This window comes from Nannobrachium achirus, assembly GCF_963921795.1.
Source record: "Nannobrachium achirus genome assembly, chromosome: 11".
NCBI classification, from domain to species: domain Eukaryota; kingdom Metazoa; phylum Chordata; class Actinopteri; order Myctophiformes; family Myctophidae; genus Nannobrachium; species Nannobrachium achirus.
In genome coordinates this window covers 11,185,465-11,329,643 of record NC_137820.1, presented here as the reverse complement: position 1 = coordinate 11,329,643, position 144,179 = coordinate 11,185,465, and the positions used below count along the sequence as shown (strand labels likewise).

Genomic DNA, 144,179 nt, shown 5'->3' with positions numbered 1-144,179 from the left:
CTGTGAGGTCACCATTATATACTTTTTTTGATCATCATTGTTGCCATGTTATCCCCATACAGGTATTTGTCAAGAATACAGCCCAAATGGGTAATCTCTTCCTTGCTAGAGATTACTGTATCATCAACTTTGACTTTGAAATCGTTTACATTTATCTCACTTAGAGAATGTCTGGTCCAAAAAAGAATGGATTCTGTTTTAGTAGTGACAGTTTGTTATCTGTAAGCCAAGTACGAATTTTGGTGACTTCTGAGCTGAGAGCTTCCTCAACCTTTGTCACCAGCGAACAGGAACAGTTTGCAGTTCATTCATGTCGTTAGCGTCCAGTGTGGAGTGGACAGTACCTTCCGCTTCTATTGAGAACATTATTCTTTAAATCTTTTTCCTTGTCACACTGTTTACACTGGAAAGGCCTTTTCCCTGGTATGGACACGCTGGTGCTTCTTCAGGGTACTTAACACACTGAAACTCTTGTCACACTGTTTACAAACAAAGGGCTTTTCTCCAGTGTGGATACGCTGGTGCTCAGTGACAAGGGACAAGGGTTTCAGTGAGTCCCTAACTCACTGAAACCCTTGTCGCATTGTTTACACACAAAGGGTTTTTCTCCTGTGTGGACACGCTGGTGTGTCTTCAGGTAACCTAACTCACTGAAACCCTTGTCACAATGTTTACACACAAAGGGTTTTTCTCCAGTGTGAATACGCTCATGTGCATTCAGTTTACTTAACTCACTGAAACCCTTGTCACACTCTTTACACACAAAGGGTTTTTCTCCAGTGTGGACACGCTGGTGTGTCTTCAGGTTACTTAACACACTGAAACCCTTTTCACACTCTTTACACACAAAGGGTTTTTCTCCAGTATGGACAAACTGGTGTGTCTTCAGGCTACCTAACCGACTGAAACCCTTGTCACACTGTTTACACACAAAGGGTTTTTCTCCAGTGTGGACACGCTGGTGTGTCTTCAGGTTACTTAGCTGACTGAAACCCTTGTCACACTGTTTACACGCAAAGGGTTTTTCTCCAGTGTGAAGTGAATACGCTGATGTGCATTCAGGTTACTTAACTCACTGAAACCCTTGTCACACTCTTTACAAACAAAGGGCTTTTCTCCAGTGTGGATACGCTGGTGCTTCATCAGAGTCCCTAACTCACTGAAACCCTTGTCGCACTGTTTACACACAAAGGGTTTTTCTCCTGTGTGGACACGCTGGTGTGTCTTCAGGTAACCTAACTCACTGAAACCCTTGTCACAATGTTTACACACAAAGGGTTTTTCTCCAGTGTGAATACGCTCATGTGCATTCAGTTTACTTAACTCACTGAAACCCTTGTCACACTCTTTACACACAAAGGGTTTTTCTCCAGTGTGGACACGCTGGTGTGTCTTCAGGTTACTTAACACACTCTTTACACACAAAGGGTTTTTCTCCAGTATGGACAAACTGGTGTGTCTTCAGGCTACCTAACTGACTGAAACCCTTGTCACACTGTTTACACACAAAGGGTTTTTCTCCAGTGTGGACAAACTGGTGTGTCTTCAGGCTACCTAACCGACTGAAACCCTTGTCACACTGTTTACACACAAAGGGTTTTTCTCCAGTGTGGACAAACTGGTGTGTCTTCAGGTTACCTAACCGACTGAAACCCTTGTCACAGTGTTTACACTGGAATGGTTTTTCTTTGGTGTGGACATGCTGGACTCGCTGTGTCGATACCTCAATGAAACTCTTATCACATAAGAGGTTTTCTTTCCTGGGTAGGTCATCAAATGTTTCTTTACTTCTCCCGGCTGCGTTGAAGTCCTCACAAGATCTCGGTTTGTCTGTGTCTCCTTGCTGCTGGCTGGTTACACAGCTGGTGATCGTCGGACAGGAAGATGAGGGCAGCTGTCCATTGCTCATCATTTGACAGCAGAGGTTGTTGTGGCTCCTCTTCATGTTTTCATGGAGGGTGACCCGAGACGTGAAGGCGTATGGACAATCCTAACAGGACACCTGTGTCTTGGAAGATTGGTTCATGGACACCGCTTCTGCTACTTGGACTGTAAATTGGAAGGCGTTCCTTTGTCTCTTACAATGGAAAGACTAATATATTCTCTGACAATCTCTTTGTCTCTATATGTCCCTTACCTGCTGAATCTCACAGAACACTCTAAAGACCTTCTCACGGTGGTACTCAGACTAAATGTGACGTTTAGAAACTGCGTCACATCTTATTCAGGTTGACCAGAGCTATGGTCTGACGTCACACAACACAAACCATTGACATCATTCCTAATGACACCGATTTGCACATCTGACAGTTGAATCAAGTTGATGACCAAACCCGGAAGTAGAGGCTCAAGCTTATCGGACATATGCCCATCTGGCATATGCTACTTACTGTAAGCTACGGGCATAGACGGCCCCTCTCTTGGCCCTTATATATGTTGCCCAACATGTGCAAGTTAGCTGGCTGGTTTCTAAATGCTGGGGACCCATACTCAACATTTCTAACATAAAGCTTTAGGGTACTCAAAATGTCTGGGTTCACATTTCGGCTACTAGACTGTAAGGTAGTAAACAGCTTCCAAACACAAGACGTTGTGATCATGTTTAAATCATCCACCCGCAACGCTGGATTAAGAATTGACGTTGTGTTGTCTTCCCAGCTGTAGCCAATAACTCGTTAAGCAAGCCTCATCCGAAAGTTTAACAAATGCACTGATCAACAGCTAGAGAGAAGGTAACATTTTAAGTCCCTATAGAGAGGTTAAAAGAACCAAAACAACTGAAGCCTGAAGCAGTGACATGGGGTCTTTTTTTGCATTTTATATATAATTGAAAGGCATGAGACTAAAATGACATAAGGTACATTTCTCACCTTGAACATCAAATGCAGACAGGCATGTAGGCCTACTGCTATGTGTTTGAATGGGGAAACCTTATTTATTTATTTTAGCTTTTAGTCAAAATAAAATGTTTCTTCATTAGATAAGATTTTCTTTGATAAGATAAGTTTTGCCATAATCATGCAGCTCTATACAATGACACAGCTATAACAGCAATGTTTAAAAATGTTTTAGACTACAGTGGCCTAGTATAATCTTACTATAAATGCGAGAAATCTCGAGAGTATGTATGTGCCCCGTGTATCTCGAGAACCGTTCGTCGCGCCGGCTTCAGATTCGGCACGCGTGTTCCCCGCCGCGGCGCGGAGTGCAGTGCAGGGCCTCGACCCGACCCCATGCGCGGTTTTCCGAACCGGCACGAAACGTTCGGAATCTCCGTATGCGGAGATGATTGTTGACATCAGGCTGTTTCTGAGGAAACCGGCAAAAGCGCTGACTCATTGTGACATCACTTCATAAAAGGCTCTGACATCACGTACGCCACATGAGTCAACAAAAAATCTCTGTGATTGTGTATGTATGTATGTAATCCGCGTATCTCAAGAACCGTTCGTCCCACCGGCTTCAAATTCGGCACGCGCGTTCCCCGCCGCAGCAGGGAGTGCAGTGCCCGGCCTCGACCCGACCCGATATGCGATTTTCCGGAACCGTCCGCTAGGCAATAATCGAACATATCTATACCTATATCTCTATATATGGGCATAAATGGACAAATGCAAACAGATAAATGGGGTTTGCGTTAAAGAGTGGGGCATTCATTCCCTATTTTTTACATAATTCCCAAGTAGGCCGGTCCCCGACTAGACGATTGGCCACCCGAAGGGCAGAGATCTCTATGTATGGGCATAAAAGGGACTACAGACAGACGGAGATCTCTGTATCTGTCTGTCTGTAGTCCCTTTTATGCCCATACATAGAGAGGCAAACAGATGGACAAAACAGGTCGTATGACAACAGGTATAATGGGGTTTGCATTAAAGGGTGGGGCATTCATTCCCTATTTACTGTACATCGTTCCCCCGAGTAGGCCAGTCCTCGAATAGACGCTCGGCCGCCCGTCAGGCAGATACATGGATCTCCATATATGAGCATAAAATGGACGCAAACAGACAGATATCTCCATATATGGACATAAGCAAACAGATGGTCAAAACGGGTCCTATGGCTATGGCAACAGGTATAATGTGGTTTGCATTAAAGGGCGGGGCATTCATTCCCTATTTACATCGTTCCCGAGTTGGCCAGGTCACCGACTAGACTAGTATTTTTTAATTCATATTATTTTTGTAATCACTTGGCCTTTCGGTGCATGGGCATCAATATTATATCCATATCATGATATTAGACTGGATAATTATCGTCTGTGATTTGGGATATTGTATGGCATAAGTCTTATTTGTACTTATTTGTCTTATTTGTGTATATTGGTTCTTAGATAGATAATCGGTATGGGGGAAAAACAGTACCGGGAGACTTGTTAAAAAATATATATATTTCATTAAATACTTTTGCTTAAAAGTAATCCAATAGTAACTGAAAGTAACTAGTAGTTAATACGTTTAAGTAAGGAATACGACCCCCCCCCCCCCCTCCCAGGGGCTCTTGACTCGGACTCGACTCGGACTTGAACCCATACCCATAGGACTTGGACTTGACTTGGACTCGCTTTAGGTGGACTCGACTACAACACTATACTCAGGACCGATATCACAATTATCTATGACATGCATGTATTTATTATGTGCCGACAGACATCGAGAAAGAATAGAGGGTATGTGCGTGACATCACCGCACCTGGAACTACGTTATGCGGGAAAGCCTACTGACTCTGAGGGGCAAAAGGTCTGTAGGAGTCATGAGAGTCATGAGTAGGAGTGAGGAAGAGTCAGGCGGAGTTTCCCAAACTCCGAAAACAATGCTTCATGCTGCTTTACGTTTTGCCACTCAGTCTAGATGAGTGGCATATGATGCATACCCTGACTATTATGTAACATAAATGTGTCTTCTTTAGGCTAATCTCTTTCGGTGAAGGCACTTGGAAACAGTGTAGAGTATGGTAATACTAATAAATCAGAACAGGTAACTTAATGTTTTTTGAAATGTCTGCATCTACGCCAAGCATCACAGTTGCAGTATCTATAATAGGTAAACTCCACTGGGAAAGACACACGGAGGTATTGCAACAAAACACAGAATATTGGTATCATTGACAGATGACATCAACATGGAAATTATCAGATTGGGGGGGGGGGGGGGGGGGGGAGGTGTCAGTATTGTGCAATTACAATCGTACAATATTTGGATGGTTCAAAGATCTTGACAGGCATCTGTCCACTTTTGCCCAACATGCATGGATGGGGGAAAAAGTGGGACTGAGTTACTAGGGGCCCAAGGTGGAGGGGCCTTAATTATTTTATACTTTAGCTATATAAAAATAGTAGATATACAAGCTCACAGCGCGGCACCGAGTGCCGCGCTGTGAGCTTGTAGATCTGCTATTTTGGAAAAGTCATGAAAATGTGTAAAAATCTTTGAATATATGTATTTTTTTAAGCGAACATTAAATGTTCGCTTAAACAAATACAGGGTTAGGGTTTGATTTGATTTACAAATTTTGTAAATCAAATTTTGCTTCTGGTGGGGTCCCTGGAACTAAATATTTTGAGATGGGGGTCCGTGGCAAAATACATATGATTTTGGGGGGTCCTTCACATGAAATATTTTGAGCACCACTGATAAATGGACACCACTGGATTTAGAAGACATTTATAGAATCGGGTCAACGATATTCAAAGACTTGCACAAATGGTCACTATTTTTCAAAAACAGCAGATCTACAAGCTCACGTAGATCTGCTATTTTTCAACAGTTAAAGCACAAAATAACGCGTAATAATGCATTCCCAGTGTAAATGGGTTAAACCCCCTCCCCCTATGAAGAACATTCATGGGGGCCCGCACTAGTGAATCCTTGTACCCAGCAGGCGCGGATGGCTCATTAAGGCGAAAAGGCGCTCGCCTTTAATTTATTTTTGATCCCGTCTAACAATACAAATAAACCCCCCCCCCCCCCTAAAAGCCCAGCTTACCGACATAATGTTGCTCAACCCGTTCCTTGCCCATTCACTGGTATGCGGGGGAAGGCGACCACTTGTCAACTAATCAAGTCCTTCATTGAGATGTAAATTAATTTCGGCTTGCCTTTTGTTCTCATGGCCATCACCTCTACCTGAAAGCTAGGCTACTGTCCTCTGAAATTCACTAGAGTGTTGCTTGGATTGGACCGAGTAGTTTTCAACACCATGCAGTCAGCTGGAGCTGGGGCTGGAGTTTAATGATGGAAAATGCACATTGGCACTGATTTTGCTGCATGATTGTCATTGTCTACATGTGTGTAACTTTGTTTTCTCTGCAGTGGTGGAAAAAGTACTTACATTCTTTACTTAAGTAAAAGTATCAATACTTACAGGCAATAGGCTGGAATTCAAAATGTACTTGAGTAAAAGTATGAAAGTATTGGCATCAAAATATACTTAAAGTACCAAAAGTTAAAGTACAATACGTTTGAAAATAGCAGTTCTACAAGCTCACAACGTGTCCATCATGACACATTGTGAGCTTGTAGATCTTCTATTTTCAAATAGCCAAGGTATAAAATAGGGCTAAATTGGTTAATGTAGCCTATATGTTTTATAATGTCATAATTTATATCTTCAAATTGTAACTAGTAACAAAAGTTTACAAATAAATGTAGTGGATTAAAAGTACAATATTTGGATCCGAGATGTAGTGGAGTAGAAGTGAAAGTATTGAAAATTGGAAATACTCATGTAAAGTAGAAATACCACAAAACTGTACTTAAGTACAGTACTTAAGTAAAAGTACTTAGTTACTTTACACCACTGCTCTGTAGTCTATGACTATATCAAGTAATTCCCTGTACTGGGTAGGCCTATATACTTTCCCTCATGCTAAAAGATGTTGGACAACTGGGATTTTCCCATTTTATTCTCCATCCTGGATGACAAGCATTACACGAATATCTCACAGCCTTTTTACAGTAGATATGCAACCCATAGTTCGTCATTTGACTCTCAGTCTAATGTTCCTGCTGGTTCACTGGTTCGAATTTTATTTATGGCAGCCAAATTCCAAAATTTTCATTTTATTTTCTCACTTTGAGGTTAGGCATAAACTTAGATTTTAGGAGGGGTCATGGCATTTTTGACCTGTCCCTTACATTGAATATAGGCCTACTTGAATATTGTTTTTATTATAACTATTTTAAAATGTGTGATTATTATTATTATTTATTTTTAAATAATAATAATTATTATTTATTTTTAAATAATTTGTAATAATTTTATGGGGGGGTACTGGCATTTCGGGTGGCACTTCGCTGGCATTTCGGCTGGCATCTCGCCTACCCTGACTCTCATTCCTGGGTACGCCCCTGGTACCCAGGGCCCAGAATTTGGTGCGACACCCCTGGGTTGGTGTTTCTACAACATGACGCAGATATTGGTTACAGTCTGGTGTAGACCCCACTTTCTGTGTTGACTGATGATGTCGTTCTGACAGCTGAGTTGTCTTTCTCTTTTTCCTGTTTTTATTTTTCACATTGTACACTCTGAGAGTGTACTCTCTCTCTCTCTCTCTCTCTCTCTCTCTCTCTCTCTCTCTCTCTCTCTCCTTTGTATCCAGCCGTGTGGAATTAAAGAGGAGTATGTGTTGTTGGTCAGCCTGCCTTTCGCCTTGCAGGTGGCCAGTCACAGCTGTTCTCACACACACCTAATCTACAGACACACACACACACACACACACACACACACACACACACACACACACTCACGTGTGTGTGTGTGTGTGTGTGTGTGTGTGTGTGTGTGTGTGTGTGTGTGTGTGTGTGTGTGTGTGTGTGTGTGTGTGTGTGTGTGTGTGTGCGTGCATGCGTGTGTGCACTGAAAATATATGACATTATTTCAGTTTGTAAACATTAGCTAACCAGAGACCATAATTAGAACACAGATTATATTATGTAGCATCTTCACCATATGGTAATTAGCACGATAAGAGGGTAGGCTATACAATGCTCATAGGCATCGCTCTGTACGACCCTCAGTAACACTATACTGAGTAATAGTGACTTTAGCAGTAAACAGTGTCACAATACAACACATGGGAGAAACTCTGTCAACATTACAATACAAGAAAGCAATAGTGTACTGTACAACAGTGGATATTACTGTCTCTCTCCCGATATCTAACCTGCTCCACTCAACACATCTACTGTACAATGAATGAACTTTAATAAAGACTATCCCCTCACTCTGTAGCCTACGTCTGGACTTCAAATAATGAAAAAATATTGATTTGAAACATCTTTTTTTGTCGATATTACTCTCCCTCATCAGGGGGCATAGAGAATGGCCTTCAAGTCAGTTTGTCATTCTGAGGACATGAGAGACATCTAGTGGTGGCTACAAGGTGAAACACTGGCACTGAAGTTTGTGTTTATTAGGCCTACTGAAAAGGATCAATAGCTGAATAAACTGTCTATAGATCAAGAACTTCATCTAAAATTATTCTGTGGCTCCAAGAGCAACCACAATGGGTGATCATGTTGGATAGGACTACCACGAAAAACCATGTGATAATTAAAGTTCAAGTGCTTTATTGTCATTTGTAGTTATTTGGAATACTTAGAACATTAGAATTAGAGTGTGGATCTCTCAGAAAGGTTAGAGGGAATGGATACAAGATGCCTTTTATCTTTATAGGGATCACGGGATCTACATGGGAACAACATCTATCTATTTATCTATCTATCTATCTATCTATCTATCTATCTATCTATCTATCTATCTATCTATCTATCTATCTATCTATCTATCTCTCCAAAAGTAGTCTTGGCCCCATCGACTTCCACAATTAAATGTACTATTAAATATTAAATATTGTTAAATATTTCAACAACAAAAAAATAAATAAAAGTAGCAATACCACAATGTAGAAATACTCTGTTACAAGTATTCAAAATGTACTTGAGTAAAAGTAAGTATTGTCATCAAAAATATACTTAAAAGTACCAAAGGTAAAACAGAATATCACATTTCACAAGTTTTTAAATATTAAATGTATAAAAATCCCTTGAAAATAGTGTCAAAAGGTGACGCGTTGAGCTTGTAGATCAACTATTATCAAATAGCCGTAGAATATATACTGTACACACGCATACCGAATGTCTGCATGCTGACATCATGGATACTAAACAGTGTCGCCACCATAGTAACAGCCGCATGCTGAAACAATGCCCAGATTTGGCTGACATCAGTCAGCCCACATTTGGAGATGACCGACATCACTGATACTAAACAGTGCCCAAATTTGGAGATGACTTCATGACTGACACCACTGATACTAAACAGTGACCAAGTCGGATATACCCGCATGCTGAAACAGTGACCAAATTTGGAGATGACTGACATCACGGAACACTATATATGGGCATAAACGGGTGAAACAGTGCCCAAATTTGGAGATGACTGACATCATCAAAACGTATCAGATCCATTAAAATTCTACTATCATACGAGCCGATACTTTCACCTCAGTACACATGAACACAACCACGGGCAAGGAAGAGAAAACAATGAAAAGTGTATTGCTGGGGTGCCCGCTGGCCTACTGGTCCAGGCGCATATACCACTTAGGCATTGCAGGTAGGCATAGATGCATGCCGGAGTCACGGTTCAATTCCCGATCCAGACGACCTTTGCCGCATGTCACTCCCCATCTCTCCCTCCGTTTCCTGTCAGTCTACTGTCCTATCAATAAAGGCATAAAAGCCCAAAAACAAATCTTAAAAAAAGGTGTATTGCTAATCAGATACCATAGCATTATTCACATACTTATTCACAAAGACAACGAGAACATTTGATCAACACATTCATTAAATAAATCCCTAAGTCACTTTGAAGACAATGTCTTGCTTATAAAGTTCCATGGAACTTTAACATTTGTGAATAAAATATTACTCTGTCCAATCTGTATGGTGGTGTATGTTGATTCAATATACCCTATAACATGTCTGTGGTTGTATCATGTGCTCTCCCTGCTCTTCCATTGAGACATTTTGTTCCTGTGTCTGGTTTGACATGACTGGTTGACAAGTGGCACTGCCTGAAGGTCAAAATTATATTTCTCCACTGAGCAATCAGGCAAGCTCTATTAACTCAGACAGACCAGAGGTGACAACTTCATCTTCATTTCATGAAGCAACATACAGTGACACTTGACCCTGGTATTGCTCATCCTGACCTCATCTCTGTATATTGTAGTCTCAAGGGTTTATGAATCTATAGTATAAAGAATGTATAAGGTGACATTGATTGGATGTGAACGCTGTAAAATAGAAGTGACAACATATTCAACACAAAGCAATGTGCGTACCATTTGAGTTGTCAAAAAGGACTATTGTTGACGAAGGAAACTTCATGTACAAATCACCCTTACCCTCCCCTGACCCTTCTTTGTATTTTCCTACTGTATATATTATTTTGCACTTTATTTTTTTCTTCTTTTTTTCCTGACTATATCTAGTGCATAGTACTGTGTTCTATCCGTCTGTCATTCAATGTTATATGAGATACTTCAATGGTTTCCTGTGGAAATAAGCCAGGTGCTTTTCCAGGATCTCCTTTTAGTTGACCTTGTACCAGTGAACTGTAGGCTACCGTCTAAACTTCTAATAAAGTCTTCAATCAATCAATCAATCAATCAATCAATCAATCAATCAATCAGTCAATCAATCAATCAATCAATCAATCAATAAATCAAATCAAATCAAACTTTATTTATAGAGCCCAACATGCAACCAGAGATTGCCCAAAGTGCTGCACAGCATCAAAACAAACATCTATAATCTGAATTTGTATCGTTCACCATTGTGTATTTTTTAATATAGTTGGTGTGAACTCTGCCATCCACTTGAGTTTAGATGATGTTTAAAACTATATTTTTATAGTTATAGTTATGCTCAGTGTGAACTGTGAATGGCACTTTATAGTTACAGTAGCCTATACGATATACCTGATGCTAGCACAGGCTTTTAATGGACAAATAGGCTAAATTAACTAAATTTAGTCCTATATGTTTTTTTTAAACAAGGATACAGTTTGAATACACAGCCAGATTGGTTATTAATGCCACGAATATGTAGGCCTATGCCTCTGGAGTTAGATTTGTGTCTTTATTATCCAAGCAAAATAAAAAGTATTGAGAGATAAAAATAATGGACAGATAAAACCTCTATTCTGAATGTATTTGTGGCTTACTACATTTTTTAAACCCTGAAAGCCAAATTAGCATGTTAAGCTTGACCAATCCTCAAAGTATCCATTCATCTAACCGGGAGGGACATCGACATTTTGCTTTTTGAAAAAGCCTATTCATTCTGGACTGATATTTTACACGTACGGGACAGGAAAAACCTGTTCATTCTGGCCTGGAGATATAAGGTAACATACTTTGTGTTTTTGAAAAACCCTGTTCATTCTGGACTGAGATCACCATATATGGTAATTAAACGGACATTCTGTGGGACAGGAAAAACCTGTTCATTCTGGCCTGGAGTGACCATATATGGACATAAGGTAACATACTTTGTGTTTTTGAAAAACCCTGTTCATTCTGGACTGAGATCACCATATATGGTAATTAAACGGACATTCTGTTTTTGAAAAAGCCTGTTCATTCTGGACTGAAATGACCATATATGGGTATATATGGGTATGACCATATATCCGTCTGTCTTTCAATGTTATATGAGATACTTAAAGTGTGGTTCCTGTGGAAATAAGCCTCGGCTTTCTAGGATCTCCTTTTAGTTGACCTTGTACCAGTGATTTGTACTGTCATGAAACTGTACTTTTTTCTATTGCAAACTTCTAATACATTCTTCAATCAATCAATGGGCGTGATACACACAAAGCCATTCATTGGAAGCGGTTTTCACCGCTTCAAAAATGCAGAACACGCCACCAAATCTCAACTCCAAGCTGGTTTTCTGAAAAGTTGGCAGCCCTGATGTATAGCAAATATGCCATAGATATTAATTGGGCTATAATGGCTATATTAATAAGCTTCTGTTGTAACAAGATGTTGTAATGACAGCAAATCTCCTACAGAGGGCAATGGTGCATACAATATTCTACCATACACTGTCACAACTTATTTTAGTGGGCAAACCTTTTAGCTCAAGACCCAAAAGAGAAATAGACGTTTACTCGTGACCCAAACTAGTGAAAACAGCAGATCTACAAGCTCACAACGCGTTGCTTCACGCTGCTTTGTGAACTTGCAGATCAGCTTTTTTTCCACCAATAAACATTTTCTAATTTATGGAATTCCTTCACACACACACACACACACACACACACACACACACACACACACACACACACACACACACACACACACACACACACACACACACCCTGGATGCCAATTCAGAACCTCTGCCATGAGGTCCATCCCATACTATTTTAGCAAAACATATTTTTGGACAGTAGGCTACTCGTATAGATTTTGTCCAAAAAAACAGAGAAAAATCAAGTAACAAATGCCACCCTTTTCACATTGGCCTGTTATAGCGCCACCAGCATTAAAGTTAAAGCTCCAAACAGCCCAGAACAAACTAATTAGGGTTGTGCTTGGTCTTCAACCTCAGACCCACCTTACACTGATCATCACCACGAAAGCGTGGGGTGGCTTAAAGTAGCTGACAGAGTACATCTTGCAATGGGCCTGGTGTACAAGATTCACTACACCTCCAAGATACCCATGTACCTGGCAAACTACTTCTTAAAGGTCAAGGATGTTCACGATCACAACACCAGAGGTAGCTCCACTACTCATCATCAACGTAGATTTAACACTAAACAAGGCTCTAACTCGTTCTCCTGCTATACCATCAACATGTGGAACGCCCTTCCACAAGCCTTAAAGGAGAGCAAATCCCTAGCCTCCTTCAAAATTGGTATGAAAAATCACCTTCAGACAGCTGCTACCCGTGACTTGTAAATAGACTAAGCCCCCATGCCCCCCCCCCTTTTCTTTTTTCTCTGCCTTTGTATTTGATGTTATGCTTGAAACTGATATTAAAGTAGCCTACTATGTTCTATCCGTCTGTCTTTCAATGTTATATGAGATACTTAAAGTGTGGTTCCTGTGGAAATAAGCCTCTGCTTTCTAGGATCTCCTTTTAGTTGACCTTGTACCAGTGATCTGTACTGTCATGAAACTGTACTTTTTCCTATTGCAAACTGCTAATAAATTCTTCAATCAATCAATCAATCAAAAAGCAGCTCGACTTTTGCAAAACACCTTTTTGGAACAAAATGTCTCAAATCATGAATGCAGCTTGCCAGCTTCCGATTGCAGTAAAAGGCCGGAGAAGACCCTTTTCACATTGGCCTATTATAGCGCCACCAGGAGGCCACAATAACATACCTGACCTGGCGGAGACCTGTGCTCAGAAGAGCACTGCTTTAGTTTATTCATGAAATTACTTAGAACAGTGGTTCTTGAAATGTGAAGGTCTCCCCTTAACTTTGACAAATGCACCCGTTAGTTAGGGTCCATTTGGTTCCAATTGTACACTGTCAAAGTTACAGAATTGTAAGGGTCAATTTAGACCCCCATAAATGAACCTATAGTCCTAGAGAGTCCCTGAAATGAAATCCACTTTGAGAACCACTGACTTAGAAAAATCATTGCATTTTATTTCTTTATTTATTTTTCATGAAAATCTTGTATTTTTTTTTTTTTTTTGGGGAATGTTTATTTAAAATGTTTGGAAATATTAATAATTAAAAACAAAATGTAGGAAACCAAAAATGAAGGGACCCTTTTTTTATGGCACGCTCTGAAAAAGAATCGTCGTTTTTTGATGACGCCATCAACTGGGACTTTCCGGATACGTCGCTCGGGGCTTGAAGGCTTTTTAACCACACTGGAGTTAGCACGTTATTGTTAAACGTGTTTATTAAAGAGCGCGGCTCGGAGAAAGACAGACCAAATGAAACGATGAAGAACGTGGAATGCACCAACGGCGCCGAAAGGTTGAAATATTAAACACGCCGTTGTAAACAGCGACTGGGATATTCAGGAACAGAATGTCAACAACGCGGCCTCTCCTCGGAATGAAACGAGTCACCGAGCTAGCCTGCTCCGAACAGCCGACCAGCAGACTCCCCTCGCCCGCCGGCAAGCAGCAACACGAGACGCTCACCGTGGACGAGTTCACGGTGCTCGAGGACAAGCAGGACGACCTGAAGTGCGCCAAGGCCCGAGTAGAGAAGGTTTTCAAGGTAGCCTTCACCATTATTGGTCTTTTGGACCACACGGGACAGGCTCACAGCAGCAGGACATCACGGCAGATATGGCTTAAGCTCATTGGAGACAGAGACGACGTTTCAAAGGCAAAGGTGAAATACACGTTTTATTTACCCGTTTTACTATGTGTCTGATGGCATTATAGTTTGGGAATAGGCTTTTGTATTGATTGAACCAAGGTGGCCGCCAATAATGCACAAGCCGAATGACTTTTAACATGATTAACTTAACATCTTCACCTGTGTGAGCTTTAATACTGATTGCGAGCGACAGGTAAACTCCACTCACCCGTGCAGTCACCACCCGTCGCCCTGTCAGCTGTCACCTAGCCTTTCCAAATGAACATTTTGATGAATATATGTCTAATTCTATATCAAGCAAACCACACACACACACACCAGACGTTACTGGAGTGTGGCTGAGCTAGTCCAGAGGTTTTCAAAAGTGGGAGGCAGGACTCCCCATATCCAAATAGGTTTTAGGAGTCTCAATTAATGTGTGTGCTTTGGTTGAAAGAGATGTTTCAGACTTCATGTGTTGAATGTCTGTGGGATCTAATAAAATAACATTCATGAACCAACAGGCATGAGGCATCCAGATATTGAGCAAAACTAAGGGGGATGAGGCATGACATTTTCCAAGCTTGGTCTCAGGGAAGCCCACATTCTCAGACTTTGAAAACTCCTGATAAATGACCAGAGGACAGATGGAAAGTTACCATAGAGTTATGAAAGTTACACACGTAGATCTGGGTTTGAGTTTCAGACAGAGACAGTATATGCCTTTATCATAATAAATTCTAGCCCTGAAACATGACGCTAATAAATTACCCTAAGTAAGTCAAATAATTAACTGGCTGGTAGCACCTGTGGGCTTTTGCTTAATATTTCCAGTTCCAGGATTTTTGCATTTTGTGGCATGAATTTCCCTTTTGTGCAAAAGAAAGAATTGCTCCCCCTTCACCAATCTGTTCCAACTTCCAAGCTATGCCAGTCAACCAAGAGGTTTAGCTGCCTTTGGTATTTTTACAGTCATCTAGTTTGACTAACTGGACTAATGTATGGCTTTTGCTTAATACTTTGTGATTTCCAGTTCTTCCAGGGTTTTTGCATTGTGTGGCATGAATTTCCCTTTTGTGCAAAATAAAGAATTGCTCCCCCTGCACCCATGTGTTCCAAGCTATGCCAGTCAAGCTGCCATTGGTATTTTTGACAGTCATCTAGTTTGACTACTGGAATAATGTATGACTTTCTACCCAATCACCTAACTTTCTCTCATTTAATACCCTAGTTACCGTGTTGTGATCTTTGGCTTTGCTGTTGTCTTAATCAAAATCAAACATACAGTTAGGTTTGCCATGATCGTAGAATTTTATTTGATGATAAATTGTCTCACAAATAAAATCATTGCAATTAACAATTTAATTGGAACATTTTGGACTTCAAATGTTTTAAACTTTACATAAATTGCACAGGGAAGATAATACATAACTGAAATACTGTATAACAAGAGTGAAACACGGGAACAGGTAAGCCAATAAAAATAAAATGATTGAGGTTCTTTCATGATCTGCACTGGGTCTCTAAATGAATCGGTCATGGTTATGTAGAAGTGTACATCCTAGTAGTCATTGTGCGAGTGCAGTTGTTCTCATGTGGTGGGTGGGGTTCTCCGGGATGGCGTAAAAAGATTCCTCCTCATCCTCCCCTCTGCAAACACGTCCAGAACCTCAACCGAAGCTCCAGTTGCCACAAAGCCATAGTGGATAGAACATTTTGGTTTAGATTCTTTCATATAAAAATGTTTTTTCCTGATTCCTGTGGAGTCTCACATAACATATACTTTGCTAGTCAGTCTGTGATCCGTCCTTGCCCATATTGAGACGTGTGAGAAAGATGGGAATTCCCTGCTCATTCAGTCAATGCTTTCATTGCACAAGCAACACCCAATTATTTGTATTCAGTTTCTGTTTCAAAACTGATATCCGCACAGCCCCACCACACCCACCCATCTCCCATGACCTTCTTGAGTCAGTGTTTGTACTATTGAGCTACGCTACTATGTTAGAGAAATGTAACACAGCTGCTGCTGTACAGTATTTCTCAGTGACATCACCTGAGTGTGATTCATCTACCTGTTCTTCACAGTGAGGAGATTCCCTGAATCAGTGACGAATGACGATGTGTACACATACTCACTGATTTACTATTGTAACTACTGACGGTAATCTCTGCCACTAACTAGCAACTGACTATCAATAGAACAGTTGCTTCTTGCTTGCACACCAGAATTCCTAGCAGCAGAATCTGTGAAAACCTTTGAAATGGTTAACCTCATAACCTGTTGCTTACTTGTTATGCTAGAGCATTTATTTTTTATGAGCTTATTGTAATACTGCAATAAGATAGAAGAGAATGGCAGAGGCCAGAGGGAGAGAGGGACACTGAACACACAAATCAGGGAAAGTGGTAAATAGATGGTGAAAGAAATGATAGCGATATAGGTGGTTTTCAACCAGAACTGCATTTCACTAGTTTTAAATCGCTTACCTTGGCTCATGGCTTTATGTAATACAGGTTATTTGTGGTGACTGTGGCAAATGTGGACAGATAAAGTGATTATTATTATTTTAACTTTTCCCACTGGTCACATAGACCAGTGGTTCTCAACCTGTGGGTCGGGACCACCAGGGAGGTCCCCAAATTATTTGGGGGGGTCCCCAGATGATGGGGGCTCTCTCAATTCCGACATGTCGCCACTCGCCACTCCAACAGTGACTTCTTATTGTCGGAGTGGCAACACTTCCATAGAGGTTAAGGTTAGGGTAAGGGTAAGAGATAGGGTTAGTGTCTGTCGGAAAGGAGACATCATGTCGGAATGGAGAGATGCACCCCCCAGATGATTAAATTAATGTGCAACGTTGTTTTCTCACTCAACAGTAAACAAACCAGCATAAAGTTTAAGCATATGGAGGGTATCTGCCCTTTTCTAAAGTGACAATTGAAGGAGTTTTTAATACCTCTAAAATGACAAATTAAATATTGGTCAAATTGTCAAATTTTAGAGGCAGAAATTGTGGAAATTGTGAAACATGCTCACAAACGCGAGGCTATTTTCACAATAAAAATGTAATGCCTCAACTCTTAGTGCTCATCAAGGTGGTGGTGGTGGGGGGGGGGGGGTCCCCAGGGGGGGGGTCCCCAGTTAAAATATGATTATTTTGGTGGTCGCAGCCGGAAAAGGTTGAGAACCACTGACATAGAGCACAGTGTTTTGAGTTATGTTACAGATTACCTTTTCTTTCCAACCCTCCAGGAGTATGTGAGGGGTCTGTGTGACCCGGAGCTGCAGGAGGAGGAGCGCTACCCGGTCGATATGCATTGCATCTTCGCTGGCGCTCGCGGGCTCTTCCTGGACCGGCTTCTGCGAGACACCAGTGCAGAGGTCCTCGTGCCTGAACCCGGCCGCCTGCGACTCCTGGGCCGGGCTGAACCCGTAGTGATGGCTCAGAGCCGAATCCAGCAGTTTGTTGCACTCTTTCATGTAAGTGAAAGTTGTAGCGGTTTGTTACAGTAAATTACCACTTTAACAAACAAGAGGAAACGCATTACATTTTCACCATCAGTCTTTTTTTTTTGGGGGGGGGGGGGGGGGGGGGGGGGGGGGGGGGGGGGGCATTTTGCCTTTATTGGCAAGGGAGGCCCAGTAGGATGACAGGAAATGGGGAGAGAGATGGGGACTGACATGCGGTAAACGTCGCTCGGATCGGGAATCGAACCGGCGACGCTGCGGCAACCATGCCTATGTGGAATGCGCCTATGTGGTATGCGCCTTGACCAGTAGGCCACCGGACGCCCTTCACCATCAGTCTTAACTCATTTTACGCAGGTATTATTAAAGCTATACTATGGAAGTTCCTCAACTACTGGTCAGTAGCGGTATTGCATTTTTCTGCAGTTTTTCGCCCGGGGTCGCCGCAGACCACCGTAGCGGGCCGCAAAACCACCGTGACCGCCTGCAGCTCGCCGATACGCATCCGTAGAGTGGTCTCTCGTTCCTATGCGTCCAGGCGTTGGGGAGTAACAGGCTAGACTCCCACACCAGCGTAAACACTGCTGTTGAAGGAAGCTACTTCCTGAAGAGACGGCAAGACGCGCTGTGATTGGCCGGTATACAGATGGCGTAATTTTGCCAGGAAAAACAGTCCGGGTCACGGCCACACAGGCTCAGTAGAAAACATATAAAGAAAAGGCTTTTGGGGCTGAAATTAACAGAGTGAAAGTGTTCTAAAACGTAAGCGATTTAATAATTAGGACAATTTTAAGATTTGTTTTATTAAAAAAGTTACATAGCATAGCTTTAATTCATCTGCCTCTGCCCGGGTCTTTCATTGTTTTTACCTTATGTTGAAGACCCACGCTCGATGTGACGACGAAGTGTAACACAGTGTTTGTAACATCCAACAGTCTTTTCTTCTTTCACCCGGAAAATTAAAATTGTAACCGCGACAATCCATTCTCTAGTTAATATAGTCAGTTGAAAAAAAGCTTCTTAAAATAAAAACACAATATGGGAGGAGAAACACATTTTCTGAATTTGCTGTCATTGGTCTGGGCGGACAAAAGACAAAACAAAACAATTAAAAGACTAACTGATGCATTATAGCGTTGGATATCAAATTATTATGTGTTGCAAATCAATTATTTTCACATCAAGCTTGTATTTTGGTGTGCAAATATATTTTATTTGCATTGAAAAATCAACCTTGTCTCATTGTGCATGTACTCATACCACAAACTGCTGTTTACATTTATGCGAATTAATCGCACAAAATAAATGCTCCCAGTGTGTACGGCCCCTATATCTCGAAAGTTAACCATAATAGGATAGGTTTGGCAAGACTTAGGCAAATAATTAATTATTAAATAATTAAGGGTGAATAAGATGAAGTGCAGTACCTGCACAGCACCTGAAACATAACTGTGTGTGTGTGTGTGTGTGTGTGTGTGTGTGTGTGTGTGTGTGTGTGTGTGTGTGTGTGTGTGTGTGTGTGTGTGTGTGTGTGTGTGTGTGTGTGTGTGTGTGTGTGTGTGTGTGTGTGTGTGTGTGTGTGTGTGTGTGCGCTTGTGTTATCTAGGAGAAGAGGAGTCTGCCCAGCGACAGGGAAACGACTGTGAAACGAGCGTTCAAATCTTTTGTGGAGGAAAGAGATGACAAGTACACAATGGAACTCTTATTACTGCCCAGTGCTCTAAAGGAAGAGTTACTAGGCTTGGCACAGAGCCCCACTAACGCGCTCACACACACCCAGGTTGGTATAGAACCTCTGACATCTAATTCACTTAAATATGGCGTTACTCTATTTCTAAAGGACTCTTAACTATTGTGATTGTTGTGATTCCCACACCCAGGCCCAGACACCAAGTTTGCATATCCAGGGATTGCATCCCGGGCTGGTGGAGACTGACCAGGATCGCTCACAGAGCAGCACCCCTGTGACTGAGCTCTCCAACCGTATCCTGGACACCAGCTTTGAAGAGAAGGCGCCTGGGATTGCCGGTGGAGCAACTGGGGGTGGAGGAGGAAGTAGAGCGGGTGGTGGGACAGGCATAGGCCCTGATATCTTCCTGAATGGGACTCGTCCCTCACATAAGCGGCGTTCGTCCGACAGCGAAACTCGGGACACAAAGAGACAGTACTCACTGGAGCGGAGGGATGACTCACCGGGGAGAGAGGGGGAACGAGAGCGAAAGGAGAGAGAAAGTAGAGGGACCAGTAGCGGCTCAGGGTCTAAGACCCCCTGTAGTTCAACATCCCTCTCCTCCTCCTGTTCGAAAGCGAACACAATCAGTGTGATCACACTGGACACAAACGACGGGGGTTCAGACGACGGGGAAGCAGTGAGCCCAGAAACCAACTTGCGCTGTCTGGTCAATTTCTTCAGGTGTTGTATATTATATGTTCCAGTTGGTGATGTCAGTCTTAACAATGTTTGAACGGTTTGTTTTAGAAAACATTCAAGAGTCATGAAAGTCTAATATTTTAAAATGAGTACGTTCAGTATTATTTGTTATTGTATTGTTTTTCGAGTGTGTTCTATATTAGCAATTCATTAACAATTAAACTTGGTTTTGCTCCTGACATTTAAAAACATTAAATCTCCTCTTCAGATCGATGGGCTACACACAGGACGTGGTGGAGCAAGTCTTGGGGGCAACTGGACAAACGGAAGACACCTTCCTCATCCTGGAGAAAATTGTGGAGGAAACAAAGCGCTGTGAAAAAGAGATGACGCATGGGGCTGGAGGAGGAAGATTGAACTCTACACAGTCCACAGAAACTCCCTCCTCTTCATCTTGCACTTCTACAGTGTCCCGTAGCAGAGAGAAAGAGCGAGTGCTGAACAAAGCATTCGTGGACCCAGGCAGGTCTAAAGAGAACATTATGCCCAACCTGCGTGGTGGCTGTAGTAACGGCTTGGGCCACCGGAGGCAGTGCAGTGGCAGCGAGAACAGCACTCGGCAGGTACTATGCCTCCCGATGTCACTGATTGTCATGGAATTGTGTTTGAATGCTTATTATAAGCTATACAGTACAGGAAGTCAGCTAGGCAAACCCTGCTGGTTGATTTGGGGTTTTGTTTTGGAGGGGAGGGGAACTGGGGGAGATGGTGTGAACCTATGTCTATGTTCGTGTTAAGCGCTCCTGGTGAAACTACTGCTGTCAGGTGAAGGAGCAGCTGGTGACATGTGATAGGGCCTCTTAAGTCTGACATCATTTTGTAGGCGGAGGAACCCTAACCCTAACCCTTTTTACTATAAGCTCATTTTTGGAGCTGTGTGGAACACAAGCTCCCTATACGTGGCCGTGTGTGTAGGTATGTGGGTCTGTGGGTCTGTATGTAGCCTGTATGTAGTAACCCTGGGTGATTAGAGAGGTGCTGTTGAGTCTAGCCTGCCCTGAGCATCAACTGCAATACACACACACACACACACACACAGCTCCACTTCGAACAGAGGTTCGATTTTTCTTCTCTTTCTTGTTGACAGGAAAGTGTTAGAATTATACTTTAGTCGTTATTTTTGTCTTGGATCTGTTGAAATAGCGAGGGACACAGCACTGCCCATATTGACAATAAATCTGCTTGGGACCAGCGGGGGGGTCTGACTACAAAATGATGTCACGGCTTAAGAAGCCCATAGGAGGAGACACATCGTTGTCTACACCCTTCAGGGTGCAGAGTGGCAGTGATGGGGACAATGGTTACTTACTTACAATTCATTGTTGATTACGTGGTCGGTAGTTTTCAGCGACCGGGTCGCTAAATCAACCGACCGGGCCGGTAAATCACCGACCGGGACGCTAAATCCACGGACCGGGTCGCTAAATCGACCGACCGGGACGCTAAATCCACCGACCGGGACGCTAAAACCACCAACCGGGACGCTAAACGTAGATTTAATGACCCGGTCGTCCGATTTAGTGACCCGGTCGCTGAAAACTACCGACCACGTTGCGACACGGTTGTAGGTTGCTAAATGATCTCGCTCCTACTGGATCTGACGGCAAAACTGAGCATTCACAATTGGCAGGGGTTGACACTAAGGCCTCAGAGGCACTTGCCCGTCGGGCAAGTACAGGTCATGTTCTACTTGCCCAAAGGTCTTGCTCACTTGCCCGAAAAGTAAATAGCATTATAAGATGATACGTAAGATTTTAATTACCGCTCAATTTAATACTTATTTCTTTCTGGGGGTGTGCGATAAAAAATCATACCTCAATACTTCCAAATCCAAATACCTACATAGCTATGATTAAGTACAGTATATAGTTTCAGACTTATATTATATTTTTAAGTGTAGCAACAGTAAAAACAGCACATTATAGGTAAACAGTGCTCTTATTTTACATTCCACAGACCAGAAGACACTGGCCACGTTCAGGTGTTTAGACAGATATCTTGTGTTGTGTTAATAGATGGTTGCTCAAATTAGCACTTGCCCGGTCGGGCAACCTGAAAGCCAACTTCACCTGCCCGAAGGTTTTATTTACCTGCCAGGGGCAGGTGGGCAAGCCTTAGTGTCAATGCCTGATTGGACTTAATTTATTTTTTTATAATCAGTTAAATCACTTAGATTAACTGTCGCACCACTACCTCAATACTGTGACCATTTCAGTTTTAATCAGTCAAGTCATTTTATTACTCAGGGCCAGGCCATTGAGGTCATCAAGAGGAGCTCCAGTGCTCAGGGAGGTGCCAGAAACTATGACGTTATCACCATCGATGACGATAATGACAACGTCTTTGCCATGGACAACACCGTGCCAGGAAACCGGCTGTCCCGCACGATGGCGATGGAACTTCCGGCCACACCGTCTGGATCGAGGACGGACTACTTGGCACGGGGGGTTGGGGGAGCTTCCCAGAAGGATTACATCACTAGGGGCGGGACTCAGACCTTGGGAGGACCGGTCAGAGTGGAGAGCGTGACGGCGTTACGTAGTACACCCCAGTGGCTGACAGCCACCACCTCCTCCTCGTCCACCTCCACAAGCGTACGTATCATTGGAAGAAGATGTCTGTATTTTGGGGGGCAAACGGTGATTTCGGTCCTGTAAATATGTGTTTTACCCTAAAAATAAGTTTGCAGTCGGTGCTGGATGTTCACAAATGGAAAAAACAAAACGTGATATATTGTCAACTCCCAAGCTTTGTTTGGGGAAATCTCGCTATTTCTATGTCCCATCATTTCGACTACGGGCGTTGGCAGGGGCTCAGCATCAATATGCCGACGGGCCGGTATGCCGACACTAAAACTAACCCCAACGCTAAACCTAACCTCAGTAACTAACCGTGACGAGTAACTAACCTGCCGACGCTACTCGGAACAACGGACCTGAGGTTAAGGTTTGCATTCACCTGCGTCGAAATACCGGGACATAGAACAAATGTTATTATGTTGAAATATCAACACGCTTCCGCTTTGTTTACCCCCACCAAAAATAGTAATATGGGTTAAGAGTAAGGTATTTGACACTTTCAAACACCTTAACCTTTAGTTACCACTCAGTAGATGTTACCACTATCATTGAGAGCTCACGTTGTTGCTAACACATACACCCCATCAAGAACTTCTTTGAACCAAAAATATCTGGAAACACAATTCTGCACCATTGTCAAGAAACTTCAGTTTGTTACTTGTTATGGTTAGGGCTGTCACGATATGACATTTTACATGACGATTAATTGTCACTCAAATAATTGGCGATTAACGATTTAATTGTGTTTTTGTCATTGACAATTACATTTCTGTTTGGCTTTTAGGCATTGAAGTTGCACATGGCAGATATGACACAAAACCTAAATACACAAAGAAATTAATGACATATTTGACAACTTACTACTTAAAAAATAACATTGACAGCCGATCTACAAGCTCACAACGCGTCGCGATGCGACGCGTTGTGAGCTTGTAGATCTGCTATTTCCACTATTTCTGAAATGTTTCAGCATTCACGATTATGACGATTATGACAAAATAATTACGATAATGTCAAATAATCACGATTAGACGATTATGTAATAATTGTGACAGCCCCAGTTATGGTTGTTATCATTTGGGTATTGTTATGGTGACAAAGCTATTTTGTTGTGTGAAATAATTTGCAGTTCCTCTCACTGGAGATAACAAGCTGCCCCTTCTCTTCCCCCCAGGCAACTGACCCAATGTCCCGCAACATGACATCTTCCTATCAGACACTTGGCCACACAGGGTTCCATGGTGGTGGATCCAGGGTTCCTCCAGCCACTGAGCCCCCGGCACCCCCGATAACGGGTCTGGCTCGTTTCCATCAGTCACTCAGGATGGCATTCACACTGACCCTGCCAAACGAGCCAGGGCGGCTAGACCTCCGACACATCATCATAGATGGCAGCAATGTCGCCATGTCGTGAGTTCACAGTCACACATACACCCAAGCACACACATAGGGCTGTCACGATATGACATTTTACATGACGATTAATTGTCACTCAAATAATTGGCGATTTAATTGTGTTTTTGTCGTTGATAATTACATTTCTGTTTGGCTTTGAAGTTGTACATGGTAGATATGACACATAACCTAAATATACAAAGAAATTACTGACATATTTGACAACTTTATACTTAAAAAATAACATTGATAGTGGAAATAGCCGATCTACAAGCTCACAACGCGCAGCCCTAATGCAGAGCAGCATCGTCTAACCATCTGACTCATGTATCCACTCCAAAATGTATATTTAACATACTAATATATAATCCCTGTGAAAATATAACATTTTATAAAAGCATATATAGGCTATCATGGACATGCATGCCGATTTTATTTCCAAGTTAAAATGACAAGCAATTAAAATCTATTATGGAAGCAATCTAACACAAGCGCTTTAACAGTCATTCAGTTAAAATTGCCGATCTGGCTCAGAAGAAGAGTATAGGTCAGGATACGACCACTTAGAGAGACTCGAGCATTTTAAGGTGTCAGAAGCGGAGCGGCGCGGCGTTGCTTCTTTTCGTGGACTGTGAGGTACTATCCAACTAGTGAAGTAAGTGTGTATATATATATATGGAGTTATGTGTTAAGGATTAAACCCGACACTCCAAATCTTCAGATTATGACTGCCTCCTTGTCAGTTTCTCTCAATAACATCGCATGAACGGCAGCCCGTGGTTTATGGGGAATACATGATTGCTTTATGTTTTGTGTTACCACTGAAATGCGCACTGCGCTGTCACCGATATTGGTAAACAAATTAATATATCCCATTCGTGATAATGACTGGTGTGGTGTCACTCATCTAGGCTGCAAGCTTTACTATACAGAATAAATGGTAATAATGGTTCCACAGTGAACCGAAATGCTGCTGGGCTTGGTGGTGTGTGTGCGTACGTCATAGACTGTATAAAAAATATGGACGATGCGAAGCCATTGGTTTCTATGCAGCGCAAATGGCCCTTTCTACCCCTTGGAATGGGTGTCGCCATCATAGAATTGTAAAGGCATCAAAGATGCTATTGGCTGCCAATGGTCACGTGCAACCGCAGGGATACATGGGAGAATGTGGTTGGAGCCTCCCGAAATACAGCACACGAAGAAGAACACAGCCGGCTGGTATCAGTTTAGTTGGCCACGCCCCCCCGCAACTTTATCATTTATTTTAAAATAAATTGGACCACATTTCGACAAAACGAATATGATGGTGATTGAAAGGCAATTTTTACCATCGATAGGAACCATACAGTATTCATGAAAATGTTAATTAAGGTTAGAAAACGAAAGTGGAAAATGAATGGGGTCCAATGGAGCACAATTCTTTTTGCGATCGGCCGGGGGGGAAAACAGCGCAACTAGCGGCCAATCATAGGAAGTTTTACTTCCCTATTGGAGTCATTTTAAATCGGCAGAACTATGCCCCTGGCGTACGTGCCTGTGTGCGTGGTCTGTGTGGGACGCGGACATGGGAGTGAACTTGAAGCGTTCGGAGTAAACTCTCTTCTATTGGCTTTTCTTTCGTTGTTAGGTCGTATTCGGGTTGTTCTAGTCGTAAAATGGGGTCGTTTTGAGAATAATTAAGGGCGTGTTATTTAAATTTAAGCCTGCCCATTTATCAACGCTGAGATCAAATGTACGCCAGGTGTGTCTATTTAGGACGTTGGCCTACGCAAAATTTGTGGAGAAAGATATGCTGTTCTTTACACTCCATTGATAAATGAGGGCCACTCTGTTCGGCTCCCCCTGTGTTACTGTCGAAGTGTCCTTGAGCATACAGAACGCATATGATCCCCCAATGAGCAGGTTGTACCTTTCATGGTTTATTCCAGTGGTTCTCAACCTGTGGGTGGTCCCCAAATAATTTTGGGGGGTCCCCAGATGTTTAGCTAAATGTTAAAGTTATACCATGTAACTTTTTTTATAAAACAAATCTTAAAATTGTCCTAACTGTTAAATCGCAAAAGTTTTAGAACACCCACTCCGTTATTTTCAGCTTCAAAAGCCTTCTCTTTATATGTTTTCTATGAGCCGTGAGGGGGGGAGAATTTCGCGGCAAAATGACGTCATCATACACTACCGGCCAATCACAGCGAGGGTTATACACTGCCGGCCAATCACAGCGCATCTTGAAGTGGGGTCGCTAGGGCGGCCATATTTGTAGTCTCCCGTGTGTCTCTATACTCGGGTGAACGGTGAAGCATGGGTGAAGGAGTCTTTTTCTCTGGAATGCCTGAACGCACAGGAACCAGGGACCCCTCTAAAGATAGATCTCGGCGAGGTGGAGGCAGACGCGGGGGTGTCCGCGGCGAAAAACGGCCAAGAGACGCGGATGCGACCGAGGTTTGCTATAGAGCTACTGACCACTAGTTGAGCAACTTACACAGTATAGCTTTAACATTGCTTTCTCACTCAACAGTAAACAGACCACATTTCTAAAGCGACAATTTAAGGACTTTAAAGACCTTTTTAGTACCTCTGGTCAAACATTGGTAAATTGTCAAATATTACAGGCAGAAATTGTGAAAATAGCAGATCTACATGCTCATGTAGATCTGCTATGCACATGTAGATCTGCTGTTTTCACAATGGAATAGATTGAGTCAAACTAAATGTAACTCCTACAATTCCAATTCCAGGTTGAGTAACACTGGTTTATTCCACCGTAACGATATGTGAATGGGTAAATGTAATGCACTTTGCAAAGCACATTTGATAATGGTGCCATATAAATTCACAGTTTTTATCTTCTGATATCTGTCTGTCTGCCTGTGCACCGTTAATGCCCTTATCTGGAGATCCCAATATATGGACCTTGAATTACCTCTCGCTTTCATAATAGTACGTAATCTCTCCTCACTTTCTGTAGTTTTCCTGGTTAGAGAAGTAAACTCCAGTATTGGTCATCCTTACGTGTTTCATGACTGACTGTTCATAGCACAGGATGTGTTGATTTCTGCTTCCCTTAAATGATTTTATGACTTCTTCTTTCCTGGATATCTGATAGTGGACACATATTGGGAAACACAGCATTGACTTGACTTACCATAAGTGTATATACAGTTTTGTGTTTGTGGCGATTAATTGTCGCTCAAATAATTGCAATTCCTTAGTCTCTTTTCCAGTCATCGTTGCTTCGTTTAAAAGTCGAATCATGTGGATCTCAGGATCAACCTGTGGATCTTGGACTTGTCTCCAATATGGATCTTTGACTTCATGTGGCCCGCACGCACGCGTACACTACACACAGACACAGAATCTCTTCTAGACTGCCCTGCCACCTATAGATACATCTAGTACAGCAAACAATTCCTGTACTAGTTGTATAGGTCCAGTCGTGATTGTGTTCTTTGCAGAGACATACACCAGTTTTCTATGTGACTTAACCCATTTAGGCCTGAACACAATATGACGCAATATTTTATGCTTTAAATATAAAAAAATAGCAGATATACAAGCTCACAGCGCGGCACCAAGTGCCGCGCTGCGAGCTTGTAGATCTGCTATTTTTGAAAAATCGTGAAAATTAGAATTTTGACCCGATTCTATAAGTGTCTTTTGAATCCTTCTAAGATTTTTGGAAAAAACCTGTTTCTATGTCAGCAATCTGGCCAGCCATCGTCAAAGAAAAGGTCCTTTTCACTTGACTGGAGCTCAGTTAGTCTGTTCTTGAGAGACTACTATGTCAGTGGTTCTCAAACCTTTTCATGTGAAGGACCCCCAAAATGATATTTATTTGGCCACGGACCCCCATTTCAAAATATCTAGTTCCAAGGACCACCCAGAAGCAAAATTTGAGTTACAAACGTTCGCTTTGAAAATACATATATTCAAAGATTTGCACACATTTTCACGACTTTTTCAAAAATAGCAGATCTACAAGCTCGCAGCGCGGCACTCGGTCCCGCGCTGCGAGCTTGTATATCTGCTATTTTTCACTGGTTAAAGCATTCAATCATTTCTAGGCCTAATGTGAAAGTGGTCTGTTTCAGAATTGGGCCATGGTCCAGGTTTCTGTGGTAATGTTACTGATTCCACAGAGCTGTTCCCATGTCGGGTTGTGTCCAAGGTTCCTTGGTTATTTTACCGATTGCATCATGTCTTCTTCCTGCTGTGGTGTCAGTCATCACGTTCTCTTTCAACAGACAATGGACCTTCCTATGAATTTGCATAGCACAGGGTTCCCACGGTCATGAATATATATGACTGTGAAATTAAAAAAATATTTTTCCAGTACTGGAAAAGTTTTGGAATTGATCAAGGGTCCTGGAAGGTCCTGGAATAAATAGCTATGCAATGTCTTTGGTTATTGATTTTGTTAATACCTCTGAAATGACAAATTAAACATTGGCCAAAGCAGAAATTGTGAAAATAGCAGATCTACATGCTCACAACGCCTCGCAACACATGGCGTTGTGTGCATGTAGATCTACTATTTTCACAATAGAACCGTATTATACAAAATTCCTCAACTCTTAGTGCTAGTCAGGGTGGGGGGGTCCCCAGTTCAAATATGATTATTTCGGGGGTCACGGCATGAGGTTGAGAACCACTGGCATACACTACGTGTCTTTGGGCATTGCGCATAGGAGTAAGCGACTCGTTATTGAGCAGAATTGTTAAATAGTCCTGGAAATCGGGTTAAATATTCTGGAAAAGTTTTGGAAATTAATTGGTAAAGATGTGTGCGAACCCTGATGGCAATAACTACTGCATGCAACAACCTCATTGTTCTTAGTGCCTTGTGTTGCATATTCAGGACTTGACATTTAGGTCAATTTGGCCATCTGGGCAAGTGGAATGGACGGATGTTTCACTGGAACGTCCTTCACAAATATTTATCCTACCACGCAATCAATCAATTTTAGTTATAGTGCCAATTTGTTGAGTCGCCTCACTTTACATGACAAGCAGGTCAAGAAAGACCCAGCAACTCCCTCATGAGCTTGGCGACAGTAGCAATGTAAAAATCTCCTTTAACAGGGAATAGCCTTGAGCAGAACATGTCTGTGTGTCTGCATTTACAGTTATCTCTGTTTATGCTTATAACGTGTTAGTGTGATTATGCATGGCATGCCATGTTTATGTAAACGTGTTGGGTAGACAGTATGTGTGCAGACATTTTGTAACGGGTGCACTCGCGTCTCAAGTAGTCAAGTCTTGACTACTGCCGGTGCACCAATAATTTATCAATAAGGCACTCGTACAAATAATGTCTACTACTCCACTACTAGATTTCACAGAGTAAGAAAGTCTTACCTTTCTCACTCCTCAATCTCAAATAAACATCAAAATCATGAGACATTGGTTCTCCCTCCCTACATGTTCATGATACAATAACCTGTCCTGCTGCATACTGTTGTGAGCTAAATGTTTAACGTTTTGTTGGTGTCAATATTTTCATCATGTTGGAAACGTGATACTCAACTTGGTCTTTTTTTTTATGTGTGTACCAGATGACAGCATATTAATGTCAGACTGGCAAAATGACTAGATACTGTAGTAGGGCATGTGACACTGTAGGACACACGGAACAGAAGTGTATTGAAATACAAATACAAAATAACAATATTTCTACCGTATGCGTATCATAGTGCAGGCATTGACACTAAGGCTTGCCCACCTGCCCCCGGCAGGTAAATAAAACATCAGGGCAGGTGAAGTTGGCTTTCAGGTTGCCCGACAGGGCAAGTGCTCATTTGAGAGGGGACACAAATGTCTATAAACACAACACAAGATATCTGTCTAAACACCTGAACGTGGCCAGTGCGCTGTGTCTTCTGGTCTGTGGAATGTAAAATAAGAGCACTATTTACCTATAATGTGCTGTTTTTACTGTTGCTACATTTAAAAATAAAAAATAACAAGTGTGAACCCATAGACATATTCAATCATAGCTAAAGTATTTGGCATTTGGATTTGGAGGTATTGAGGTATGACATTTTATCGCACAGCCCCAGAAAGTAAAGAAATAAGTGTGAAATTGAGCGGTAATTAAAATCGTACCTATCATTTTATAATGGACAATTACTTTTCGGGCAAGTGGGCATTACCTTCGGGCAAGTAGAACATGACCTGTACTTGCACGATGGGCAAGTGCCTCTGAGACCTTATGTCAACCCCTGTAGTGTGTGTATAGCAGGGGCAGGTCTGTGGTCTCTTGGTAGCAGCCAGCCCAGCAGCTTGTTTCCTGTCTGGTGAGCGTGGCTTCTTTAAGGGAGTTTCTCAGCTCTGTAGCTGCTTGGTGTTTGTTGTGGATGTTGTCTTGCGGTTTTATGTCTCCTAGCTGTTGCTTTTGGTGCACAGTTTGTCGGCTGACGTGCATGTAGTGCAGCAGCGTGCACGTCACAGCTAGCGGTCATGCACACGTGTGTGTCTCTGTGTTTGTTTGTAAATTAACCTTTAGGTTGTTGTCCTGTGTGGTTGGTGTCTCCTCGTTGCTCCTTTGACGCGATGTTTGTCTGCTGACGTCCACACGGTGGAACGCGCACAACGTCACTGCTTATAGTCATGTACGTGTGTCTGTGTGTTTGTTTATATATTAACCTTAAGGTATCGGCTCCTCACTCCACAAGGCTGCTTTTTAAATAGTTTTTTAAAAGCCCTTTTTATTAAATGTATGCTTATCAGTATTAATTCGAGCACTGATCTCACCTCTGCAGCAATAAAGATGTGGGGAAAACTGTTTTGGTTTGAGACCATTTTTTTTTGAGCGGTGGTCACAACGCTCCTATACGTGGCCGTGTGTGTGGGTCTGTCTGTCTGTCTGTCTCCGTGTCTGTCTGTCTGTCTGTAGCCTGCAGTAACCTTTTCTGACCACACATGTTAAGGGAGGGGCGCTCTTGCGCACACACACACACACACACACACACACACACACACACACACACACACACACACACACACCACCGCTCAGTTCACACGAGTGTGATTTCTCTTTTTTTAAGTATAGTTGGATTTCTAATATTTTGCAGTCAGGAACATGCATCACCCCGCCTGTTCCACTAAAGTGTTCAAGAATAACAGAGATGACATGCATGCTGCTGCCCAAGTCTCCTCTCATTGTCACTCTCTTCCAGCTGAATAATTAGTTTTCAAGGCAAAGCACTTGCATATGAGGTCTAATTCTCGATATGAAGCTGTCTTAGCTAGCTAGCCCTTCTCTATTATATCTCTTCACAGCACATATCACACCTTCTTAACACAATCACTGCCAGGTATTAATTAATTCATTTGTCTGCCTCTGCCAGTGCTTTTCAGTGTTTTTACCTTATTTTCGCCGGCAACAGGAACGCACCATGTGGCCAGGATGTAAACAAAAAGCACATGGCCGGGCGGACGAGCATAGTTGGGGTCCATAGAAAAAAAAAGCTTGTTTTTTTCCTCAATTCAGTCATTATGCCAAATTCTCCCCAGGTGCATACTGCATATTGTGCCAGTCACTGCCAACACCTACTTTTGGTCTTGGGGAAGGTGTGCAGACAACCATGTCTGCTCCAATACACATGGAGTCACCAGCTGCTTCTTTTCACATGACAGTGAGGAGTTTTCAATGAGAGGGTGTAGTGAATGTGGAGCAACACCGCTCAACTTCTCAACAGGCATCCTCCTGACCAAACTGTAGCTGTTGCTAGAGTGCCACAACAGAGAACAACCCTGCTTCCCACTCATGAGCAGAGCTAATTGTGTTCATTGGAGAGCCCGGCCAAGCCAGGGGCACCCGGAGGAATCAAACCCCAGTCTCCACAGTGGTGGGCAAGCGCAGTCGTATTTAACCATGTGGAATAACGTGTTCTCTCTCTCTCTCTCTCTCTCTCTCTCTTAGCACAGTCGTATTTAACCATGTGGAATAACGTTTTTTTTTCTCTCTCTCTCTCTCTCTTTCTCTTTCTTTCTTTCTTTCTCTCGGGGCACCCGAAGGAATCAAACCCCAGTCTCCACAGTGGTGGGCAAGCACAGTCGTATTTAACCATGTGGAATAACGTTTTTTTTTCTCTCCCTCTCTCTCTCTCTCTCTCTCTCTCTCTCTCTCTCTCTCTCTCTCTCTCTCTCTCTCTCTCTGTCTCTCTAGTCACGGCCTTCACCGATTCTTCTCCTGTCGAGGTATCGCTCTGGCAGTGGAGGCATTTTGGAGGCGGGGCCACAGGGAGATCACCGTCTTTGTCCCTCAGTGGCGCCAAAAAAGAGATCGACTCACTATAGGTATAGATGGCTGGTGTGTTTGTATTTGAGTGACTCACTATAGGTATAGATGGCTGGTGTGTTTGTATTTGAGTGACTCACTATAGGTATAGATGGCTGGTGTGTTTGTATTTGAGTGACTCACTATAGGTATAGATGGCTGGTGTGTTTGTATTTGAGTGACTCACTATAGGTATAGATGGCTGGTGTGTTTGTATTTGAGTGACTCACTATAGGTATAGATGGCTGGTGTGTTTGTATTTGAGTGACTCACTATAGGTATAGATGGCTGGTGTGTTTGTATTTGAGTGACTCACTATAGGTATAGATGGCTGGTGTGTTTGTATTTGAGTGACTCACTATAGGTATAGATGGCTGGTGTGTTTGTATTTGAGTGACTCACTATAGGTATAGATGGCTGGTGTGTTTGTATTTGAGTGACTCACTATAGGTATAGATGGCTGGTGTGTTTGTATTTGAGTGACTCACTATAGGTATAGATGGCTGGTGTGTTTGTATTTGAGTGACTCACTATAGGTATAGATGGCTGGTGTGTTTGTATTTGAGTGACTCACTATAGGTATAGATGGCTGGTGTGTTTGTATTTGAGTGACTCACTATAGGTATAGATGGCTGGTGTGTTTGTATTTGAGTGACTCACTATAGGTATAGAATAGATGGCTGGTGTGTTTGTATTTGAGTGACTCACTATAGGTATAGATGGCTGGTGTGTTTGTATTTGAGTGACTCACTATAGGTATAGATGGCTGGTGTGTTTGTATTTGAGTGACTCACTATAGGTATAGATGGCTGGTGTGTTTGTATTTGAGTGACTCACTATAGGTATAGATGGCTGGTGTGTTTGTATTTGAGTGACTCACTATAGGTATAGATGGCTGGTGTGTTTGTATTTGAGTGACTCACTATAGGTATAGATGGCTTTCGTGTTTGTATTCTAGTGCTGTAGGAGTGAGTGACTGCCATTCTGACTGAAGTAACATGCATCCATTTTCTGTATGTAATATATAAAGAAAAGTAAGGTCCGCACACTGGATCATGCTCCAAAGCTTACGTTTTATTTATGTTCCTTTACACCTTTGGATGTGACGGTTCGAGCCGATGGGCTCGAAACGTCACGTCAAAAAGCCGAAAGGCTTGAAACGCCACGTCCAATGGTGTAAAGGAACCTAAATAAAACGTTTAAGCTTTGGAACATGATCCAGCGTGCGGACCTTACTTGACCTTTCTTTATGGACTCTGACCTCAGCCTGGCACCTGGTTTTTAGTGAGTGGATGTGCGTGCTTTATTGTTCTTTTCTTACGTAATATATAGACAGCATGTGTTTGTTGCAGGAAAAAGTGTGTTATCTTTATATAATACATGCATGTTTGAAATCAACACAGAATCCCACACACTAGAAGAGCAGAACTGTGTGTGTGTGTGTGTGTGTGTGTGTGTGTGTGTGTGTGTGTGTGTGTGTGTGTGTGTGTGTGTGTGTGTGTGTGTGTGTGTGTGTGTGTGTGTGTGTGTGTGTGTGTGTGTGTGTGTGTGTGTGTGTGTGTGTGTGTGTGTGTGTGTGTGTGTTGTCAAAGGCACAATTGTTTTGTGCCTTTGAACTTTGTCTTGTTTATATTGTTGATTTCTTTATTTGTGATTTAACTACCAGCTGGTCTATTTGTTTTATATGATGTACTTTATAAATGGACTTGATTTGAATTGAACTATTAATGCTCACCCTTACCTCGTTGTCAGAGCAAAACTTCTTGAACCAGTTAGAAGACCTGAGACTGCTCTCCTTCACTCCCTCCAGAGAGGTCTGTGGTCAGAGGATAGCCTCACACGATGACAGGTACACACACACACACACACACACACACACACACACACACACACACACACACACACACACACACACACACACACACAGGGGTGTCGCACCAAATTCTGGGCCCTGGGTACAAGGATTCACTGTGGGCCTCCCATGAATGTTTATGGGGTTTAACCCATTTAGACTGGGAATGCATTATTTTCTGCTTAAACTGTTGACAATTGCAGCTATACAAGCTCGAATCTTGTAGATCTGCTATTTTTGAAAAATCGTGAACATTTGTGCAAGTCTTTGAATATTTCAATTATTATTATTTTGAAAAACCTATGTTTCTATGTCAGTGGTGCTCAAACCTTTTCATGTGAAGGAACCCCAAAATGATATGTATTTGGCCACGGACCCACATCTCAAAATATTTAGATCCAGGGACCCCCCAGAAACAGAAATTTGAGTTAAAAAATGCATATATTCAAAGATTTGCACACATTTTCATGACTTTTCAAAAATAGCAGATCTACAAGCTTGCAGCGTGCTGTGAGCTTGTATATCTGCTATTTTTCATTAGCTAAAGTATATTATAATTAAGGCCCTTCCACCTTGGGCCTTAGTAACTCAGTCCCACTTTCCCCCCCCTTGTGACGCCCCTGTAGACACACACAGATCTTCTTCAATATACTGTCATACCATCTGTACCTTGAATTGACGGGTTCATTCGTTACTAATGAACATATTGACTCTTATCCCATCACCAACTCCCGGTCACCCCATCTCCATCCCCCCAAACACGCATGCAAACTGACAGGTTCCTGCTCCACCTGGCAGAAAAGACTGGCGGGGTAATCGTAACCAACGACAACCTGAGGGACTTTGTCAACACCTCGGAAGCCTGGCGAAGAATCATCCAAGAGAGGTGATGATGCGGCGTCACTCTCTCGCTGTTCCATTATACACACAGACATTTTTATAACACGAAAACTCATACAATGAGTTTGAAAATATCGTCACTGTCGGGCAGTTCAACCTCGGATCTCCAAGTTTCAAACGTGTACGTCTTTTGCCCTGCTTCATCATACAAGACCGTCGCACAAAACTAGTGAAAACAGCCGATCTACAAGCACATCGCGAGGCGTTGTTGTTTATAGATGATAAATACAAAACGAACGGTTTTGGACACCTGACAACGACGAAATGCTATAAATATAAGGTGCTGGGAGTAAAAATTATAAATGTAGGGGTTCAATATATTCATGGGGTTCCCTGAGACAAAAAAGTTTGGGAACCCCTGGTGTAGATGGAACATTAGCGTTAGAGGAAGTGAAAAGGGCATTAGAGCGGCCACCACGATTTTTCAACTCATAGAATGATTTTAAAAATCGATTTTTGAAGTTTAAAGTTGTGGGCATGTTTACCTATAATGACACGCCCAAAGTAGAGACGTAATTGAAATCGCTCAAACAACAGAAAGAAGTAAATGAAAACATTTTAACTCATCTTTTCTTTTCTCCAATTACAATCTATTATATTGTTGTAAAAAACAAAGTTGTCCTTTAAGTCTGTCTGTGGGTTTTATAAATATTTAACCAATGAGAAGTATTAACAAGAGCTTCATCCATCCATCCATCTTCAACCGCTTATCCGGAATCTGTCGCGAGCGTAACGGTTCCAACTTGTGACTAAATAACTACATTACATCGGTTTATTTTATTATTTTTCTTTTACATTCTAGGTCTAGGACAGTGGTTCTCAACCTGTGGGTCTCGACTCCCAGAGGGGTCCCCAAATTATTTTGGGGGGTCCCCAGATGTTTAGCTAAAATGTAACATTGTTTTCTCACTCAACAGTAAAAAAACAACATACAGTATAAGTGTATATAGGGTATCTGCACATTTCTTAAGTGTCAATTTAAGGACTTTAAAGACCTTTTCATTACCTCTGGTCAAACATTGGTCAAATTGCCAAATATTAGAAGCAGAAATTGTGAAAATAGCTGATCTACATGCTCACAACGCCTCGCAAGGAAGAGATCCAGTCAAACAAAATGTAATGCCAACTCCTAAAATTCCATGTGCTTGTCAGGGTGAGGGTCTCCAGTTCAAATATGATTATTTTGGGGGTCACAGCCTGAAAAGCTTGAGAACCACTGGTCTAGGACATCGAAGGGTTCAGCCCGACGGCAACGATTTCATTAATTCGTTATTTGATGGGAGAAATTGGTTGTTTAGTTTTCTGTTGCTATGTGGGTGTGTTTTTGCACGTAGTTGTAGGTGATTTTCCTTGTTTGTTTATTTGTGTTTTGTTGCAACATGTATCTTTTTTGCATATCATTTCCCCGTTGTCTGAAAACATCGTCAACGTTCTGTCACATAGATTTGAGGTGTACCTCACACAGCAGGATGTGGTGGCCGCTCCAATGCCCTTTTCACTTCCTCTAACGCTAATGTTCCATCTACACCATCCCCCCCTTTTGTCACGTCCTTCTCCAAGACCCTGATCATCAACAGCATTTGTGGTAAACGATCTCGGGCAGGGTTCCCACGGTCATGAAATTCCTGGAAATATTTTTAAATTAGAAAAATATTTTTTCCAGTACTGGAAAGGTTTTGGAATTTATCAAGGGTCTTGGAAGGTCCTGGAAAAAATAGCTATGCATTGTCTTTGGTTATTGATTTTGTTAATACCTCTGAAATGACAAATTTAACATTGGCCAAATTGTCAAATATTAGAGGCAGAAATTTTGAAAATAGCAGATCTACATGCTCACAACGCCTCGCGTTGCGAGGCGTTGTGAGCATGTAGATCAGCTATTTTCACAATAGAACTGTGTTATACAAAATTCCTCAACTTAGTGCTCGTCAGGGTGCCGGGGTCCCCAGTTAAAATATGATTATTTCGGGGGTCACGGCCTGAAAAGGTTGAGAACCACTGGCATACACTACCTGTCTTTGGGCATTGCGCATAAGAGTAAGCGACTTGTTAATGAGCTGAATTATTGTTATATAGTCCTGGAAATTGGGTTAAATATTCTGGACGTTTTGGAAAGGTTTTGGAAATTAATTGGTAAAAAAAAATGGTGGGAACCCTGTAAACCATCTCGGGGTCATGGTGTATCGATGATGGCACTAGAAAATTATTTTATTTTTGCTTACCCTCCCTCCCTTATAGCATAAGAATAGCAGATATAATAAAGTGATATTGGAAGATGCATATCGGAACCTGCAGAAAGTCACATCTTCAGCTGCTATTGAGTAATATAAGTAGATCTATAAGCATACAGACACGCAGACACAGTATATTGTCTGTAACAGTAAAGCACTGTGCATTGCTATATTTTTTAATGAATGAATACCCCTTCCTATAGGTTACTCCAGTTTACATTTGTGGAGGACCACTTCATGATCCCTGATGACCCAATGGGGCAACATGGACCTCACCTAGACATCTTCCTGCGCAAAGACAGGTAGGCTGTGTATGTCTGTGTTGTACGCATGTGTGCAAGTGTTATGAGTGTGATGTGGCACTGTAAAAAAAAAAAAAAAAAAAAAATGTTTTTCTGAATTAGTATGTTTCTCTGTGCTCGTCTTTGTTACTAAGCCACTCTGCGATGTTGTCGACCTGTCATGGTTTGACAGTGCATTTCTCTGAATCGGCAAGAGCAGGGGTCTTCAACGTTTTCAGGCCAAGGACCCCTTAGTTGAGAGAGAGAGAGAGAGATGAAGCGGGACCCCCACAACCTTTTCAGAGATTCCATAGTTTAATTGTTTGACAGCACAATAATCAGAGTATTTTGGATTCATGTGAATTTGTGTTTTCAGATATTTAACCACTTGAACTGTCAATACTTAATACACTTGACATTTCACTCTGTACTTAGTCTGCTATTTTTCCCTCTACACCAAACCTCTTTGCCAAAAATGGTCGATCTACAAGCTCACAACGCCTCGTGCTGCGATCTACGATCTACTTTATGTAGATCGTCTATTTTTGGCTAAAGTTCCCAGAATATGGACACTAGGGTTCAAGTGGTTAATATAAAAAAGAAGAAAAAGTTTTCTATCACTCAAAGATTTGGAGGACCCACTGTAGTAACTCTGGGGACCCCCTAGTGGTCCCAGACCCCCTGTTGAAGACCCTTGAGCAAGAGGGTTATATCATGTTTGTGTGGTGACTACCGTCTTTCTGACACCCTTGGCCCATCATATTTCTATCTAGGGCTGTCACAATTATTACATAATCGTCTAATCGCAAGTATTTGACATAATCGCGATTATTTTTCATAATCGTTTCCATGTTGAAAAATGTTCATATGTTTTTTTTTTAAGTAAAAGAATAGTGGAAATAGCAGATCTACAAGCTCACAACGCGGCGCATCGCGACGCGTTGTGAGCTTGTAGATCGGCTATTTCCACTATCAATGTCCTTTTTTAAGTGTAAAGTTGTCAAATATGTCAGTAATTTCTTTGTATATTTAGGTTATGTGTCATATCTACCATGTGCTACTTCAAAGCCTAAAAGCCAAACAGAAATGTAATTGTCAACGACAAAAACAATTAAATCGTTAATCGCAATTATTTGAGAGAAAATTAATGGTCATGTAAAATGTCATAATCGTGACAGCCCTATTTCTATCTCTTTCCCTCCCTTCTCTAGCAGGCCAAACTCTGCCACCCCTCCCCCACTGAGGCCCCCAGACAATCGCCCGTCGTCCCAGCACCAACAGCCCAGACCAGCAGCAGCTTATGTCCAAACACCCCACTCGGTCCCGCTCCGGCCCCCGTCTTCTACGCCACCGCCCTGGTCCTCGCATTACGCCCACCCGCAGCATCCCCCCGCCAACAGACCCCCCGAGCCACACTGGCCCCACTCGGGTCCTCCCGAGTGGCACCCGCCCCGGCGCTCGCCCTCGCCCTCTGCCGCCCCCCCACCTCAGCGTTCCACGGGAGAGACGTCGGAGTTGAAGAGGAAGTTGTACGACATCTTCCCTGACCAGAAACAGCGTATCGACCGTATCCTGAGCGACAACCCTTACATGAGAGACCTGAATGCACTGTCTGGACTGCTGCTGGGATGAGGGATTGTAGCATGGTGATGAGAGCAAGCTCACACACACACACACACACAGAGAGGGAGAGATGTGGGGGCTCACCCGATAAATCCATAGACTTATGGTTGTTTATTTGACCATCTGCCTGAAAGATGATGGCGTTCCCTGAGGATGACACAAAACATATTTTTTTTTTACATTTAAGACTTTGGTGTTCTTTTAAGTTGCTGCTATTGGCAATGATGATTTGTTTGGGAGGTTTGACCCTTTTTTCATTTCTGATCGGTGCTCCTGGAAGGAGCTAAGCGCCCCGAAGCGTGGCCGACATCTTGGCACAAAGCTGCTCAAAGCGTGTTGTACGGTGCATGCCCACGGTCACATTGGCCAAGCTTAATTGACTCATAGATAGCACCGCTTATTTCACACTAGGTGTGATTTTTATTTTCCCTTTTCCATTTGGTTCAATAACAAAACAATATAGGGACAGATCAGGTCTTGTATCCACCTAGCTCTCACTAATGCCCTGTCATGGAGAATTTCTCTCTATTATGGACATGTTTTCGGTCTTTCACCAACCTTTTTCTGAAGATGTCAAGAAATGATCTACGAGCTGTTAACATTGTCCTTGATAGGGCATTATTGAGCCCTGTAATTTTTTTTATTTCAGAACCTAAATTCACTGCGACTAGTTGTGTGTGTGTGTGTGTGTGTGTGTGTGTGTGTGTGTGTGTGTGTGTGTGTGTGTGTGTGTGTGTGTGTGTGTGTGTGTGTGTGTGTGTGTGTGTGTGTGTGTGTGTGTGTGTGTGTGTGTGTGTGTGTGTGTGTGTGTGTGTGTGTGTGTGTGTGTGTGTGCGCGCGCGCGCCCATTTTGAATTTATCCTGGCCATCTACAGTAAATATCCTCAGAATGATAGAAAAGCATCTAACACAGCTTAAAAGATGAGTAGATGGACAAGACCATTGCCAGGACCTTTAACAAGATCAATTCAAATTCCCTCCAAATGTCAGAATTGTCTCTAAACTTCTTTGTGTAAAAATAGATGGGACAAATCTTTAAACAGTTCAGAAGCTCTCAATCACTTAACCCATTTAGGCCTGAACACGTTATGACGCAATATTTTATGCTTTAAATATAAAAAAATAGCAGATATACAAGCTCACAGCGCGAGCTTGTAGATCTGCTATTTTTGAAAAATCGTGAAAATTTGAATTTTGACCCGATTCTATAAGTGTCTTTTGAATCCTTCTAAGATTTTTGGAAAAAACCTATGTTTCTATGTCAGCAATCTGGCTTAGCCATCGTCAAAGAAAAGGTCCTTTTCACTTAACTGGAGCTCAGTTAGTCTGTTCTTGAGAGACTACTATGTCAGTGGTTCTCAAACTTTTTTCTTGTGAAGGACCCCAAAAATGGTATTTATTTGTTCCAGGGACCACCCAGAAGCAAAATTTGAGTTAAAAACGTTCGCTTTGAAAATACATATATTCAAAGATTTGCACACATTTTCACGACTTTTTTCCAAAAATAGCAGATCTACAAGCTCGCAGCGTGGCACTCGGTGCCGCGCTGTGAGCTTGTATATCTGCTATTTTTCACTGGTTAAAGCATTCAATAGCAGGTCAGGTCGAATGATAGTGGATTTCAATATGAACACTATTCAGTTGGGCAATTTTGTATTTTTCTGTTGACTTAACTGTACAAAACGGATGTTCCCAGATGGTCTCATAGAAGATGACATGGAATGCAATTCCTCAAACTAAATATGGTGCCAGATGATATTTTTCTTTTGTCGTTTGGTGGAATTTAGTCCCAGATTTTTGTTTGGGATGAAGTGATTTTGAGAGGTTTGGCACAGTAGCGTAATCCCTGAGCAGTGCCCACAGCCCCACACCACACCACACCATCTGGCTTGGGGAGGAAGAAATACTACAAGTTTTGTTGTAGCTTTAAAAACTACAATTTAGGCACAGTTAATAGGCCTTCAAAACAATGAATGCCACACCAATCTACACATTAGTAATGACATTTGTCTTACATTACCAGTAAACACATTAATGAGTAATCTGTAAGTAACAACATTGATTAGTTTAAGTATGCAATAAAACCTGTAGTGTTTCTTTTGTTCAACCAGATAATATGGGCTGCAGGTATTGCCAGTTGGGTGTATTTGATGAGAACTTATTTTTTTATATTGTACAAACAACCCCTCTTGTAAGATACAAAGTCTCCGTCTGCACAAAAACTTTACAAAGGTGTCAAAATTACGGTGTGTTCAATATTGCAATGTAACTGTTCTAATAACTGCTGAAGAACATTTTGCTCAATTCCTTGTTGTAATATAGTTTTAAATTATAATTGATCCTTTTGTTTATATTGTTTTCCTTTCTTTTGTAAATATGGAACTTTTTGCCAAAGTGCACATACGATTTTGTGTATATGGAACAACAGCAACACTTACTAAATCATTATTTTGGTGCATGGATATTGATCCTTTACCGACTACTGTTCTGATCTTTGAGACTTGGTACAGTGGCAACATTTTGAGTGCATGGAACTTTTTTATGAACAGCCATGACTACCAATGTTTTATTTTTTTACCCCAGAAGTGATTCATTTGCCCCAGTTATTGCTATACCTGTTGAAACCAATACATCTATTTTCCATTGCACTGTAATATTGCCAATGAATAATGGCCTGAATGTGAGGCCAGACTGGAGGCTTTTTGTAATTGGCTAGTCTTTTCGTTATAACCCTTCCTTTAACTGCTCCTGCCCTCTTTTCTCTCTAGTAAAGGTTTGAAGGGCCATGGGAAGTGTAAAATATTTGTCAAAATATACATTTAAAAGTGTTTTTATGCACCTTGTGTTATTGTGATCTGCTTGGTACCGTAAAGTTTTTTGAATTGTCCAAAAGGTTAATTTAGATGTCATGCAAAGGGCAAGCTAATGTTGGAGCTTACAGTTGCACTCAAAACTATTACTGCAAATATTTATATACCTAATTGGCGAAATTCACAGACTTAAGTTGTTTGCAATAAACCTCAAACAAGAACAATTTAAACTAGAAATACTGTTCCTTCGAAACAGTGTGGGCTCGATTCCAACCCAACAAATAGGATACTTTAAGGTACTGTAAGGTACAGTACCCTACAGTATTGTACTGTACCTTACTATACTGTACTGCACCTTACTGTACTGTACTGTACTGTAACTTACTGTACTTTACTGTACTCTACTGTACTTTACCTTACTGTACTTTACTGTACTCTACTGTAACTTACTGTACTTTACTGTACTCTACTGTACCTTACTGTACTGTACTTTACTGTACTCTACTGTACCTTACTGTACTGTACTGTACCTTACTGTACTGTACCTTACTGTACTGTACTTAACTGTACTCTACTGTACCTTACTGTACTATACTGTACTGTACTCTACTATGCTGTACTGTAACTTACTGTACTGTACTCTACTGTACCTTACTATACTGTACTTTACTGTACTCTACTGTACCTTACTGTACTCTACTGTACTTTACTGTACTCTACTGTACCTTACTGTACTGTATTGTACTTTACTGTACTGTACTTTACTGTACACTACTGTATCTTGCTGTACCTTACTGTGCTGTACGTTACTGTACTTTACTGTACACTACTGTACTGTACTGTACCTTACAGTACTGTACTTTACTGTACTCTGCTGTACCTTACTGTACTTTACTGTACTCTACTGTAACTTACTGTACCTTACTGTACTGTACTTTACTCTACTCTACTGTACTGTACCTTACTGTACTTTACTGTACTCTACTGTACCTTACTGTACTGTACCTTACTGTACTGTACTTTACTGTACTCTACTGTACCTTACTGTACTATACTGTACTGTACTCTACTGTGCCGTACTGTACCTTACTGTACTGTACTCTACTGTACCTTACTATACTGTACTTTACTGTACTCTACTGTACCTTACTGTACTCTACTGTACTTTACTGTACTATACTGTACCTTACTGTACTGTATTGTACTTTACTGTACCTTACTGTACTGTACTCTACTGTACCTTTCTGTACTGTACCTTTCTGTACCTTACTGTACTTTACTGTACTCTACTGAACCTTACTGTACTTTTACTGTACTCTACTGAACCTTACTGTACTGTACATATTCTATGTGTTCTAGATCTACATTTTTGATTCTGTGTTTGGGAACCAGCAACTGTCAAATGGACTCCAACTGTAGTGGAGTATATTGAGTGCATATACTGTAGGCTAACAATCCCAGATCACATCTGTCCTCCACTATGTCTTTAACCAAGGCGTTCTTCTATGTGGCCACTCCAGACTGAGGAGTGGAGCATGGCTTTTATTCTGTTTGTGGATCTGACTTGGAAATGCATTGGTTTTGATATCTCCCTGACAACCAACAACAACCACTAATATGGCTGACTGTCCCTGCGGGCTCTAGGATATATGGCTATGGGATTTACATCCCATCGCCCGGACTTGATTCTTGATCACAGCTGTGTAATCAGTAGAGTGGAGAGGGACATTTATTTATAGTTTTAACTATAACTATAGTTTTATACATCACACAGCTTAGATATTTGGATCAAATCAGAGAGCAGACCTGTGTGAACGCAATGATATAAATAGCATATCTGAAGTGTGAACACTGCAGCCACAGCGCCTTAACATAAACATGGGTCTATTATCCTTCTCTCCACTCTGTCCCCACTCACTAAACCCATTGGAAATGCATTGGGTGCTTAAAGTTAAACATTTTTATTTTTTTATATTTATACTACAAAACATTTCAAAACGAAAAATACTAGCACACGTGTCCTCAGTAAGCTGAACACATAAAAATTTGAATGGTGTTGAAAGGTGTAAGCGTTTAAGAGATGAAGCGCGCCAAAGTTTTGAGGAGATACTGACTGATAGATAAATAAATAATGAAGATAACATACGTGTGCTCGCCTTCCAGGCGAGCCCACAATCAGCAACACAATAGTGGTTTCTCCAAGCTCAACACAAAATGCCACTTGATTCAACCCCTTCATGACAACCGTCTTTAATACTTAGTAGAACCTGCTGCAAACATTCATAGCCAGACACCAGCTTCTTCTGACGGTGTTCCTGAGGAATCTTAGAATTGAGGCCAAAATGTTACTCAATATATTTTACATGGGTTTGCACATATTGTGTAATTCAGGAAATGAAATTCCTGGAAATATTTTGAAATTAGAATAATATTTTTCCACTACTGGAAACGTTTTGGAATTGATCAAGGGTCCTGGAAGGAAGGTCCTGGAAAAAATAGCTATGCATTGTCTTTGGTTATTGATTTTGTTAATACCTCTGAAGTGACATTAAACCATGGCCAAATTGTCTCTCGGCAGAAATTGTGAAAATAGCAGATCTACATGCCCTGTGAGCATGTAGATCGTCTATTTTCACAATAAAACCGTGTTGTACAAAATTCCTCTACTTTTAGTGCCGGGGTCCCCAATTTGCGCATAGGAGTAAGCGACTCGTTATTGAGCTGAATTATTGTTATATAGTCCTGGAAATCGGTTTAAATATTCTGGAAAAGTCTTGGAAAAGTTTTGGAAATGAATGTGTGGGAACCCTGGTCATTACTTCTCAGACTGCAGATGCAAACGAAAACGGCTGTTTAGTATCACAAGTGTCTCTTGACTCTTCTGTCTTACATTTTCTTTAATTGTCATTCTGTTATTTGCACACTAGAGGTCAGTGTGTGCCAATCTGGGAGCAGTGGACTAGCACACTTAAATACTGTACTGGCCTGAACTGTGTTCCTTGGACATGGATGCAGGTAGTACTGCCCCACCCAGTACTGCCCCACCCTCTTGGGTGGGGCCCTCTTGGGTGGGGCAGTACTGGGTGGTACTCAATGCGAACCCCCCCCACACACACACACACACACTGACGTTTTTTTATACGTTTGTTTATTTAATTACGATAACATTAGAATTGATTATTGATTAATTAACCCAGGATAGTCTATCAGTAAATATCAGCCTTTTCAATCCAACTCATAGGCTCCTGCCTCCCATACCTAACTTTGATGTCATGCCACTTTAGTCACGTACAGGCTGAAGGTCATGGCAAGAAGGATGCCTCAAGGAAACCAATCCAGTCAGTTTGAAACCCAACACTTCTTCCTGCATTGTGAATGAGATACTAGTCATTGTGTTTTCCATTGTTGTGTCTTGTGTGTGTGTTTTTTTTAACAGGGAATCCCCAAACACTGGGAAGCTGACACAAGTCAACACATTCATGAGGTAACATGTTACATAAGGAGCATGTAGCTGTTTGCGTACTGTAAATGTCTTGTGTTTTTTGTTTCCTTCAGAGCATGGCGGGCTAACAGTCAGACTAGGAATTGACGTGCAAAGATACCACACCAAAAAGCAATGTCCAGGTCGGAATGCCTGATCTAAATCATTTTGGTTATTTTGTCAATAACAAGGAAAAATTTATGTTATTGATAATACAGTTTAAATATCGCCGTTGTCCAGCAGAAAACAGCGAACCCGATTTTTCTTTTTCTTTTTTTCCCCTCCCCCCTACCCCCGATAAATCAGTGCTATTGAACACCCTTTACGTCTGTGACGTGTGTTGGTTAAAAAAAATTGAACCAATGAAAAGTATTTAAAAGCGCTTCGGCCAAAACCTAACTCCACTTGAGCTGGATATTTTTCTTGAAAAATGAACATTTCGGTTTTAGCTGGTTTATGGCCCGATCTGCCGACAGCAGAGATATGTAATGCCAGTGCAGCCAACCATCTCACTCTCACACACACACACACACACACACACACACACACACACACACACACACACACACACACACACTGATGCACGCTGATCAAGCTTGTCTCACACACCAGAGCACAAACTGGTCATCATTCCCAAACATTTTCAAGTTCACCCCTTCTAAATAGTCAAGACACCATAGCAGTGCTCAAACTCATCATCATCCACATCATCTCTTCTAAAGACGTAGTCCATTTCCAAGTCATAGTTCAGTGGTGTGTCTAACAAACTGTTAAGCACACTGGCAGATTTCTGTCTCACTATCTTGCCGTTCAAGCTGACTTTACACACCAGCTTGCAAAGCGGTTTGCCATATATGGGCATAAAACCATTGCCTAACAATGTTGGTTTGCGCTGAAGGCAGGAATCTCCATAGACCTATATTGGCCAAATCTGGACACACACGAGTATCTCCATAATGGGCATGTTAAGTGCCAGTTTGCTCTGACGTCAGCTATGTCCATATTTGGTCTGATAACGGGTGTCCGCACGAAGTGCCTCTTCATCATCTGTGCACCTGCCACTACTTCAACTTTACACCTATATATTATACAGTAGGCCTACTACTAGAGGTTTGACCACCTATATATTATACAGTAGGCCTACTACTAGAGGTTTGACCACCTATATATTATACAGTAGGCCTACTACTAGAGGTTTGACCACCTATATATTATACAGTAGGCCTACTACTAGAGGTTTGACCACCTATATATTATACAGTAGGCCTACTACTAGAGGTTTGACCCGCTACGCAGCCCTCACAGCTCACATCGAGAGATATATTGTCATGCCCATATATGGTCATCATTTGGATCTGCAGTTCTGGATGTCTGGATATCCAAATATGCCTATGGATGGATCGGCGGTTATGGACAACCACCAATGGGACAACTCAACAGCGAGCACCGCACTTGCTTGTTTCCTAACTGCAGATTGTTGTGCCGAGTTTTAATCAGTATGGGCATAGCAGTTGGATCTGTGGCTCTGGACAACCAGATCTCAATATATGCCTATTTATGGACGTATTGGTCAGATCACTGGTTCTGGACAACCAGATCTCAATATATGCCTATTTATGGACGTATTGGTCAGATCACTGGTTCTGGACAACCAGATCTCAATATATGCCTATTTATGGACGTATTGGTCAGATCACTGGTTCTGGGCAAAGCCTACAGTGTTTGTATCTGACTATAGTAACCATAAATGGTAAATGGTGCATTTATATAGCGCTTTTATCCAAGGCACTTTACATAGATTGTGCATTACATTCACCCATTCACACACCGATGGCAGAGGAAACCATGCAAGGCACCAAACCTGCTCACCAGGAGCAACGAGGGGTTCAGAGTATTGTTCAAGGACTCTTCGACATTAACTCAGGGGGAGCCTGGATTCGAACTGGGAACGCTTCGGGAACCCTTCGTGCTCTAATGGTGGTTTCTCTACCCCTGAGCTATGCCGCCCAGCCATAACAACCAGAACTCTAGTACCCACATTTATCGATCCTTATATGATTTATTTGTGTATGATGTCATGATGACACGGTTTGTTCAGGTCAAACACACGCCAAATTTGGTTGTAGCTGCAGTGAGAATGGTTATGTCTGAGTCATTGCGACCGAAGGTAGTAGTTTACCATGAGAAATGTCACAGCTTGTCTCCGTGTGTGTGTCTGTCTGTCTGTTTGAGTGTGTGTGTGTACACATTTTTACGGTCTATGGGTTTGCTGCTCTGACATCATGCTCTGATGTCACTGTGATGACACATCCGGCACATATTGTCCACGTATCCATGTATCTCAGAAGGTCACGCCTGACACTGTTGTTCCTTTGACACATCACAGGTGATATCACAGGTGACATTACCTACTGTATGTAAAAGTCCATATATGAATATTCCACAGAATCCCTTTTATGCCCAAATATGTAGTTCTCTGATTGTCATTGATATACATCACTGGCCAGATGGCCAAGACATGGCCCATGGCTGGTTCAGATAGGGATCTCCATGTATGGGAATAAAAGGGATTGTATGTTGTGATGTCATGGGAACCACTCTAACAGAATCCCTTTTATGCCCATACATGGAGATCCCTGATGTCATCAATATTAAGCCCATATCTAACTTCATATGGGAATGCCATATCTGTGTGGCTGGTTCATACAGTGATCTCCATGTATGGGCATACAAGGTGTTTGTGTGTACTGTATGGATCCATCCATCCATCTTCAACCGCTTATCTGGAATCGGGTCGTGGGGCTAACAGTTCCAACTGAGATTTCCAGAGTTCCTTATCCGGAGCAACTTCCTCCACTCCATCCGGGAATATACCTAGGTGTTCCCAAGCCAGTGTCCCTTAGAGATAGGGTGAGAAGTTCAGTCACCCGAGAGAGACTTGGAGTAGAACCGCTGCTCCTACACTTGGAAAGGAGTCAGCTTAGGTGGTTCGGGCATCTAGTATCTAGGAAGGTCCTCGATTCACGTCCCACTGGGAGGATTTAAATGCACACACACAAAATACATACACAAATCTGAAATCTCTCCCTTAGTGGAGAGAGAGAGAGAGAAATGATTTTGAGAAACTTTCTATGACCTGGTGACTTCCCATTATATGATTTTATTAGCCAGGGTTAACAACGTGTGGGTAACAGGCTTCTCCTTAATGGCACGACGAGACAGCACAAGAAGCTCTTGGCTAGAGGTTGTGTCCGCACAGCCTGACAAATGCCAAATTGAAATCAATCCAATATCATTCTGAAGAAGAAAAGAAAACACCTATTTGTTTGTGATGATCATCGAAGTTCCTTTTGAGGTTTTTGCATTTTCTTTGTTTTGTTTTAGTTGGATTACATGAGGAATGTGCTCCTTGAAACCTGACATTATGCAAAGACTATGTGCGGCTTATGATTCAAGAGCAGCCATGCCCACATTTTCCAATGATTGCTTTCGATTGGCCAGATTGTTCTGTAAAATCAGGTACCAGGGTAATTTGTTCAGCTGATCATAATAAATGACCAGGTGTGGTTTCACCATGAGCTGAGAGATTTTCGGAGGATGCACTGTTGGCCAGTCAGTGCTTTGAGGCAATGCCTTCTATTGCATTTTACGAGGGAGATCATGGAGAATATTCTTTCATGCACATGTGCAAACTATATATGTGTGTGTGTGTGTGTGTGTGTGTGTGTGTGTGTGTGCGTGTGCGTGTGCGTGTGTGTGTGTGTGTGTGTGTATAATATATATATATATATATATATATATATATATATATATATATATATATATTATCGTGTGTGTAATGGCAATTCTTTTGTAATAAAAAAAAGTCCTATCTGCTTTTATTTCAGTCACTTGAGGTTATTGTATTTTACTGTATTCTATTTTATGACATTTGATTAGGCCTATATTCATTTTAGTAGAAGTAGATGACTTAAAGTTATTAAAAAAGGTGCTCTGTTGAACTACCAGGACTGCCTAGTGCCTAGGCCCCTGCACATTAGATTGGATTGTGCCTCTAACAGTGCGACAAAGAAACGGGGGGACACTGGTGCCTAGTGTTGGGCTACCTTGCCCATAATGATGCCATCCTATTATGATATCCAACGTATGCCACTTTGGATTCCTTTTGTCTTTGTCTCGTAAAGACGTAAAGTTATTTCTTCTCCGACCGGATCAGAAACCTGAAAATGGTATTAATCCCAGGCTTGTATATCACTCATGACTGATTGATTGTTTCCTGTGGAGCAATGTTCAGTGCATTTCATAATCACAATGATAAACTTCAAAATGATTCAGTGATTGTAAATGTATTCTGCACAGGGTATTGAGTTGGTGACGGCAAACAGACAACATTAAACAACTTAACAGGGTTTCGTGAACCCAGTTTTTTTTTTACTTATCTTTAAATGCTTTATCGGAAAGTCCCAAGGACAAAGACCTCAACAGCAGTATAACTACGTATTTCAGTGAAGATATCAGATACTGTATTGATTGATTAAAGAGTTTATTAGCAGTTTGCAATAGAAAAAAGTACAGTTTCATGACAGCACAAATCGCTGCCTTGTGCACTAAAAGGAGATCCTAGTAAGCTTTACGGCTTATTTACACAGGAACAACTTTATGTATCTCATATAACATTGAAAGACAGACGGATATAACATAGTACTTTACATAGGATAACATCAATTACAAAAGCAGAAAAAGTGGAGAAAAAAATGGGGGGCGTGGAAACATGGGGGCTTAGTCTATTTACAAGTCTCGAGTAGCAGCCGCCCGAAGGTGACTTTTCATATTTTGAAGGAGACTAGGGATTTGCACTCCTTTAAGGCTTGCGGAAGGGCGTTCCACATTTTCGTGGTATAGCTGGAGAACGAATTAGAGCCTTTTATAGTGTTAAATCGGTTGAAGATGATTAGTGGAGCTGCCTCTGGTGTTGTGATCGTAAGCTGCCGGCCTACAGCTGATAGTTATCTAATGATTTACAAAAAGCCAACAAACATAATGTCAAACTGGCAGCAGCTTTGTACACATTGGCAATACTGTGAATTGAACCAACATCATTTTCAACTATCTCTGCTGGTCTGCTTTACCCTTCTCTCGCTCTTTTGACTCAGATAGGCCTACTTGAGTTCAGTACAACTCCAAATTACTCTGAAGTAAATCAAAGAAATCCTTGTTTGGGCACAAACATTTATATTTCTGGGAACAATCAGAGACCAAGATTTCATGATAAGAAGAATCTATTAGCATGCCTGGAATTTGCTGGTGAAAACTGCACCCACACCCACCATCTTCTGCCCTCTTAAGGTCCACAGAATGAGAGGCCTGCTCTGCTGGAAACATCGAGAAAAAAAAGCTAGGGCCATTTGTATATTCACTGTCCCATTGATATCACTATACAGGAAAAAAATATATATATAAAAACATTAATAAATCTGATTTAAGTAGCATGGGAGGGGTCAAACTAAGGTTTTTTCATGATTCTGAATCCATTGCAAGCATTTGTTTTGCATGAACAACATTGCTTGAGCTAAAAAAAAAAAACGCCCCACAAAACTGTGAAAAGTGATGACTCATTAAAAAAAGGTGATGACCGAACTAATAGATAAAACAAAAATAAAAAGTGCAGCATGTTTTCACAGGTTCAACCCTATTCCTTGAGCATTTGGGCCTGTGGATTCCCAACTATATACAGTATGTATTAGCCATGTCTTGTTGTTTCCCCTCTGTTTCCCCTTTAAACATATTTTAAACTCATCTCTTCCTATGCCTCCTGTCTTTGCACCCAATTTCCACTCTGTTCTTCCTTTCTTCCTTAACTTTATCTCTTCTCCCACTCTCCTTTTCTCATCCTTTTCTTCCTTGCCTTGGTTAGGAGGGGGGCATGTTATGTCCAAGCAGGAATGTCCAGATTCCTTCAACATTCCAGAACAGCTTAACATTCTCAGGGGTTTGGAACTCCCCAGTCCCCACATTCTCTCTCTACTCTGCTCTCCCCCAAACTCTCCTCCCACTGTGCTGTTCTCTTTTCATCCTCTTTGTTTGTCTTTCTTGTCGGAATCATTGTGCTTTTATCATACAGCAGCACTTGCCTTTGTCCTTTTATCGTTTATCTTTTATGGACTTGTAAGCCTGATTTATACTTTGTTGTAGGACAGCTTCGCTTGCCACAGTTATTTTTGGCCTACAACAGAGAATAAACTAGAAGCAGTGCTCTTCCGAGCACAGGTCTCCACCAGGCCACACAAATCGGCCTGTTATAGCGCCACCATGAGGCTGATTTAAAAAATGTGGGGCAGAGGTTCTGAATTAGCATCCAGGGAGTGTGTGTGCTCAGTTTGGCAGCGATCGGGCCAACGGCGCCGGAGATTAGCTGGTAACAACCAGGCCACACAAATCGGCCTGTTATAGCGCCACCATGAGGCTGATTTGAAAAATGTGGGGCAGAGGTTCTAGATTGGCATCCAGGGAATGTGTGTGCTCAGTTTGGCAGCGATCGGGCCAACGGCGACTGAGATTAGCTGCACACAAACTGCGAGGACACACGCACGCACGCACGCACGGACGCACGGACGGACGGACACACGGACGGACGGAGGGGAAAACATACTCTCCCTCAGCCTTCGGCTGGTGGAGACAATTAGTCTTTAGAAGTTGAGGTGTCTGGAGATGAGATGCCGTGACCTCACTAATGTCAAGCCTGTGGAGCTATTGCTGCCTATTTATTTTCCTTCTCTCTCCCATATCTTCTCTTGAATTCTCCTTCTTGAGTCTCCTCCCACACAGTAACCTTTATTGACTATAAAAGTTACTGAGAATGAACAGTGCTTATGTTTGCTCTTCAACTAAAAATATACTTGTTGTTACAAAATGTTATGCTTAACTCAAACAAACCTGAACCTGGGATTGGAGGCTAAGTGAAGCTGTAGTACAACTACATTGATAAAGTAGAAGCAAAACAAAGCATTGTGTAAAGAATGTTTGGTTGATTTTATGGTTGATACAATATTAAATTGTAATACATACACTAAGTTGAAAGATATGGGAAGAAGAATGGTGAGAATACACTTACTTTGACACAATAGCACTAAGCATAGAAAAGCTGTCCGTCAGGGCGCTTTTCTCTCTCCATCTCACTGCTACTGGCCCAAGGTACTTACATAACCAATCCCTCTCTATAGTAATCCCTTGCTCTGTGTGTAGTCCCACCCACTCCGTCTTTCTGTGTGTGTGTCTGTCCGTCCGTCTCTCTCTCTCTTTCTCTCTCTCTCCCCCTCTCTCTCAATTTTGGAACTCTCCATCTTTGTATAGTTCTTCTCGTTCAGTCATTGCTCTCTCTCTCCCATACGTCTTCCTTGTCTCACTTTTTGTTGTCTTGCTCCCTTGATGTATAGATAACCACTATTTCTCCATCTCACTCTTTATGTCTGTCTCCCTCGATACAAACCACCTCTCAACTAAGCTCTATTCCTAAGGGTGGAAACACCCTTATATCCGGATTATTATGGAGGAAGCGACATGACCTCTTAATCTCACTGGGTTAAATGCATGGTCAACATCATTCATGGACGGCATTACACTGCAGCTGTTTTCCCCAACTCACTTCACTGCCTATTTTCAGTGTTTGCAGATATGAAATGAACGATCTTTTGGACAAAACAAAGAAGGAAGACTCACAAGCGATTACAGATTATTATTACAACTCTCATACTCATGCAATACATGGTCCTTACAAAAGGTGCTATTTAAAAGTTAACTAACCCAAATTTCCTACGGTACAAAAAAGGTATTGCCATATAGGCATTGTTATTATATACTAGTCCTGTGCCCGGGGGAGTGTGCACAGTATCTGAGGGATTGAATGTAGGAGTCTCAGAAGTAATGTTGGAGTGCCCGTTGGGCAGATCTTTATGCCCATACATGGTGTTCCGTGTCCAGGCCAGTCTGTGATGTCAGTACTATGACGTCAGAGTATGACGTGATGTCAGCATGCAGACAGACGGTTACCATGGTGGCGAAACTGTGTAGTATCAGTGATGTCACCATGCAGATGGTCAGACGGACAGACATTCGCTAAATTAATAGTTAGATATACATACCCATAATGTACATACATACATACCTGTGCATGCATGCATACTGTACATACATAGCCTACATACATACACACACAGGCCGGTTCGCGGTTTGACTCAGGGCCGTGCAGAGAGCACTGAGGGGTCAGGAGCTCAAACCCCAGAAAAGGGCACTTATAGGATGGTCTTTTGTGGGGGTACGTTGAACGTTGTGCCATTTCAAACCAGAAATGTAGTGCATTGGATGTCTTATGCTAATGGAGTAAGATGTCCCACAACAACTTGTCATTGGACAGTAAAATAAGCAATATGTTTTCATTACCATGTAAAAATGAAAATAATGAACATTTCTCAGGTGAAAAGTCAAACTAAAGCTGACTGATGGCAGCCAGCTCATTTCAATTATAATTAGGCTATAAATAATAATTATGATAGTGAAATTATAATTATTTGACAAATGTTCAGGCCAGGGATGTTGGGTATTAAGCCTTAATAAATAATAAAACATATATTTTTTGGTTTTGTTTTTGCAAAAGGGCACTTTGAGGCAAAATAATTAAACTTCTGCACGTGCCTGCTCAGTATGCCAATCTATAACATAATAACATATATATACACTACTTTTCTTAAATATATACCTGTAGTCATGTTCCTGTCTGTAGTATGAAAGTTGAAAGTCAAATCAAACTAAATAGGGAGACCTCGAGGAATAAGCAGCTATGCTATGCATGCACGCTCCCGCGACCAACTTCAACAACTGCGCGCGCCCCCGGCCCGGCTGGTTGGGGTTCTTTAACGCCAGGCGTCTCGTCTCGTTTTCCAAGTGCATCGCTAATGTGGATACATCGAGCTAATGCATGAAAGACGACCAAGAACACTAATTTAAGAACAACTTTGCACAACACTAACCGCTGTAGCGGATTGAAGGATATTTCATCCAAGGTAAGACGCTTCGACTTGGAGAGTGAACGCAGCGGTTTTTGAGTACAGTGTGTGCGTGTTCGGGAAAACAACAGAACAGCTTTTAGCAAGTGTTAGCCAACCTAGCTAAATGTTGGCTAGCTTCATTAGCAGCGGTGCTAATATCGGCTTTGGCTCGTTCTGCTAGTTTTGGCGTCTTCTATTTAAAGTCAACCAAGTTTTAAGCTTGTGTGTGGTGCAACATAGATACCCAGTGTCTAAATTAGCAACTCTGTGTGTGTTAGTGGGCGTAGGAATTGTGCAGCCAAAGGATTACCCTCGTAGCTGTGCTTGTTATTAGGGTCGCTATGCTAGCAGGCTAGCGTTGCCCTAGGAGCTGTCCTGTGTGTTCAGTGTTACACGGCAGGGGCAAGGCCTCGCTTGTCTGTAGAACGTTAGGTAAGCTTAGCCGTTGTCTGTCCTGTCAGACCAGGCCATTTTGCTTTCGAAGCAGGTTAGTTCGGGTCAACAACACGCAACCCATTGCAGAGATATTATTTGCATTGCAAGGGTGGGCTGATGTGAGGCCAACTTGGTGATGACAAGATGATGTTGGTTGTGGTTGCTGACGATAGCTGTGCTCTGCAGTGAGTGTTACTGAGTGGGTCTGTCTGTGACCCGTCTCAAAGGGAAAGAACGACTCAATGTCAGCTTTTAGATGTGGGTCCTATCTATGCCCAAATAGTTTGGGTTTCTTTATTTGCAAACACCCATTGCCTGGAAGGGGCGTTATTCTCATAACCAAGGTATACTGAAGTAGTTTTGAGCACCAACTTTTTAATATAAGCTCCCTTCTGTAATAACTCTGTTAGATATACTGTACACTTATAACCTCAAGGTAGCTTGTCTTTTTGTATTGATTGATGTATTGTAGATCTTTTTATGATGCCATTTAGCTTCATGTCAAGGTTGTACTATCACTTAATACTTCTCAGAAAATCACCCAGACGTTTTTCACATATATTATATACATTTAGATTGACTCCACAGAACTGTATATTAGATTGCCATGAGAGGTCAAGGCAAATGTACGACTAGTTTCTGGCTACCAGTATGATACAAGTGACCATCTCTGGAATAGACCAAAGAACATGGGCACATGACAGGAAATTGGAATGAAACATGTTTACGGCTGATATCTAGAGATTGGCCTCTTACCTGACTAGTTTATCATAAGTATGCAGGTATATTTTAGAAAGTGTCAAGTTGGGTTAGTCAAGGAATATATAATTAAGAAGAATTTGTTACATGTTAAGCTACTGTTACTGTTTCAATTTGTGGTAGGCTTCATTGTCAATGCCATGTGAAAGAGCGCCATGTGGGAGAAATGTGGGTGTGTTTGTAATGTTAACTACTCAACCTAAGCGTGTGTGTGTGTGTGTGTGTGTGTGTGTGTGTGTGTGTGTGTGTGTGTGTGTGTGTGTGTGCGCGCACGCAAACAGAACACACTGTGAAGTTGTTTACAAAAAGTTAACTAGGGGAAAATAATGCCATTGGTGTACAAAATCTACCAAACTTTATGCACATGTACAGCTGAGGATGCTTTTTTCATTCTCTTTGCACTTTTTCCTTTTGCAGTCTTTCTTTCCTACGTCATTATTACTCATTATTTTATCTTAGATGTGGTGTTTTTTGTAGTTCTGCTGTTATTTTATATATACCACTGTATTGTCTGAAAGGAAGCCGAACAAAAATACGTTTTACTCTTCTCTTATGTACCATTGTACGGATTTCACCTTACATTTCACATGAGGTACGCAAGCTTTCAGACAACGTGCAGAACCATAGACGAAAGAGTGCAGACAGAGATGATCTGTGCGTATTTAACATTTGCATTATCAATTACATGTCACTGTGTGTAATGTGACAAAGGTAAAAGTGTCTGACAGTACAATATTAATTGAATACACCTGTTACATTGTGTGACGTTTTACTTTGATAAAACAAAAACAAGATAGGATCTAATAACTGCATGTTGACTTGAGATCAATATGGAGACAGGCATTGACACTAAGGCTTGCCCACCTGCCCTCGGCAGGTAAATAAAACATCAGGGCAGGTGAAGTTGGCTTTCAGGTTGCCCGACAGGGCAAGTGCTCATTTGAGAGGGGACACAAATGTCTATAAACACAACACGAGATATCTGTCTAAACACCTGAACGTGGCCAGTGCGCTGTGTCTTCTGGTCTGTGGAATGTAAAATAAGAGCACTATTTACCTATAATGTGCTGTTTTTACTGTTGCTACATTTAAAAATATAAAATAACAAGTGTGAAACCATAGACATATTCAATCATAGCTAAAGTATTTGGTATTTGGATTTGGAGGTATTGAGGTATGACATTTTATCGCACAGCCCCAGAAAGTAAAGAAATAAGTGTTAAATTGAGCAGTAATTAAAATCGTACCTATCATTTTATAATGGACGATTTACTTTTCTGGCAAGTGGGCATTACCTTCGGGCAAGTAGAACATGACCTGTACTTGCCCGATGGGCAAGTGCCTCTGAGACCTTAGTGTCAACCCCTGGGAGAGATGGCTGGACTGTGGATCTGCGATTATGAATTCTCAAATCATTTTCATTCGCTGTTTCTGCCATAAGATGATGTAATATTAATGGTGTCGGTCATCTCCAAATTTGGGCAAGGTCTCAGCAGATATCTAACCCTAACCCCTTTGATATGCTATTATAAAATGTAAATTTAGATATTGTAAAAAGCAAGTTGGCCTACTGACAAAATGCACAAGAAATGTAGTGCTGATTGTTCTTGGGGTTTGCGAGGACACGCAACACCCAACTCTCTCTCTCTCTCTCTCTCTAGAAGGCTAGCATGGCTCAGAACCATGCTGTAAAAAAAGGAGTGACACCAACGTTACTTTTATGTGTATCCTTCCTACTTTGGCTTATTCCTAGCTATTTTAAAGGCCTATTTGTACTTAGAATGTGAAAACATCAAAGGCAGGCCTTTAAAAGGTGCTCTACTATCTACCTCAAGAAGTTCTGTATTTTTCTTTAAATAATTGATTCAGTTTTGTATATGTGAACAAGCATGAGTGCAATGCATCCATTTAAAAGTGACACAGACTGACACAGAAGTCAGCAGACTGCTCTTTTGTCACTGGCTAAGTATTGGTTGGATATAACCAGTGAATAGAGCTCTGCAGCTGTGTCTTCCAGCCTGCAGGAGCACTTTATATGTAAAGGTAATGATTGTATAGATTTGTGCATCCCCAAGTGTGCAAGTGTGTGTCTGACAGAGAGTCAGTGACTCATTGGCTGTGAAACGGTGAGGTAATTCTAGATGTGTTGAAGGGAGTCCCTGCCCTCTCTGTGGGCGGGTGTGTGGACCTCTACACCTCTCTCCCTGCAGCAACTGTGTCCCAGTTAGACAATTTAAAACATGATACTTGTCAGCTGTGTGTGGTATAAGCACATGTCTAACGCCAGGGCTCCAGCACTAGGAGTGTTGCGTTGTGCCGGCGTCAAAAAATGAACCGGGGCGAATTGGGCGTCCGACGCCGGCACCGAACGCAGTGCAACGTCGGCAATGGATCACCCTTCATTGATTAAAAAGGGAACATTCCCATCATTGATGGTGATGGAGCTCTGGCGTAAGCGTGAACAAACAAGTGTGTTGTTGGCACATAGCACTAGGGTTGGGTACCAAATGGTCCCAAACGATGCCCCCCACACACACAATGTCTATGTGTGTTGGATGTCTTGTCTTCATGGGTCTATCCAAACCAAATATACCCACCAATGGCTGATACCCGTACCGTTCAGGACTCAGGTCCATGTTTTATTACAGGTCCATGTTTTATTACAGTCGATTAGTTTGCTTCTATTTCCTCTGTTCGAGGAGGGCGTATCCGTATTTAGTGTTAATGTGTTGTGTATTACCCGAGTGGATAAAGAAGACCTGTATTCAGCTGATCAGGAGAGAGATGCATGAAGTGCAGTGTAACTCTTGTGATTTAGGCTGACCTAGGATCAGATTACTGCAGCACAAAATAAGGGGGAAAAGCTAGCTTTGCATGCTTGCTAGGTTGCCAGCTAAGTTTCGTGAGGTGAGACTTGAGATTGCATCAAAGGAGCGTGATCATGAATTAATTAATTGAGGCGAAAACATGCAATTTCATTTCATTGTCTCATATTAGATTCCATTATGCTGTAGCCTAACTGCTGTCTACTGGGAGACCAGCATTCTTGATAGCAATTGTAATTATTAGGTTTGTCAAGAGTCAAAAACTAGTCAATATAATACCTGACCAGGTCGGTTCTGTGATATGTCAGAACAATTCGGATGTCGGAGATCCAAATTGGGCCCCAACAGGGCCCAGATTAGGTTCTGAGAACCTTATCTCAACCAAGCTGTAGAGTACTATGTAAACAAGTCCAGAACCTTTGAAATATGTTAACATGGCCTGCATGGTTCATTTAGTTTGTTTAGTCAGAAAGAGACAAACATACTGTGACTGTCTGGATTGCCATGGAATTTACTTTACGCCATCATGCTACCTGGATGGGTAAAACACTACAGAAATTCAGTTTATTAAAGAAATGGTAATATTCTAATATATTACAACAGTGATTATTTAATAGTGAATGAGATTTCATTCCAACTTCCAGACGTATTTGTAGCTGAGCTTAAATTTAGGAATACCTGGTGGCGAACGTTCCGAGGTTGCTGGATTTGACCTGGGGCAAGCCTGTTTTGGGTAGAACATCCTTGTATTAGTGGAAATGACAGGAGAAGTGACATTGCGGATTGAAATGTAGCTATTTCTTCCCTCCAAGTTAAAGACATCCCTTTTACACCTCCATCCTAACCCTGTGCTGTTCCCCTTTGGAGCATGCTCCCTATCACCCCGTCACTCCTTTGCACACCCATTGCTGTGATGAAGTGTGTTGTTCTCTCCATTAGCTTGCTGATGAACTGCTGCTGACTCCAGATGGCTCATTGTTGCTGCTGCTACTGCCCTGCCCCTTTAATAACACACATGGGACATTACCCCGAGTCACCAGTGCTGTTTTATAGCTGTCTTTCTCTGTGTGTATCTTTAGAGTTTTTCTATCTGCTCGCCCATTGCTTAAGGATCTCGCCCACGGCCCATAATGTGAAAAGATGCAGCCAGTGTGTAGAAAACATAATACAGCAGAGCATCAAGCCACGGTGCTCCTGAAATAGATGGCCTGTGTGTGCCTTCTGTTGCTCTCTCTGTCTCTCTCTCTCACACACAGTCAGCATAAGTGTAGTTTGTATCCCAGATTTGCCCCCCTTTTCAAATACCATCCCCGCTGTCTGGTTGTTGTAATTGTTATAATTATTTACATTAGGAACTCCAAATGGAGATTTCAAAGTACACCGGTGTGATGTCATGACGGTATACTTTGCAATACAAACCCCAAAAATCAATCCTCCAGTTCTAGGCAACATAGAAGGCGGGAACTCTTTTTTAATTTCCACACAACTCCTCTAAGGTATATGGGTGGTTTTCCCCTTTTAAGTGAACATTTTTACAACATAATTTGTACATTTCTTTTTGACAGTGCCATAGTGGTAAATTCTTTAATGTTTACTTGTTTAGTCTTGGTCTGGTCTGGCATAATCCCTGCTTTGATTGTTCAGTATTCTAAAGCAGGGGTCCTCAAATGTTTTGATCTCACGACCCCATATTATTAGCGAACCTTTTTTGCGACCCCATCAACTATCCGTCCACACTCGTCCCATACTCGTCCCCCCCGTGTGCAGCACGGGGGGACCAAATGGACCCATGGACTCCATGTTTTGTATGTAGGCTACTAGGGATGGCCAAATGGAGATTTTTTCTTAACCGATAACCGAAAGGCCTTCGGCCTTCAGTTAATTAACCGTTAACCGTTAAGGAAATGTGTTCAAAAATGCGCTATTTTAGCGATTTAAAAAAGGAAAATACACCCGTTTTTCCCCATAATAAAGTGCCATATTTACACATTACAAACAATAAAACTAGGAGAAACAAGAATACAAATGTTTTCTAAAAGAAATGTGTTTTTGCAAAGAAACAGTGGGATTGAAATGATCAGTCTGTAATGTGATGGGCTTTTGCCAGGCACGTGCGCACATACAGCAAAGGGGGCTGGAGCCCTTAACTTTTATCAACAGAATTGTCCACCAAAAGGCCCTTCAGCCCATGCCTCTCTAGCATTCTGTGCACTCCCTGGATATCGCCTAACAAAACATCCGCAGCGAGATGCTCGCATGTAGAGCAATAACTTTCAATCGTATGGCTTTTGGAGTGGTTGAATCGTCTAAACGTGATGTCCATTTCATTCATTTTTTGAGCGGTGGTCACAACGCTCCTATACGTGGCCGTGTGTGTGGGTCTGTCTGTCTGTCTGTCTGTCTGTCTGTCTGTCTGTCTGTATGCGTGTCTGTCTGTATGTAGCCTGTATGTAGTACCTTTTGTGACCACACATGTTAAGGGAGGGGCGCTGTTGTTCAGGCCAGGCCAGACACCCACACACACAATATATATATATATATTTGTTTTGCTGTTGCGCAGCCTCCACGACCACCGCTCAGTTCACACGGGTGTGATTTTTTCTCTCTCGCCCGTGTTTTGTGTGTGCTGATGCAGCGATCATTGAATTTGCGACTCTGAGCTCAGCTTTGTTATGTAACCAAGACGACTTTAGCGTTCCTCACATCATCAACATGTAACATTAGAAAGTTGTGTTTTAAGCTCTTCTTAAACGGGATTCAATGTGACGACGGGGGTCTGTTTTGTAAAATCCAATCGACGACACCACGATGGCGCATTTGTTGAACAAGTCAGCGTGTACGACTCCGAATCAAGCAGCGTCGCAGACTCGCAGTTGCGTGAATGCATGGATGTTACACAGACATCGGTGTCCCAGAAATGTGTGACCACAGCGCGTATAGTTGCATGGTTGATGACTTGATGTTGCGTAGATATTGGTGTACGGGGATTTTGGTGTGACACATGGGTTGATTTCCTTTTTCTTTTCTTTTTTATCGGTCAAAATTGACCGTTAGTGCTTACCGGTAACCAATTTCTTATCGGTTTAACGTAACGGTTAGCCGTTGGCCATCCCTATAGGCTACCTCGCTCTCGGAGTAACAAAAACAACCCACAATGGCTGCTTCGTGTTGGAGGCGGCGTGTGTAGGCTAGTCAAGTGGCCGTCCTCTTCATGTTGGTCGCTTTAACTATGGTTGGTGGTGGCGACCGGTCGCATTTCCGGGTTGCGGTTTCCACCGGGACCGGAGCTTCCGTTAGCTTTCATGTGAACAGTAGAAGAAGCTGCTCAGCGATGGAAACGTATTTTTTCAATCCGCCTGGTACATGATCCGTGCACAGTGCCCGCGTTAAAATGTAAGGACGACGTGGCAGTTGATGAGTTCAGCGATGTTTTAAGACGGTAAATAAAATTGACTAGAGTGTGGGTCAGCGGCAAATGTAACATCCAGAATTGCGAGGTGCACCATTGCTGGGTCTGCCATGAGAATGGTCACAGGGCCATGTGTGGCCCACAGGGGTCCTGTCAGAGGGCCATTCTACCACTTTTTGTGGTCACATGTTCAGATAGTGGATTCTGATTGGCTTAAAACAGTGGTAAATCAGTCAACAACCTTGAGTTGGCTCATGGACCCCGCCCACTATTTGTATTCTGAAACAATTAATGATTGTAACTAAATGACCTTGCAAGTAGTTACAACTGTGTTTTCTTTCATTTATATGGTAGAAGTGGTAGAAAAGCAATTTACCATTCGAGGGTCGTGGGTTGTTGGCTGATATACCACTGAAACAGTGGTAAATCAGCCAACAACCCACTCCCTCTCATGGTAAATGGCTTACTTATAACGTAGCACAAACACTATTCAGGCATCTGCCATGGCAATAGTCACACCAAAGTAACCTAAATGGCAACACTTATGGTGCTTTACAGCAGTGTAACTTACATCACTGGTTTGAATATTGAGTCATATCACAACAAAACATGTTTTGCCTAATGCCTAATGTTGATATTTGATATCAAACTTGGGACATACCAGCACAAGCCTATGTGTGCAGGGAGAAAACATGGCAGGGAGAGGACTGGAAAGTGTGGAGGGATGCAGGAAGGCAGTGAAAGTCACAGGAAGGCTGGAGTATAAATGAGCTCAGAGAGAGCAGTTTAGGGAAATGAGGGAGGAGTCAGGAAAGAAGTGGTAGACTTGTCCCAGAGAGAGAGAGAGGGAGATGGCAAGAAGAGGAGAGGAAAAGAAAATATCACCAGAGTGGAGGAGGGTAGTTTGTGTGTCAGCAAGGGCAGCTAGTGGTTCAGCCTGCAGCCAGACAAGGCTGAAACCTGAGAATAGCTGAGACGGAGAGAACACATAGGCCCCAGGGCAGAGGGAAACAACGCACAAGAAAGACTGTATGAGGAACGCTACAAATGAAAGGCTGACGCAGCAATGTAGCGGGATAGACCAAGCCAAAGGCTGTGTAGGAGTGACATGAAACGGATTGTGAGAGGGAGACAGAAAAAATGTTTGGAAGTGGAGTGGAAGTGTGATGGGAACAGAGAGGAAGAAACTGTGAGACTGGCAGGGGCTGCAGGCTCTGAGCAAGCATGCTCTGTTAGGACACTGTCATCGGAATCCTACTCATCCCACACACACACACACACACACACACACACACACACACACACACACACACACACACACACACGCTAGCATGACTTCCACCAAACTGCCTGAGAGAGAGAGAGAGAGCGTCAGACTATAAAAACTGAGAAAACGACAGGATGGAATGGAGCAAAAAATACTATTATATCTGAGTCCCAGACTCTGTCAGTCCGGGATTTCCCCTTTCCTTCCTCACCCGAATGCTGCAGACATTTCCTAAGCCACTCGCTCTCCAACTCTCTGTTCCCTTCTCCTGCTCCTCCCTTCTACCAGTGAGAATAGGAGGGGTTTTTTTTTTCAGTTTTTTTTTCTTTCTTGTGTAACATGAGTTGTGTTCAACAAGGATGTATCATGGAACACCAGCAGTAGAAAAGCAGCTTTTTAATCTGCTGTTGAAGATGCTCTGCCTTTCTCTGCAAGCTTTGTACTGGGAGCTCAAACTGGGCTCTGCCTTACTCTGCAAGCCTTGTACTGTGAAGGGGACTCAAGCTGGCCAGAACATTTTAAGTACTTGCCAACAGAGCTGGGAAAAATCGGCTAGGTGAAATTTAGTCAAATTCCCATTATGCGGTTCCCTACTGGCTGATGTGGCTCAATCAGGGATTGGCAGCTTTGGCCAACTGCTTATAGACTACTTGACCTGCCTGGCAAGGTCTGTACAGTAGCAGAAATTATCTCACAGATCACTCTTTTAAGTTGCTGATCAAGCAACTTATCGCTTGTTGTATATTGTCACATGTCTGGATCTCTGGTTGACTGGCTATCTGGATGATTGGTCATCAAGATTGGTTTGCTAACTGCCACTGAAGCTTGGGGCTAGGTCTAGGAGGATGTCAATACACAGCATGCACAGCATTCCTGGATAACTATGATATTTTGGTTTTGCTATCAATTCAAATTGAACTGAAGCAGTCTTTTACTCTTTTCGGCTGTTATTGGTTCTTCATTTGCCCTTGTTTGTACACAGACGCCTTTGTGCTGGACCTAGGGGTGGGCGGCTGGTCGATATGGAAAGGAATATATATCTTTTTTTTCCCAGGCAGAATCACAATCCACGATCTTATCACAATTCGTTGTCATGTTGGTTTTAAGTATTAATACAGTATAAACTATGACTAATAATAATATTTGATTATTAATATTAAATATGATCCTATATTATCAATATATTTGTTCTCAAAGTGATGTCCGGGGACGCTGTAGTTTCATTGAGGGGATTCCAAATGGACCTTTACAGGTGTATAACTTGTGTACAAATGGAACAAAATGCATTTTACTCAGAGAGAGAGAGATAGGTAAGATATTAAATCATGTAGATCACATAGCAAGATGATAAAAAAAAAACGTATGGTTAAAACCTGCTGTTGTGACATTATTATTAATTTAATGTTTCTGAATGGGCCAATCAACTGACAGTTTTAAGAAACCCTAATGTTCAACAGTTTATGGGTATCATACTTGACCACAGAATACAAGTGCATCTATATCTTTCCAGTGCTTACTTCTCATGTCCTAAGGAGTACCTTTCTCAAATGCCTTTGCTAAAGTTGTTTGTTTGGCTGTCTAGCCGGGATCCCCTCCCCTGTTTGAACCTGCATTGTTTAGTGGGCTTGCGTTCTTTGAGACAGTTAAACAAGTACAATGTGTTGCCATCTGACGTTTGAACGTTGCGAACGTTGCAAATAATGTTAGTTTAGACCATGTTGGTTTTTGTTTGGTTAAACAGTAACATCGTCATTGCAAATTTGCAAATAACCAGGACCTTTGTTTGCACCGTGTTGGTTTTGGAAGACAAATTCTTTTAAGGACCAACTCCTACATGAGAAATTCGAATCGTTAAGGTTTTTTTTATTGGTGTCATATCGCACACCACTAGCTGGACGCCTGTGATCCGAAGTGATTTAGTAGGGGACTACTTTTGGGGGAGAAAAGGAAAGCCAATCCCCTGTTTACGGCAGTAGCTGAAACAATATTTGGTTGCCATGGAAAGGGCTACAGGAATATACAGCGATGACAGCTTGTGTGCTTTTTCTACCCCCATGTCTGTGGTCCAAGGGAAAGCTAAACTGGCTAGCATAGCTCAGCCCTGGAAGTCTTTATTAGTGATGTTGAACACTGTGCGCCCCGAGTTTGATTATTAAGGAAGGATGTATTTAACCCAACACCCTATTTTACCCTGCCAACGAACAACAAAATCATCTAAATCTATTCCAGTGGACATAGCCATTTTGGACACGTGAGGGGTAGCACCTTTCACTGGCCTACCATTCAAACCCATTTACTGTCCTCCTCTTCCCTAAAAGTGCAGGGGTCAGTTTCTAATTTATTCTTGGAGATGAGACTCTAAAGTATAGGCTTTACACCTATCTCATCGATTTATGTTCACATGCGCACACATACACGTATAGACACAGGCTCGTTCTTGCAGCTGCAGCCAAGATGCTGTAAAGTGTTGTACATTCCTGTCTCTAGGCCTCCTTTGGCACTGTATGCTGCAAGTATGATGAATCGCAGCACAAGTGCACATGACAGTGTCGTCTTTTACATGTGTATTTGTATTTCTGTTTTGGCAAGTGTACAAGAATGTATCTTTAGGCAGGCACCGGGCATGAGTCTAAGAGAGGAGGTGTGTTGAGCAGAAACGTTATCGGTGTAGAGTGGTGTGTGTGTTAGGATACAGGAAGAGTGGTCAGTGGCACCTCAATGTTAAATTGGCAATTCTTAGTTAGTTAGTTAGTTAGTTAGTTTAGTTTAATTTTATTGTCCACAAAGTGGAAATTTGTCTTTTGTCTCATACATTTACAACAATAAAACAGATAACAGTAACAAACAATAACACACAAAGCATCTTTAAGGCCATTCAGAAGGACAACAGTGGCATATGTGAAAAAGAGCAGGCAGATCAACGAGACATGACATCATTCATTGCCTTAATGGCATTTGGAATGAATGAATTTTTAAAAATATTACGGCTACGGTGTGCCCAAGCTGTTCTATAGCGTCTACCAGAGGGAAGTAAGTCAAACTCCCTATGGAGTGGGTGAGAGGGGTCATTTATTATCTTGACCGCTTTTTTCCCAAGCACTTCATTGTAGATACAACTTAATTGTTTTTGTTTTTTCCCTATGATTTTTGATGCTAGATTTATTATTCTCTGCAGCTTGCCTCTACATTGTATGTTGAGATTACCGTACCACATTGCCATGTTGAAAGTTAAGATTCCCTCTATGAGGTTCTTATAAACTTTCCTAAATGATTTGGAAAATGAATATGAGTATACATGATTTTAACATGCATTCGATTCAATTCAAACTTCATTCCAGACCCACAGGGGGTCCATAGAGTAGATAGTCAGAAATATCAGTAGGGATAGCCAAATGGAGATTTTAACCATTAGGCCTTATCGGTTACTTCACCGTTAAGGAAATGTGTTCAAAAATGCGCTGTTTTACCCATCAATCCTCTTTTAACATTCCAGACTACAAAATCTGAAAAATAGTAAATATATAAAAGTGTGCTGCCAGATATAATGCAGCATAGAGAGACTTAAAAAATATGTGCTGTATCGATCGATATTGGAATCGTATCGATTTAGATGCTGCCGTATCGTATATCATATAAGGTGAAAAATCTATATCGCAGGCGCAGCATCACTAGTTAAAAGAATGTACTGCGTGGCATCTGGTTTGGCTGATTGTCTATACGAGTACTATTGTCACCCTTGAGTCCCTGTCAAACATTCAAATAAACATAGATTTTTGGTCCAGAAGCTTTGATGGCCAAGGACTCTGTCACACAAGCTCCAGCAGGGCCAAGGACTCTGTCACACAAGCTCCAGCAGTTTTCTCTTTATTGTACTTTTAATTGTTCAGTTGTTTTACACATATAGTTATCTCCACACAAGGGATGCTAAATTGATTTTGTTCCCCCTCTAATTTCCCGATGTTAGCAAGCCACAGAAACTGTTGGTGTACAACAAGCATATGGGGTCTGGACTGCAGTAGGCCTCTTATGTCAGTGTACTGTCTGTCAGAGGTGCTGAGTTTTAACATGGATGGCCACGTTCCCGCTTTATGAAATATTTAAATACAGTGCTGTGAAAAAGGGGTGTGTGTGGAGGGAGGGGGTCAGGGGGGGAATCGATGTGTTTTTGTTCTGGTAAGTGGGGTCTAATGTATTTTGTATCAGCAGTGCAATAATCCATGGGGGTGAAAAGTGGTCTGAGTGAGTTCAATGCATCATGATGATCATGCATATTTTTCTGTCAATGGAATTACTCTACAAGATGTACAGAGGATTTCCTCAGAACATGTACCAAATCAGCCTAGGGTTTCGGGCCTCTAATGCAGGGGTTCCCAAACTTTTTTGTCTCCGGGCACCCCATGAATATTGTTTTAATCCGAGGCACCCCTACATTATAATTTTCACTCCCAGCACCTTATATTTATAGCATATAGTCGTTGTCGGGTGGAAACCTTATATATCCAAAACCGTTCGTTTTGCATTTATCATCTATAAAATGTACTAAACTAGTGAAAACAGCAGATCTACAAGCACACAACGCCTCGCATCGCGAGGCGTTGTGTGCTTGTAGATTGGCTGTTTTCACTAGTTTTGTGCGACAGAGGTTTCTGCCTGACGGTAATGATATTTTAGTGATTATGTTGTGAGGAGAACGTTGAGATAATAGTCATTTTGGTTAGAACTGAATGAAAATAACTTTGTACTTCAAGTTTAAAATTATACTAAATATTTTTTAAGTGTCAAAATAAATTCCAAATGTTATCAAATTATCTCGCGGCACCCCTGGACTGCCATCGCGGCACCCCAGGGTGCCCTGTTGTCACCCACTTTGAAAACCCCTGCTCTAATGCAGAGCCAAATGTGTTTCACTTGGACCCAAATATTACAAATTTGTTTGCAGAAACATGATTCTTACATAATGAACACAAAAGTATGCACAAACGTGAAAGGTTGCACTGCATGTCGTATAAATGCTTCTTTGGGTCCTCACGACTGCAACATACAACTTGCACAGTCCTGGCTTGGCAACCTAGCCTGGCGGATATGTGCCTTTTCAAGTTGGTTACTTTTATCTTTCCTGTTTTGACTGTAAGCTTGAGCATACAAGTGGATGCATGGATGGTCGGCTGATATTTTTGTAGTGCTCCCAAAAACACGTAAAACTACGGTCTTGAGACCCGAATCTATGATTCCAAAGTTCCACAAAACATGAAACGTATGGCGCTCATTGTTGATTGTCTTCAGTGATTCACAGGCATTTGACCGTACCTCTGCTGTGTCTGGGTGTTGCCATGGTGACTGCTGCTGCTGCTCAGAATAGTTTTTGAAACTCCTGTTCGTTTACCTTGTGCCTCTCTCTCTCTCATTTTCAGAGGTCCTAACATTTCAAAGGAAGAAGAAATCCTAATTTGTGAATCTTATGGACGAAGGTATGTACTGTACTGTATGTGTGTGTGTGTGTGTTTCTCATGTGTTGTGATTAGAACGTGTTCTGATGTAGGTGTAGGTAACCTCCCCTCTACTGTTGGTGTGGCTTCTCTCTCTGTCTCTTTGTTTCTACCTACACACATACAAGCACACGTGCACACACAAACATACAATGTGCAAGTTGCTATTGATACGAGCTAAAGTCTGTACCATTCACTGTGTGTAGATTTTGGGCCTTTCTGCATACATTCCCACTAACATGGCACCAATTACACAGAAGCACCACTGCCACCCTCTTTCCCCTGTATCTCATTCTCTCTCTATTTCTCTGTTTACTCCTTCTTAAACACAGGGAAGGCTGTATCCACTCTGTCTGCCTTTGCTACTCCCTGAATACAGAGCAGAAAGTGTGCCCAATGCCATTTCTATCTATTCTATCTGTCTGGCATCAGCTGCCTGTTTACCCCCCCCAACTCACATAGAGTGCTGTGTGCCAGCCCCTTTACATTTATGTGTCTGTCTAATCATCTTAGCCGGGGATCCAGTCCCTCAAAATGGGAGAGGACCTGTGATGTTCTGCCACACTTTTTATTTCTGTTTTATCTATTAGTTTGGTCATTAAGGTCCACAGAATGAGAGGCCTGCTCTGCCGGAAACATCGCGAAAAAAAGTTATGGCCATTTGTACATTCACTGTCCCATTGACTCCACTACACAGGAAAGGAAATATATTATAAACTAGAAGCAGTGCTCTTCCGAGCACAGGTCTCCACCAGGCCACACAAATTGCCCTGTTATAGCGCCACCATGAGGGCCATTTGAAAAATTTGGGGCAGAGGTTCTGAATTGGCATCCAGGGAGTGTGTGTGCTCATTTTGGGATCGACCGGGCCAACGGCGCCGGAGATTAGCTGTACACAAACTCTGAGGACGAATGGGCCTGTTATAGCGCCACCATGAGGGCCATTTGAGAAATTTGGGGCAGAGGTTCTAGATTGCCATCCAGGGAGTGTGTGTGCTCACTTTGGCAGCGTCCGGGCCAACGGCGACAGAGATTAGCTGCTCACAAACTGCGAGGACGCACGCACGGACGCACGGACGGACACACGGACGGACGGAGGGGAAAACATACTCTCCCCCATGCCTTCGGCTGGTGGAGACAAAAAGAAAGATTCTGCTTTAAGTAGCATGTGAGGGGTCAAACTGGAGGGTTTTCATGATTCTGAATCCATTGCAAGCATTTGTTTTGCACAAAAAACATTCCTTGGGCTAGAAAACGGACCAAAAAAAGTGTGAAAAGTGATGAGTCATCACTTTTCACAGTCATCATCACAGTGATGAGTCATCACTTTTCACACTTTTGTTGGTCCGTTTTCTAGCCCAAGGAATGTTTTTTGTGCAAAACAAATGCTTGCAATGGATTCAGAATCATGAAAACCCTCCAGTTTGACCCCTCACATGCTACTTAAAGCAGAATTTTTCTTTTGTTTAAATATTTCCTTTCCTGTGTAGTGGAGTCAATGGGACAGTGATTATACAAATGGCCATAACTTTTTTTCGCGATGTTTCTGGCAGAGCAGGCCTCTCATTCTGTGGACCTTAATGACCAAACTAATAGATAAAACTGAAATAAAAAGTGCAGCAGAACATCACAGGTTCAACCCTATTCCTTGAGCTTTTGGGCATGTGGATCCCCGACTATCTCTCTCCCCTACCCATGGCAGACACAGTTGAGTGTTTCCACTGTTTCTTTTACACTTAGTTTCTCATAGTTTTCTTTTGCTCGTCTTCTGTCTCCTTATCTCATCTCCTTATTGTAAAATATTTGTGTTAAATAATGCCATACTTTGTCATTCTACATTGTCACAGCGCACTTGATTTGAGCTTATAGTTCTGCTATTTTGTTTCTTTTTTTGTTTTGGACATATGAGTTTTCCACCAGGCACTGTGTGTGCATAAAGCATCCCCTCCCATACACTAAAATGTGTACCCGGCCTGAATGGGTTAAAGGGGAGATATAATGGATCGAAGTTAGGTTTCCTTACTTTTTGTACGTAGTTTATCTCAGCAGATGTGTTTATGTTGCTCGTGCTCCACATAAAAACATATTTGGCAGTGGCACATGGGCTTATTGCTGAAACTGAAATACCCCATAAATGGTCAAACAGCCTGGCTGCCAGTCGAAATGGCCACCTCTGTAGCAGCAGTGGCATTGTTTTGTCTTTCTTCCTATTTCTTAAGAAGAAAGCTGGCAGTGGCACAGGGGTAGAGCAACCGTCATTAGAAAACTGAGGGTTCCCAGTTTGATCCCGGGCTCCCCCAGAGTTGCCCCCCCCCCCCCCCCCCCCCCCGTGTCAGCGTCAGCGCTGGGAACGCTCCCTTTGTTTTTAATCAATGAAGGGTACTCCACTGCTGACGTCAAGGTCAGACGCCAAATTCGCCCGGTTAATTTTTTTGACGCCCGCCCGAGGCCGGCACAATGCAACACTCCTGGTGGAGCCTTAGCCTTACTGTCGAAGTGTCCTTGAGCAAGACTCTGAACCCCTAGTTGCTCCCAGTGAGCAGGTTGGTGCTGGTTTCCTCCACCATCTGTGTGTGTGTGTGTGTGTGTGTGTGTGTGTGTGTGTGTGTGTGTGTGTGTGTGTGTGTGTGTGTGTGTGTGTGTGTGTGTGTGTGTGTGTGTGTGTGTGTGTGTGTGTGTGTGTGTGTGTGTGTGTGTGTGTGTGTGTGTGTGTGTGTGTGTGTGTGTGTGTGTGTGAATGGGTGATACAGTAATGCGCAATCTCTGTAAAGCGAAAGGCTCGATATTAGTTCGACTAAGGGTTAGGTAAAGGCATAGTTTTACTGAGGTTAGGGTTTTGGTTTAGGTTTAGGCATAGTGGTTAACATTCACCCGGTAAGCATTCACCAGCGTCGGCAGGTTAGCATTTCACCAGGTTAGCATTCACCAGCGTCGAACTAATGGGACGTCTACTTTGACGCAATATCGACACGCTCCCTTTACCATTTACTAGATCCTCCAGAAAAACGTGATTATTACCATTTTATTTCTATTTGAAAATTGTTGCCCAAAAATGTTTTTTACAAATTGTTGTACAATTGCACAAATCTTGGTGCACGATTTTATCATGGATATTAAATGTGGCAAAAATAAACCCCTATAGGAACTGAATAAGTAGTGTGTATCAAATTACCCAAAGAAGTTTCTGCATAAGATTAGGATTGGATGGTAGTTTAGTGCTTAATTTGTTTAAGGTGTGTTGTAGGAAGATCAGAGGAGAGTAGGGGTGAATTTTAGAAAACCAGTCTAGGATGTTAATTCCATCCATAATTAAAGGAATGCATTAAGAACATCATGGTGTTTTCTTTTCTCTCTCTCTCTCTGTGGAAGGAACGGAAAAACATGAACTAAAGAAGGGTAACTTATCGCCACGCCGAAGGAACGCAGTGTCTGCACAGTCCCACTAGGCAGAGGAAGAAATGCCATCTTTTTTCTGATATCATTCCTACAGATTTGGCCCAAACATCACACAAATCAGCACACATCTCTATAGTCATGTTATCAAGACGAATCTGTCAGAGTTGTAATATTCCATCCCGATTGGCTTCTAAAGTTTGCAAAACAAAATCTCGACTGGGAGAATCGACTGTGCGGCTCACTTAATAAGGCAGACACAAGTACCATGACTCGAGGGCAAGTAGAACATGACCTGTACTTGCCCGACAGGCAAGTAAGTGCCTCTGAGACCTTACTGTCAACCCCTGATAAAGTACACAGACATGCAAAGAGAGATGCAAACTTTAGGCTGCATACTTTTGCGTTGGCATAGACATATACCGGTAGGTCTGCACTTCTCTCACGACCTTCTGCCTTCTCAACTATTAATCTCTTGCATCTACTTTTCTCCTCTCCTCTCCTCTTCACTTTCCTCTCCTCCTTATACTTCATTCTTCTCTCCTTGCTTTTCTGATCTCTTTCAGAAAACTGGCTACTTAGAATGTTTTAGCTCTCTCTACTGCCTATGCCTAAAGGTGGTTGCACACTGCTGCGTTTTTCGGGCCGAATATCGGGGTGAATTTCGGAGCACGCAAATAAAAAAATCAACCTCACGTTATGTCAGTCACGTTTGCACACTGCCGCCCGTTTCGCGCACCACTCGGTCCCTTGCTCTCTCTATCTCTCTCTCTCTCCTTGCCCTGAAAAACGCATTTCGCAACGAAAAACGCAGCAGTGTGCAACCACCTTAACTTCCCTCTTTTTTCCACTCATTGATCCCTCTCTCCACAACCCCCCCTCTCCTCCTGACATTTTCTTTTTCTAATATCTCTGATGTCTGTCACTACAAAAGTAGACAAATCACAATTCACCGTACGCTACTATGCCACAGCTAGGCTCATGCTGCACTGAGCTCACCGTAGCATGTTAGCACTACAGTAAGAATGAAGAAATCTTTTTCGATTTACATTTTAAAATGTAGGCCATCATGTAGCAGTATTGACACCAGTTAGCCTGGTAACTGCTAATTAATTTAGTAAATTGTCTGAAAGTCTTTAACCCATTTAGAACGGGTACACATTTTGTGTATCATTATTTTATGATTTAACTATAGAAAAATAGCAGATATACAAGCTCGCAGTGCGCTGCGAGCTTGTAGATCTGCTATTTTTGAAAGATCGTGAAAATTTCGAATTTTGACCCGATTCTGTAAGTGTCTTTTTAATCCTTTTAAGGTTTTTTGAAAAAACCTATTGTTTCTATGTCAGCAATCTGGCCAGCCATCGTCAAAGAAAAGGTCCTTTTCACTTAACTGGAGCTCAGTTTGTCTGTTCTTGAGAGACTACTATGTCAGTGGTTCTCAAACTTTTTCATGTGAAGGACCTGCAAAATTATATGTATTTGGCCACGGACCCCCATCTCAAAATATCTAGTACCAGGGACCACCCCCAGAAGCAAAATTTGAGTTACAAACGTTCGCTTTGAAAATACATATATTCAAAGATTTGCACACATTTTCACGACTTTTTCAAAAATAGCAGATCTACAAGCTCGCAGCGCGGCACTCGGTGCCGCGCTGTGAGCTTGTATATTTGCTATTTTTCACTGGTTAAAGCATTCATCCATTCTAGGCCTAAATGGGTTAACATAGGGAGGCTGTGCTGTTTTTAGGAGCGTGTGTTTTCCCCCCCATAGCCCTCAGTCAGTCCTCTCTCATATTTCTCTTCTCTCCATTCCCTTACTCGTGCTTTCCCTCTTCCACTCCTCTTCTCCCCTGTCTCTCTCTCAGGTCTAGCCACAGACCTGTTACCTAGGCAACCACACAGCACGATCGGAAACAGGAGTGCACTGTACTCATCACACCACATCTGAGTTCACTTTACTTACTAGCCATTTCATATACTATAGCATAGGCTACATCATACATGGGCAACTGGCGGCCCCGGGGGCAGCATGCGGCCCCCACCTTCACTTAATGCGGCCCACAGGTTAATACCGGAATACTGAATATATTATTGATTTCAGCTGTTACAATTCCAAACATGACCTGCTTTAATTACGTCAGTCTATATTAGTAGCTTAATGACTAACTAGTATAGTAGTATTAAAAAATATTTTGTATTTAGGTTCATAAAGTTAACATGAGTATATAACTAAATGCGTTTGAACTTAAATCAAACTGTTACATTTCAGGATTCCAGTTAAAAAATAACAAAAAATAATTCAGGATTCCAATTCAAAAGAAGCAAAAATAGCCGATCTACAAGCTCAAAACGCATCGTGCTGCGATGCGTTTTGAGCTTGTAGATGTGCTATTTTTGCTCCTTTTGTATGTCTAGAAATATACAAAGTAGGACGTAGCAATATGCTAGAAAGTGACAAAGTAGGACGTAGCAATATGCAATGTGGCCCTCTGGAGTGAAGGTGGCCATATAGTGGCCCTCGCCATCATCAAAGTTGTCCACCCCTGGCCTACATAGTAGTATACAGTTTGTATACATAGTATTTATTTGTGCATGACATAACCCTTACAGGTTGATTTGCATTTTGCACACTCAAGAGTTGGAAAATCGAGTCGTGCTTTCTGCTTTGGCTTCCAAATTACTGTGCCAATAATTTACCCTGCCTCTGTGGCAGGCCTCATTTGTGTATGTGTGGTTGTGCAATTGTATGAGAGAGTGAGGCTGATGTTTGTTTGTTTGTTTTGATGAGTATGCTTTCTTGACTGTTGCAACAGTTGATGTCAATTTAATCGATCATAAAGATATTATAGATTTGAACCAAATTGATTTTCAAAATAGCAGATTTTATTTATTTATGGTAGGGTCTTGTAAGGTCACCTCCTGTGTGTCTGTGTCGGTGATTAATCCATTGATACGCTCATTGAATTGGAGTCATCAGGACAATCTCAACACCTCTCTGTCTGACATCAGGCTTTTACTTTGTCCCAAAGGCAGACAAAGTACACTGATAGTTGTATAATCGATAGAACAACATCGATATGTAATCATACCCTATAAATTATATTAAAAAGAAAACTATAATCTCACAACCCATGAATGTGACACATGATCTATCTATTGTGCGATAGTATAAAATACGGCTTAAATGGTCGATTCGCTGCAGGCCTAAATCTAACCTCGCCGTGACTCTCCTTCCTTGACCAGAAATGAGTCGCCAGACCGCCACCGCGCTGCCCACTGGAACCTCCAAGTGCCCCCCCTCCCAGCGCGTGCCCACCTTGTCGGGCACCACGGCCTCCAACAGTGACTTGGCCAGCCTGTTTGAGTGCCCTGTCTGCTTCGACTATGTCCTGCCTCCCATCCTGCAGTGCCAGTCTGGGCACCTGGTACGTACAAACTGTTCCAATTATAGTTATATGTAGGGCTGTCACAATTATTACATAATCGTCTAATCGCAACTATTTGACATAATCGCGATTATTTTTCATAATCGTCATAATCGTTTCCATGTTGAAAAATGTTCATATCTTTTTTTTAAGTAAAAAAAATAGTGGAAATAGCAGATCTACAAAGCTTGTAGATCGGCTATTTCCACTATCAATGTTCCTTTTTGTTAAATATGTCAGTAATTTCTTTGTATATTTAGGTTAAGTGTCATATCTACCATGTGCAACTTCAAATCCTAAAAGCCAAACAGAAATGCAATTGTCAACACAATTAAATTAAATCGTTAATCGCAATTATTTGAGAGAAAATTAATCGTCATGTAAAATGACATAATCGTGACAGCCCTAGTTACCGTATATGAAAATTGTGAGTAGTTGATGTTTCTGTTTGGATTTGTGTGTTTGTCAACGACAAAAACACAATTAAATCGTTAATCGCAATCATTTGAGTGACAATTAATCGTCATGTAAAATGTCACAATCGTGACAGCCCTAGTAGTTGATGTTTCTGTGTGGATTAAGAAAATCCGTTTTTGCAGTTGCTTTAGTGTGTGATTTGTTTTGTGGTCTAAACCAAAATGAGTTGGATGTTAAAATGAAGGAACAAAAAGTTGCACATAGCAGAGCATGCCTGCAGAGATTACAGTGAGAAGTGGGTGAATGCCTCTGTGTTCGTATGTCACTTGATTGATGGGACCTCCATCACTGTTTCCCCTCGCTCAGAATGGGTGAGGTGACCCCCCCCCCCCCCCCCCCCCCACACACACACACACACACACACACACACACAGACACACACACGACAGGAGCTGCCACCACCTTTACAAAGACGAGCTCATATTGAATATCCCCCCAGGGATGAATAAAGTGAAATCTATACAGATTAATTTCAACTGCAGGCGTCAGCAATTCTTGGTCTAGTTGACCATTATGTTATGCTTTAACTATTAAAAAATAGCAGATCTACAAGCTCATACAAGCTGCAAGCTTGTAGATCTGCTATTTTTTGAAAAATCACAAACGTTTGTGCAGAATATTTTTGACCCCGATTCTATAAATGTCTTCTAAATCCTTCTTATAAATCTGTGGTTCTCAAACTTTTTCATGTCAAGGACCCCCAAAATTACATGAATTTGGCCGCGGACCCCCATCTCAAAATATGACTTTCCAGGGACCCCCCCCCCCCCAGAAGCAAATATTTGAGTTACAAATGTTTGAAAATAAATCTTATGGAAATGGTAAAACTGTATTATCTATTATTAACCCCCCCCCACCCCAGGTGTGCTCCAACTGTCGACCCAAGCTCACCTGCTGCCCGACCTGCAGAGGCCCGCTGGGCTCCATCAGGAACCTGGCCATGGAGAAGGTGGCCAACTCCGTCCTCTTCCCCTGCAAGTACGCCAACTCGGGCTGCGAGGTCACCCTGCCCCACACCGACAAGGCGGAGCACGAGGAGCTGTGCGAGTTCCGGCCGTACTCCTGCCCCTGCCCCGGGGCGTCCTGCAAGTGGCAGGGCTCCTTGGACGCCGTCATGCCCCACTTGATGCACCAGCACAAGTCGATCACCACACTGCAGGTGAGCCGTCTGCTCTGCCAGCCCTGATCTTCCTTCCGTTATAGTAGGGTCAGGAGAAAGGCTTCCACCAGCACCCAAACAACACTTTTTCGAAACCTGTTTTTTAAGGACCCTTATGCAGGGTTCCCACGGTCATGAAATTCCTGGGAATATTTTGAAATTAGAAAAATATTTTTCCAGTACTGGAAAAGTTTTGGAATTGATCAAGGGTCCTGGAAGGTCATGGAAAAAATAGCTATGCATTGTCTTTGGTTATTGATTTTGTTAATACCTCTGAAATGACAAATTAAACTTGTCAAATTGTCAAATATTAGAGGCAGAAATTGTGAAAATAGCCGATCTACTAGATCTGCTATTTTCACAATAGAAACGTGTTATACTAAATTCCTCAACTCATAAGCCGGTTTTCCACAGGCCCAACTCCACACCACTCCACACCACACCGCCCACTTGTGTCAGGTTTTCCACTACAAGGAACTGGGTAGAGTGGTGTGAAAGTGGTACTTAACGGGGTACTAAAGCAGCTCCACTCTTGAGGTGGTCCGGCCTGGGCTAAGTGAGGCCAAATCAGTGACGTATACACGCTGCTGATACAGACAGAGTCTCACGGCTGAGCTGTGTCTTTCAACACAACAACTTGAGACAGATTTTAGTATGCAGTCACGGCTGCAAATCAAATATAAAAGCAAAGCCTGTTTGTTTTATATATCTGTTTATAAAGAGGACGATTAGGCAGAATTGTGTTCCCCAGCCCTGCAGTTGCGATGCCACGAAGCACCAAGAACATTAACCAACACAAACAGTGGACATAGGCTATATCGTCGCGAGTCGCAATTATCAACGGCAAATGCGTCGGCAATCCGTTATTTTATATAGATCTCAGTGAGATGTCTCCTGTTTATTTGTAACTGCATGTGTTGAATGGGGGAACGAATCTACAGTAGCCTACATGTACTGTACTGTTGCTGCGCTAGCATAGCCTCTATATTAGCTTACTTCTTTGTGTAGTTTGGCCAATAAAGTTATTATTTGACCATGAACATCCCGACGTTAGTCGTCGCTATAGTTGTAAAGACTTGATGAAGACCTGTGTGAGTGTGTGGCATCTAAAACATTGTCCACCACATCTCCGTGTTGAATGGGGAAAAGAATCTACAGTAGCCTACATGTACTGTACTGTAGCTTAGCATGTATGCTAGCGCAACTAGCCTCTACTCTTCTTTGTGTAGTTTGGCCAATAAAGTTATTATTTGACTATGTTCACCCCAACGTTAGTCGTCGCTATAGTTGTAAAGGCTCGATGAAGACCTGTGTGAGTGTGTGGCATCTAAAACATTGTCCACCACATCTCTAAAAATAATTAGCGCAAGTTAGCGTCTCCGTTGTGTTTACAGACTGAGAATATCCTAATCCGAGTATCCATATGTTGAAAGGGGCGTCGATTTCTTTCGGGAGCGGAGGGGAGGAGGGGGAGAGGGGAGGAGGAGAGGAGGGGGGGGTACTGTAGTGGAAAACCTACATAAAAAATGCGGTGCGGTGTCGTGCCGTGTCGTGTAGTGTCGGGCTAAAAAGTGGTATGGAAAACCGGCTTTAGTGCTCGTCAGGGTGCTGGGGTCCCCAGTTAAAATATGATTATTTCGGGGGTCACAGCCTGTAAAGGTTGAGAACCACTGGCATACACTGCCTGTCTTTGGGCATTGCGCATAGGATTAAGCGACTTGTTATTGAGTTGAATTATTGTTATATAGTCCTGGAAATTGGGTTAAATATTCTGGAAAAGTTTTGGAAATTAATTGATAAAAATGTGTGGGAACCCTGCTTATGGTGTCTAGTTGTGATTTCTTCAAGAAATCATAACTTGACACCATAAGGGTCCTAAAAAAATCTTGTTCGGGTGCTTGTGGAGCCTCTCTCCTGCCATACTAAAAGGGAGGGTGTTTGGGCACGTTCTTGAAGACATGGCACGACATGGGGAATACATCACTGTTTATCACATGAGCATTTACCGTAATATACTTCGATTTGTTCGCTGGTAAAGTGTTCGCAGAGCACTTCTCAGTGTCACTAAGTCAGTTGTCCTGTATGCCAGGTGTGTTGCTGCCATTAGCCACCAGCAGAGTGTACCGTGGCTTCTGTACCTGACTTGAGGTTAATGCAGAAAATGTATCATGTTTCATTATAGGTCTCGTCACGAGGGGTTATAATTTTAAAAGAACACAAAAAAAAAATCCCATCGTATCAAAACCACAAACACAAATTACTAAAGCAATAAGCCACAAGAGCGCCTCGTGTTTCCCAACGCCTCTCAGCCGGTGTATACTACCCCGGTAACCACAAGCCTCTCGTGGCTTATTGCTTTTCTAAAACGGTCACAATGTTGCAACATGAAAACCATAGCATTCCATTATTTAAAGAAAAAAGTACACTTCTCCGCCACCAGGAAGAGACATTTCCTTCAGTTTACCAGCCACAGCCCAGGAACGTATGGAAGCCAGTGTGTGTTTATAAAGTCACGTCATTCTTTTTGCCAAAATATAGGGAAACAATACTTATGTGTTAGATCAGTCTCATGTTAAGAACCATATTCGATCCATACACATGTTTATTTTCATCCAAATTTAGCTGCTTTGTGGGTGAACATCACATCAAAAATGCTAGCATAGCAACCGGCTAAACTAACAGCCGAGTATGTGCCTGCAGAATAGAGGCGCTTGTCACCTTTACAAGCCCGGAGACATTCAGTCACTGTCCTATGCATCCGGGCGGTGCTTAGAAACACACGCACGGCAGGATTTGAGAAAATCAAACGCTCGCTTCTCAAGTTCAGCCTCACGGCACAGTGGAAAGACAAAACGCACCTGGCTTTGATATAAACTGATTCAAGGTGTGGGTTATAGCCTCATGTACCACAGCAACCAGCCAATCAGAATCAAGGAATTGAACTAGCCGTTTTAGAAACTGATATAAGTGTTTTCTATCTCTGTCTTGCTCACTCTCTCCCCTGTCTCTCTCTCTCTCTCTCTCCTCTCCCTGTCGGTTCCGTTTTCTCAGGGCGAGGACATTGTCTTCCTGGCCACGGACATCAACTTACCAGGTGCGGTGGACTGGGTGATGATGCAGTCGTGCTTCGGCTTCCATTTCATGCTGGTGCTGGAGAAGCAGGAGAAGTACGACGGCCACCAGCAGTTCTTCGCCATCGTGCAGCTCATCGGCACGCGCAAACAGGCCGAGAACTTCGCCTACCGGCTGGAGCTCAACGGCCACCGGCGCCGGCTCACCTGGGAGGCCACGCCACGCTCTATCCACGAGGGCATCGCCACAGCCATCATGAACAGCGACTGCCTGGTGTTCGACACGTCCATCGCGCAGCTGTTCGCCGAGAACGGCAACCTGGGCATCAATGTGACCATCTCCATGTGCTAAAGACTAAAAAGACTGAAGGGGAGCGGGGGGAGTCAAAAAAACACAATGGCCGAATTAAGGAGGATTTTTTAAGGGGTACATAATCGACGTGCACCCCGCGTCCTCCTCTCCCCTCAGCCCCTCGCCGCCGACCACCGCCACACCACCACCACCCCCCCGAGACAGACTGACTCGAGGAGTAGCAGGACTGTCTGTTTGGGCAGCCACGGGGGTGCGTGGGTGGGATGGATGGACAAGACAATTTGGATGGATGGTTGGACGGACACGCATGGACGTTAGTGGTGGTGACTCACATTCACGAGAGACGTGCACACAACATGCAGTCTCTCCCTCTGTTTTGGTCAGAAAAATGCAGATAAACTTAACAGATGTTTAGTCAAACTTCAAAATAGCAGGCAAAACGTTCTCTTTGTCTCCCATCTCTCTCACTTACTCACTTTTTTTTTTTCTGTCTCTCAAACTTTAACACTCCAGCCCTGAATTACCGTGTCTCTCTGTCTGTCCGTTTCTCTCTCTCTCGTGTCTCTCTGTCTCTTTCCTTGCTCGCTGTGTCCTCCATCATACATACTGGTACATTCAGACACTACAGCGCATCGGCCTCTGCTAAGACGATGCCGTTTCCAGTGAGCAGCTGGACCTTTGTTCGACCTCGTTGAACTAGAATTGCTACGTAGCTAGTCTCTTAAGCTAGCTTGCCTTCCCAACTCTTGCCCCTTTCTGCTTTGTGTCAACAGACCTCATTACCCATCAGTCCTTCTTGGACTGAATGTTTCACTTTATGCCGACACTTGGAGCTGAGGACCGGGATGATGTGTGTCTTCGGATAGGACCTGGGACCGTAGAGAAATGGGACTTCAGTCCTGGGGGAACTATACATTTTAAAGGGATATTTACTGTAAAACACTAGGGTCATTTGCATTTTTACTCTGGCTTTTTTGTGTGCACCCCCAGACGGTTTTCAAGTTGCTTGATTCAATATTAATTTGATCAGATGCTCCCCCCCCTCCTATATGAAGCCCAATCAACTTCAAATTAACGACGTTAGACTCATTGAAAACGGTAACATACATTGCTGCTACTGGTGACTGTTAATTTGTCAATGGTTTCTTTTTTTGTTTCGATTTTTCCAATAAAAAAAGGGGGGGGGGGGGGGGGGGGGGGAGAGAAGAGTAGACGTTAAAATGACCCCAAAAGTCCTTTAAAATGAAACCCCATGAAAGAATTATTCAATGCTTTAACTATTGAAAAATAGCAGATATACAAGCTCACAGCGCGGCACCGAGTGCCGCGCTGCGAGCTTGTAGATCTGCTATTTTTGAAAAATCTTGAAAATGTGTGCACATTTTTCAATATATATTTTTCAAAGCAGACTTTTGTAACTCAAATGTCTGCTTCTGGGGGGTCCCTGGAACATCATATTTTGAGATGCGCCCAAATAAATGTCACTTTGGGGGTCCTTGACATGAAAAAGTTTGAGAACCGCTGATTTAGAGGAAGAATTTAGAAGTCGGGTCAAAGATCGGGTCAAAGACTTGCACACATTTTCAAGATTTTTCAAAATTAGCAGATCTACAAGCTCGCAGTGCGGCACTCATGCCGCGCTGTGAGCTTGTATGTCTGCTATTTTTCATTAGTTAAAGCATTAAATAATGGTTAAAGTGGTTGAAATCTAACATGACTCGGGCGCGTTCCAAGTATTTGAGGGTTAAAATGAAACCCCATTAAGTCTAGCTATCAACGTGGACTGGAGTCTACAGTTAGTGGTAGCTGCCCCCCAGGACTTAAGATGTGGATGGCACACGGTATCCCTGAACCCAGGATTGCAACACAATGGATTTCAAGGGATATGTGGCCTACATCTGTAAGCGGAAGCTAGAACCTTAAAATCACTTTGGCCCCTTTCCTGGTTTCTCTACTGTCTCGTGTCCAAACCAAGCTAAAACCAGGCTAAAAGTTTTGGTGTCAGTGGCTCTTTATTAGTTGATTGACTGTTGTTGTCGATAGAACTATTATAATTATCATTATTCTTATGGTTCAAACAGACTCTTGTACTGTAAGGGTAGGTGTGGATATGAGATGGCCCCTAATTTACACATTTTTACACTTTTGTTTCGTTATTATGGGTTTTTCTTTTATGTTTGTGATTTTTTCTGTTTTAATTGTCATTAAATAAATATCTTTTTCATATCTGGTGCCAACGCTCCATTGCTTTGTTTTCAGGCCTTAGTCAGAGTCCAGAACACCTATTTACTGTAAGGAGCCCAAGTCTGAAAATGCACTTTTTATTCACATGTTGCTTGCTGGGGGCAAAGGTCCAGGTTGTAGTACTGATTTGTGGTGACAAGATATTCTAATATCTTGTTTGTTTAATTTATCAATTTTGTGTAGTTGATACTTGATATGTTTTTTATTTTAATTTCATGGTGTGGCTCTTATGAAGCGAGCCATCCGGATGTGTGTGTGTGTGTGTGTGTGTGTGTGTGCGTGCCTGTGTGTGTGTCTCCACGTATGTATATCTGTGTGTCTGTGCCTCCACGTCTGTCTGTCTGTGTGTCTGTACGGGACTAATCTGACAAACGACTGTACCGATGACAGATTTCTTGTGCATGCTGCTATTAGGCCAAGGAAGTGACTAACCAATGTTTTTATTTTATTTTTTCCACATTTGGTTTATTCTTTAAACATACACACACCAAATAAAAAAAGACATATATATATATTTATTTTTACTTACATTTTATACTGGAATGGTGGGTTGTATGGGGCTGACTGGTGTCATAGATGACTGACGTCAGACTGTTCACATGACATGCCAGAGCCACAAGGACGCCATACCGTAGTTCTACCTGTACGTACTCCGACTTGTTTTACTTAGGTTTACAGAGTTGCCAGCAGATATCTCGACTTCTCGAGGGTCCTGCAGTGAGTTTCTGGCCCTGAATGATTATTCCCTTAATGCAGGGTTCCCCAATAGGCGGCCCGCGGGCCATTTGCGGCCCGCGGGGGGCTACTGTCTGGCGCACACCAACCCCAGTAATAATGGTGGTATAAGAGCAGCAACAACACTAGTATATCGTGGTGGAAACCTTGTATGTCCAAAACATTTCGTTTTGTATTTATCATCTAAAGAATTTACTAAACTAGTGAAAACAGCCGATCTACAAGCACACAACGTTGTGTGCTTGTAGATCGGCTGTTTTCACTAGTTTTGTGCGACGATCTTGTATGATGAAGCAGGGCTTTGCTTTACCAAAAAAACGTACACATTTGAAACTTGGATATACGAGGTTTCTGCCCGAGAGTGACGATATCTGAGCTGTCGCTGGAGTAGTGGAAACGCCACCGTCGCCCCCTGCAATGTTGTGGCCCTCTGCTTGGTAACCTAGACATAATTCGGACGTTGGGAAAAACTATTTGGGGAACCCTGCCTTAATGTGTAAGAGCTGGTTGTATCCCAATCCTATCTGAAGGATACAGGTCCTCCATCAAGCTTGCTGAACACTGCGTGCCCGTTTTGATTAAATAACCTCACTTTATTCCAGAATTTGAGACCTATGATCACATGCCTAATTTATGCCTCTTAACCTCAGATATGGTATATAATGTATTATTTTGTATTTAAAGATTGTCTCCGCTAGGCCGAAGACATGGCAGAGACTGTTTTACACCCTGTTCGACTCCGTCTGTGAATAGCTAATCTCCGGCACCGTTGGCTTGATCGCAACTGCGCGCGCACACTCCCTGGATGCCAGAGCAGAACCTCTTTTATATATTAATCGCGTATCAGTCCGATTTTTCATATTCCATCCTGATTGGTGAATGACGAACATTGCTGGCCCACAGTAACCTACCTGACTTGGCGGAGACGCTTTTTCTAGTTAAATCAGTTTCACATTACAATGTTGTGCACAATGAGGAATCGTGGTCAACATTGCCCTCATCTTTGTCCTCCCTTTTTGCTATAGCTCATATGTTGGGAATACTTGGTGACCTACTCTAACTCTATTGCACAATGTTAATGTAAAGGTATACCAAAGTTACTACAGATGTCTGTAGTAAAGACGATGTAGTTGGTAAGATGATATGCTGCTGCAAAAACTGTTTAAATCGGGGGGGTTTGACAGCCTGTGCCGAATTTAACACAGAAGCACAGGCTACTGTACCTGATAAGCAGCAGATAAGGAACGCGCGGCTGTGTTATGTTCGGCAGAGGATGTCAAAACACTGTTTTGTCCGACAATCTCACCCAATTGTGTATGGCAATGCCTTGTGATTCTGTCCAGTGAAGGGTGGAGGTCACAGATGGGGGTAAGTATGTTGAGTCGTGGTGGTTACAATTCTAGCATAAAGCTGAACCCAGAGTGTATACAGTTCAACACAAGTTCCAACCACCTACCTAATGGTATAGCCAAAATGGCCCGGTGTAAATACTTTATAGCAAAGTGCTTGTAGCTAACCTCGCCTATCAGGCTTTCTGGGGGAAAGCCTGGTGTTCGTTCACTACAGGCCGTTTGGTTTCCGCCTAAAGCACGGAAACCACTAGAAGAAGTGGCGTCGCTTTGATTTAGTTCCCTCCGTTTGTTTCCCCAATCCCTATTAAAATGCTCCAGTAGCCTAGTGTAGTCTTGCCAGTCGCTAACAGTTGGACAAAAAGATGCATATACCAAACACATTTTTCAAAAGCAAAACTACTCTGCATCAAGGAGTTTATTAGGTAGGCCCTAAAAGTATGTCCTTGAGCGCAGGGGAATATTTTGGGTTAAAACTGAATCCGGTTTGATCTTTCCGGCAAATTGTAGTCCTTTGAGTACTACAACATGACGTGTTGTGGTTTCCGCTCCAGACCGGTTACAACCCCGAAAAGTGAAGTGATCCCAGACTAGCTTGTAGCAGATCCTAGTTTTAGAAGTTGTGTAACATTTTAAGTAGGTCTTGGGATATAGGGCAGCCTGCTGGGTCAGATAGGTAGATCAGGCAAATGGGGTAGAACACAAGAATAGTCATTGGCACCCATTTTGGTGCAGACCGTCCAGAATGGTGTGGGCCATATTTTCACATTTACAGTTAACTGTCAGATGTCAGAGTCTGTGTGTGTGTGTGTGTGTGTGTGTGTGTGTGTGTGTGTGTGTGTGTGTGTGTGTGTGTGTGTGTGTGCGTGCGTGTGCGTGCGTGTGTGTGTGTGTGTGAGAGCTGTCTACCCTACCCTGTAGTGCAGGGGTGGGCAACTCTGATGATGGAGAGGGCCACTATATTTCCACCTTCACTCCAGAGGGCCACATTGCATATTGCTACGTCTTACTTATTCTAGTATCTCATACAAAAGAAGCAAAAATAGCAGATCTACAAGCTCAAAACTAGATCGGCTTAGCTTCTTTTGAATTGGAATCCTGAATTATTTGTTGTTCTTTTTTAATTGGAATCCTGAAATGTAACATTTTGATTTAATTTCAAACACATTTAGTTATATACTCATGTTAAATTTATGAACTTAAATACAAATACATTGGACATAAAACAATACATTTAAATACTACTATACTAGTCATTAAGCTACTAATATAGACTGCCGGAATTAAAGCAGGTCATGTTTGGAATTAACCTGACTGCGCCAGATAGTTGCAGCAGTGCGTAACGCTCTGCCTTAGCCTACGCACTACTGCCACCATCTGACGAAAGTCAGGTTAGTTTGGAATTGTTAACAGCTGAAATCAATAATATATCAGTATTCCGAAACGTGGCCCCCGGGCCGCCAGTTGCCCATGTATGCTGTAGTGGGTGTGTTGTACCATGTGAAGTGTATGCTGCCACTCTGCCATAGGCTCCCCAGCAGCCACGTGCACACATAGACATCAAAGGGGGCTTGAGCCCCTGCCCTTTTATCCGTCTGAAAAAAGTGCGCTCTCCAGACCATGAATGCAGTTTTCACTATGGTGAAAGAAATGCAAAATGCCCTCTTTCCATGCCATACCTGAAGGCAGCATTCAAGAGAATTGCGTTGTCCAAACTCTCCTGAACTTGAATGCAGCATCTGATGTTGAAAGAATTGCCCTCTCTGTGTAGAAATCCATGCCGTACGCCACATCTCCAGTATTGACTTGATTATGCTTAGTTCAGTGTGCTCACACACCGAAAAAAATAGTTGACCTCGAAGCTCACAACGCGTCGTGCTGCAACGTGTAGTGAGCTTGGTGGTCTGCTATTTTCAGTGCTTCCACCAAAAGGCCCTTTTGTAAATTCCAGCCCCTACCTCTCCATAGCCCCTTTTCGACTGCAGCTTTAACACCACACCACCACACCACACCACACCACACCACACCGCACCACATACAAATATCTACATTTTCCATTACACAAAAGTACCCCTATCGGTAAGAAACAAATTGACCCTTTTAACTGTGATTATAAATAATACAACAGAAATTTGCATCACAACTATCCTATATAATACACTATAATGGATTATAACTCGAACTGTGATTATAATACACTATATAAGTATTAATGTATTACTGTGATAATTATAATACCCTATAGATTATAATAGTGGTTATAACACAATAGAATCTATTATCATGTATTACAACTATATCCTGGTGGTCTAAATGAAAAGTCAGTGAGTGATCAGTCATTATGATGTGTTTGGCCCTGTTTGGCCTAGCTCAGACCTACTCTAGACTGGATACTTTTTAGTACCACGTTTAGTACCACTTTCACACCACTCTACCCAGGTCCTTGTAGTGGAAAACCTGGCACAAGTAGGCGGTGTGGTGTGGAGTGGTGTGGTGTTGGGCCAGTGGAAAAGGGGCTTAACATTCTCATTCATTTCATTCATTCAAACCTTTATTTATACTCGAGAGACATTGAGGTTGCCCTCATTTGCAGTGTCGTCGAGATACATCAAAGTACAATCAATATTCACAAAACATTTACAGAACATTTACAAAACAAGTTTAAAAACAATTGCAGACATTTGCAGGAAGATCTGCAATCAAGGATTTAAAATGACCATATGTTATAGGAGAACCTATCTTGAATGTAAGCTGTAGTTCATTCCAGGTGGTTGGGGCATTAAAGCAAAAGGCTATCTTCCCTAGTTCAGTTTTTACTTTGGGACCTTTAGTGTGAGCCAGTCACATGGAGTGTGTCCTATATGTCACAGGATTCCAGTCCAGCATCGACTTAAGATACAATGGTAAGGTACCATCAATTGCCTTGAAAATAAACAGATACCAATGTTTATTTCGCCTGTCGACCAAAGAAGGCCAACCTACTCTATCGTACAGGGTGCAATGATGAGTCCTGTAATGTTCACCAGATACAAAACGCAGAGCAGAATGATAGACTGTGTCAAGGGGCTCTGCACGTCCCTGCTCCCGAGCACCCCTGGATAATTATGTACAGATTACCTCCCTTGTCTCACCTGGTTGGAACGTATACGTGTGTGTGTGAGTGTGTGTGTGTGTGTGTGTGTGTGCGAGGCACCAACCTGCTCACCAGGAGCAACTAGGAGTTCAGTGTCTTGCCCAAGGACACTTTGGAGGAGCTGGGATTTGAACCACCATCCTACGAATTATTGGCCAACCTGCTCTACCTCCTGAGCTATAGCCGCAATATAGCAAAAGCCTTAGCACACACAGTAATAGTCCTGATCTAATCTACAAATTATATATATACACACACACACATATACATTTATATAATCAGTAAGACGCCCTAAGGGAGAGGTTGCGCACATGGGCGCGTGTACGCTTCCGCCTGGGTGACAGCAGACTGTTTGGCGAGCACTGTGCCTTGGCATGGGATCAACTTTCCCTCTGCGTCCTAACATAAATATTGGATCTTTGGCTACAGTGTGTAGGGCCGCTTCTTTGTCTTTTAAAGACTATTTATGGGTTCAACTTGGTTGGTTGATTAAGGTGGACAAAATGTGGCCATATTCTCCCAAATATGGAGATGACTGACGTCTGACGTCACATCATAGATGTTTGATGCCATAGACCACATTAGACTGACGTAATATGTCCATATATGGGCATTCCCAGATATGGGCTTAATACTGATGACATCAGGGATCTCCAAGTATGGGCATAAAAGGGACAAGGACAGAATTCAATTGCAACATCATTGTGATGTCAGAACAGGTCAGCTATATCCTTCTAATGAGCTGGGATGAGGTGTCGTGATGTCAGAAGAGTGACGGATGGATGGACGGACGGACAGACATACAGACAGACGTGAGCTGGAGGTTTTCATACAAATAGCGACCTACGGTCATAATAAGCCTCCCGGTGTCTAGTTAGTGTGGTTGCCCCTGCAACCACACTAACTATAGTACTTGTCCGACTTTATTCCACCAAAAGTAAACTTTTCTTTTCCTCACAGTTTTGGTGGCACGCACCTGGGCCATGTCAAATCGCCCGGCTTCGGGACACGCATGCGTGCTATTTTGCGAAGAGATAGGCCTATGTTATATAGTTTAATTTATATAAATGTATTCGTGAATTAATCTGCTCCATTGACTTTAATTAAAAATAAACTTTTCCCAGATATGGATTTCATGTCTGACATCATAGACCAAGAGTATGTCCATATATAGACCACATGAGAACAGGGTTGCCCACCCTCCTGAATCGGGCAGGAGTCTCCTAAATTTTACCCCATATCCTGCGGTGCTCCTGAATTGTCATTTCTCCTGAATTTCTCATGGATTTGGTATGAAACTCCCCAAATTCACCAGAAACCAGGAAATTTCATCTAGGCCTACTATGTTAAAAATGTTCTGAGGGGGTGTGGGAAGTGCATGCAATCATATAGAGATATTCAACTTTTTGTGTTTTAATGGCTGGCATTGTACCAATTTCCAATGCGAGTAAGCAAGCCTGAAAATTATCAAAATCACAAAATTCACCTAAACACAGGAAAATACATCTATCTACAGTATAGGCCTACTCTGTTAAAAGGTTTCGGGGGAGACTACTCTGGAGGTCCTCCTAGTCCAAATATCTCCTAAACTACAAAACATTTCAAAGTAAAATCACACTTTGTGATTGTACTTGGGCATGGGCCTTGAACCTGTATAGCATGGACAACCACTCAAGAAACCACACCATTGAGCCAAGGCACCTTTGGGTCCTTAACAGGTATCTCCTGGTAGGCTACTTTTGATTTTTTTTCTCTTGTCTTTTAGCCTTGAAAAGATCAAAGTTCTCAAGCAATGAACTGTAGGAGGACTGGGATTCGAACATGAAACCTTTGAACTGAGAGTCTGATCATTAGACCACTACTACCCCATCTCTCACTGGAGGTAATTAATGGTGCTTATTGTGAGTAATTAGTTTGTATTAACCTTGAAAAGGTCCAAGTAATACAGCAATGATTGATTGATAGAAGACTTTATTAAAGAAGTTTGCATAGGAAAAAGTACAGTTTCATGACGGTACAGTTCACTGGTACAAGATCTACTAAAAGGAGATCCTAGAAAAGACTAAGCTTATTTCCATAGCAAACCATTTAAGTATCTCATAACATTGAATGACAGACGGATAGAACACAGTACTATGCAGTAGATATAGTCAGGAAAAAAGGGAAAGAATTTAAAAAATAAAAAATCATGCAGTAGGTAAATACAAAGAGGGGTCAGGGGAGGGTAGGGCTGGGCTATGTTTGTTTTTACCAGTTGCGAACGGCTGCTGCCTGTAAGTGGTTTTTCAGGGCAATTTTAAAGGATGCTAGTGATCCACGCTCCTTTAATGCCTTCGGTAAGGCGTTCCACATTTTTGTGATATAGCAGAAGAACGAGTTTGACCCTTTCTTTGAGGTGATCTGTGGGAGGACTGGAATTTGAACATGGAAGCTCTGAACTGAGATCTGAGAAACCGATCATCAGTCCGCTAATACACCATATGCCCCAGATTTCTTCAGGTGCTTTTGAGTTCTTCTTTTGTATTTTTAATCTTGAAAATGTATAAGTTCAAAAGAAATGTATGAGGACTAAGATTTGAATATGGAACCTCAGCACTGAGAGTCTGATGACTCTGATCTTTAGACTACTGGACCATCCTAGCCTTACATTAAGTAGCTCCTGTAGAAGTTTCTGCATTGATGACGTTTATGGCTACAGGAGCGTCTTAACGCTTTGACAGACAGGTCCGGAGTATGGTCTGCAAAACTGCTACTGCGGCTCTACACATGCACACATGCGAGACATATCTTCCGTACAAGTTCGTCAAGGTTTTTGCGACTTGTCCGGTAGCCTTGTTTAATGTATTAGTCCGTATTGTTAAATAAAATGAGTTTTTACCAAGTGTACAACTTTTCCTCGTTTGCTACAACGTTAGCTGCAACAGCGCCCGTTGGTGGCTGGAAGCATTATTGTGCATTCTTCCGTATACGTCATGTCCTTGTATGAGCGAATGGGGGAATGGATGAACGTCACGTGATAAGTGCAGCCATCTTTAACCAAACCAGAGATGCTAGATTTGGAAAAGACACACACTTGGTAAAAACTCATTTTATTTAACAATACGGACTAATACATTAAACAAGGCTACCGGACAAGTCGCAAAAACCTTGACGAACTTGTACGGAAGATATGTCTCGCATGTGTGCATGTGTAGAGCCGCAGTAGCAGTTTTGCAGACCATACTCCGGACCTGTCTGTCAAAGCGTTAAGACGCTCCTGTAGCCATAAACGTCATCAATGCAGAAACTTCTACAGGTCCGACTTAATGTAAGGCTAGGACCATCCACCACTAGAAAACTCTTCAGCTGCTTTTAAGTTGGGGTGGCTAGCTGAATGGTTAGTGTGAGCCTGCCTGCCTGCCTGGGATTCAGTAGATCCCTCCCTGGTATGATCCCAGCTCCTGCAAAGCGTCGAAGAGTCCATGAGCAAGCCACCTAACAGAGCTCCTTTCTTTTTTTAACCTTGAAAAATACTCATTAGGCTATACAACATTGAACTGTAGGAGAACAACAGCCAGGGGTCTTCAACAGGGGGTCCGCGACCCCTAGGGGGTCCGCGAAATTATTGCTTAAAAAAAAAAAGATTTCAAAAAATGTTTTTTTTTTTTTTTTTTTGCCATTTTCCACATTTATGTTAAAAAATAAATCGTGATTCTATCCATTTTGAATAGCTTGAATACATGATTACTATGCAATTGACAGATTGTTGATATTATTGACAATATTCTCAGTTAATAAGTAGTAGGCTATGTTTAGAAATGGTTGTGGTACGGCCCACCCTGCTCGCTGTAACTTGTACATGTTTAAAATAAAAAATATGTCGTAGCCCCGACCCCCCCACCCTACGAGGTGGTAGGGGGTCCCTGCTCCATCTCCCCACCAGTTTGGGGGTCCCCGGCCTGAAAACGCTGAAGACCCCTGGCCTATTCAATTATGGCGTCTCTGTGCTGAGAGAGTCCGATAATTAGATCACTACCCTATCACTCAGAATCTCTTAGCCCAAACCACCGCCAGGGCTTGACATCAACTTTTTAATTGAGGCACTTGTCCTCTGGACAAGTATAGGCTACATTTCCCATTCACTTACGCATAGCCTACAGCACAAAGCGGCTAGGAGCATCAAGGTGAAACCAAGAGCCAAATAGGCTACATTTAAAGATGTAGGCCTCTGGCCTACCTATTAGTTGTCCCGGACAAGGGCAAGCCTTAATGTCATGACCTGACACCAATGATTGGCCTAGCAACATCATCCATTATGGCAGTTGCAAAGAGTTGCTTTGGTGCGGTTGACCTTTAAACTGTTTTGTTGCAAGGAGTTGCTTGGCGAATCGTTGGTGCAAAATTCAATAGAACACATGAAAATATATATGTTAAGATTAAGTTCTGGGGGAGGAGCATGAGCGGAGGACCCTCAGACCCCGGTTGGGGAATCCCCCAAGTTGGGGGCCCCAACCATGACATCATAACGGTGTAGGCTACATTGAAATTAAGCCAAACCCCACAATCAATCCTCCAGTTCTAGGCAACACAGAACCCCCTTCTGTGTTGGGACTTTTTTCTTATTTCCACATAATGTCATAACAACTCAAAGTTATAGCCTATTAATGACATAGTTCAATGTTGAAAATGGGTGGTTCTCCCCTTTAGGACTACAGTACTTAAATGCACTTAGTTACTTTACACCACTGTTTAACATTGGGGAACCCATCGTCCTCAGCTCCACAATGTTTACCTGTGTGTCCAGTTTTCCGGTTACCCGAGCATTTGCATAACAGTGGCCGCGTTGCATAAACCATGGAGGTATTGTGCATAAGCTTTCTGCTTTTGGAATTCTCTTAGCATATCAACAGAGCAAAAATAATTGTACAGTCACATTGATAGATTTGGCCGTGTTGGATTGCAGAACATTGCATTATTTGCATTCTGCTTTTAACAAACGTCTGTATTGTTATTGGCCCGCCGTTGTAGGTTCAGATTCAGTGATGTTCTGTGTTTTCACTCCTGTGCTACCGCTACGCCATCTAGCGGTAATGTAAAAAAGAAAGGAAGGTCTCCGTGCTCTTTTATGATCATATACCGGTAATAATCAGTGGTGTAAAGTAAGTAAGTATATTTACTTAGGTAGGCCTACTGTAGTAACTGTAGGCCTACTTAAGTAACATTTTGAGGTATTTATTTTGTAGGCCTACTTTACTTGAGTAGCCTAATTCAAATTACCAATACTTTTATTTCTACTCCACTACATATATAGGATCCAAATATTGTACTTTTACTCCACTACAATTATCTGAAAATGTACTAGTTACTAGTTACTTTGCAGATTTGGATTATTATGCCAAAACATAGACATGAACCACTTCATATAAAACGTGTGAAAGTGATATTTTTTTATTATAATTATTATTATTATTTTTTGTGTCAAAATCTCCATTATAATTTTCTGAACGTTTAAAGGAGTAGGCTATATTTCTAAAACATTTCAAGGATTAATGTTCAGGGCAGGCAAACATGTGCACAGTAAGATGAACATTTTAAAGTTTGAATGGGGATTCTAGGTGTAAGTGTGTACTGTAGGACTATAGTCCCAAAGTTTTTGCCAATGACAATGCATTGAGCGCTTAAAGCTCAATATTTCAAAAACTACAAATAATGTCAAAGTAATTAATTAAGAGTAAGGTGGAATCTTAAATTGTGAATCAAGTTTATAGGTTAAGGAACAGAAAGGTGCTAACGTTTTAAATGTTCAAGCATGTGTGTCCACCATAAGCTGAATGACCGGTATAAAACATCTTCCATTGAATTCCATTATAATTTTCCTAGAAACTCCATTCATAATTTTAATAATCCGGCTTACTGTAGGCACACACGTTTTTATGTTTTACTGACATTCTCACTTTGAATGTTTTATAGTTTTTGTAATATTTAACTTTGAATGTTTTATAGTTTTTGTGATATTTAACTTTAAAAATGTAATCTGAAAACTTTTGACACCTTGCTCTTCCTTCATACTTTAACCTAGAAACTTAAAATCTCCACCATACTATGGACATGTATGCTTATGATTTTTACATTTAAATAATTGTAGTTTTTTAAATGTTTAACTTTACACACTTGGGGGAAGATTTTGACACCAACATAGCCTAGGGATTTTGACACCAACATAGGGATTTAAAATATCCTTCTTGGGTTAAACTCAAGAATTGGAACAACAATCTCAATTATTTTAAACATTTGAATTTATATTAAATCAACATGGATGTAACGTGACACTGTCATATAAAACAGTGGGCTATCTTAACATTTTTAATACAGTATGTAATCACAGGAAAAATCATTAGTAATATAAGGCATGTTTGATGTTCAATTACACTTATTCTGGCAGGGTGGTCTCATGAGAAGAATAGAAGAACATGAACATCCAAGATTGGACGGTTTTGTAGGTTGTAGGTTCCTGGTTGCCGTGTGCTACTGGTCAGTCAGTTGTCTAACTTGTCTAATGTCTAGCAATACTTCATGGATCCAGTCAACAAACCTTTAGTCCAGTGTCTCCCAACCTTTTTTCTGCCAGAGCACTACTTTTCATAGCAAAAAGATCCAAGGGCACACTTTTAGTATCAGTGATGTCAGCATGCGGACAGACATTCGGTAAATTAATAGTTAGATATGTACCGTGTACAGTATTCCAGCTGTGCAAACTCATGCCAATTGAAGCATAAATCAAACAAACTACATACTATGTAATATGTAACAGCACACGTGGTGAAACGATTCATGTGATGAGAGCGAGTTGTCAAGTGAGCTCCTATTACACTATCAACATGTACTTACTGCACTCTCATTATGTGCTGACATGATGGTTTTCACCATCTTCATCTTCGGGACACACCACTCAATGAATGTTCCTTAGCTGAGACACATATTATGAACATTAACAAGTTGTGTTGATACGTGGCTTAATGAATCATTAACACAAATCAAGATAAACAAGTTGTGCTTGGCAACGCATTCCAGGCCACTGACAAAGGGAGAATCCTGTAATGACTAGTCACACCACAGCAATATCTGTATAGAACACCTTAATTCAGTACGGTATTATACTTTTAACACCATATTCCAGTGTAAACGTGTTGTTGCTGCAAACAGAATATTGATGAAATGCAATTAGCTGAGGAAGATAAAGAATCTGAAGTCTCTGTCTTCTAGTTTGGACTCCTGTAAGTAAGGCCACCACAATGGTGTGAATACTTCATGAAATCTAAGTGTGTATATAGCGCAGGTACAGTATATACTGTATTTGTAGGCAGGGACATGCTGGCCATTGGGAAAAGCGGGACAACTCCCGAACGGCCCGTTCATTCCCATTAGGATTTTTTTTTTTTTTTAATGTCGGCCTTCGTTCCATTTTGGGGGCTGTGCGGCCAACAAAGTAAATTGTCACTGTCGGGCAGAAACCTCGTATCTCCAAGTTTCAAATGTATACATTTTTTTCGCAAAGCAAAGCCCTGCTTCATCATACAAGGCCGTTGCACAAAAGTAGTGAAAACAGCCGATCTGTGCGAGGCGTTGTGTGCTTGTAGATCGGCTGTTTTCACTAGTTTAAATCATTTTTAAAATGATAAATACAAAACAAACGGTTTTGGACATAAAAGGTATCCACCCGACAACGACGAAATATATATATATAAAAAAAATTAGGGCCTCTCCAACTATTTTTCCCGGGCTGAATCAGGGGCCCAGCACGTCCCTGTTTGTAGGTATATGTGTATAGGTTTTTGGTCCCGATTAGCTGGTGCCATATCAACCAGCTTGTCGTTCTGTATTTCACAGCTTGCTGGTGAGCTGCGTGTGTGTTTGTGTGTTGGCCGTCCCGGGGAACCCTCCATCAAAGGCTGCGTTCAACACCTCTTCCAGGTGGCTTGCGGCTACGAAGTCAAGTTCCGCTCGAACGTTGGCCGGTATCTCCTCTAGATCCTTCTCGTTGCGCTTTGGAAGAATGATGCGCTTCACTCCTGCCCTGTGAGCTGCTAGAACTTTGTCCTTGATCCCGCCCACCTGAGAACAGGCCAATGCAATCACTCAACAAAAATAATGTATTTTTCAAATATTTTACAAGCCTCCGCCTGTTTTAATATAATATGAACTACTATACTGCGTTTGAAAACCTACTGGTAGCACCAATCCTCGGAGCGTGATCTCTCCCGTCATGGCAACGTCTGATCTGACCAATCGACCGCTGAACAGTGATGCCAGGCAGGTGACAATGGTGACGCCGGCAGAGGGGCCATCTTTGGTGACAGCACCCGCAGGAAAATGGAGATGAATGTCTGTCCCTTCCAATGGGTCATTGCCCCCCACCACTACACACACACACACACACACACACACACACACACACACACACACACACACACACACACACACACACACACACACACACACACACACACACACACACACACGTAAGCATGCAGAAGCACACACAGAAATATACAATGAATGTGTATCTGAATTAACACAAAATCTGCCATCAAAATACCCCTTTGTACCCCTTCTCTGCCATGCCCGTAGAACCCGTAAATGTAATAAAAATGTATTAAAAATTTTTTTTTTATCGAAACGCAACTAAAATAGGCCGGAACTAATGCTCCGTGATCGGTTTCTACACGGACACATTATTGAGCGGACACCTTTAACATTGGAGTCCCTGAAGCGGAAGTCCGTCCTCTATTTTGGCCCAGCTTACTGTCTGGACTCCGCGGCTTACAGATGGAGAACTTATTGATCAATTGAAAAAGTTTCAACGGATTTGAGAAGCTGATGGAATACGCGAACACACGAGCAGTGTCCGATCACGCACGATGGGAACTGGACGAGCGCCCACGTTAACAGGTAGGACTCGGAGAAGCCGGCAGTGAAAGACATAGAGAAATTAACGGGCTTTACGGCCGTAAACTACGAATGAGTTAAGGTAGTAAAAGTTTTATACTGTATTTCTGTAATTGCATTAATATAAATTACAGTATGTCACTAACTGACTCAGTTGGTAGCATTATATCTTAGTTAACCAAAAGACAAATGAGCTATCTAAGGGATAACGTCTGGCTCAGCGGTCATTATCGAGTGATAAAATCCAGACAGGCTGATATGGCAGCGACGCGATAGCGGAGCCAGAGCTAGGCGCTGTCGGGTTTCTGCCCGACAGCAATGATATGATATCCGCAATAATAGATATCATAAGTTCATAACCAATGCATCTATCAAACAAATGCATCACAAGACCGTCATGGATTCATTATGTCCTCCGTGTTTGACATGGACGCACAAGTTGCTTTAATAGAAATGTCCATTCTATATTTCTATGGTTTTTACAATAGTCTCTGAAAATCAAGTATTGGAACTTTCCAATCGGTCCTCATACAGTACATGCCTGTATGTAACTGTGCTTCTACTTTCTAGGTGCTGTGACTGCATCTTCTGTATCAATCCATGTGCGTGAGTGTGCTCAGAGTTGTACGAGACGAGTGTCCACACACCGCTTGTCAGCTGATACTTCTTGGCGTTAGCTCTGAGCCAGGTGATAGCCAGTTGAGCTGACTCCTTCATCACGTCTCCTAGCTGGCCAGTCAGCGTGAGTTGGCCCTCTCCCTCCATCCGACTGGCCTCCACAAACATGATCTCCCCTCCTAGAGGAGTCCAGGCCAGTCCCAGGGCTATGCCAGGCAGGGTGAGGTGCTCGGACACCTACAGTACAAACACACGCACACACATTACATATACGGCTTTCCAAGGCATGATAGTCGGGGACCCACAGGCCCAAAAGCTCAAGGAATAGGGTTGAACTTGTGATGTCATGCACTACCTTTTATTTCTGTTTTATCTATTAGTTTGGTCATTAAGGTTGGAAACATCGCGATTGGTGTGTGTGTGTGTGTGTGTGTGTGTGTGTGTGTGTGTGTGTGTGTGTGTGTGTGTGTGTGTGTGTACATTTGTATATCCACTGACCCATTGACTTCACTATACAGGAAAAGAAAAATATGTATAGTGAACTGGGACAGTGAATATACAAATGGACGTACATTTTTTTTGTGATGTTTCCGGCAGAGCAGACCTCTCATTCTGTGGACCTTAACGCTTTCAGTGCCAGCTTTCACTACTAGAGGGCGCCCAGTGGCCATAGAATTCACCATAGAGATACGCTGGTATATGCACAAGCCGGTATATGCACAAGCCGTGCGCAGCCATGATGCGCCTGAACACTTTCCTTTGTGCATGTACAGGAACAGGATGAAGTTAGCTTGAAGTTAGCTATTGGCTACCAAGCATTTTAGAAGCCCTATTTTCGGCGATTTAGCCATGATTAAACCTTGCACACCTCATGGATATGCATGGAACAGAGAAAATGAGCTCTAAAGATCCTGGATTGCATTGGAGTGGATGGTAAATATCGGCGGCGCGATCGGGATAGGCACCCAGGACGTTAACTGTTCTGCTGCTGTTGACGGCGCTCACCGTCATTGAAAGGGTTAATACCATGGCGCCGTTGACGGTGAGGACTGTCAATCTTACTGTATATACAGTTAAGATATTATTACTTACTGTACGTCGCTCCGGTCCCGCCCGCATCGGTAATGTCCGCGATTTGTTTACAACGCACGTCGGCTGTGCACGCGAAGTTAATGTCCTCCATAGTAAATCCATTGAGAGGCCCATAAAGAGACCTCATTTTCTCCAAAAGGGACATTCTTATACAAAGGATGGTCTCCACTCTTCCATACTGTACACAAACGCTGGGCGCAGCCATGTTCTCTTCTGGGCTCACACTGTCATGTGACTAGATGACGTAATCGTTGCCGTCAAGTGATAATCCAAAAAAACAAAAACAACCCCCTTCCAGCCCTTCAAAATAATAGCGGCGGCCTATGGAGGAAACGGCGTGGCACCGAGGCACCAAGCAACCTTCAGATTAAGAGGCACTATTAGTGTTAATAAGGTCCAAATTATCCCGAACTAGTTCGGGATAGGCACTGTATGAGTTAATGACCAAACTAATAGATAAAACAGAAATAAAAAGTACGGCAAGACATCACAGGTCATCACATTTTGGGTGACTGGGTCCCCCGCCTATGATGGGTGCACATCTGTATTGTGTTATAGTGCAGGGGTCTTCAACGTTTTCAGGCCGGGGACCCCCAAACTGATGGGGAGATGGAGAAGGGACCCCCTACCACCTCGTAGGGTGGGGGCGTCGGGGCTACGACATATTTTTTATTTTAAACATGTACAAGTTACAGCGAGCAGGGTGGGCCGTACCACTACCATTTCTAAACATACTACTTATTAACTGAGAACCAATGTCAATAATATCAACAATCTGTCAAATGCATAGTAATCATGTATTCAAGCTATTCAAAATGGATAGAATCATGATTTATTTTTTAACATAAATGTAAAAAAGAAAAAAAAAAAACATTTTTTGAAATATTTTTTTTTCCCTTTTTTTTTTTTTTAAGCAATCATTTCGCGGACCCCCTGCAGTACCTCCGCGGACCCCCTAGGGGTCGCGGACCCCCTGTTGAAGACCCCTGTTATAGTGTATTTCACAGCATTCCAGTATTTTCCGTTCTATTTAACTTATGCACACTTAAATGAACAGCTGCCGACACCAATCACAGCCTATTGTACTCTATATTCAACACTCAGTGGAAGACCTACATACAAGTTCACAACGTGTTGTGACCTTGTACTGTAGGTAGGGCTGTCACGATTATGACATTTTACATGACGATTAATTGTCACTCAAATAATTGCGATTAACGATTTAATTGTGTTTTTGTCGTTGACAATTACATTTCCGTTTGGCTTTTAGGCTTTGAAGTTGCACATGGTAGATATGACACATAACCTAAATATACAAAGAAATTACTGACATATTTGACAACTTTACACTTAAAAAATAACATTGATAGTGGAAATAGCCGATCTACAAGCTCACAACGCGTCGCATCGCGACGCGTTGTGAGCTTGTAGATCTGCTATTTCCACTATTTCTGAAAATATTTGTCAATGTATGAACATTTTTCAACATTCACGATTATGACAAAATATTTGCGATTATGTCAAATAATTACGATTAGACGATTATGTAATAATTGTGACAGCCCTAACTGTAGGTCGGCTATTTTCACCATGTGATGAAGTAGGTACTGAGCTTAAGTCTCCATGTTCCACTCCTGCCCAGTGACTCCTTTCTCGTCTCCTCACCTCCATTTCAAACAGCGGTGGTCCCAGGATGTCTTTCAGGGCCACGTGATCAATCACTATGGGCATCTCTGGGGGTGCAGCCATGTCTGTACACATGCACCCATGCACGCACGCACATGCACACACACACACACACACACACACACACACACACACACACACACACACACACACACACACACACACACACACACACACACACACACAAAACAAATCGACGCTACAGAGCAACTCATGATTCTCGAAGATTACAGGTCCACAAAGGGAAGGTAGCAGAAGTAGGCTGGGGTGTTCTTCCATTTTCTTTGTGTGGGTATGTGATAGGGCATTCACCAAATATTCAAATATTCGAATATCAAAGTCACAATTCGACGTTGTTCACCGAAGTCGAATATTCGCTTCTTTTTTTCCTGAGTTGTCAATGCCCCTGGTGGATGAATTTGTTAATGCTCTATACCAGGGGTTCTCAAACCTTTTTAGGCCGCGACCCCCAAAATAAACATATTTTAACTGGGGACCCCCACCCTGACAAGCACTTGGAACTGTAGGTATTACATTTAAAGGGACTCGGTTCTGCAGATATATATTGTGAAAATAGCAGATCTACATGCTCACAATGCGAGGTGTTGTGAGCATGTAGATCGGCTATTTTCACAATGTTCGCCTCTTGCTTACTTAATATTTGACAGTTTGGCCAGTCCTGTCGAATATTCGACTTTTCGAATACTTTGAGGTCGAATAATTCGAATACTAAAAATCACTATTCGTGAATGCCCTATTATGTGAGGATCTGTAGGTGAGCACCAGCTTGGGCATCAAATAAGACAGACAGGAAGCAAGGGCAGGACAGACAGATGGACAGGGCGTGGCCGGAGGGCAACAGCTGCCGACCTGGTCATGTGACATCTGTCACCAACAGAGACTAAAGGAACAGCTGGTGTGCGTGCCCACACACACACACACACTCACACACACACACACACACACACACACACACACACACTCTACATACAGTGAACATAGAAGGCCAGAACAGAAGCACACCAAATACCGGCCGCAAATGCTGTATTAACACATGTACGCATGCATTCACATGAACGCACGCACACACACACACACACACACTCACTCAAACATCATCAGTTTTTCCTGCGTGCAACTACTGCAGGCCTTAACTCTTTGCGTGCCAGCGCCCTCTAGGGGCCAAAGAATGCCAGCGCATCTCTCATAGGCGAGCGCTTTAGCTTCCAGGACTTCAGCTTCCAGGACCTGACGTGCTCACGTTGATGCACAGCATGGAAATGTCCCGGATGAAGATGCTAACAGAATGGCTATTCCCATTTTGTCATCTAAAAGATCATTTTTGGGCGATTTCGCCGTAAATAAACCTCGCACCGCTTTCCTAAAACACAAAAAAGAGATATAAGCCTTTAAAGATGCGGTCATTCATTGGATTAGGCGGAGATTGGCGATTGCGTTCGCAAATTACGGCCGGCTGGGACGTTGTTAGCTTTCGGCTAGTAGCTACAAAAATCAAGCCAGGCTTCAGAAGGCCTCTTATCATTTTATTCATTTAATTAAATAAAGCCGAACTACTTCGGGATCGGCACACTCGTGTACTCATCGGAAGCGGCGCCGAACATCGGGTGAACATTGGGGAGCTCAAAAATGTATTTTAAACCATTTTTAATGGAATATATCGTCGGACAGAGTAGAACGGCTAGCTGGCTAGCGGCTAGCGAGCCAGGACCACCCACGACTCTACAAGCAGCTCGGGGTAAGTGAATTAATAAAAAAAAGATTGTATTGGATTGAAATAAAGCCGAACTAGTTCGGGATCGGCACCAGATCTTAACAAAGAAAAAAGCAGGTCATTTTAACAGTAAATACGGCCTTTTGTTTTCACAAAGTTATTCAGTTATTCTCCTTTAGGGCGGTACTTCATATTTGGACGGTGTATCAGAATTGGTTTCTAATAGCAGTCAGACTATAGGTTTGTGAATTTATATTTACACAGATGTAGGCAGAGATCGTTGATCGTTTGGCAATGCCAGACAATTGTGCAGATCGTCGCTATCGGGCAGAAACCTGTCCAAAACGGTCACTTTTCAGGATATGGAAAAAAAAAGTTGCTATATTTTTCAACGATAATTGAATGACACAAATAAACATATGGAGATCGGTTTCTGGTCGACAGCAACGATACATACTGTATGAAGGGTCTAGTTACCCAAATGTAAACGAGAGATAAGATGGGATCTAAACGGGTACACATTTTGTGTATCATTATTTTATGATTTAACTATTGAAAAATAGCAGATATACAAGCTCGCAGCTTAGATCTGCTATTTTTGAAAAATCGTGAAAATGAGAATTTTGACCCGATTCTATAAATGCCTTCTAAGGTTTTTTGAAAAACCTATGTTTCTATGTCAGCAATCTGGCCGGCCATCGTCAAAGAAAAGGTCCCTTTCACTTAACTGGAGCTCAGTTAAGGCCCGTGCACACTGGGCCGAGCCCGGGGCCGATTCCCCGGGGCCGATTGTCGGGATGATCCCCCGGGAAAATCGTTCAGTCGGCCCCGGACTCGGTCTTGGGTTTGTACGGTACCCCGACACGATCGGATTATGTTAATGGGATTTTTATGGCCTCGGGACTCGTCGGAAGCTCTCCCGAGAATATCAAAAAAGCTTGATATTCTCGGGTCATCGGGTAGGAATCCTTTACAATTATTGTCGTCTGAATGAGCTACCGGGTTTACTTCAGATTTTATCCAAGCCAGCTCCTCCTCCTTTTTCTTTTGGATGCGCAGAGTGTAGGTTATTCTGTCACCTCACAATAGAATAGCCTACACTTTTATTATTATTAGTAGCCTACTTACTTTTTACTTTAGCCTACTTTCTCCCTAAAATGTTGTAATCACTTGTTCAAAAACGTTATAGCCTATAGCGTTCTTTTTTTTCCTTTTTGAGCGGTGGTAGACCGCTCCATAGCATGGCCGTGTGTGTATCCGTGTATGTATCCGTGTATGTATGTGTGTATGTAGCCTGAACTACCACTCAGTGACCAGAGAGGGTGCTCTTGAGTCTAGTCTGAGCATCAACTGCAATATTCTCTCTCTCTCGCACGCACGCACGCACGCACGCACGCACGCACGCACGCACGCACGCACGCACGCACGCACGCACGCACGCACGCACACACACACACACACACACACACACACACACACACACACACACACACACACACACACACACACACACACACACACACACACACACACACACACACACACACACACACACACACACACACACACACACACACACACACACACCGCTCAGTTCACACGGGTGTGATTTTTTTCTTCTGCGCAGTCATTTGGCGACAAGGCATGCAGTGTAGGCCTATTCTATCACCTCACGAAAGCCTTTCCCCACGACAACACATGGGGATATATAATATATATTTTTTATATTTATAAAAGATAATATATTGGGCTATCATCTTGGAGTTGGCTGTCAAATCATCTTTTCTCCGACTGCACGCCCAACGTGGAGTAGTTGAAGTTCTCTTCTGCTCTTCATATCTTGCTATATAGACATTATATTTTTTTATATAAGATAGGCTAATAATATATTTGTCTTGGAGTTGTCAAATCATCTTTTACGGCGTCACAACGGCAAGGTTTGGCCACATTATTCATATAATGTCATAAGTCAGAGACATTCCATTCCCTTTTCTTTTTTTTTTTTTACTTTTACGCGCGGGCCCCACATCATTGCGCCTTTTACGGCAAGGTTTGGTTTGACAGTTGAGTTCGCCTTGGCAGTAGGCTATTATTCCATATGGTCCATATGTTTCTTCCCTTTTTAATTAATTTTATTATGTTATAACGATGTAGCCTACGGCTGAAATAAACGGTGCGGTGCGTCCTATACGCACCATGTATGGACATTGGGATGGACATCTCCATCTTCAAATTCATATACTGTAGCCTTGCATTGTGGATTTAAGTTAATGGATAGTTTTATGAAACGCACGGCAATGTAGGCCTACTCACGTTGGCTGGTAGGTGGTAATTCCATGTCGTCTCTCCACTGAAGTAGCCTAGTATCCAATCCAACATGTCCCGTTCGCAAAGTGAACCCTTTCATCATTATCCATCTTTGTTCAATGGTCCAAAACAGAGCGTGTGTGTGTGTGTGTGTGTGTGTGTGTGTGTGTGTGTGTGTGTGTGTGTGTGTGTGTGTGTGTGTGTGTGTGTGGAAAGGGAGAGGACACGTCGTTCGCTTCACGCTGTTGGTTACAACAATATAGCCTATTCATTATTTATTTATTTTGGTCGGCAAAGCCCATGTTCAAGTTCAAACTCTCTCACGCAACATGTCGCTTTGATGTCATGCAGAATGTAGCCTAATGGGCAATTTCCTATTGATCAGATACACACCTGAAAGTATTCACGCTGATTAACAGTTAATTTGAGCAGTGATGGTAAAAGTAGGCCTAATCAGTGAGAATGCTTTCAGGTGATTCTTTCTCCGCGCTCAAAGGCCAAGTAAAAAAAAAAGAGAGAGAGATTAAACTTGAACTCTGTCGGTCTGACTGTCCCACCGCCTCATCCAAGCCTTCAACCAACTGTCCAAAAAGGAAAATGGACATGTAGGATTCATTTAGTTCCATTACACTGTCAGGGTATTGCATATCACCTAAAACCGGAGTAATTCTTCAAAATGTGGACTACATCACATCACAGATGCAGCACTCAAGGTAATTAAATGTCAAACCAAACCTCACCATTGTGACTCCGACCAAGCCAAATATATTATTAGCCTATCTTATATAAATATAATAACGATATTATATATCCCCACGTGTGGGGAAAGGCTTTTTTGAGAGGTGATAGAATAGGGTGGTAGAATAGGGTGGTTGGGCCCATTAAATATACAAAAAAAACTCTTAATAGGCTGCGCAAAAAAAGAAAAGGAAAGGGGCAAATACACGTTATAGCCTACACAGTATATGTGTAGGTATAACGTGTCCGTTGGCTTCACGCTGGTCGCAACGACTTCACTTTTAGCGTTTCTTGGTTATAGACCTATTCATTCTTTATTTTTTATTCTATTGGTCGGCAATGTGCGAGCCCATGGCACCATCCGCGACCCCACGTTGGGTCGGGACACATAGTTTGAGAACCGCTGCCACTTTCTCAATCCGTGGAGGCTGGAGCCTTGTTTCTTTATTCAATCAACTGCCAGAAAAAATAAAATAAAACTTTTTCCCCACTCATCTCTGGCCCGAGATCGCTAGGGGTGGTCATCCAGGATATCTGGCTCAATTGAAAGGGTATCAGATATTTCACTTGGCACAGCGGGATATACCGGGCCCGAGTTCAAGACAGAGGATCGCTGTCGTTTGAAATGACCACCGATAAACCCCCGGGGACGAGATCTGATCTTAGCCTCGTCTGCGAGGCCTCTTAGTCTGTTCTTGAGAGACTAACCATGTCAGTGGTTCTCAAACCTTTTCATGTGAAGGACCCCCAAACTGATATTTATTTGGCCACGGACCCCCATCTCAAAATATTTAGTTCCAGGGACCACCCAGAAGCAAAATTTGAGTTACAAACGTTCGCTTTGAAAATACATATATTCAAAGATTTGCACACATTTTCACGACTTTTTCAAAAATAGCAGATCTACAAGCTCGCAGCGCGGCACCCTGGTTAAAGCATTCAATAATGATGTCTAGGGATGGGACGATAAGTGATATTATCGTGTATTGTGATAAAGAAAAACACTCAAGATAATCGTATCGTGGAGATTTACGTTTATCGTGATATCGTCCTCTGTCATGCACTGGGATCAATTCACCTTTTATTTGCCGAGCTGCATGTCCGGTACCACTTAAACCCTCTATAATTGGTAAAAGGTACTTATAATATACATACTTGATATAGTCTTTTGTCACTCTCTATGAAATGCCTTTGCCAAAAATAGCAGATCTACAAGCTCACAACACGTCGCGTTGTGAGCTTGTAAATATGCAATTTTTTGGCAAATGTTCCGCCCCAAGTTAATGGATTTTGATTATCGCGATAATATCGTAAATCGCGATTTCTTTTGTCACAATAATCGTGAAATATGAAATGTTCATATCGTCCCATCCCTAATGATGTCAGTACTATGATATCAGTAATCTCCATATTTGAGAAACTTTCAGTGAAAGTCAGCATCCGTTGATGTCCATGATAACATTGAGTAAAAACATCATGTATTCACAATACTGTATGCATTTCCTTGGCCTACTGACAGAATGCTCAGGGAATTCAGTGCACACACACACACGCACACGCACACGCACACACACACGCACACACACACACACACACACACACACACACACACACACACACACACACACACACACACACACACCATTTCTAGACGGCTTGCCGCCCCCTAGGAGCACGCTGCAAAAATGTACCCAATCGTATCGTGGAGATTTAATTCATCGCCAAATCATCCTCCGTCATGCACTGGGATCAATTCACCTTTTATTTGCAGAGCTGCATATTCGGTACCATTTAAACCTTCTATTGGTAAAACGTACTTATAATATACGTTCTTGATACAGTCTTTTTTTCACTCTACCAAATCTCTTTGCCCAAAAATAGCTGATCTACAAGCTTACAACTCGGCGCGACACGTTGTGAGCTTTAGATCTGCTATTTTTTGGCAAATGTTCCGCCCCAGGATAACGGTAGCCATAAATCATAACTTCCAGGAGAGGGTGCTAATATTCGGACGTTATGTCTCTCCTGGAGTTATAAGGTAGAGTCATAGGGGTATCACTGGTTGAGCCCCAACGTCCATACTCGACTCAAAACATGTACAAATCAATAAGGTGCTCACCGCGTCGTCGAAACAGCTTTATATCTACCGGCGAGCCCACTCGTTGGCATGTGTTAGTCCATATGTTTCTAATAAATTAATGTTTACTCAAACTTCTCAGAGTCTCATCGCTTTCCTTGTTTTTTAACTGCTTGGGTAAAAATGGCCGAACATATCACGTGACGTTGATCGCCGCTGCGATTCGCTCATACTAGGACATGACGTTTTTGTATGCGGTATTCCAACGTTCTGTAGTTCTGAAGCGTTCTGAAGGCGGAAGCATTCCGACAAGGAAACGTGAGTCTCGGAGAAGTTTGAGTAAACTTTAACACACTTACTGCCATTTAAATATGCCTTCTTTGGGCTCTCCCTGCCATAAATCTCCATAGACTTCCATGTAATTTATAGTGCACAGATCATGCACGCCTGTGCACAGATCATGCACCATGTTTGTGCAGGCTGTTAACAGCTTTCAAACAAAAAAATCAGATTGGAAATCCGTTCAGGCATTCTTGAGAAAATAGCCATTATGTTTTACATGTTATGTAAGCAAAGATGGCTGCCCTGTATGAAAGATGGGGTTGTATGGGGGGTGGAACATGCAAAAATATTTTTTTTTTGTTTTTTTTCTAAGTAAAAGTCGATTAAAGTCGTTTGGCAGGGAAGTCCATAGTGAGATAGTTGATCTGAAAGTCGTTTGGCACTAAGTGAGTTAATTTATTAGAAACATATGGACTAACACATGCCAACGAGTGGGCTCGCCGGTAGATATAAAGCTGTTTCGACGACGCGGTGAGCACCTTATTGATTTGTACATGTTTTCAGCGTAGTATGGACGTTGGGGCTCAACCAGTGATACCCCTATGACTCTACCTTATAACTCCAGGAGAGACATAACGTCCGAATATTAGCACCCTCTCCTGGAAGTTATGATTTATGGCTAGGATAACGGGTGTTGGGGATATTTTGATTATCGCGATCATAAATCGCGATTTCTCTGGTCACAATAATCGTGATATGAAATTTTCATATCGTCCCGTACCTAGTGTATATAAATACATAGAAATATGGAGTCATTAGGTCTCTGCCCGACCGCAACGATGCATGATGTTAAATACAGGGTTCCCACACATTTTTACCAATTAATTTCCAAAACTTTTCCAGAATATTTAACCCGATTTCCAGGACTATATAACAATAATTCAGCTCAATAACGAGTTGCTTACTCCTATGCGCAATGCCCAAAGACAGTGGTTCTCAAACTTTTCAGGCCGTGACCCCCGAAATAATCATATTTTAACTGGGGACCCCGGCACCCTAATGAGCACTAAGAGTTGAGGAATTTTGTTTAACATGGTTTCATAGTGAAAATAGCCGATCTACATGCTCACAACGCCTCGCAACTAGCCTCGCTATTTTCACAATTTCTGCCTCTAATATTTGACAATTTGGCCAATGTTTCATTTGTCATTTCAGAGGTATTAACAAAATCAATAACCAAAGACAATGCACAGCTAATTTTTCCAGGACCTTCCAGGACCCTTGATCGATTCCAAAACTTTTCCAGAACTGGAAAAATATTTTTCTAATTTCAAAATATTTCCAGGAATTTCATGACCGTGGGAACCCTGTAAACATGTGTTCCTGCGGTGACATTTGATTGAATATGCCCACAGAGCTGAGACTGTCTCCTACCTCCGTGTCCCTGCTCTGGTCCCTCGGGGGTCGCACCCTCTGCCTTCAGGATCTTCTGACCTTCAGCGACTTTGACAGCCACGGCCCGGCAGATGGCTCCGATCTTCCTCTCCAGGGAGCGCACACCCGCCTCCCGGGTGTAACTGCAGGTGCAGACCAGACACACAGACACGCACACACAGGTTAATAATAATATTCTTTGTCTTTATGGTTGCACAATCAGTGTACCACATCTCCCTCTGAATGCGTCAGTGTATACAAGTGTGAACAGTCACAGAAAGACTACGATTGTCTACATACAGTACATATGTGGCATTTTAACCATATAGTGGGCTATATTAGTACTTGGTATTAGTGTTCCGGCTAACCAACTAGCCAATGTAACTTTATAGCATGGCTTATTTGGGAAGGCAATGGCAGCATGGAACAGTCAGATTCATAGAACAAAATCACTGTCGAGTCATAAGCGCTCAGCTGCTGAAGCCCTACAATACTCTAGGGTCCAATTTGTGCCTTGCAGTAATATAATGCTTAGGTTTGAAACAAAATACCCCTGTCCACTTCGACAGTTGATGACGCCGACATCGCCGGATGTGGAACTCCACTTACATTTCACACATTAGCTGACAGTAGGCCAAGACTTCTACTCTCCCCTGTCAGACCTTTGGTTAGCTTCTCAGCTCCTATTACTAGCAGCGCCTCAGTGGCGTCATCTAGCAACATCATGCAGAGTGCACGATGGGGCCAGCAGGAGAGTCATGTGTGGTGCAGTAATGTTCCCACAATGATCTTTAACATTTAACCAGGGTTCCCACACATCCTTACCAATTAATTTCCAAAACTTTTCCAGAATATTTAACCCGATTTCCAGGACTATATAACAATAATTCAGCTCAATAAAGAGTCGCTTACTCCTATGCGCAATGCCCAAAGACAGGTAGTGTATGCCAGTGGTTGTCAACCTCTTCAGGCCGTGACCCCCGAAATAATCATATTTGAAGAGAGTTGAGGAATTTTGTATAACACGGTTTTATTGTGAAAATAGCCGATCTACATGTTCACAACGCCTCGCGTTGCGAGGCGTTGTGAACATGTAGATCTGCTATTTTCACAATTTCTGCCTCTAATATTTGACAATTTGGCCAATGTTTAATTTGTCATTTCAGTATTAACAAAATCAATAACGAAAGACAATGCATAGTTATTTTTTCCAGGACCTTCCAGGACCCTTGATCAATTCCAAAACTTTTCCAGTACTGGAAAAATATTTTTCTAATTTCTAAATATTTCCAGGAATTTCATGACCGTGGGAACCCTGTTGAAGTTAATCATCTGGTTGCACAGGTTGAGAACCACTGGCCTAGAACAGCCGAGAACGCCATCTAGCGCCCAAAACGTGTAAACACGTCCTGGTTACTCAAAGTGTTAAAGGAGCCTGATGTGTTTACCTGAGGATTGGATCAGTGTTGATGTGATTACCTATTGATCGTATCCAGTGTATTGATGTATTTACAGTACCTAGTGATCGTATCCAGTGTATTCGATGTATTTACAGTACCTAGTGATCGTATCCAGTGTATTGATGCATTTACAGTACCTAGTGATCGTATCCAGTGTATTGATGCATTTACAGTACCTAGTGATCGTATCCAGTGTATTGATGTATTTACAGTACCTAGTGATCGTATCTAGTGTATTGATGTATTTACAGTACCTAGTGATCATATCCAGTGTATTGATGTATTTACAGTACCTAGTGATCGTATCCAGTGTATTGATGTATTTACAGTACCTAGTGATCGTATCCAGTGTATTGATGCATTTACAGTACCTAGTGATCGTATCCAGTGTATTGATGCATTTACAGTACCTAGTGATCGTATCCAGTGTATTGATGCATTTACAGTACCTAGTGATCGTATCTAGTGTATTGATGTATTTACAGTACCTAGTGATCGTATCCAGTGTATTGATGTATTTACAGTACCTAGTGATCGTATCTAGTGTATTGATGCATTTACAGTACCTAGTGATCGTATCCAGTGTATTGATGTATTTACAGTACCTAGTGATCGTATCCAGTGTATTGATGTATTTACAGTACCTAGTGATCGTATCCAGTGTATTGATGTATTTACAGTACCTAGTGATCGTATCCAGTGTATTGATGTATTTACAGTACCTAGTGATCGTATCCAGTGTATTGATGCATTTACAGTACCTAGTGATCGTATCCAGTGTATTGATGCATTTACAGTACCTAGTGATCGTATCCAGTGTATTGATGCATTTACAGTACCTAGTGATCGTATCCAGTGTATTGATGTATTTACAGTACCTAGTGATCGTATCCAGTGTATTGATGTATTTACAGTACCTAGTGATCGTATCCAGTGTATTGATGCATTTACAGTACCTAGTGATCGTATCCAGTGTATTGATGCATTTACAGTACCTAGTGATCGTATCCAGTGTATTGATGTATTTACAGTACCTAGTGATCGTATCCAGTGTATTGATGCATTTACAGTACCTAGTGATCGTATCCAGTGTATTGATGTATTTACAGTACCTAGTGATCGTATCCAGTGTATTGATGTATTTACAGTACCTAGTGATCGTATCCAGTGTATTGATGTATTTACAGTACCTAGTGATCGTATCCAGTGTATTGATGTATTTACAGTACCTAGTGATCGTATCCAGTGTATTGATGCATTTACAGTACCTAGTGATCGTATCCAGTGTATTGATGTATTTACAGTACCTAGTGATCGTATCCAGTGTATTGATGTATTTACAGTACCTAGTGATCGTATCCAGTGTATTGATGTATTTACAGTACCTAGTGATCGTATCCAGTGTATTGACGTATTTACAGTACCTAGTGATCGTATCCAGTGTATTGATGTATTTACAGTACCTAGTGATCGTATCCAGTGTATTGATGTATTTACAGTACCTAGTGATCGTATCCAGTGTATTGATGTATTTACAGTACCTAGTGATCGTATCCAGTGTATTCAATGTATTTACAGTACCTAGTGATCGTATCCAGTGTATTGATGTATTTACAGTACCTAGTGATCGTATCCAGTGTATTGATGTATTTACAGTACCTAGTGATCGTATCCAGTGTATTGATGTATTTACAGTACCTAGTGATCGTATCCAGTGTATTCAATGTATTTACAGTACCTAGTGATCGTATCCAGTGTATTGATGTATTTACAGTACCTAGTGATCGTATCCAGTGTATTCAATGTATTTACAGTACCTAGTGATCGTATCCAGTGTATTGATGTATTTACAGTACCTAGTGATCGTATCCAGTGTATTGATGTATTTACAGTACCTAGTGATCGTATCCAGTGTATTGATGCATTTACAGTACCTAGTGATCGTATCCAGTGTATTGATGTATTTACAGTACCTAGTGATCGTATCCAGTGTATTGATGCATTTACAGTACCTAGTGATCGTATCCAGTGTATTGATGCATTTACAGTACCTAGTGATCGTACTCGTACTCGTACTCGTACTCGTCTTCTTCCGCTTTTCCGGTCAGGGTCCGGGTCGCGGGGGCAGTATCCTCAGCAGGGAAGCCCAGACAGTCCTCTCCCCAGCCACTTCCACCAGCTCCTCCGGGGGGATCCCGAGGCGTTCCCAGGCCAGCTGAGAGATATAATCTCTCCAGCGTGTTCTGGGTCGACCCCGAGGTCTCCTCCCGGTTGGACGTGCCCGAAACACTTCCCCAGGGAAGCGTCCGGGAGGCATCCTAACCAGATGCCCGACCCACCTCAACTGGCTCCTCTCGACGTGTAGGAGCAGCGGCTCTACTCCGAGTCCCTCCCGGATGTTTGAGTTCTTCACCCTATCTCTAAGGCTTAGCCCAGACACCCTGCGGAGGAAACTCATTTCGGCCGCTTGTACTCGGGACCTCATTCTTTCGGTCATTACCCAAAGCTCATGACCATAGGTGAGGATTGGGACGTAGACTGACCGGTAAATCGAGAGCTTCGCCTTGCGGCTCAGCTCTCTTTTCACCACAACGGACCGGTGCAGCGTCCGCATTACTGCGGACGCTGCCCCGATCCGCCTGTCAATCTCCCGCTCCCTCCTTCCATCACTCGTGAACAAGATCCCGAGGTACTTGAACTCCTCCACTTGAAGCAGGGCCACCTCCCCGACCCGGAGTGGGCACTCCACCCTTTTCCGGCTGAGAACCATAGCCTCGGACTTGGAGGTGCTGATCCTCATCCCGGCCGCTTCACACTCGGCGGCGAACCGCCCCAGGGAGAGCTGGAGGTCGTTGCTCGAAGCAGCAAAGAGGATCACATCATCCGCAAAAAGCAGGGATGAGATCCTCCCGCCACCGAACTCGACACCCTCCGCCCCCCGGCTGCGCCTAGAAATTCTGTCCATAAAAATTATGAACAGAACCGGTGACAAAGGGCAGCCTTGGCGGAGTCCAACTCCCACCGGAAACATGTCCGACTTACTGCCGGCTACACGGACCAGACTCACACTCCTTCGGTACAGGGATTGAATGGCCCTTAGCAACGCGCCATCAACCCCATACTCCTGGAGCACCCCCCACAGGATACCTCGGGGGACACGGTCGTAAGCCTTTTCCAAATCCACAAAACACATGTGGACACATGTGGAGGGGGCATGGGAGTTTGCCCAACCTAGTGATCGTATCCAGTGTATTGATGTATTTACAGTACCTAGTGATCGTATCCAGTGTATTGATGTATTTACAGTACCTAGTGATCGTATCCAGTGTATTGATGTATTTACAGTACCTAGTGATCGTATCCAGTGTATTGATGTATTTACAGTACTTAGTGATCGTATCCAGTGTATTGATGTATTTACAGTACCTAGTGATCGTATCCAGTGTATTGATGCATTTACAGTACCTAGTGATCGTATCCAGTGTATTCAATGTATTTACAGTACCTAGTGATCGTATCCAGTGTATTGATGTATTTACAGTACCTAGTGATCGTATCCAGTGTATTGATGTATTTACAGTACCTAGTGATCGTATCCAGTGTATTGATGTATTTACAGTACCTAGTGATCGTATCCAGTGTATTGATGCATTTACAGTACCTAGTGATCGTATCCAGTGTATTGATGCATTTACAGTACCTAATGATCGTATCCAGTGTATTGATGTATTTACAGTACCTAGTGATCGTATCCAGTGTATTGATGCATTTACAGTACCTAGTGATCGTATCTAGTGTATTGATGTATTTACAGTACCTAGTGATCGTATCCAGTGTATTGATGTATTTACAGTACCTAGTGATCGTATCCAGTGTATTGATGTATTTACAGTACCTAGTGATCGTATCCAGTGTATTGATGTATTTACAGTACCTAGTGATCGTATCTAGTGTATTGATGTATTTACAGTACCTAGTGATCGTATCCAGTGTATTGATGTATTTACAGTACCTAGTGATCGTATCCAGTGTATTGATGTATTTACAGTACCTAGTGATCGTATCCAGTGTATTGATGCATTTACAGTACCTAGTGATCGTATCCAGTGTATTGATGTATTTACAGTACCTAGTGATCGTATCCAGTGTATTGATGTATTTACAGTACCTAGTGATCATATCCAGTGTATTGACGTCCTTACCTGGTGATCGTATCCAATGTGGTGTCATGTGGTATCTGTAATTGCTGAGGTGTTAAACCATGCTGCTCTAGCTGGTGAGGGATCAGATGACGGTGGGCAATCTCAACCTTCTCTTCTTGGGTATAGCCTGGAACACGCACGCACGCACGCATGCACGCACACACACGCACGCACGCACGCACGCACACACACACACACACGCACAGGAGGCAGAGATTATGCTTTCGCCCTGTTCCGTTGTGTCTGTCCGTCCTTCTGTGCACAGTTAATGTTGTAAACCACTGGATCAATTGGCGTCAACATTTGCACACACACACACTTTTTAACAGATTATCAACTGATTATGCAATTTACCACAGGTGTTGTGGCTATGGCACCCTGACGGTTTCAATTGTTCAAATAGGTAAGGGAACTGAGGTAAGGGAACTCCGTCTTTATTCCTACTAACAAAAACATTACATGTTTTGGTTAGTGGTGCTGCCTGATTCTGTCTGGAGAGATTACTGTAAGTGATGTCATAGGATGAACCTATTACTGTACCCATAAACCAGGCGTTTTCAAAGTGGGTGACGGGGCACCCTGGGGTGCCGTGACGGCAGTCCAGGGTTGCCGCGAGATAATTTGATAATATTTGGAATTTATTTGGACACTTGAAAAAAATATTTAGTATCATTTTAAACTTGAAGTACAAAGTTATTTTCAGTCAGTTCTAACCAAAATGGCTATTATCTCAACGTTTTCCTCGCAACATAATCACTAAAATATTGTCACTGTCGGGCAGAAACCTCGTATCTCCAAGTTTCAAATGTGTACGTCTTTTGGTAAAGCAAAGCCCTGCTTCATCATACAAGACTGTCGCACAAAACTAGTGAAAACAGCCGATCTACAAGCACACAACGCCTCGCGATGCGAGGCGTTGTGTGCTTGTAGATCTGCTGTTTTCACTAGTTTAGTACATTTTATAGCTGAAAAATACAAAACGAACGGTTCTGGACATACAAGGTTTCCACCCGACAACGACGATATGCTATAAATATAAGGTGCTGGGAGTGAAAATTATAATGTAGGGGTGCCTCGGATTAAAAAAATATTTATGGGGTGCCCTGAGACAAAAAAGTTTGGGAACCCCTGCCCTAATACATCACTGAGGGACTTCCTCTCCTGTTATTATAGGTGACAACGTCAGCTGTCAACACAACCCTTCATGAGGGTGCAGGTCAAGTCGTTTGGTTTGGCCCTAAAACGCGCTGGACGCGTGGCACAAGTAAACACGCTGGACACGGAGTGTGAAGACCCCTGGATGTTAATGTAACTGAGAGTGGACATGGGCTTTTTGCTAAACAACAGAAACAGTATTGTATTGCTGCATTCATCCAGTAACTATTATTCCTGTGGCGTAATCACCTAATTATGCCGGTGAAAATTGACTCACCCAGAAGTCATTAACAGCCATTTAGGCCTGAACGCAAATCTGTGTCACTTTAGATTTTTGAACCACTTTAACCATTATTTTATAGCCAGTAAACTAGACTCCTCCTGCCTTCTGATCGTCTGGTTCATGAGGGTAATTATTTTATGCTTTAGCTATTAACCCAGGGGTTAAAGCCAAAAGAAATCCCAAGACTGAAATCCCAATATGTGATTTTTGAAACACTAGAAGATCGGCCGGCTGTGCCGGCCTCCCCTCTAGGTCGTCGCGTTGCGTCTATAGGAGTAAATATTCGTCGAAAACAAATCCCTGAGGTACAGGGTGGCCACGATCTGATGGTTTTTTTGAGAAAATATTTTTTTTTGAGAAAAAAAAAGTTTTTTGGGGAAAAAAAAGTTTTTTGAGAAAAAAAAAGTTTTTTGAGAAAAAAAAATTTTTGAGAAAAAAAAATGTTTGAGAAAAAAGAAATTTGAGAAAAAAGATTTTTTGATAAAAAAAAAATTTGAGAAAAAATTTTTTTTCTCAAAATAAAAATTTTAGAGAAAAAAATTTTTTTCTCAAAAAAAAGAATTTAGAGAAAAAAATTTTTTTGAGAAAAACAAATTTTTTGAGAAAAAAAAAATTTGAGAAAAAAAAATTTTTTGAGAAAAAAAAATTTTAGAGAAAAAAAAATTTGAGAAAAAAAAAGTTTTTTGAGAAAAAAATTTTGATTCCCTACACTCTACCGACATCTGCTCTGGCTATGAGTTGAAGTGGAGGCGAAATGGGCGTGGAAGTGGGATGCGGCTCTAAGAGGAATGTAATAATAGATGGCACGCGCAGCGCACACCAATATTTGGGGTGTTTCCCTGAAGTTCTGAACTGCCTTCACTGAATGTGTGTGTGTGTGTGTGTGTGTGTGTGCCAATCCATGCTTCATTTTATAGAAGTATCTTCTGAAGTTATATTCTATGCTAGTCTTACCAATTAAAATACTCATATCTTGAAATTATAACTGCTTTTTAGTCTGGAGATCACTTGACTAGCGTTTCGACTACTTTGTCATTCACACCGCGGCCATCGCTACACCTTCCCCTTATTTATTATTTTTTGCAGTTCTGCACTGATCTCAGAAACAGACCTTATGGAATCCTCAAGACTGAAATCAGTCCCCATGACTGAGAACTTTAACCCCTGTTAACTCATTCATAGCCAAGCCACAAGTTTCCCCGAGTTATTTCAGTACCCCGAGACTGCCACAGCCCGAGTTTCCCGAGTTGGCCGCCATTTAAAAAAAAGAAAAAAAAAAAATCAAAAAATATATTAGGCATGATCGCAATCGCGAAATTGCATGTTTAGCCCCATAACAAATACATCTTTCTTTATTTGAGTTACAAATGTTCGCTTTTAAAAAGATATATCCAAAGACTTAAAGATTGTAGATCTGCTGTTTTTCAATAGTTAAAAGCATAAAATAATTCCCAAATAAATGGGTTAACAAACGACATCAAGTAGCACTCACCTGGCACCTGCAGCACCTCCATTCTGTCCAACAGGGCTGGAGGGATGGTCGCCGTGGAGTTTGCAGTGGCGATGAAGATCACCTGGGAGAGGTCAAAGGCCACGTTGAGGTAGTGGTCTGTGAAGCTGTGGTTCTGCTCTGGGTCCAGCACCTACGGAGGACAATACAGACAGGGTGGCAACATGTAAGTGTGTGCGTAGGGGTGGGCGATATGGTGATATATATCGCTGAGACGATACAATGTCGCCATGATATGCCTTTTCAGAGATATCGTATATATCGTGATACAATGAGGGAGCCTTATAAAAAGATCCTGTTGAATTGTTAATACAGAGATTCATTGCAGAATCCATTTAAACCTGCATTTTGGTCTAAATTTTGGTCTAATCTAAACTATGACAGTATACAAATGATTAAGGGTCCATTTGGTTTCATTTGTATACCGAGTTACATACTTGTAAGGGTCAATTTAGACCTACCAAAAGGAACCCAGAGAGTCCCTGGACCCCACTTTGAGGAACACTTGTCTAAATGGTCTGACTGTTAATCCTTTTTCTTTTAGTTTTTGTTACCTTGAACTGTAGGTGGTTGTACTGTTAACTTGAAAAATAACCATAAGAAACAACATGAAAAAGAATCATGATAAGATCGTGTACATTTACAAAGTCCTGAATGAAAATCTAACTGACTTTTGGAAGTTTCTATTTGATTCCTTTGTACACGGTCAGTTATACAGTAAGTGTGTGTGTGTGTGTGTGTGTGTGTGTGTGTGTGTGTGTGTGTGTGTGTGTGTGTGTGTGTGTGTGTGTGTGTGCACGCACCTCCAGCAGTGCAGCGGCGGGGTCTCCCTGCAGGCTCTTCCCAAGCTTGTCCACCTCGTCCAAAAGGAACACTGGGTTGTTGACACCAACCGTCTTCAAGCCATTGATGATGCGACCTGGCATGCTCCCTACATACGTACGTCTGTCACAAAACCAGAGGGAGGGAGGGGGGGGGGGGGAGAGAGACAGGTGTAATATATTAGGGCAGGGGTCTTCAAGGTTTTCAGGCCAAGGACCTATATTCCATATTGTTTCATCGTTTGACAGCACAATCATCAATGTATTTTGGATTCATGTCAATTTGTGCTTTCAGATATTTAACCACGTGAACAACAGTCAATACTTAATAAACATGACCTTTCACTCTACACCAAACCTCTGCCGAAAATAGCAGATCTACAAGCTCACAGCTTGAAGATCTGCTATTTTTGGCTGAAGTTTTCAGAATATGGATGCTAAGTGGTTAATATAAAAAAGGAGAAGAAAGTTTCTATCACACTAAGATTTGGAGGACCCCCTGTAGTAACTACCTTGTATTAGGGTGTACCAACTTACAGTATTCCAGTAAGACGTCCTAATGGTCGAGAAGCAACCTCGCCCTTAAGCGCACAGGTCAGCTATATCCATATCTGGAGTCTGTGAGGTCAGATGTAGAGGTATTGGCCAGCTCCATATATGGAGATCTAGGTCAGGTGATGATCTTGTCGGCTCCATGTATGGCTGTCCAGGGTTTGGTGTGGTCAGTGTCATGATCTTCATACATGGAGATCCAGGTGATGACGGTCAGTGTTGTACCAACTTTCTGTATTGGCCATATATGGAGCGTGACATGAGGAATGACGGGACAGGCGTGACTGACGCAAGGGAGATGCAGGTTTTCATAGTAAATGCGAGCTACGGTCGCAATAAAATATCTGTTCGATGTGGGATCACATGAACTGTGTTTTAAAGCGCAATGCCACTTTAATAGAGGTTTGGGTTGTGTAGTTACCTGTGTAGCAGGCACGTACACACATAGACATCAAAGGGGGCTTGAGCCCTTGCCCTTTTATCCGTCTGTAAAAAAAGTGCCCTCTCCAGACCATGAATGCCATTTTCACTATGGTGAAAGAAATACAAATGCCCTCTTTCCATGCCATTCCTGAAGGCAGCATTCAAGAGAAATGCCTTGTCCAAACTCTCCTGAACTTGAATGCAGCAGCTCATGTTGAAAGAATTGCCCTCTCTGTGTAGAAATCAAGCATCGAAAATAGCCGACCTCCAAGCTCACAATGCGTCGCAGCGTGACGCGTTGTGAGCTTGGAGGTCTGCTATTTTCAATATTTTCACCAAAAGGCCCTTTTAGAAATGTCAGCCCCTGCCTCTCTAACATTCTCTGCACGTCCCTGCTGTGTAGTCATGATGTATCTAGTCCATTGTGTATGCAGATAAACACCTCCAAGCAAGTCTAACCCGTCTGTGTGAGGGAGCTGAGAAAAAGGCTAACAGTGGCATGAGGCCAGACATGCCTGGGGGCGGTTTTAATGGGAACAGATCAGAGCGAGATGGATGGTGAGATATAGTGATGACATAAGTGTCTTAACTCTTGGCAAGGACTCCAAATAGGCTCAGGAGGTTAACGAGGGCATTGTGTATTTGCAGCCACGTGAACGTGTCTGTGTAATCCTTCTGGATACTCGTGCATGTGTACCGTGTCTTGGATACACTTTAGAAACATGCATATACCCTCTATACCAGGGTTCCCCAATAGGCGGCCCGCGGGGGGCTACTGTCTGGCCCACACCAACCCCAGTAATAATGGTGGTATAAGAGCAGCAACAACACTAGAATATCGTCGTTGTCGTTATCTCCAAATTTGTACGTTCTTTCGCAAATCATACAAGGCCGTCGCACAAAAGTAGTGAAAACAGCAGATCTACAAGCACACAAGTGTGCTTGAAGATCGTCTGTTTTCACTAGTTTAAATCATTTTTAAAATGATAAATGCAAAACGAATGGTTTTGGACATACAAGATTTTCACCCGACAACGACGATATCTGAACTGTCGCAGTCGCTGGAGTAGCAGGAACGCCACCGTCGCCCCCTGCAATGTTGTGGCCCTCGGCTTGGTATACCCTAGACATAATTCGGCCCTTGGGGAAAACTAATTGGGGAACCCTGCTCTATACACTTTAAACTCTATGTTGGTTTATTTACTGTTGAGTGAGAAAACAATGTTGCACATTAAGTTAAATCATCTGGGATCCCCCCCAAAAAATGTGGGGACCCCTCTGGGGGTCCAAAGCCACAGGTTGAGAACCACTGCACCTGCCATCAGCGCCCGCCCATACATTATGTATTGTTGCAACTATTTACTGTGAGATTCAAGTTATGTAAATGTTTAGCTTCATATAGCCTCTAGAGGTGACTTTAATTTCATTGTATTTGCCAGCTGTGACCTCCTCCTGCGTATAGACAGGAAGTGAAACAGCTGGCTAATACAATGACCTCAGCATCGTGGCAAAATTTCTCTTGTGTATGTAGAGGATGTGACTGGATAATGAGAATAACATAGCATGCCTCCACCAACACTCTGCAACTGTCAAGATGTCCAAATTCAACCGGGTTAGGGTTAGGGTTAAGTATGAGTTATTATGTATTACTGTTGTCCTTGATTGTTGTCATTTATCTTGACCTTGTCCTTTGACCTCTTTAGGCCAGCCTACAGATCAGGGACGTGCTGGCCATTGGGAAAAACGGGACAACTCCCGAACGGCCGGTTCATTCCCGGCCTGGACATTAGGAAAAATAAAAAATAAAAAATGTCGTTCCATTTTGGAGGCTGGGCGGCCAACAAAGTAAATTGTCACTGTCAGGCAGAAAACCTATCTCCAAGTTTCAAATGTGTACATTTTTTTGCAAAGCAAAGCCCTGCTTCATCATACAAGGCTGTCGCGCAAAAGTAGTGAAAACAGCAGATCTACAAGCACACAACGCCTCGCGATGCGAGGCGTTGTGTGCTTGTAGATCGGCTGTTTTCACTAGTTTAAATCATTTTTAAAATGGTTTTGGACATACAAGGTTTCCACCTGACAATGACGAAATATAACTCATGTAATTGGCCCACTGGCTTGTCACTTGTCATGATCTGAAATGGCAAATTTTTGAGTGGCAGCAGCGCTATAGAGAGATCTCTCTCTCTCTATAGCGCGCAATGAGGGCCTGTGAGGGCTGAATCAGGGGCCCAGCACGTCCCTGCTACAGATCACACCCACCACCCAGCAAGAAGATCCACCTGCCTACCAGTGACATCATCCGTAGGTAGGTTTGGACATTTCAAACAAGATTATGTTACATTGTATTAATGCAAGAACAATGGCCACTATTTTAGCAAGCTAACTTTATAGGAAGAGATAGGCTGTCGTTTCTGTCTAGCTTAGATTCTCCATTGACAAAGTCAGTCGTAGGCAAGTTTCTGAACTGCCCATAACCCACCAATGAGACGAAGAGAGCAGACGTTAACTGTGCCATCTTCAAATGAGCATTTGTAATGACCAGGCAAGCAAATGAAGATTAAAGGTTAAAAATGGGTGAAGTACTCCTTTAAAGGTAATCAGTAAAATCTTAAAAAGCAGAACGGTAACCAGCGTAGGGAAGTTAAAATAGGATTATTATGTTCTCTTCTCCTGGTCATAGTAACAAAATTCACAACAACGCTCTGTACAATATGTAGTAAGAACAAAAGGGGGAAAATTCATACCTGTGTCCTCGTATATCTGACTGGTCACAGACTCCTCCCAGTGCAATGCGGTGAAATTCTCTGCCGAGAGTCCTGGCTATGGACCGTCCAACGCTGGTCTTGCCGACTCCTGGGGGCCCCACAAAGCACAGGATGGGGCCCTGAGAAGAATCACACCACAGCTCTGACTCACTGTTCTGGCATATTATTGTTTTTTAGACAGTTTGATACATGGATCTTGGCTGCATGTTTTCAAATGCACCTGCTAGGCTACGTCTTTATGATGTGATTGAGTGATAAATGTATTGTTATAAAAAGCACCTTCAGGGAGGTCTTGAGTTGTCTCACTGCCAGGTACTCCAACACACGTCTCTTCAGTTTGTCCATAGCATAGTGGTCGTTGTCCAGGACTACACGAGCTGCCCGGATGTCCAGGCAGTCTGAAGTTAGTGTGTGTGTGTGTAGGAGATGGTAGTTGTGGAAAATTAGGGAATACAAGGTCATATAAGAGGGACGGATTCATGGAGGGGGAAAAGTAAAGGAGAACGTAGGAGATATGAAATGTGTAGCAGTAGAAGAAAGAGGATAAAAAAAATATATATAATTAGAAAAAATGCAAAAATAATCATATTATGAATCATATGGAAATTGTTCCATGACATTGTGGGATAAGATCATAGCTCATCTGGGGCGGCATAGCTCAGGGGTAGAGAAATCGTCATTAGAGCACGAAGAGTTCCCAGTTCGAATCCAGGTTCCCCCTGAGTTAATGGTCCTTGAGCAAGACTCTGAACCCCTAGTTGCTCCCGGTGAGCTGGTTGGTGCCTTGCATGGTTTCCTCTGCCATCAGTGTGTGAATGGGTGAATGTAATGCACAATCTATGTAAAGCGCTTGGGTAAAAGCGCTATATAAATGCACCATTTACCATTTATTATCTGAATCAGAGGATTCCAGTACCCAGGGACCCTACGCTATCATCATTTGAAATGGGAGTCGAAAGGCAATTAGCAGAATACTTCTTGAGACTCTGGTGTGCTCCTGGTGGACATCCTCAGAACTTTTAATGAGAAAACCATCCTGGTCATATCGCTTTGTTCCAGCACCAGCAAAGTATCCAACATCTTTTAACTTACTGTAAAATGACCTGTAAAACAGTCCTGTGCAAATCATTTTACAGAAGGTGAGCTCTGATGGCTAATGTGTATAACATAGCACATGTAGGCTGCACAAGTATGCCATTTCTCAAATACTTCAGCTGTGAAAATGTACTGCATGAATAGAAGCACTGCAATGCACTCATGACATCAGAGGTGCAGATCAATAAAACCCCTATTTTATAGCATTTGGATCTGAAACTGCCAAATCAGTAATACTTACTACTGCTTGCTCCAGTGGCAGCAAAGTATCTCAACGTTTTTTAACGACTGTAAATTGGCCAGTGAAACAGTCCCCTAAAAAAATGTATTTCTTTGTAGGAAAAGCGCTTTCCCTGCAGTCTTCTCTCTCTTTCCTTTATCTCTCAAATTTATACCGCGATCTAACATTGCAGGTGTCCTGTGAACTTATCCCATGTAAATAAAACTTTGTGGGTCCCCATTTGTTTAACCTCTTTAACTTTGACTGCCAAAAACTATACTCATCAATTTGTCCCGAGGTCCACTGCACCACAGACGAGTCACTCGTCAAAGCCTCATTTCAGTTTATGATAGAGGTTGTTCGCAGTCTGTGAGGGAGTGTGTCAACCCATAGCGTTAAGGTCGGAGAACTCCTTCTAACGCTATGGACCAGAGCTATATTACCCCTACAGATTTTGTCCAAACATCACGCTAATCGCGTACACATTATCTCTATAGTCAAGTGACCAAGACAGACTGATGGTCTGATTTTTGACTTCTACTACCTGGCCTGGCAGAGACCTGTGCTCGGAGGAGCACATTTTTGAGCGGTGGTAAACCGCTTCATAGAGTGGCTGGGTGTGTGTCTGTAGCCATTTCTCCTCAGCGTTTTGCCATAGCATTGTGTGTGTGTGTGTGTGTGTGTGTGTGTGTGTGTGTGTGTGTGTGTGTGTGTGTGTGTGTGTGTGTGTGTGTGTGTGTGTGTGTGTGTGTGTGTGTAGCATAGCCTGTACATCCTAGACTTAAATCCTAGTCTGAAGATGTTATGCAAGCACGACCACCGCTCACTTCACATTGGGTGTGATTTTTCTAGTACTGGTAATAATATTTGGCACAACTAAGATCACTGCCTTTCATGTTGTGTTGTGTACATGTCTTTTTCAAGTTTTCATGTTATGCTTTTCATGTGCGGACACTACATTCAACTTACAAAAGATTAATGTCCTGCCCAACTCTTTCACTCAGATCTATTACATCCTTTGGCCGCTTCAGGACTTCCTTGTACTCACATCTTGAAACAACCTGTTCATGCTTCTAATACTGACTGTATTTACTACTTACTGTATTTCTAGTCTATTTTTTATTTGTATTTTTTACTTTATTTTATTATTATTATTATTATTTTGCTATCCCAGTTAAAGTACTGTATTCTCCATTATTTTTGAGGGTTGGGGGTATGGGTGGGAGATGGTGAGCAAGCTAACTGTACTGTATGTCTTGTGTGTCTGCTTGCATTGTATGTAATGTCCTTCTTGTGTTTTTGTACTGTATGTATGTGTTCACTTATGTGTTTTTGTACTGTTTGTATGTGTTCACTTATGTGTTTTTGTACTGTATGTATGTGCTCACTTGTGTATTTTTGTACTGTTTGTATGTGTTCACTTATGTGTTTAGGACCCCCTCTAAAATGAGATGCTACATCTCAAGGGGTGATCCTCTCAATAAATTCTGACCAAATTCTGACCAACTACCATCAAAGTGGACATGGAAAGACATGAAACCACACAGAAAGGAGGCCAGTGCCGGCTTTCTAGGGGTAGAATTATAAACGTGACACCATATAGCTGAGTATTTTTACAACATGACACAAAATAGGTCATGTGATAGTTGCTTACACAACAGCAGCGCATAAATAAGCTGTAATAATAACTGACCTGGGTCACGGAGGGGGGACGAAACCAAGGCCAATTTTAGTCCTGGCTGAAAAGGTCGCAGAACCAGTTCTTTGAAAAAGGCAGATTATGCTGAGTAATCCTCATTTCACTATGTCCACCTAAAGACACATTTCCTCTTTTTGACGACGATAGCTTAAATCTGAAACACATTCATTGCAGCCCTCAAAGAAGATTATGGATCCATGAAAGCTGGTATTACGTTTATTTTGATATTTCCCCCTTTTTAATCACAATCATTTATGTATTCTCCCTATTTTATATGTTGTTTATTACGCAGACTTTTTGTCCATTTATCCTTTTTGGTTTATTCCATTTATTCTGCTGTCTTCATTTATTGTCACCTGCCCTTCATTTGTACACTTTCTTACTCCTAAATATAAAGTTAGATTGAATTTGAATTACCCGTGGTGCTCTTGCTCCAAGGCAGCTCAACCATCATCTCCAAATAGTTCCTGGTCAGGGCATATTCAGGCATGGACTGAGGCATCTTCTTTAATCTGAATGCAAAAACAACAAAAAAGAGAACTGAAAGACCACAAATACCTGTATGTTTTCTGCGGATCTGCATATGTAAAATAGCTGATTCACAGTGAGAGAGATCAGTGCAGTTAGGAGTAGGGATGGATATCGTTCACCTTTGAAATCGATATGATACCTTTTTCGATACCTGGGAATCGATGCGATACCCTTTTCGATAACATTTTTGATACTTTTTATTTATTATTATTATAATTATTTTTTGCCCTTTTCTATGGGCTATTTTACACACCAAAATAGGTTATTAAGCCATTTATTCAGCCATTTTCATACGATACAGGAAGGCTTCTTCAACACGGAAAGAGTGGGGACTCGCTGCTGCGGTAGAGCAGAGGCGATGATGATGATGATCACACAGTGTGGCGGAGTGGAGAGTATAGAAGTTGGATAATCATCATAATAATAAACATTATAGGCTATTGTCAGCTATTTTCCACAAGTAACAAGTGTAGCCTACTAAAGCATTATTCATCATTAAACTCTCAGTAGCCCAACTGTTACAGATGCGACCGGCCAGGGGCGCGTTCAAGAGTATCGAAACGAGGTATCGTTCGTTTTTATGTGAACCGATACTCGATAGTATCGACGTCATGCGATCGATACCATTAAAAGTATCGCAGACGATACCCATCCCTAGTTAGGAGTGGATAATAAAATGTACCTCTTGAGCTCTTTGAGGCAGACTTTGAGGGCCGCCTCGGGCATGTTGGCCCCGTGCACCTTCCTCTCCAGAGCCATGGTGTCATCTCCATCATCATCCTCAGCCTCCTCCTCCAGGGAGAACTGGCGGCCCGGGAACACCCCGCCTTTACGCACTGATAACACCTGGAGGACAAACAGAGATGGAAAGGAAGAGAGTCAGTGGCAGGGTTCCCACACATTTTTACCAATTAATTTCCAAAACCTTTCCAGAATATTTAACCCAATTTTCAGGACTATATAACAATAATTCAGCTCAATAACAGGTCGTTTATCCCTATGCGCAATGCCCAAAGACAGGTAGTGTATGCCAGTGGTTCTCAACCTTTTCAGGCTGTGACCCCCGAAAGAATCATATTTTAACTGGGGACCCGGCACCCTGACGACTGACGAGCACTAAGAGTTGAGGAATTTTGTATAACACCGTTCTATTGTGAAAATAGCAGATCTACATGCTCACAACTCGGCTATTTTCACAATTTCTGCCTCTAATATTTGACAATTTGGCCCATGTTTAATTTTTCATTTCAGAGGTATTAACAAAATCAATAACTAAAGACAATGCATAGCTATTTTTTCCAGGACCTTCCAGGACCCTTGATAAATTCCAAAACTTTTCCAGTACTGGAAAAATATTTTTCTAATTTCAAAATATTTCCAGGAATTTCATGACCGTGGGAACCCTGCAGTGGGACGGAGGAAGTCTGAATGAGGCTATGTTCAGAGTGGCAGCCCGAATCAACATTTTTGATTGGAATCAGGGTGGTTTTAGTCTGAACACAAAAACAAATCGGATTTGCCTGGATGACAGACAAGAAAGAAAAAATGCCCCCATTCACATCAACGATCAAAGATCGCAGCTGGTTGCACTGTTGTCAAGGTCATGAGAGAAGAGGCTGAAGAAACTTGGCATGGACTCCAGGATACTGTGCAATGTCTACAAGTGTACGACTGAGAGTATCCTGACTGGCTGCATCACTGCCTGCCTGGTACAGAATGACCCTGACCATGAGGATTGTTAAAACAGCACATCACCAGAACTGAGCTGCCAAGGACCTCTATATGCAGAAAGGTATGGTGAAATCATGGTATTGTGAAATCAGGGACCCCAGTCACCCTAGTAAAGGACAGTTCACTCTGTTAACTCATTCACTGCTTTACCACAAGTTTCCCAAGTTATCTCATATGTCCAGGCTGCCGGGCCCGAGTTTCGGGCTGTTTTTTCAAAAATATTTTTTGGACCTCCAAAAATGTACTATGCATGATCGCGATCGTGAAATTGCATGTTTAACCCCCATACCAACACCATCTTTATCTGCAGAAGAAGAAATGCCCTGTTTCTCCGCCACTAAGTTTCGAGAGGGGAAAATGGCCCCACCCGCATGAATTTGTGCACACGGCACACAGGTACTTTTAATACCTGGCACCAGGAGTTCTCCTTCTTTGGAAGATATTATTTCGTCTCCTAGCAACTATTAGCAACGGTAGCTTGATCGAACGATAGACAAGAGCAATCTTAATACACTGATTTTAAAAAAGAAAACGCTAAAACAGAATTCTCCTTCTTTGGCAGAACTTATTTACCAAAATCATAAACCCCTGGCAGAAAAAGTGTTAAGTGGCGAGTACGTCCATGTGTCTGGTTAGAGACCTGCAGCTTTGGAACAGTTGATTACGCTTTTGCAGAGATATTGTACTGTCTCCTCATAGAGTTTTTCATTTGGAGTGGGATGTGATGGTGTTTTCCATGTGAATAGCATTGTGGTTTCACCTGCAGGAGACACAATCTCGCAGTGACACTAGTAATGCACAGCTTTTGTGAAGACCTCATCTTGAGGCATTTGTGTCCATCTAGCAAACATGTGTGCATTGTTGATTTGAAGTACAGTAGGACAACTTGCTGTATTGTGTTGTATGTATCATTACACTGAACCTCCCATACATGCCAACCTCTCCATCATTGTAATGCTGTGTATCGCCCTCCCGTTTAAAAGTTTGTCTGTGAGTGTGTATGCTAACATACACAGTATGTGATAATAATCCTTGGACCGTGAACCAGGGTGGAACATCCATCTTGTTAAAGACCCAATGAAATGACTATTTGGGGTATTTTATTTTGAAGTTTCAGTTTGAAAAGGAAGCCTGTGTGTTTCTGAACCAATCCGAGGGGACCAGCCCTTCAGGCGATGGGATTTAAAATCTGAGTAATGGGAGTAATGGGAGTCAGCAATGGGAAACAAACAGGTGAATGTAATCAAAGGTTCATTTTTATTCAAAAAGTCTATCTATATCATCACTTTTTGAATTTCTGTTCACAGGAAGTAATTAAGAATGGCCTATTTAGGGACCTTTGATATAAATATACACAAAAATCGTTTATTTTCTATTTTTTTGGCATCTAGTGTTAGGTATGGCCACATTATCACTACAGATATGCTCTAAAAGTGTGAGAAACATGTATTTGATTTCACCCTGTCTTTAAGGAGTAACATCTGGTGTAGGGAGCTCGACAAGACAAGTGTGTGTGTGTGTGTGTGTGTGTGTGTGTGTGTGTGTGTGTGTGTGTGTGTGTGTGTGTGTGTGTGTGTGTGTGTGCGTGCGTGCGTGCGTGCGTGCGTGCGTGTGTGCGTGCGTGCGTGTGCGTGCTTGTGTATATTACCGTTTTGTCATCATCAGGCCTTGGTTTCCTGGTTTTCTGCAGAAGCCTCAGCCCCTCTATCTGCCTGTTCAACATGGGCAGAGTCCTTTTAAAACGTTCTTCCAAGCTCACTGCATCCAGGACCTACAGTACACACAAACAAATCCATGGATATAGTACAGTACACATGATTTTAACCAATACAGCTTTGACTCAAAAAATCAGAATATTGTGTCAAAAAGCATTGGAAGCAGCAGATGCCAAAGCATCCCAAATCATCACTGACTGCGGAAATGTCACACTGAACTTCAAGCAACGCTCACTTCAGAAGGTTGACATTTCTCTGCATTGCATTGGGTGGTCTCATATAATGTTGTATATAAGGTTTTGAATGCACAATGTATCTAGAATATATTAAAGTCATTTTCTTTTACAGAATTACAGAAGATAATGGACTTTTCCACAATGTTTTGAGACAAAGCTGTAAACTACGGAGTTAAACTACAGAGTTACTGTATACCTGCAGCTTCTCCTTGTTTGAAGTACGGATCATGGAAGCGACAACATCAGGCAGGGTCTCCTTGGGCAGGCTGTCCAACAGACGCCTCAGCTTGGCCACCACTGGAACAGACATGTCTAACATACCTACCAACTACACACACAGAGGGAAAATTATCTGCATTATATGAACATGTCATATCATGATTATTGTGACCAACAAAAAAATAATAATAATAACAATTAAAGAATATAGATTTTTTCATATTTGATTTTTATCCTCAAAAACTATTATTCAAATATTCGATTATTCTAACCAATCTCTAATTATAATTAATAGTAGCCATTTCATGAAGGATTTTACTTGATTATTAGAACAAAATACATTTTTGCTTGATAACTGGTCATTTTAGGTTGTTTTTAATACGTTCACGTAATATTAACCATCAAGCCACGGAATCAAGAATTGTTCTCCGCAGAATCAAGACTTTTTCTCTGCAGATTCCTGGGGGGACTAAATAATATGACACTTTCCACTAATAAAGTCCAGGAAATGTATAATTGCCCATTTATCAAGGTTTTCTATTATGGTAGAAACATTTCAAGCTCCAAACACTCATTCTGTAACTTCACCTTCACTAGAAGACAACCCAATCTCTCTCTCACCCACACACAGATACACCAGTGGAGCCAGGAAAGAGGCCTCATTCACTACATCAGTGGTGCAATGGTGATTCAATGTTTGGGGGGTCGCGAACGTCGCTCAACACCTACTATACAGGTCTATTGATATGAATATTGGCTAGTTTCTTTGTTAAAACAGTTGTCGAGGTGTGAACTTCGGGGGGTGCGAGACCCCGACTCAGAAAAGATATGGGTCGTCGGGGGCGCGCGACCCAAGACTACTGCAACACTGCACTACACACACACACACACACACACACACACACACACACACACACACACACACACACACACACACACACACACACACACACACACACACACACACACACACACACACACACACACACACACACAGACCTGTACAGCAGCTTGATAGAACTTTTGAGACAGCTCTCCCAGCTGTCCATCCTGTGTTGTGTTGTCGTCTGCGGCTGTAAACTGCTCCATTTGATCCAACTGTTCCACCTTCAAGTTACAATCACAAATATATAAATACTGTATACAAACACACACACACACACACAGTGCACACATACACACACATTGGATTGGCGGCTCTGGGCTGGCTCTCCATATACTGTATGCCTATATATGGACATACACTGGACAACGTTCAGTCCGGGGCCCAGAATGAGTGCAGGACTGAATATATCAAAACTTCCTTTGGGAAGCACAAGCGTATGGGGCAGACAATTGGCAGGTGGTGTGATTAATCACCCCACGCAAATCGCAAAGCACCTGTCAATTGTGTGCCCAATACATTGTGCTTCCCAAAACACACGTGTGTTCTCAAAGGAAGTTTTCATATGTTCAGTCCAGCAGTCATTTCAGGTCTGGCCCTGTCGCTGACAGAGAATGTCCGTGTGACTGTGTAGCTTGTGGAAAAGTGGAGATATTTGACTAAACACACGTTTTCTGACAGAACTCTCAAATTAATATGAAACTAGAGGACAATGTCTGAATACTAAGTCTGAGGAATTCATTATTGGGTGAGTACACAAGTAGCACGGATGATATTTCTGCCGCGGAGATTATCTGCTCACCGCAAGCGAATGGGACCGATCTATGGCTGTGTATTTTAATGCATACACAAAGTGTTATAGGTAAGATCACATACATTTTAGGGCTAGCAGTCTCTGATCTTTACTTCCAAAAACAATTGCATCAAACACACAGGTACAACCACTCCCTTAAGTCACCTTGTATCTCCTCCCATTACCACTCATCATCCAATACATTCTGAGGTGAGACACCTCCATCTAGTGTCCAACTATCTAATGCAGGGGTCTTCAACAGGGGGTCCGGGACCCCTAGGGGGTCCTCAGAGTTACTACAGGGGGGGGCGCCAAATCTTTGTCATAGGATCATCTATCTATAAATGCGAGAAGTCTCTGCGTGTCTGCGTGTATGTAATCCGCGTATCTCGAGAACCGCTCGTCCCACCGGCTTCAGATTCGGCACGCGCGTTCTCCGCCGCGGCGCGGAGTGCAGTGCCCGGCCTCGACCCGACCCGACGCGCGTTTTTTCCGAAACGGCGCGAAACGTTCGGAATCTCCTTATGCGGAGCTGATTGTTGACATCAGGCTGTTCCGGAGGAAATCGGCGAAAGCTCTGACTCATTGTGACATCACTTCATAAAAGGCTCTGACATCACGTACGCCACATGAGTCAACAAAAAATCTCTGTGAGTGTGTATGTAATCCGCGTATCTCGAGAACCGTTCGTCCCACGGGCACGCGCGTTCTCCATATATGGGCATAAAATGAATGCCCCCATATATGGGCATAAAATGGATTGCAGACAGACAGATACAGATATCTCCATATATGGACATAAATTCGGCACGCACGTTCTCCGCCGCGGCGCGGAGTGCAGTGCCCGGCCTCGACCCGACCCGCGTTTTTTCCGAAACGGCGCAAAACGTTCGGAATCTCCTTATGCGGAGCTGATTGTTGACATCAGGCTGTTCCGGAGGAAATCGGCGAAAGCTCTGACTCATTGTGACATCACTTCATAAAAGGCTCTGACATCACGTACGCCACATGAGTCAACAAAAAATCTCTGTGAGTGTGTATGTAATCCGCGTATCTCGAGAACCGTTCGTCCCACGGGCACGCGCGTTCTCCATATATGGGCATACAGATATCTCCATATATGGACATAAATGGACAGAGGCAAACAGATGGTCAAAGATCTCCATATATGGGCATAAAATGGACGCAGACAGACAGATACAGATATCTCCATATATGGGCATAAATGGACACAGGCAAACAGATGTTCAAAACGGGTCCTATGACAACAGGTGTGAGGTTTGCATTAAAGGGGGAACCGGCACTGTGTCTGCAACACAGTTGGAGGCACAGACAGATACTCCATATATGGGCATAAAATGGACGCAGATAGACAGATATCTCCATATCTGGGCATAAAATGGACCCAGAACTATAACTGCAGTGATCTCCATATATGGACATAAAATGGACGCCGACAGACAGACAGACAGATATCTCCATATATGGGCATAAATGGACACAGGCAGACAGATGGTCAAAACGGGTCCTAAAGGGCGGGGCATTCATTCCCTATTTACATTGTTCCGAGTTGGCCAGGTCGCCGACTAGACGCTAAGGGCGGCCCAGCTTCTAGTTCTTTTAAATTAACAACTTGAACCCTATTCTGAGAACTTTAGATCTACAAGCTCTCAACGCCTCGCACTGCGAGGCGTTGAGAGCTTGTAGATCTGCAATTTTTGGAAAATAGGTTTGGTGTAGAGGTAAAAAAGAGCAGACCAAGTACAGAGTGAAAGGTCAAGTTAACTAAAAACACGAATCCAACATAGACTGATGACAGTGCTGTCAAACAAGTCTATGAATCTATCTATGAAATCGATGAAATTCTGCATCACACATTTATACAAAACGTAGAGGGGGTCCCTGCTTCATCTCTCTCTCTCAGCTAAGGGGTCCTTGGCCTGAAAACGTTGAAGACCCCTGATCTAATGTCTCAGTGTCCACCACAATATCACAAAATTGAGGATATGGTTACATCCCTACAACCTTGTAGTAGGGGTGGGCGATATGGAAAAATACAATATCACAATATTTTCCCAAGCTGTATCATGATGCACGATTTTATCACGATTCTTTTTCATGTTGGTTTTTTCAAGTTACTTGACAAAAACTAGACTCTCTGTGTTCCTTTTGGGAGGTCTAAATTGAACTTTACAAGTATGTAACTCTGACAGTATACAAATGAAACCAAATGGACCCTTACTGGTCCATTTGGTTTCATGTGTATACTGTCATAGTTAAGTGGAGACCTTGACATTTTAAAGTGTGACAACTACTGATTTAGACCAAAATGCAGGTTTATATTGAATTCTGCAATGAATCTCTGTATTAACGATTAAACAGGATTGTTTTACAAGGCTCCCTCAATTGTATGATTGTATCACGATATATACGATACCTCTGAAAAGGCATATCGTGGAGACATTGTATCGTCTCAACGATTATTATCACCATATCGCCCACCCCTAGCTTGTAGAGACGTTTACCTCAGCCAGTGGGAACGGACGCTCCTTCAGCAGAGCTGACACACGAAAGCGGCACACCCCGGTGATGAGGAGGGTGTAGTGGGGCTTTGGCCAGTTACTGCCCACCACCTGCACTGCCATCCCTGCTGTACCAATACTAACAAGAATTACCAGAGAGAAAGAGAGAAAGTTGGATGGTTACTGTATTAACAGGTCCAAGGTCTACTGGAAACTGCTATTGCAATATTGGTATTTGGTATCGTTGATTTATTTTAAACCATGTAATTACAAATAATATCGGATATCGGCCAACTCCCTAGCATTAAAGGGATATTTCACTTTAAAAAAAAAAGAACTTTTGGTAATTATATTGTCTAATCAGGCTTTTGTAAACACCCTGGAGAGATTTTAATTAGCTTTCAGTATATTCATTTTATCAGACACGCCCCCTTCCTATACAAAACCATTGTAGCTTCAAACTACATATTAACCATGATAGATTAAATCTGGTGACTCCTGATGCCCTCCTAATACATGAGCTGGCCGTGTTTTTTCGATAACCTTTTTCATTTATTTTTTATTGTATTTAAATATTTCCATTTTCCCAAAAAAACTATAATAAATGAAAAAGGTTATCGAAAAAGCACGGTAGGCTCACGTATTAGGAGGGCGTCAGGAGTCATCAGAAACAAGTATGGGTATTTTCATTGATTCTATCATGGTTAAAATGGAGTTTGAAGTTACAATGGGTTTGAACTGTACAGGAAGGGGGCGTGTCTGATTAAATGAATATCAAATATCTAAATACTGAATCAAGCAAATTAAAATCTGTCCAGGGTGTTCACAAAAGCCTGATTAGACAATAAAATGACCAAAAGGTTTTTTAAGTGAAATATCCCTTTAATAATCTATTTCTATTGTAAAATAAATACTAGAATATATATAACAGATCTCTGGTCCTGTTGTCACTGCAGCCACTGACACACACCACAAGTCAGATTTACATAACCTTGCTGTTTAGTAAGAGATCAAAGGTTCAAGTCCATTTGTCAGTCTCAATCCTCTGTCTTGCGGTCTATGTGCCTGACAATGACCTTTCTACAGCAAACTGCATTATGAATTAAATATATCTCAGTTTAAAGAAGAGCAAACATTAGCATATAGCCTTCGTTTTGCTGTCACATTACAATATGACAGCTTTTACATGCCCTTCATTTTCATTTCATGCCATTGCTAAAATCCCAACACTCGTTTACAGCAACAACTTGAACTTGAAGTATGAATTTAACAAACCAAGACTACCTATGCAAAGTAGGCAGATCCTCTGTGTCGTGTTGTGGGTCTCTCGTGTTGGGGATCACTCCTATGATGGTGCTTTTTAGAGAAGTCCCCTTCAACAGTCTGCTCTTGACAAGCTGCATGTTCCGTGGCGTGTCCACGCTGATTCTCATGGTGGAGCCGGGTAAAAGCACTCCTTCGTGCGTCAAAAGCAGCGGCAGCCGAGTTGGGATCTGAATTCCACCGTTAGCGAACATGTCTGGGTGATTTCAGAACCCTGTAGGGTTGTTACAACTACTCGAAATCTGAACGAAATGGACTTTCTCAATGTCGGTCGGCTGACAGCTCCATGCAAACTAGCAAAACAAACAACTACGGCGAGAAGCGAGGGACAAACTGTGCGAGAAACGCCAAACTTCATAGTAGGGCAGGAGAGAGGGGTCTACCAGCACCCCAATGACATGTTTTCGAAACCTGTTTTTTTTGGACCGTTATGATGTCTAGTTATGATTTCTGCTTGTTGCCGTCGCCAACTAATGTCCCATGGGGTTCATTTTTAACCTTTTCTCACAACTATTCCCGATCTGAACCATACAATGGTCATAACAGAAAATGCCATAACGCTTGATGTAAACAACCTACAGGGACAAATGAACACACTTTTCTAAATGATTTTGACCCAGGGAATTCATTAAAGTGGTTATTTTTAACATTTATGCACATCTTGACCCTATTTCAGGACAGAAACGGTGAAAAATAACCCAAAAATGTTCAAACACGTCTATACTTCTCTTTGTACAGATAAATTAAGGTGTATTCTTTTGATACCACAGGTTTTTTAGGACCCTTATGATGTCTAGTTATGATTTCTGCTTGTTGCCGTGGTCAACTAATGTCCCATGGGGTTCATTTTTAACCTTTTCTCACATATCCCCAATTAGTGTGGGGATTTAGGGGAGCAAATGCTAATTTCGTGCAATTTTGACTTAAAGCGCGAAATTTTGCACAGATGTAGCCCAGGGCTTGCTCTAATGATTTAGCTAGGGCGCCCGAGTCTGCGACCTTCGGGGTCGTCACAGCGGTCAAATCAAGTTGGGCTTCCATTGACTTTCTATACAGGCGGAAAATACCCAGAAAAAGATTTTTTTTCTGGGTATTTAAGGAGGATCTGAGGGGTCTAACTAGGGGTTTGTCATGATGCTGAATCCATTGCAGGCATTTGTTTTGCACAAAAAACATTCTGTGGGCTAGAAATGGCCTCAGAAAACAATACACGTATGGGTGAGTATTCATGTTAGTCGGAGGCCTTAGGTTTTTTTTTTCTTGTGCTAATCAGTCTAAAAGTTCAAAATTTTGCACAGATGTAGCTCAGGGCATGTTCTAATGATTTAGCTAGGGCGCCCGAGTCTGCGACCTTCGGGGTCGCCACAGCACCCACACAACTCTGAAAAGTGATGACTCATCACTTTTCATCACTAAAGTCGATGGGAGCCCAACTTGATTTGGCCGCTGTGGCAACCCCGAATGTCGCAGACTCGGGCGCCCTAGTTAAATCATTAGAGCATGCCCTGAGCTACATCTGTGCAAAATCTTGAACTTTTAGACTGATTAGCACGAGAAAAAAAAACCCTAAGGCCTCCGACTAACATGAATACTCACCCATACGTGTATTGTTTTCTAAGGCCATTTCTAGCCCACTGAATGTTTTTTGTGCAAAACAAATGCCTGCAATGGATTCAGCATCATGACAAACCCCTAGTTAGACCCCTCAGATCCTCCTTAAATACCCAGAAAAAAAATCTTTTTCTGGGTATTTTCCTCCTGTATAGAAAGTCAATGGAAGCCCAACTTGATTTGACCGCTGTGGAGACCCCGAAGGTCGCAGACTCGGGCGCCCTAGCTAAATCATTAGAGCAAGCCCTGGGCTACATCTGTGCAAAATTTCGCGCTTTTAGTCAAAATTGCACGAATTTAGCATTTGCTCCCCTAAATCCCCACACTAATTGGGGATATGTGAGAAAAGGTTAAAAATTTACCCCATGGGACATTAGTTGACCACGGCAACAAGCAGAAATCATAACTAGACATCATAAGGGTCCTAAAAAACCTGTGGTATCAAAAGAATACACCTTAATTCATCTGTACAAAGAGAAGTATAGACGTGTTTTGAACATTTTTGGGTTATTCTTCGCCGTTTCTGTCCTGAAATAGGGTCAAGATGTGCTTAAATGTAAAAAATAACCACTTTAATGAATTCCCTGGGTCAAAATCATATAGAAAAGTGTGTTCATTTGTCCCTGTAGGTTGTTTACATCAAGCGTTATGGCATTTTCTGTTATGACCATTGTATGGTTCAGATTGGGAATAGTTGTGAGAAAAGGTTAAAAATGAACCCCATGGGACATTAGTTGGCGACGGCAACAGGCAGAAATCATAACTAGACATCATAACGGTCCAAAAAAAACAGGTTTCGAAAACATGTCATTGGGGTGCTGGTAGACCCCTCTCTCCTGCCCTACTATCAGAGCCTGGTTGAAACGGATACAGTCAGGTAGTGGTGGAAAAGGTACTCACATTTTCTACTTAAAAGTATCAATACTGCAATGTAGAAATACTCTGTAAAAGTCCGGAATTCAAAATGTACTTGAGTAAAAGTATGAAAGTGTTGGCATCAAAATGTAGCCTACTTAACTTACTACTTGAATAATAAAAGTACAAAATGTACAAGTACAATTTGTAGCAATTGTATAAATATTAGACCTTAAAGGAGTAGTTCAGCCCCAAAATGACTTTTTTTCTATCGATTACGCACCCTAGGCCTATAGAGTTGAGTTCAATACTATTTTTTAGTTTTTGTTGCATTCCTAAGCCAATCATTTGAGGAGACTCTTTGTAGGACCATTGATTCTGGATGGAGACCCCAAATGCAATCAAAGCATGGGGGTAGATTTATTATTATCAAATTATTGGCTTAGGAATGCGACAAATACAAATAAATATTATTGAACTCAAGTCTCCATGAGGTGAGTAATCGATAGAAAAAAGTCATTTGGGGTGAACTACTCTTTTAATCGTCGAATGTATAAGCAAGTAATGAATGATGTATAGGCCTACGCCTACTTTCTTCCATATTTCAAATATTTTATGTTAGTGTATTTATTTATTTCCAAATTTTTATCCCATGATTTTGTAAGCCATGTTTCTGTAATCCTGGGCTCTGCTCTCCCTCTACCAACCTGGGGAGACCCGAACTGAGCTCAAGCTTCTTCAGTGCATGAAGAGTGAGCAGGCCGCTTCTTATCACCTGACAGGGGTAGCTTCCCCGGTTGGACGTAGCGTGTGGAAGGAACACGTTATTCCAAACAGTTCCTTTCCCCTCCAACAGGCGCCATGGCTGGCCTGGGGGAGGCAGTATAGAGACCAGGATTACTGCATATTTTTGTGAGGGTATCTACCATAGGAGACACGGGGAGAACATGCAAACTCCACACACATATTTTATTTTCTGATCGGTTACCATTGTTGTGGAAACCTATGGTTGAAACGCTGATTCGGAAGGTAAAGTGGCCTAGTAGGCCTAGAAGAAACATGTTTTGGTTTGGTCTCCTTGAATCAATATACACAAAAGCTAGAATAAAATCGTGCTGCATAAATAAATAACGAGGCCTACCTAGCGAACTAACTATTGATTGATTGAAGTATTTATTAGAAGTTTGCATAGGAAAAGAAAAGGTACAGTTTCATGACAGTACAGTTCAATGGCACAAGGTAACCAAAAATATGCGCTCAGGAAAGCACATGGCTTATTTACATATCAGTTATAGTCATATAAATAACTATAACTGACTGATTGAATAAATAATATTAATTTAAGACATGCTTGAAGTTTAGTTAATTGATTGGTTTAATCTGTCTTCATTGATCAATGTAATTGGGTATGATCTGCAATGTATAATTAAAATGTAGGAAGTGTTTGCAGCAGGCCAAAATCTGTTCAAAAATGTGTTTTGCAAAGATCGGCCTGATGGTGCCGCTAGAAGAGGAGCATGTGAGAAATCAGGGGCGGAGGCTGTGATTTGCCATCCAACTTGTGTGATTTTAGGCCAAAAATGTGTAGGAGCAGTGTTCAAAAATGTGTTTTGCAAAAATCGGCCTGATGGTAGCGCTAAATGGGACAGATGCATGTTGATGAGATGACTCTAGAGATACTGTGTACTGCTTTGTGTGATTTTAGGCCAAAATATGTGAGAAATGAGGGGTGGGGGTTGTGGTTTGGCAGCCAAGGAGTGTGTGTGCAAAGTTTGGCATGGATAGGGTGGCGGAGATATGAGTAGGGCAAAAGTGTGACGTGACGGACAGACTGACAGACTGACAGACTGACTGACGGACAGACTGACAACCGGTGGAGGTTGACAGGTCACAGTATTAGACTAATACTAATACTAACTAGAACTGCACTCTGTCGAGGTGCCAACTTGCTCCTTGTGCACAAGTAGGCCATCCCTCAGCAGAGCGGTCCCTCATTGGCTGTTAATGATGACGTTGCCAGAGATGCTGGTCCCTGATTGGGCTATGGTCTTCAACAAGAGGAGACACCGACATTACATACATACATAATACTGTAATACATACATACATACATACATACATACATACATACATACATACATACTGTATGTACATACATACATACATACATACATACATACATACATACATACATACATACATACATACTGTACGTACGTACGTACGTACGTACATACATACATACATACATACATACATACATACATACATACATACATACTGTACATACATACATACATACATACATACATACATACATACTGTACATACATACTGTACATACATACATACATACATACATACATACATACATACTGTACAGTGTACATACGTATACATACATACATACTGTAGGCTACATAGATAGATACATACATACATAAATACATATACCCAGACGATTACAGTATACTTGCACGCTCTGCTTGTGCAAGTAATAAGCTTAGTAAGATTAAAGAAAAAGGCACATTTTAGCCTATTAGAGAGTATTCTATCAAAATAAGAGATTCATGGAGGCAGCTGGTATAAATGAATGAACTCTGTACAAACCTTGTTTATAAAAAGAGGCATTTATTTTTTTTATATATTTTTTTATAAAAAGCCTTGTCACATATAGCATTATACATTTCAAAAAATAAATAATATTATTATTTTGTATAAAAATTATGTTCATAAAATCTATCTTCAGACCATAGTCAGACAAAATAGCCACCTTTTAGTTTCCTGCAATTATTATCTTGTGATTTTGAGAAATAGCATGTTATGTCAAAATAAGAATTCAAATATTCCCTAAAATGCTGTCCTTGTTATGTTATGTTTATAATAAAAAAAACTATACATGACAAAATAACAATACACGTATGTACATTGATATTGCTTAAATTATCAGCGTTATCTCAACATCACTTTAGAGCATTTGCATGATGAATGTGATTTGAGCCTCAGAAGATTAATACACTCTGTTAAAAGTACATTTCAAGAGAGATTTACATATACTGAGAAGAAAAGAAAATAATTTATCTTAAAGACTAGGCCAGGGGTCGGCAACCTTTTTGACATGGAGTGCAATGTTTTCATTTTCTTGATAGATAGTCAGTGTGCCATGGCAATTATGACAACACATCAAAATGTCATATTTTCAATTGACTTTGATATAAATAAAAACCTTTATTTTTGTTCTTCTTTAGAAATATATTATATATATATTAGGATGTAGGCCTCGTGGATCATTAGACTCAAGCAATAACCCACGTATAACCCAGACTCTCTCCCTAGTCAAAGTTATCAGTTTGAATGAATGTAGAATTAAGGATGTAAATTGCATATACTGTAGATGTGAGTGTACTCTCTCACCAGTGTGCTGGCACCCGTTGGCACCCGTGCCTAAGGTTGCCTACCCCTGGCCTAGGCTAAATCCATGTCTGTAAATCTGTCGTATTGCTGTATATTCCACAAACTAATTCAACATCATCCTTACAGAACAGTGGCACAACTTGGCTTCCAAGCCTGAAGCATAATAACCATACCTGCCAACACTCCTATTTTTTTTACCCTGTTTAAATCTATTCTGAAATTCTCCAGATTTATACACGATTCTCAGATGCTAGTAAAACCTGATAAAAGTATCAAACTCCCTGTCAAAATGTACCAGAATACAGGAAATTACATCTACTCTCCGCTAATAGCAGAGAGTGAGGTTCCAAACGGAGCTAAACCCCAAGTTACTGTATTGGCACAGTATCCCTTTTTTACACAGTTGCTATTTTTCTACGGCTGTGAGTAGCTCACTTAAGTGTGTATGACTTAACAATATATTACTTTGATGAATAACTATTACCTTTTTTGTCTGGTGATATTACATTTACAGTAACAGTACAATATTGAAGACAGACAAATAGAATCAGAAAGGGGAAAATAAAAGTGCACTTAATGTCTCAGTGTTACCCCTCAGCATTTGGCCTCTTACAGAACAGGGTCATGGGCCCATCACTATTAGTTTCCTCCGTATTACAACATGAATAGAAAGATGTTTTCATGACCACGCTACAGGACAAGAGGTTAGCTATCTCCTATGGGGGAGTTAAACATATTATTGCATTATTACAGTAATCTACTCATCAATAACTCTGATGCTCATGTGTTGTCAGCCATTTACACCCACAAGTCAAATTTAGATAACCTTGCTCTGTAGTAAAAAGGCCTGACTGTTAGCTGATATAAATAAGTCATGAATGGTTCAAGTCCATCTATCTGTCTGTCTGTCTGTCTGTCTGTCTGTCTGTCTGTCTGCCTGCCTGCCTGCCTGCCTGCCTGCCTGCCTGCCTGCCTGCCTGCCTGCCTGCCTGCCTGCCTCTGCCTGCCTGCCTGCCTGCCTGCCTGTCTGTGAATCATTTGTCTAGCTGTCTATCTGCCTGACTGGGCCATGGCATGGGCATGTAAAGCTAATGACTTTCCTAGAACAAATCATACACAATGAACGTTGAAATAAGAGATGTTCAGGGTCAAATATATCTATATAAAAATGTGATGAAATAATTTTCCACCGAGCCTTTGTTTTGGACAAAGCCTTTGTAGTTGTACGCACTTCATTTTCATGTCATTGTTTGAGTCAAACAAGTTGCAAGACAAATAGTCACCACTTCAAGCTATAGCAGGGCAAGATTCTAACACTCAGAAAAAACTTTCAGGCATGAAACTAACCCCAAAACTATTTTAGTGCCTGCAATGCAAAGTAGCGATATGCTCCGTGTCCTGTTCTGCTTCTCTAATGTCGCGAATTACTCCTATGCTGATTTCAATAAAGTAAACTTCAACAATATTGCTGTTGGAGTGTTTCATAATGTGTCATAAAATAGGTTTACTTAATGTATGTTACTGCTAATTCCTGTTGAAGGACTATTCATCTTCTCTTGAAGAAAAATAGTTACAAAGAGAAGTAGCCCAGCTGTATCCTTGACAATGTAAAACTGGATGGTTAATTTCTTTTGAAGTAATATTGGTGTTAGTAAAAATAACATAAAATGACTTTCCTTTCAAGTAAAGCTGAGCTCACTCACACATTATTGTGAGTGATATGTTGGCTATTCGATATTACCACATTTTGGAAGAAATTTCAACCAACTCTGATCTCCATTGTGTGAGAAGCCAATGAAAGTTCACATTCAGTAGCTTTTTTTTTTTAAAGATTGTTAACTACATTTTAGTGCTTAGCCCAAACGTTATCAAGGTATTATTGATTTTACTTTCACAAACTGACTAAACCAGCAAGTCAGCTATAACTAGTTGCAGGCATTGGACCAGGTGCAAGATTATGGCAGGCTTCCAAACTGGGAAATTATACTGTAGAAAATGGGCCATGGGCCATGGGGACCAATGAAAAAAAAAAAGAAAAAAGAAACATGAGGAAGTAATAAAAATGAAGATCTTCAACAATGTTATTCTCATAACTGGCTCAGTGTAGCCTATTCTGAAAGACAGCAATGCATTGTGTTTGGTTGCTTCCAATCAGAATCTGTCTTGAGAGATTAGGTTGCTTCAAAAACTCTTTAAAGCAGGGGTCTTCAATGAGTTCAGGTCAAGGACCCCTTATTTGAGAGAGAGATGAAGCAGGGACCCCCACAACCTTATCATACTGTAGATTCCATATAGTTTCATCGTTTGACAGCACAATCATCAGTGTATTTTGGATTCATGTCAATTTGTTTTCAGATATTTAACCACTTAAACCGTCAATACTTAATAAACTTGACCCTTTACTCTGTACTTAGTCTGCTATTTCCCCCCTACACTAAAGCTCTTTGCCGAAAATAGCAGCACTAGGCGTTGTGAGCTTGCAGATCTGCTATTTTTGGCTAAAGTTCTCAGAATATGGACACTAGGCTTCAAGTGGTTAATATAAAAAAGGATCACTCAAAGATTTGGAGGACCCCCTGTAGTAACTCTGAGGAGTCCCAGACCCCTTGTTGAAGACCCATGCTTTAAAGCAGCTACAAGTCAATTCTAAGGGTTTCTTCCCTGCTACCCCACCTTGGTGAGCATCCATCTTCTTCCATAAATAGCCTGGTGTGGGCAAAGCATGCAAGCTAGTGTGACATATGATCCTTCCAGCCCGACAGTGCAACACACCATGTCTGGACGTTGCTCACCAAAATGTTTAAGTAGATGATTAATCCCAGGCACGCTTTAAGGTGAAGGAACTGATAGAATATAGCAAATATTCTGTTCTGACATTCAGATAAACTCACAAGGCCAAACAGATGTTATAGTTCAAAGAGATCCTAAATCTAACGGTTATTATGAAATCGCCCTTAGTTGTTAGTGTTTTTCAGAACAGAAAATGAATGAACAAATGGCTTCACAGATTGCTCTACTCACTTCCCAGAGTTGTGGTGATGGATATTGGAAA

The 144,179-nt window shown here is 42.1% G+C and overlaps 3 protein-coding genes across 3 annotated transcripts; 2 read left to right on the top strand and 1 right to left on the bottom strand.

Moving 5' to 3' along the window:
- The first annotated feature begins 13,945 nt into the window (after positions 1-13,945).
- Positions 13,946-40,064, top strand: n4bp1 (nedd4 binding protein 1). The gene is made up of 12 exons (XM_080736127.1): positions 13,946-14,386; positions 17,610-17,837; positions 19,432-19,605; positions 19,706-20,238; positions 20,465-20,819; positions 22,503-22,850; positions 24,010-24,245; positions 32,401-32,531; positions 34,264-34,360; positions 35,142-35,249; positions 37,698-37,796; positions 38,987-40,064. The coding sequence occupies exons 1-12, from the start codon at positions 14,075-14,077 to the stop codon at positions 39,405-39,407; spliced, it is 3,042 nt and encodes a 1,013-aa protein (XP_080592253.1). The 5' UTR covers positions 13,946-14,074; the 3' UTR covers positions 39,408-40,064.
- Positions 40,065-54,608: 14,544 nt separating this feature from the next.
- On the top strand, positions 54,609-81,845 carry siah1 (siah E3 ubiquitin protein ligase 1). The gene is made up of 5 exons (XM_080737334.1): positions 54,609-54,745; positions 68,837-68,893; positions 75,553-75,734; positions 77,074-77,370; positions 80,422-81,845. The coding sequence occupies exons 2-5, from the start codon at positions 68,884-68,886 to the stop codon at positions 80,791-80,793; spliced, it is 861 nt and encodes a 286-aa protein (XP_080593460.1). The 5' UTR covers positions 54,609-54,745; positions 68,837-68,883; the 3' UTR covers positions 80,794-81,845.
- A 14,177-nt stretch (positions 81,846-96,022) lies between these two features.
- On the bottom strand, positions 96,023-135,528 carry lonp2 (lon peptidase 2, peroxisomal). Its single transcript, XM_080737640.1, has 17 exons — positions 135,209-135,528; positions 133,928-134,063; positions 130,726-130,833; positions 129,704-129,835; positions 129,205-129,327; positions 126,508-126,671; positions 125,712-125,806; positions 122,560-122,678; positions 122,260-122,399; positions 118,520-118,661; positions 117,699-117,849; positions 114,769-114,895; positions 109,107-109,249; positions 100,516-100,601; positions 97,788-97,995; positions 96,421-96,611; positions 96,023-96,306 (listed from the first exon to the last, which is right to left on the bottom strand). Exons 1-17 carry the CDS (start codon positions 135,439-135,441, stop codon positions 96,076-96,078), a joined length of 2,529 nt encoding a protein of 842 aa, XP_080593766.1. The 5' UTR covers positions 135,442-135,528; the 3' UTR covers positions 96,023-96,075.
- Between the last annotated feature and the right edge of the window lie 8,651 nt (positions 135,529-144,179).

Bases quoted from the DNA above. Each gene is read 5' to 3' on its own strand.
- n4bp1 (XM_080736127.1), top strand. From the start codon at position 14,075: ATGTCAACAACGCGGCCTCTCCTCGGAATGAAACGAGTCACCGAGCTA. The intron at 14,387-17,609 runs GTGAAATACACG...CCAACCCTCCAG, and splicing joins ACGACGTTTCAAAGGCAAAG to GAGTATGTGAGGGGTCTGTG. The intron at 37,797-38,986 runs GTAGGCTGTGTA...TCCCTTCTCTAG, and splicing joins ATCTTCCTGCGCAAAGACAG to CAGGCCAAACTCTGCCACCC.
- siah1 (XM_080737334.1), top strand. The intron at 75,735-77,073 runs GTACGTACAAAC...CCCCCACCCCAG, and splicing joins AGTGCCAGTCTGGGCACCTG to GTGTGCTCCAACTGTCGACC. The intron at 77,371-80,421 runs GTGAGCCGTCTG...CCGTTTTCTCAG, and splicing joins AGTCGATCACCACACTGCAG to GGCGAGGACATTGTCTTCCT.
- lonp2 (XM_080737640.1), bottom strand. From the start codon at position 135,441: ATGTTCGCTAACGGTGGAATTCAGATCCCAACTCGGCTGCCGCTGCTT. The intron at 100,602-109,106 runs GTAGGAGACAGT...GCATGTGTACAG, and splicing joins ACCAGAGCAGGGACACGGAG to ACATGGCTGCACCCCCAGAG. The intron at 96,307-96,420 runs GTAGGTTTTCAA...GCCTGTTCTCAG, and splicing joins TCCGAGGATTGGTGCTACCA to GTGGGCGGGATCAAGGACAA.